The sequence below is a fragment of the Miniopterus schreibersii genome, assembly GCF_964146895.1.
Source record: "Miniopterus schreibersii genome assembly, chromosome: 20".
NCBI classification, from domain to species: domain Eukaryota; kingdom Metazoa; phylum Chordata; class Mammalia; order Chiroptera; family Miniopteridae; genus Miniopterus; species Miniopterus schreibersii.
In genome coordinates this window covers 15,361,565-15,502,265 of record NC_138122.1, presented here as the reverse complement: position 1 = coordinate 15,502,265, position 140,701 = coordinate 15,361,565, and the positions used below count along the sequence as shown (strand labels likewise).

Sequence of the window (140,701 nt, the reverse complement as noted above, 5' to 3'; positions counted from 1 at the left end):
AAGTCTCTCAGAAGGATGAGTCCAGTGAGGCAGAGCCAGGAGCTGGGGAAGGGGAGATCACCGTACAGAGGAGGGAGAAGGGGGCTGTAGGGTACATAGGTCCATCTCTGTGGCTTCAGAACCAGCCTGGACCTGTGGCCCAAAAGGTCACAGTTGGGGACTATAAAGAGAAGGGAGAAGAAAAAAAAGAGAGAGAGAGAGAGAAGGGAAGGAGAGTGGGGGGTCACCTAGGAGCCAAGCTCCTTCTCTCCAGAGGTTGGGAAAGAGGGTTTGGAGTAGAGCAAGTGGTATTGAGAAGGGTAGGGGGGCCTGGTGTCCCCAAAGGCAGAGACAGAACAGAACAAAGGTGGGTTCCTCTGGGAAGAGTTATCATTCTGGTAACTCTCCCCAGTGGGAGGAACTGCCACCCACCTCTGCTGCCCTTCTCCGTATTATAGAGCCTTTCCCTGCCTATCACACAGGGATGCTGGAGGCCCCATGGCAGAAACCCAACTTCCAAGGTCATGCAGGCCTAGCTTGTGTGACCTTAGGCTTAGAAGCCTTAGCTTCTCTGAGCCTCAGCTTCCTTATGTGTCTGACAGGCATAATCACAATAGTCACTTCATGGAAAGACTCTCAGCACAGGGGCTGTCATCCAAAACACTGTCATTAAAGCCTCAGGGCACCCCTGGGCAGGAAGCAATTTACCCAGGAGTAAGCAAAGTTTTTGGCCCATAACCTCCACCTCTGTGACAGCTAGCCCTGCTAGGCCACTGCTTGGCTGTGACTTCGGGCTTGTCCCTGCCCCTCTCTGGGCCTCAGTTTCCTCCTCTGTTCAGTGAGGAGCCCAGTGAAATTGACCTCTGAGGTCTCTTCCTATCTGGGTCCCAAAGGGAGGCAGGCTAGGGCCTGCCCAGGCCTCAAGGGAGGTTGTCACTGGATTTCCCCTTCAGATTCCACCCAGTGGCCATGTCAGTCAGGCTACAGGGCAGGCTCCGGAGCCCTGCCTTCCACCAGGGTGCCCTCGGAGGCCTTGGAGCAGAGGATGCTAGGAGCCAAACCGGCAGGACAGGACAGAACAGTCTGGGCCCTGCAGACAGAAGGGGGTGAGGTTTTAGTCTGGGTCCCCCCCAGTCTGGAGTGGGGCAGGGTGCCAGAGGGAGCGAAGAGTGGGGGTTATAGGAAAAGGTGCTCCTTCCTCCCTCCCTGCCTGACTGCTTATCTTTGGGTCCCTCCATCAGTCCCCGTCAGTCTCGGTCTCCTTTTGGCTTCTCTCTCATCTCTCTCGGTCTCTTGGCCTCTTTTGCTCTCTGAATCTGATTGTCATCATTTCTTCCTGTCTCTCTTCATCTTGCTTCTCTGACTCTAACCCTCCGTCTCATTTTCTCTCTCCATTTCTTATCCCCTTATCTTTCTCTTTCACTCTCCTGTCTCTTTTACTGCCCCTCCCTCTAACTCTGTTATATTCTCTCTCCCCCTCCCTAATTCCCCCCCCATCTTCTCTCCCTCTCTGTTTTCCTCTGTTCTGTTTCTTTGTGTCTTTTGGTTCTCTCTCTCTCTCTCATTCATTCCCCATTTAGCTCTCGTGTTTTTCTCTGTTCGTTGTTTCTTTCTCCCCCCCCCCCCTCGGGGGGTGTGTGTGTGTGTGTGTGTGTGTGCCTCTCCTAATTCTCTCTTCCTTCCTTCTCTGTCTGCTCTACTCCTCCACACCCTGACCCGAGGCCCAAGACCTGGGGTACCCCGCCCTTTCCTGTTCACATTTCTCCAGCCCCGACGTCATCTATGCTCCCAACCCCTGCCCCTCGGGGACAAACAGGCAGGGCAGGGCTTCTCATCCCATTGTTGAGATGGATAGATGGGCCCTAGAAGAAAAGTGATGTGCCCGGAGTCAAAGTGGATCAGGGCTCCCCGACAGCCTCCCCACCCCTGGGCCTTCCTCCCCACTGCCTGAAGGGCGCCCTCCGCCTGCGCCTTGGAGCTGCCCCCCCCCGGCCCCCCCAGAAGGCTCTCTGCAGCTCTCGGTGCCAGGAGAATGGTGCTGACAGTGCCTAGCTCCAAACATTCTGCATTCATTCAAAAACAAATAGTTACTGAGTATCTACTATGTGCCAGGCACAGGGCAAGACCCTGGACAGAGACAGAGAGAGAGAGGAGAGGAAGAGAGACAGAACATGCTCAAGACTTGGACAAAGAGAACTCATCCCCTGGGGTCTGACAGTCCAAAGGAACCAGGGCCTGAGTGTCAGTTGGATCCTCTGGGAAGCAGCCACCAAGATTAAGTTAGGAGAGCAAGAGATTTATGGGAGGAAATGCTTGTGACAGATAAAGAGGGAGAAAGCAGGAGCGGGCAGGGAAAGCCTTCCAACTATTGCAGGTCTGACATCTATGGGGAGAGAGAAGGGAAGGAGGGCTTCTCCGAGAAACTCTCAGCCAGCCTGTGACAGGGAACTCTGGTGCAAAGGCTGCCCTTAGGAAAGCCAAAGTTGGGCAGAAATGGCCAAGCCCTAGTGCCCTGGCTGAGCCCAGTCATTGGTTGGGGGGCTGCCCAAGAAGACAGGGGTGCTGCTGCAGATGCTGATGGCAGCCACACCTGGGAAGTTATCCACCCATTTGGCTGAGGCAGCCCCCACTGCAGACCAGGAGAGGAAGCCTGACAGAGCAGATGCAGTCCGGCATCTGGGAAGGAATCCCAGAAGGCAGTCTTTTTCCAGGAGATGCCAGGACTAAGGAGCAGGAATCTGTGGGTACAGGATTTCCAGACAGGAGTTCAGCTCCTAGCACACCTGGTAGGTTTCCAGGTAGGAATTCAGCCTGGTGGCAGCCTGGAATCAATGAAGCCCAGCCCCAGGTCTGCGGGAAGAAACACTGAGGCCCAACTGTGTCTAAAATTAGACATCTCAGTAGATAGAAAGAAACATATTAGACTCAATTTAATAGCTTACTAAACTAGGAATAGAAGAGAGAGAGAGGAGGAGAGATGGGGAATCAGAGAGTACAGAATCCATTCTACATAATTGAGCAGCATTAGAAGCTGCGGTGGTTTAAAGATGTCACCAATTCTTTGATACTTGTTCCCCTCCCCTTTTAAAGATTTTTAAATTGATTTTTAGAGAGAGAGAAAGAGAAAGATTGATGTGAGAGCAGAACATCGACTGGCTGCCTCCTGCACGCCGCCTCCTGGGGATCAATCCTGAAACTCAGGCATGTGCCCTGACCGGGAATTGAACCGAGATCTCTTTGCACATTGGGCAATGCCCGTCCAAGCCACACCAGCTAGGGCGAGTACCTTCTGATTTCTTCCTTGACCTCATTGTTAGCCCATTCATTATTTAGTAACATATTATTTAGCCTCCATGTCTTTGTGTGTTTTTCAGTTTTTTTCTTGTGATTGATTTCTGGTTTCAAACCATTATGGTCAGAGAAGATGCTGAATATTTCAACCTTCTTAAGTTTATTGAGGCTTATTTTTTGTCCTAACATGTGGGTCTATCCTAGAAAATGTTTCATATGCACTTGAAAAAAAAAGTATATTCTTCTGCTTTGGGGTGAAATGCCCTGCCTATATCAATTAAATCCATCTGACCTATTATATCATTTAAGACCATGGTTTCCTTGTTGATTTTCTGTCTGGAAGATCTCTCCATTGATGTCAATGAGGTGTTAAAATCCCCTACTATGACTATATTGCTGTCAATCTCTCCCTTTACGTCCATCAAGATTTGCTTTACCTATTTGGGTGCTGCTACATTGGATGCTCGCTTTATCATTATGTTATGTCCTTCTTTGTCTCTTACTATAGACTTTGTCAGATATAAGTATTGCTCCTTCAACTTTGTTTTGTTTTGTTTTCATTTCCATTTGCGCGAAATATCTTTTTCCATCCCTTTACTTTTAATCTCTGTGTATCTTTCATTCTGAAGCAGGTCTCTTGCAGGCAGCATATATATGGGTGTGAGGGGCCCTGGGAGTCTCACTCACTCAGCAGGATGAAGAGGGTGGGTGGGGAGCATAGGAGGAGAATCAAGAGGCTCCTAGGGAGGCCTGACTGGCAGACTAAATAACAACTCCCATTTCTATAGCCGAGGACTCAAGTTCTGAAGCACAGTTTTATCTGTGGATTTGCCCAAGGTCAATCAATGGCAGAGGAGAACTGGAGCTAGGACCAGACCTTGAGCCTCTTGACAGCCAAGGTTCTCCTTGCTGCTCTGGGATCTGGACAAGAGCGCCCAGGGAGCAGCCCCCTTACCCCCCAGATCAGAAGATGAAAGCAGGAAGGCCTGTGGCACAGCAGGGTGGGCCCTGCCCGAGCCCTCAGAATTCGGTCCAGCCTCTGCTGCCACCTAGTGGGCACCTAAAGCCAGCACCTCCTAGAGAAACTCCTAAAGGAGGAACTCTTTGCTCCTTTCCTGGTCCCTTCTAGCACCTTCCTGGTCTTTCTTGTCTGGGCTCTACCCTCTGAATAAGGGTTCTCCAAATAGCAGCAGTCCTGATCTTTCCAAAACACAAGACTGGCCAGGTCTGTCCCTTGTCCCTCTCCTGGCCATCAAGTTGAAGCCTGTCATGCCCTGCAGGATCTGAGCCAGGCTGACCTCCCCAGCTCCCCAGTGCTGCAGCCACACAGAGCTACTCTTATTTCCTCAATCACCAGGCCCTCTTAGGGCCTTTGAGCAGGTTGTCCCCTTTACCTAAAACACTCTTCCCTCTCCTTCACCTGGCTTGTTCCTACTCATCCTTCAAGTGTCAGTTTAATCACCCCCTACAGGAAGCCCTCTACCCTGACACCCCCCAACCCAGGATGGGCAAGCGTACTTTAGGTGCCTGCTGAGGACTGAAGTCTCAGACAGGATACGATCCTGGAAGAGGTCAAATAGCAGTCCATTCAGGTCAGGGGCTGGGGAGGGGGACACTGTGGGGATCCATGGGCTCAGGGTTCAAACTGACCTGATTTCCCACCCAACTCTGCCACTATTGGGCAATGGAAACATCAGCCAATGACTCCACCTTTCTGAGTCCCTATTTTACATGTGAATAAATCAGATTCTGTCTGCTCCAGCGCTAAACAAAAGAGCTCTAATGTGAGCCATAAATTCAATTTAAAGTTTTCTAGCCACAGTTTAAAAGTAAAAGAAACTGGTGAAGTAAATTCTAACAATACACTGTATATAATCCATGTGTAAAATGTTATTTCAATATGTGATCAATATTTTTAAATTATTAGTGAGCTCATTTATGTTCTTTTTTCATACCAAGTCTTTGAAATCTGGAGAGTATTTTATACTCATAGTGCATCTCAATTCAGATTCCACATTTCAAGCACTCATTACCTGAGGCTAAAGTCTACTGTATTGGATATACAGCTCTGTATCTTTATCTGCATCGTAGATGCATGAGTGTGTATGTAAAAATTTGTAGAACCAAACAGACCTTTTCTGCATGCAAATTACATCAAGTCTTGAGGGAAAAAAAGAGTAATTCCCAGGTTTCTGGCCTGAACATGGATGGACAAAGGGTGGGGGAATTTGCTGGTATGGGGGAGGCTGAAGGTGAACAGATGGGGCGCAGAATGGGAAAAATCAGAGTCTGAGGAACTCGGTCCCTTAGGCCTTCATTGTCCCGGGGCCTGGGAAAATTTCCAGTCACCAGATCAGAACCTGTGCAGACCTCGGCTGCCCCCTGGTGGCCAGGCAGCAGGTGGCACACCAGTTGGCCTTGGTGCCTCGGACTCCCCAGACCTTAGAGGGCATTGCAGTGTCATTCAAATGTCTTTTCTGGATCCCAAAGTCTTAAGTTCTGCTCATTCTTGCTATGGGGGTCCTGGGCATCCTCTCTATCAAGGATTTCTAGATTAGCAAAAATGAAAGTCACTGAGGTAAGTTTGAATTTCAGATAAACAACAAGTAATTTTTTAATATAAGTATGTCCCATTTGTTGTTTATGCAAAATTCAGATTTCACTGGGCATCCTGTATTTTATTTGGCCACTCAACCTATAGCTCATCCTCCAGGACTCAGAAGCACAAAATTCAGCTCTTCTTCCTCGGTTTGTGACACTGACCACATTTCTTCACCTCTTTGAGCTTCACTTTCCTCCTCTGTAAAAATGGTCAATAATTCATTCCTCAATTATCTATTAAAAGGACTCACTGAGAAAAATATAAGAAAAAGATTTCCCCATAATTCCTGGCACGTAGTAGGCCCTAAGCAAACATTCCTTCCTTCCTTCCTGGGCTCCAATAGTTGCAGGGCAGAGACTGGCTGCTCAAGGAGTGCCCCACCTCCCTCCCCACACAGCCCAGGGGTTGGATCCCATGAATTCTTAGTGCCTTCCAGATTTTCTCTCCTTCACTAGTTCTTCCCTTACCTAGTTTCCTATATTTTTGCCCATGCCTCATCTGTGTTGGGAATATCCCAGAATCCTCAGTTAAGAGCCTAACTCCCAGAATAGCATCCTCCTGACCCAGCTCTCAGAAGATCCCAGAATATGGCCTTGATACCACCTAGTGGCCATGTCTCTAAACAAATAATACTATCCAGACCCAAGCCTGGGAAGTCAGGCTGGTTCACTCTGCTTCTGACCCAAGTGAGACCCTGCCCTTGGTCAGCAGGGTCACTATGTGGACAGTGCCTTGGGCTAGATCCCAGTGAGAGGCACAATTAAAAGACCCTGAGCTGTCCTGGGACGGTAAGCTTGACAGTAAGTGGCCTTTGGCCTAACCTTAGGACCCAAGCACAGAGAATGAGAGGAACGTAAGGTCCAGGGATTAGGTTATATGCCTGAAGGCACACAGCAAGGATTTGAACATTTGCCTCAGGTTAGGTAACCAATGAGGCCATGCTCCTAAGTGTCTCACCTCTTCCATGGAAGGGTTGGGGTTGAGGAGGATTAGATGGTGCTTCCTCTGGTTTACTCTCCCTTCTGTCTGCACACATGGTCTTCCTCTCTGAGCTTCCTGTACTCAAAAGGACAGACTAACCCCAGCGTGGGGTGGAGACAGGCCAGATCAATACCTTGCTTCCTTAGCCCTCCCTCAAATTACCTAACACAAACCCAAATCAAAAATGTCCCTTCTAACACTGTTACTGAGATGCCCCATCACATTGCCTTTCAACCCCATGTCAGGTGTGAAGAATCGAGGAAAAAGAGGTGCCACTTCCTCACCACCTTCCAGAGCTGGGCTGGTTCCTGGGATCTTCTCTCCTTGCATTGAACAGAAGAGAAAACTGAGGCCCAGAGAAAATTTGGAACCTGTGAGTCTTAACAGATCAAATAGGCGAGAAGGTCCCCAAGACTCCTTGTCTCTCCTCACTTGTCAGATATATACCTGAGGCCTCAGGTCCTTAATCACACCTCTCTCTCACCCAGAAACTTGCCCTTTCCCACTACTCAACCTTCCTGGCCCCCCAAACCCTCGACTCAGGTCCCTCTTCCCTCTGAAGCTCTGCAATGGCCTTCTACCTGTCTTGTGCTCCTAATCCCCACCCCTCTCCTCTGCACTTGAGAGAGCTGAATGCCTCTGCATGGACTCCCCTATGCCCCTGCCCCATCCCTTCCTCCATCCCTCCACAGACCCCCCTCTCTGGCCCACGGTGGTGAGGCAGCATTTCAACAGGAGAATGTTTGTAGGCAGATTCTAATCTTGAGGCTGATTCTTACCAGCTGTGTGTCCTTGGGCACGTTGCTTAACTTCGCTGGGCCTCTAGCTCCTCCTAAGTAATAATACTTGCTTCACAATTTGGGGTGAGGGTTAAATTGCATAAAGCTCTGTGGCACTTTAATAAACATTCAATAAATATCAGCTGCCAGTATTAGCATCAAAGAAGTAAGTGGGGGTGGGGGCAGAAGGAAGGTTAGGGCTATTCAAACGAGAACCTTCAGATGCTCAGAGCAAGCAGGGAGAGAAATCAGAACATTTGTTTACTTTATTCTTTCCCACTGGAATGAATATATTTGTATTCAGCACAATTTGTTGTAGGCATCAAATAATATGAAACCCACGCTGGGTTCTAGCAGGATACATGCAAACATCCCCAACGGAGCTTCTGGAACCTAGAAGTACCTCAGTGTGCTAAAGCAGAGACAATATTACTTAATATGTTTTTGAAAGTTAAGTTTTCCCAAGTTCGGTAGTTCCAATTCTGTTATTTCTTGGGAACGTTTTTAATAAGAAGATCACGACGAAATAAACAGCGCTGGTTCTGCGGAGCATTAGCACTCATTATTGATTTTCTAACTCCATCATGTTTGCTAGCTGGCATTCTCCCCCATTTATTTATCCATCTCTTATTTATATCAGTAAAGATTTATGGGTTACCATCTTGTTCAATTAAACTATTGAACTATCTACATGTATTTTGATGCTCCGAGTGCCAGGGTTTGGTCAGTGGGATCTCCTTCAAGTCAGCTCCCGTGTCCTCTGACATAGTCCCGTCATGCGGATTCCCATCGTCCCCGCATTCCGGTGCCACCAGCTGTCCCAAGCTTCTGCGGTACTTCCCTCGCCCTGACCAAGGCTCTTGGAATTGCTGCCATAGCCCTAGGCTCCTCCGCTTCCCACCCGCGGGCGGAACCTTAGAGCCCGGGACGTGGACGGAACCGCGGCGCAGCGGACCAGCCTTTTCCGGTTGCGGCCGGAAGTACCTGGGAGACCCGCCTCTTGACGTCAGGTGATCGGAGTCCGCGTAGGAGGGGTCCGAGGTCCTGCGGGAGACTGACGAGGCGGACAGACTGGCGGAGCGGTCGACGGAAGGAGAGGCGGAGGCGGCCTCGGCGGCGTGAGTTGAGCAGCGGCAGGTTCGTGAGGGGCTGGTGGGGAGTGGGGGAGCAGGGAGGGGCCGTCGAGGTTTAGGGGGTGGGGGACCGCGTTCCTCCTTCACGGGGCCCGCGGGCTGCGACACCTGAGCCCAGGGTCGCGGAGACAGCACGCCTGGTTTGGCCCAGGGCCCTTTGCTTCAGAAGAGAGGTCGGGCTGGCATTGTGGTCTTACTTCCCGTGATTACAGTTTGGGGAAACTGAGGCCCCGAGAAGGGAAAAGGCTCCCCGCGAGCTCTCCCTTTCTGGCAAGGACTCACTTTTAACTCTTTCTGCCCCCCCGCCGCTCGAGGCCACCTCTCGTACTTATAATGAGTTTGGCCCGAGTGGAGAAGCCGAGGCCCGGAAGCTTGGTGATCAGAGTTGGGCTTGGGAGTGAGCGACCCCGGTTCGAGACTTCGCCGCCAACAGCCGATGAATCGTGCGTTCTGGGCCAAACCCCCTCCCCGTGCCGTGCCTCGCCTCGCCTCAGTTTCCTCATTTGTAAAACAGGGCAGTGTTCCTCAAAAATACCGCTCTCACACCGTATGCTTTGAAGTGCCCTGGGGGTGCAGGCTTTACCATGGCGACCCAAGTAAGACCTCATCTGTAGAATCTGGGTCGGAACCTGGGAAACTGCGTTTTGAACGCACGCCTCGGGGGATCCTGTACGTACTGGTATTTGAAGCCCACGGATCTTAAGTGCTTTCCTGCTGTGAGTACTGGCTTTGCTTTGAGGCAGCTGGAGCCTATTCAGGATCTTTCAAAGAACTGGAATGTTTACCCTAGAAAAGAGAGCAATGGAAGGGCACTGTCTTTAGTAACTGAAAAGGTCGTTATGGTAAAGAGGGCTTCCGTTTCATCTTCGGATTTGAAAGAGGCACAACTAGGACCAACAGGCGGTTCTACAGGAAGCCGAAGATTTTGATTCAAAATATAGAAGAACTTAATGCAGCAAGGGAATTGCCTCCAAAGAGTGAACTCCCTGTTGAAGGAGGTGTACAGGTATCAGACGGCAGTCCTTTCCAACTTGAAAGTGTCTGATTCTGAGTCGTTATTTGAATCTTTCTGGCGCTGACCAGCTTCTTTTTTTCTGCCCTCATCTTGACACTTCCAGCCTACATCTTGTGAAAGTAAGGTCGGTGTGTTTGAATGTAATGTACCCTATGTAATCTCTTCCTGGTTGTCCTAGGAACCATCCGTTTCAAGGACTTTGGAATGGCCCATATGATAAGGACTCCTTAAAGTGTTTGTTGGATGAATAACCAAGCAGGATCCCCATCCCATGGGTTTGTAGCTTTTCTTAGAACAACTTGGGAATGCCTCGGAAGACTTTGTTTGATCAGGAGAAGCCAGTGAACTCTTTGAATCACGGTATTGAGGAGTCTCAGTCTGAAGGGTCCCTTGAAGTTGTTCAGGCCAGCCTTTCCTCTTGAGACATAAATCCCTCTTTAAGCCTATCTCCAGCACTGTGTTGTATAGATGGGGTGTCTACCAAGAGAATTTTTGCAGTCTGTCAGCTAACATCCCAACCAACATTTAAAACCAGTCCTTTTTTGGACTTGACTTGCCAGTTCATCTTCTCTTGTGGGTAATCTGCAGATGGTTCTCCTAGTGGATCTTTAGTTTTCCAGTCAAACATCAAAGCTCCTTATTTTGTGATTTATAAACCCCCAAGCAGATTGCTTTTTCAAAACCTGTTAGAACGCTTATGTTGTCCTATGGAACACAGATTCCATATTATGACCCAAGTCTGCTGACTTGCTTTCCACCACCCCCCCAAAAAGATTGGGTTTCAGCCAAGACTTCCTTTCTGTATTTATCTTCTTGCCTTGTGTGTGTTTCCTAGGATTAAAAAAAAATTGTGACATGCTTATTCAGATATCATTTGGGTAAAATGATTTTAACTTGGTGATCATGTTTTTAAAACTTCTCAATCTGAAAATTTCTTTTTAAAAAAGTACCAAATTGTCATTTACGTAGTGTGTTTTTCAAGCCACTAGTCTGAAGAGATGCCTCTGAAAAGAGTGTTCTGTGGTAATAATAAGTTTGGGAAAAGTTTCATATCACTATCCCTTTTTGGGGCTTCTCAGTGTATAGTACCACATTAAAGGCACTGAGACATCCTGCAATAAAGAAATGTGCCTAACCCTGTTTAATCTAGTGTTGCCAAACTTAATTGATGTGAAGCACTTTTTTTTAATTGAAGCACACATTGGCAAATTCTGACCCAGAGCAGGAGTCTGCAGTCTATGGACTGGGGTCCAAATTTGGTCCCACTGCCTGTTTTTGCATGGCCTGGGAGCTGGGAATGTTTTGTGGTCGTTTGTTTTGCGAGGGTTTTGGGGGTTTTTTTTGCATTTTAAAATGGTGGGAACTAAATCAAGAGAATAATAATATTTTGTGGTATATGAAAATTATACGAAAATCACATTCCAGTGTTTATAAGTAAGGTTTTATTGGAACACAGCCATACTTGTTAATTTACATATTGTCTTGGGCAGCAGAGTTGAGTTGTTGCCCCACAAACCATGTAGTCCACAGAGTCTAAAGTTTTTAACTATATGGTGCTTTACAGAAAAAACTTGCCAGCCCCTAACCTGTATCACATACTTTTTTTAACTTCTATTTTAAAATAATTTTAGACTTGCAAAAAGAATACATAGATTTCCTGTATACTCTTCACCCAGCTTTCCCTACATTTTATACAACCATATTAAAATTAAACAAGAAATTTAACATTAATATAATACTACTAACTCAGCTGTAGACTTTATTCAAAATTTGCCACTTGCCTCGCTAATGTCCTTTTTCTGTTCCAGGATCCAGTCTAATTTCCCACATTGCCCTTAGTTCTCATGCCTCCATGTTTCTTTCAGTCTGAGGCTGTTCCTCAGTCTTTTTTTCCTTTCATGACTAAACTTTTGAAGAGGACTGGTTAATTATTTTGTAGAATATCTCTCACTTTTTTCAGATAGAATTTATATATTATAAATTCACCATTTTAAAGCGTACAATTCAGTATTTTTTAGTATGTTCACAAAGTTATGCAACCATCACCACTGTCTTACTTCCAGAACATTTTCATCACTCCCAGAAGAAACCCTGTAGACATTCGCAGTCACTCCCTGTTCTCCCCTCTTCCCATCCCTAGCAACCACTAATCTAGAATTAAATAGTATGTGGCCTTTTGTGTTTGATTTCTTTCATTAAGTATGTTTTCAGGGTCTGTCCATGTTGTAGCATGTATTAGTACTTCATTCCACTTTATGGCTGAATAATATGCCATTGTATGGATATACCACATTTCGTTTATCCATTCGTTACTTGATGGGCATTTGGGTTATTTCCATATTTTGGCAATTGTGAATAGTGCTGCCATGATGATTCATATGCAACTGTGTGTATTTAATCCTCACCCGAAGGTATGTTTTTATTGAATTTTGAGAGAGAGAGAGAGAGATGTGAGAGAGAAAACATTGACTGGAGATCGAACCCACAACCCAGGTATGTTACCTGTCTGGGAATCGAACCTGCAGTCTTTTGGTTTGTGAGACGATGCTCCAACTGACTGAGCCACCTGGCCAGGGCCATGTACAAGTTTTTAACATATCTTCAGTCCTCTTGGATGTGTATACCTGAGTGGAATTGCTGGGTCATATGGCAATTTCATGTTTAACTTTTGAGGAACCACTAAACTGTTTTCCGTTGGAGCTACACCAGTTTACATCTCCATTAGCAATATGAGGGTTCCATTTTTTCTACCTCCTCTTCAATACTTGTTATTGTCCTTTTTAAAAATTATTTTTATATCCACTCTAGATGTGAAGCAGCTTCTCATTGTAGTTTTTATTTGCATTTTTCTAATGACTGATGGCGTTGAGCATCTTTTCATGCTCATATTGGCCATCTGTATATCTTCCTTGAAGAGATGCCTATTCAAATCTTTTGCCTATTTTGTAATTGAATTATTTGCCATTACGTACAATTTTGCATGTAAATATTCAAAGAATTGCAGATCACCTGATCTGAATGGAATTGGATTTGGACATGTTGAAGCACAGAGTAAGTTGTCCGTTTGAATGTGCTGACCATACAGAGCTTGGCTCAACCTCAACCACTGCTTACCACGCAGAGCTGGGGTGGCCATGGTCAAGTGAAAAAGGTACTACAGCATCATCCAAGATGTGATAAGACCAGCAGGGGGTCCTGCTGTTTGGGAGCTACTTTAGTGCTTGGTCAGAGTGGGGAGTAGAGGAGTTAGTGGTGTTTGGAATATTCAGGACTGATGATAGCCTTGGGTATAACTTGTGGTGTCAGAGCTACCAGAGCACCCACACCTCTCTTGACCTCAGCATTTGGCTGTAACCACACCATCTTGAACATATGCTTAAAAAACACACACAGTAATTTTAACTGTGAAAACAATATATGCTCATTTTGGAAAATACAGAAAAGCTCCCCTCTCCTCACAGCCCAGCCATCTCTAGCTCCAATATGTAAAGAGAGCCTTTGTTACAGTTGCTTTATTTCCTTCTTGTTTCTCCTCCACTGGGTACATGTTTAATGGTTGGAATCATTCACTGTACATAGTTTTATAGCTTGGTTTTTTTTCTGTTAACATTCTAATGTTACTGTCTCCATGTTTTTGCCAGTCTCTTCTGTAAGCATTCCTTCTAATACATTTACTTAACCATGCACTCATTCAATAAATCAGTAGGTCTTATTGCCTAGATATAAGGTATATAACAAGCACTCAGCATGTTCTTAGTGGTTAGAAATCTAGTCTTTTTTAAAATTGATTTTAGAGGAAGAGGGGGGAAGGAGGGAGGGACTGGAAGAGGGGTGGAGAGGGATGGAGGGACGGAGAGGGGGAGAGAGAGATTGGTTGCCTTCCCCGACTGGAGATTGAACCTGAAACTTGGGTATGTGCCTTGACTGGGTATCAAACCTGCCAACTAAGCTACACGGACCAGGGCTAGTTTTTCTTTTTCAATAGCACAGATTTTGTATTAAAAAAACAAAACCAAAAAAACACAAAACTTTTATTGTGCTAAAATATACATAACAGAATTTATCATTTAATCATTTTTTTAGTGAACAGTTTAGTGGCACTAAGTGTATTCACAACGTTGTGCAGCTATCACCACTATTTCCAAAATGTTTTCATCGCTGCAAATAGAAACTGTTCCCATTAAGAAAGAGCCCCCTATTCTCCCCTCATCCTAGATCCTGATAACTTCTAATCCATGAATTTGCCTATCGTTGATATTTCCTATAAGGAAATCATGTAGTAAATGACCTTTGTGGACTGGTAGGGATTTTCCCCCCATTTTTTCTTATTGTGGTAAAATACATATAACATAAAACTATCTTACCCATTTTTAAGTGTACAATTCAGTGATATTTAGTACATTCATATTGTTGTGCAACCATTACTACCATCCATCTCCAGAACTCTTCTCATTTTGCAAAACTGAAATTCTATATCCCTTAAATAATAACTCCTCATTCCCTTCTCCCCCTCAGTGCCCGGCAACCACAAATTGCTTTCTGTCTCCATGATTTTGACTACTCCTCAGTACCTCACATAAGTGGAATCCTACAGTATTTGCCTTTTTGTGAGTAGCTTATTGCACTTAGCATAATGTCCTCAAAGGTCATTTATATTGTAGCATATGTCAGAATTTTCTTTCTTTTTAAGGCTACATTTTGCTTATCCATTCATTCATAGATGAACATTTTGGTTGCTTCCACATTTTAGCTATTGTGAATAATGCAGATATTAACATGGATGTACAAGTATGTCTTTGAGGCCTGACTTTCAGTTCTTTTGGGTTATATCCAGAAGTGGAATTGCTGGATCATATGTGGTAATTCAATTTTTAATTTTTTGAGGAACCACCATACTGTTTTCCATAGCAGTAGTACCGTTTTACATTCTCACCAAAAGTGCACAAGGGTTCCAATTTTTCCACCTCTTTACCAACCCTTGTTATTCTCTGTTTGTTTTTTTAAATAGCAGGTTTTTTGGGGTTTTTTGTTCCTGAATTTTAAGAGTTGAGATCTATATTTTCTGGATATTGATCCATCAGATAAATCAACCTCTGTCCTTGAATGTCTCGTATCTCGAACAATTCACTTCTCAACTTGACAACCCTTTCATGTGGTATGATTAGACATGCATTTTTTCAGGAAACAAGGGAGAGAATGTTAGCATCTCAGGAAATTGTGCTGTGAATATTTTTGTGGGTTTTTTTTTTTCTCCTTTTGTTGCTTATTAAATTTTCATTTTTTACTCTTTCATTTCCTCTTTGTTAAATTTTCATTTACATTTCATGTCCTTTTTGTTTTTAAAGTGTTTATAGATTAAACAGTATATTAGACATGTACTGTATATAAGAAAGGTTAAAATGGAATCTTTTGGGGGTCTGGAATGGATTAATTCAATTTACATTATTTCTGCTGGGGAAAAAATGCTTCGGTTTTCAAGCAGCCTTCTGAAATGAATTAAGTTCGAGAACTGAGGTTCCACTGTCTTCTTCCATTCTGTGAGTTTCCTTTTTACTTTATTGATAGTGTCTTTTTTTAAAAAATATGTTTTTATTGATTTCAGAGAGAAGAAGGGAGAGGGAGAGAGAGATAGAAACAGCAATGATGAGAGTCATTGATTGGCTTCCTCCTGCGTGCCCCCTACTAGGGATTGAGCCCAAATGATGGAGCCCACAACCCCAGTATGTGCCCTGACCAAGGATTGAACCCTGATGTCTTGGTTCATGGGTCGATGCTCAACCACTGAGCCATGGCGGGCAATAGTGTCTTTTGATGCACAAAATTTTTAATTTTCATCAAGTCTAATTTGTCTATTTTTTCTTTTGTTGCCTGTGCCTTTTGTGTCATATCCAAGAAATCATTGCCAGAAGTATAGTTTTTAAAGTAGAGAAGAAGCCACCAAGGCGCTCTGGCTTAAAATTTTCAGGTGGCCCTAACTGCTGTATGGCTGTCATGGACCCTACTTCTGTACTCTTCACATCAGCTGAAGATGACATGGGTCTTTCTCTTCATTTCATTGAATTGTGGGAGGAAAGCACCACAGAGTGGTGATGCCTTGTACCTCAGCTGGCCTAAGGACACAGAGATCAGAAGCAGTGGGCCATGCCTGTTTCTTTGGACATGGCCTAGGGGGACTGGCTGGCCATTCCACTCTGGGACCAGTCATCACTTTGACTCCTGTGGTAGTCTCTGCTCTAATATTCACACCCAGTTGTTCCTCAGAAGCACCTTGTGGTGTAGACATGGAAGGGGTTTTAAAGATAGACAGCTCTCTGAATATGGGAGTGGATCCTGGGCAAAAAGCCCAGGAAAATTACTTGTTTTTTCTTTATAATACCATCCCTGCAGAGCCATTTCTCACTATGAGGTGCTTTTTAAAAAATAAATTCTGCCCGGCTGGGCGTGGTTCAGCCTCGACCTAGGATCCAGGCGATTGGGGTTCGATTCCTGGTCAGGGCACATGCACGGGTTGTGGGCTCGATCCCCAGTTGGGGGCGTGCAGGAGGCAGCCGATCAATGACTCTCATCATTGATGTTTCTATCTCTCTCTTTCCCGATCAATGACTCTCATCATTGATGTTTCTATCTCCCTCTCTCCCTCTCCTTTCCTCTCTCTGAAATCAATAAAGATATATTTTAAAAAAAGAAATAGTTAAATTCTGACGAGAATCCTTGAGGGCAGAGAAGTGTGTCTGATTTATTTTCATCCTTGGCATTCTTTAAATGTTTTCCAAATTGCACTAACAGTATCAGGTGGCTCTAGACATAAGCCTGATTTTGATTTGTAAAAGTCAGTATTAAAGATTATTCAAATGGTGTCGTTCTGGTTTTATTATTTTTAACCATGATTGGTCTCTCTTATATATGCTCTCCTGAGGACCTCTTCAGGACCTCCTGTTGGAAAGAGAACTGAGGTCATTGTTTTGTCAAGTGTATGCTGGATATTATTAAACTCTTAGGAAGTTATTAAACTTGGTTAAGTCTTGTTAACCTTATTCATTCTTTTTATACTCTACCATCAGAATGTTTTAGAGGTCTTTAGCTCAACGTCAGATAAAACCTGAATTAATGATATTTTATAAAATCTGAATTAAGGTTTTACTTTGAAAACAAAAGCAAAACTTTCATTTTGAAATTTTTCTGGTAACCAAAGGGCAGACACAATTGCCCCATTTTGCAGATAAAGATCATAGCTTAGCGAGTAGCAGAGCTGAGTGTCAGACTAGGTCCTCTGGTTCCAGATTGTTCCTTTCACTATATTATACTAGAAATCCACAGCCCTTAATTGGGGTGTCTTCAGTCTGAAGATCTTTTCTTTAATACAATATTTTACCAATTATTTTGGTGTGAATTGAAATTGGCAAATCACTATCACATACATTTATGAAACATTTACTTTGTCAGGCACTGTGCTTGTGGCTCTAGGAGGTATCTAACTAGAGTAAGTTTAGTGAATGATTAATACTCCATATTAGTGTTATCACTAATAGAGGTGGGAAAAGGTTTGGGGAAACTCAAACCTTTTTCTGGTTGCCAGGTCCCTGATCTTTCTTTTCATTCGTTTAAGAGTTTTGGGCAATACTTTAAAAAATTTTTTTCTAAAATAGTTATGTAACATTTTCAGTTCTGAAAAAACATAAGAATGTCTTGTTCTTTTAGGATACCAATTTTCCACAACTTAGTTGGCTAAATTGATTCATATTGAGTTGTGGAGTTCTTACTGCTGGGCATCAAATCTATCAACCCACACACATTTATGAGGTATTTTTGAGGTGCCTGGCCATGTGTTGAGTAAAGCACCTGGAAGGTGGTTCCAAGTTTGAGGAGACAGACACATGAAAAAATCACTGAGGTGTACTATCTATTAAGCACATTGGCTTGGGAGTTGGGAAGCTTTGCCTCTGACTGGCTCTGTGACCATGGGCCAGTGACCTAACTACTCTGAGCCAGGGGATGCTAACAGTAGTATAGTGGTTTTTACCTCAAAGGCAGGCTATAAAGATTAAATGAAACAATTCATGTAATGGCTTGAGCAGAGTATTAGTTTATGCTTTTCATAGTAAAAATAAATATAAGAGGTGCCTCCTGATTTTAACACTTCGGGGGAAAGTCTCACTTTGCGTAGCTCAAACGAAGCATGTCCCATTCTGGATTTCGTCATACACAGTTCTGATGTCTCACCTACTATGCCTTCAAGGAACGATGCTCAGTCAGAAAGGGAAGTTGTGACTCATTCACTCAGCAAATTAACCAAGTACCTGCTGATTGCATAGCTCTGTGAGGAATATAAAGAAACACTACGCTCCAGTGTACCCTGTGAGAGACCTTCCTGGGGCAGGATGAGTAAAACAAAGGCTCAGGGAGAGAAGAATGTCTGAAGTCACAAAGTGGCAGAGCTGAAATTTGAAACCAAAGCCATCAAATTCTTCTGTGGCATGCTAGTCTTTTAGGACAAAAGTCCTAAGCAAAAAGTTAAGTAATATAAGACAGTGATGTAAGGGATGACAAAAGACAGCCTCTTAAATGACCCTTAAAAGTTAGTGCCAGGGTAGTTCAAATCCTACCTCACCCTTTCTTATCAAACCTGGTAAGCTTTAAGAGAAAGCATTGAAGCTTAAAACAAAAAAAAAACCCTTTCGATTCAGAAATAGTGGAAGAAAATGTGAAAAAGAAGGCACAGCTGACCCTAGAATCCCCACTCAGATGTGAAGGGCACAATGCCTTTCTTGCTGTCCTACCACCCCCATATGTGCCCTGGGTTCCAGCCACACTGAACTTGGCCCAGTGAATTGTCCACCTGTCCTGTGTGCTGTGTCTGCATCCTCCCCAGCATACCCAGCCTTCATGCACTCTATATACACCTCTGTTAGTTTGTTGGTTTATGTGTCTGTGTCCCCCTTTAGACTGACTCCTTTATCTGGAATGCCTGGTCAATAGGGTCTTTAATAAATCTTTGAAGGTGGTAGAGGGGTTGGTTGAACAGATGGGAAGATTAGATAGTACCAGAGAAAAGGACCAGTCTTCTCAGCCTGCTCTGTCCTTCTGGACCTGAAAGGCCATTCATGCCCCTGGTCCTATATTTGAGGGCCACACCTCTCTGAGCTAGCCTTGGGACCTAAACTGCATTTAGACTCTAAACTTTTAGAGTCATTTCTGTGTGTTCCAAGTTCCAATCAACTTACTCAGATTTCTTCCAACCCCAACCTTCTGTGAGTGTGATGTAAACATTCTCGGAATGCAGGTCCTGTCTCTGCTGCACGTGGTCGAGCAACAGCCTAATGAGCAGCGCAGACAGGCTTAGGCACACCACAGTTCTTGGCATGTATGAACAAGACCTCTGCTGGGTTCCCTCTTGGATCATGCCAGTTTTTCATCACCCAAATTTGTAGTAATCTTCCTAACTAGGATTAATATTTCTTGATGCCTCTGTACACCCTGATCCAGGAATTCTTAAAGAAGCAGAGAGGGCAGACTATAAATGTCTGCAGTACACTAGAACCTGAAGATTTGTTCATAAGGTTGAGTTCCCTGGTGATTCCTGCAGGGATGTGCATCTCTCTCGTTCTCTCCCTTGCCTAGTTCCTGTGGAGTGGGCCAGGCCCGCTCTGGGAAGGTAATAGGAGTGAGGATGTTAGGTCAGTCTGCTAGTCCGCTTTTGCTTCCAGGCTCTGCATTCCTAAAGGATCATTAAGCATTGCAAATCTGCCTTAGTCCTGCACCACATGTGCTATCCTGGATATCTCAAATTTAGGAATGTTTTTCAAAACTAGGTGTGAACTTGTTGGTCAGCTCTGTCTTAGATGGACCAGGTAGGTTCTGGGTGGTCTGAGATCTCAGCAGACTTGTCCCTCACCTCCCAAGTTTATCTGACTTCTTCATAATCCCTAAAGACAGTAGATAGGGGTCATGTATTCTGAAGGACAGGCCCTGAGGTTACTGTCTCTACCCACACTCTGTGCTGTGCTATATTGCTTTGTGCTTTTGTTAGTGTTATCCCCTGGTTGAGAGCTGGATTTTCAAAACTCTTCATCAGAGAATCATCTGGAGTGGAAGGTGGGGGACACTTATTTAAAGATACAGATTATTTGGCCTATCCAGATCCAGATTCTGTTTAAATCCCTGAGGTGATCTAGGAACCAGATCTCTGGGAAGGTGCCTTGTTTAGGAAAAACACAAGTTTGATGGAGCCCCTTGTTAAAAATTCTTGTAATTATCCTTGCATCTTCCTTAGCTCCTGTTGCAGACTCCAGAGTTTCAGCTTGGCCTTGCTCTTCTTTGTGACCTCCCACTCCAGCACTGTCCTCGAATGTAGTTGGTACTAGAGTTCTGTTGGTAGAATGCGTAAATGGATGAGTAGTTTGCTTTGCACTCACTTCAAAGAACACAGCATTGCCCAATGAATTCGAGGGAAAACAAAAACCAGGTACTTAATCTTGAAAAGTTGTATATTAAAAGGGTAACATGTAAGAGTGAAAAGAGTGCCTGGCTGGCGTGGCTCAGTGGTTGAGCATCAACTTATGATTCAGGAGATTGTGGTTTGATTCCTGGTCAGGGCACATTCCCAGGTTTTGGGCTCGATCCAGTGCGTGGCATGCAGGAGGCAGCCAATCAATGACTCTCTTATCATTGATGTTTCTGTATCTCTGAAATCAATAAAGACTTTTTTTTTCCTAAAGAGTGCTGATATTGTTTTGGAAAGTCTGAATTTGGCACTGTATGATGGCCTGGCCTTGGGCAAATCCTCTAACCTCCTTGGGCTAATGCCCTCCTCTGTAAAGTGGAGTGAAGGTCAGGAGTGGTGCTAGATGTGAATGTGTCTTTAAAACTAGAAAGTGGTTTCAAATCAGGCATGAAGAATAGGGTTGGGACGGGGCCACAGAATCGGCCACAAGTTGCTATGTGGTCACGTCCAAGTCCATAGGCTCTGCAGGGACCAGAAAAGAATTTTAGTAGGATGGCAGCTCAGGCATGCTCAGAGCCTGCTTCCCTTTTACTCTGTCCAGTTACTGAGCTGAGCAGTACCCTCTATCCTGTTGGGACCATGAGGCTGTGGCCACATTTTGTTGTTCCACAGGTGTTCAGTGGACAGTCCCGAGGGAAGGCTGCTCATTTCTCCCATACTGCTCTGGTGTGATGAGTTTCCTGTGCTTGAGGGTAGGGAGGAGGTGAGGAAAGGAGGCTCCAGGGATGGGTGAGCAGCTGGCCTGGGAGTTGACCAAGACTAGTCATACATTCCTGCACCCACTCAGCAAGTATTTGAGTGCCTACCAGGATGAGGCTCTAGAACCTAGATAGAGGCCACGTGGTCAGTCTACTAAGAATTAGAATGAGAGTGATGTGAGCTGGCTAGAGTTGGGGTGTACAGGCCTATCCCACTGCTTGGCCTGCAGCAAGGCTACTACTCCCTGGAAACTGAGCTGACCTGTTACTGTCTCCTCACCATTCCCACCTGATATCTACTTTAACTCTGATTGTCCCCTTATGTGTGTGTGTAGTATACACCATGCAGAGCTTTGTTGGATCCAGGGAGTGGAGAGGGCAGTGGGCCAGGGTAAGTGATGTGTATGCACATCTCCCCAGCAGCAACGGCCCCTTCCCACCTTGGTGGGCTCTTCAAGTCACTGTGTTATCTCATAGGGCCACCTTAGCAGCCTTGTAGGAGGCATGACACCCTCACTTTTCAGGTGAGAAAAACGATTGAAGCCATCAAGGTATCTACTCTGAGCCAATGGCTGGTGAGTGGTGGCACCAGGACTTGAGGTCAGAGCTTTTCAGAATTGGGGAAAACTGAAACATTGGGGGATTTTTAAAAACATGTACTCTTTTGTCTGATTTCAAAATTAATACATGTAAAAATGTCATTTTTATAAATGGGGAGGACTTATAAAGTGTAAGTCACTACCTCTAAACCCCCGTTAATGCTGAGATAATCACTGTTAACAGTTTGGTATGTTCTTCCACATTTTTAAAGACATTTACTATGATTTCATTCATATGTGGAATCTAATGAACCAACTGAACTAATAAGCAAAATAGAGACAGACTCAGAGAGAGCAGGCTGCCAGTTGTCAGTGAGGTAGGAGAGTAGAGGTATTGAGCAAAAAAGAAAGAACTCATAAAAAATAAAGATATTTACTAATATTTATATTCATTGTTGTAACAAATGTAATATACACACATTTTACACATTCCTTTTTAAAATTTCTATATCCTCACTCGAGGATATGTTTATTGATTTGAAAGAGAGGAAGGGGGAGAGAGAGAGACATTGATGTGTGAGGGAGAGAGACAGACAGACAGACATGGATGTGAGAGAGAGATGTTGATCGGTTGCTTCCCATTCACACCCCGACCAGGGATGACACCCACAACCTAAGTATGTGCCCTGACCGGGAAGTGAACCCTCAGCCTTTACGGGACAATGCTCCAACCAACTGAGCCACCCAGCCACGGCTACAATATTCTTTTTTTTAAATGTTATTGTAAAAGTAATACCTACTTGTCATAAAACATTAAAACAGCATAAGAATATAAAATTCTAAGTTCCTCAACTCTCATAATCCCAGAAATAATTGTTGATAGTTTAGTGTGTGCCTTCTAGACATTTTCTTTGTGTACGCGTGTGTGTGTGTTTATATACTTTGTTTTTATCCATTCATACACATACTTTTGCAATCTCACCTTTTTAAAAAATACCTTTTATTATGGAAATTTACATGCATACACAGAAATAAATTAATACGGTGAATCCCCATTCATCATCAAGGTCCAACAACCATCAGCTTTCCTATTCTTATTTCATCTTTTCTCTCCGCATTCACTTTTCCCCTAGAGTATTTTAAAGCAGATCCCAAGCATCTTACCATTTCTTCATTAATGCTTAAGTATATAGTTCTAGAAGATGAGAATTTTTCAAAAACATTATACAATACCATTATCATACTCAACAAAATTAACAATTCCTAATATCAGCTATTATAATTCCTAATATTCAGGTTAAATCTAATTTTTGTCAGTCATCTCACAAATGTCTTTTTACAGTTGGTTTGTTTGATTTGGTTCCAGTGAGCCCCTCACACTGCTAGTGGTTGGTATGTCTCAAGTCTCATTCTATAACTCCACACCCCTCCTATGCTATTTATTTTCTGGAGAACTTGGGTTATTTGTCCTGTAAAAAGTCCCATATTCTGGATTTACTGATTGCATCCTCCTGGAGTTGTTTAACACATGCATCTGTGCTCCATATTTTCTGTAAATGGGTAATTCATTTAGAGACTTGATTAAAAGTCTGTTTCATTTTTAAGACAAGAAGGTGTCATTGTTGGAGCTGTGTTCTTCCTATTGCATCACTTAAGAAGACTGTCGTTTAAGATTGGTCCATGAATTTGACTTTATGGTTGATTTTCCGCATCTGTACAGACATAATCCTTCATTTTAAAAGTTTGATTTTTTTTATTTGCTTTTTTTAAAGAAATGTGTGTCGGGTACTTGAGCTAGAATGACAAAGAAAGCCATAATGTGGCCCTCACAAGCAGGCTTCATCCTGTGTATGGAGAGGGGGAAGCACTGGGTCACTGGTGCTGCCAGCAGCCAGCTAGCTACCCTTCTGGGACATCACGTAAAATGATGTAACTGAGTGAAAAAGTGGCCATGAGCCGGTTTCCTCTCCCTGCTCAAGTCACTGAGCTGCTGTTGTAGTGAGGGATACTCATGAATCCAGAGTTCTGAGTTGGTGGTGTGTAGGAAGACTTCTTGGTCTTGAGAGGACTGTAGATTTTTGGTCCTTGCCTTCTTGTACTTTGGAAGCTGAAATCACAGTGGTCTTCTGGTGCCCAGTGGTGAGTCCAGACTTGTGGTGGGGCATTCCGCTTTGGAGAGAGTGGGTAAGATGACCCTTAGCAGCACAGTTTCGGAGCTGGAAAGGGGCATTTAGGAGACCACATAGTTTAGTGCCTCAGTTTATAGATGAGAAAACTGTGGCCCAGAGGAGAAGGGAGGTTCCCAAAACCACCTGTCTACTTACTGGAATAGCATTCAAGCTTCCAGTTCTCTAACTGTGCTAGCCAGCTGGCATTTCCTACTTGGAATTTCTGAGATAGTGAGGTGGCTAGATTAGAGTCTTCACAGATTCTTAATCTGCACCCAGAGTTTCTGAGTAGCCTTTGGTATTGATCTTATTCTCCTTCTGTTCAACTCCAGGTGGGTTCTTTGGTTTGGAAGAGGTAGTGAACCGTGGTCTCTTTTTCCCAGCATTTGGTGGCCAGCTTGGTCTGTGGTGGCACAGGGGTTTGAGTACAAACTGGATATCATGAGTCTCAGTCTCAGCTCCACGTTAGTCAGCTAGCTGAGAGGTTTCAAACTGACGTTTCCTAAAGAGATTGGACCAGGTTTGCCCAAAGCATGGTATGAATGTGCCAAATGTAGTATGAGGATAAAAGATTTTCCTTCATTATATTTATACTTATTTTTCACTTATAGTAATACTGGTTTTCTATTTTCAGCAGTGTCATAAGCCTCCTCTTTAAAGCTATTAAGGCTGAAAAGTTGATAGATTTAGATAAAATAAGGTAGTTGGTATTCTAACCTGGCACAAGGGGGAATGCAAAGATTGCAGTGTGGAAGACATTGGACCAGATGGCCTTTCTGGTCCTTCCCAGCTTCCTAACCTTTCAGAGTTACAGGGTTTTCTTTATATTCTGGCATATAGCCCTGGCTGGTGTGGTTCAGTTGGGTATTTTCCCATGCACTGAAAGGATGCTGGTTTGATTCCCAGTCAGGGCACATGCCCGGGTTGTGGGCTCAATCCCTGGTGGGGAATGCGCAGGAGGCAGCCAATCGATGTTTCATTCTCACATTGATATTTCTCTCTCTCTCCCCCTCTCCCCCCCTTCTCCCTCTCCCACTTTCTCTAAAAGTCAATTTTAAAAATCTTAAAAATAAAAAAAAAATTCTGGCACATACCAGTCACAATCCTTCTGGCCTGAGCAGATTCATCTGCTATCCAAAGTTAGGGCACAGCCTGTGAATGTTCAATTTGATTGAGCATGTATTTATCACCTGAGGTGGTTATCCTGGGAGAATGTAAGGACAGCAAGACCCAGTTCCTATGGAGAATCATCTGGAGGCTGCTCTGTATTGGTGCAGTTTATGTATTTGTGTGGTATCCTCTGGGCCATGTTCATTCGAAGTTTCTGAGTCATTGCTGCCTGGGTAGTGCTCCACGACTATCATGCCCTGCAGCTCCTGGGAAGTCTCCTCAGGGGTTCAGTCATAATCTGAACATCTGAGCTGAGAGAAGATGGGGAGATTGGCATGGAGGCCGGGGGAGTGAGCTGCAGAAATGGTAGTTAAGGGCTCTCTGCCTTTTAGGATTTTCCTGGGGAGAATCTTCACTCAAGAGTTTGCTGACAGCCAAGGATGGCAAGCAAGGGGCCCTCGGCCTCTGCATCCCCTGAGAACTCCAGTGCAGGGGGACCCAGCGGCAGCAGCAATGGTGCTGGCGAAAGCGGAGGGCAGGATAGCACCTTCGAGTGCAACATCTGCCTGGACACAGCCAAGGATGCTGTCATCAGCCTATGCGGCCACCTCTTCTGGTCAGTACCCCTGCCACCATCCCAGAGGACACACTGCCAGGTTTGGAAAGCTTGTAGCCCCGGACAGCTTTGGAGACAGTTTCCCACACACTTTGGGTCCTGATAAACTCAGAACCAAAGGCAGGCGACCTGGGTTCTCATCCCAGCTCTGTTGATGATGAGCTGAGTGACTTTGGGCAAGTGCTGTTTCCCCCTGGGCTCCGTATCCCCATCTCTGAAGTAATAATACTTATCATTTAGTGAGCAATAAATAGTTGCTACTTGCTGTACTAGCCAGGAAACAGGAAAGTACAGTGATTCTTAGCAAGGACTGTGGAGCCAGACTGCTATGAATCCTGACTCTTCCATTTTATAGGGTTGTTTGTGAGCATTAAATGACTTGAAATATGTAAAAGGCTTAGAAGCATATAGCACATAGTAAATATTATGTGTTAGCTATGGTCCTGATAATTGTTACCATATTTTACATAGTTTATCAAAATGAAGTGTCAAGGTCAGTGTCCATTCCAGCCTCCATGGCTGCAGAAGCCCCTCTTGGCTCTGAGAATCTGGGTAAATGTTGAGATCTTATTTTTTTCTCTTGGTTTTAAACTGGACCTTGAAGGGTGACTTGGAATAATATAAGGGTGAGAATGCCAGGTAAGGCAAAAGAGTGTACTATCCCAAGGCAGGCAATTTCTAGGGACAGGTGTATGCACTGTTGTGTTCACATGAGACCCCGAGGCTACTCTGTACCTCAGATAGCACCCTGGATGGGTACTGTGGACTAAGGAGTGTTAGAATGGTAAAGGGAGGGTTTGTCCAGATTATCAAGCCCAGATTTGACTGAGTAGAACAGAGCTATTGGATATTTTTAAGCAGGTAAGTGGTGTGAAGAAAGGATCATTTAAGCAATATTTAAGGGAGTTTAAGTTGGCAACAGTGAAAATGATACATTAATTGGTGAGTGGATAGAGTGGGGCAGAGATTTTTGTTCTAGAGGCTCTTGCCCTAATCATTAAGTTTTATGCAGAAACTATTGTCATCAGCCCTCTCCTAGAATTTGGAGATACTCCAGTTTTGTGATTGGGGTATCATGAAACCAAGACTTGAAATGAGTGACAAAATTAAGAATTAAGTCAGGGTATCAATGGAAAGAACATAGACTCTAAAATGAAACAGATGCTTCTAATTGGAGTGGTTTGTCTCTGGGCAAATCTGCTGTGCTCTCTGTGCCTCAGTTTCCTTATCTGTAAAATAGAGATAATTGCACTTCTTCAAAGGTTAGTGTGACCATCCAGTGACATTAACAAATGCAAAGCTATTCAGCCACAGGCTGGCACATAGTAGCTTTATAACTGGGAGTAATCATCATCATTGATATAATCCTTCACTTGTCCCTGAGGAAAAGTTACCTCCGCTTTTTCTCCACAGCCTTTGAGGGAAGTAGCTAGTGGAGATCTGCCATAATTTAGGGTGCCATTGCAAGGTTAATGTTGAAGTCAGATGTCAGGTGTCCATTATATCCAGGGAGATTGTGTATCTGGATTGTGAAGCTAAACTGTGGTTTAGGAATTGGGAAAGGAATTATCCTCTGAGTCTAAATTTTACTCAGATAGAGGAGAGGTGTTATTTGAGGGACAGAAACCATGTCCACATTTTCCACTATCTTGGCATGTAGTAGGTGTGCAGTTAACATTTGTTACTTGAATGAGTTAATCAAGAGAGAAAGAAAAGTTTTAAAAATCTGGAGTTAGAGGGACTTTTCCTCCAATTCTGTAAATGTCATTTTTTTTACACCCAGTGCTGGGTTATAGAGGGATAGTAAACTGGAAGTCAGGGAACTTTTTAGTCCTGGTGCTATAGGCAGGTCATTTAATATTTCTGAACTTGGTTTCCTCACTTGAAAAATGAGAGATTGGGCAACAACCTATGTAGTGTAGCTCACTAAGCTGAAGGTAGCCCTTTCTGCCAAGCAGCAGCCCCATCCTTCTCGTTACTTAAAGGTGTTTTTAACAGTAGATCTGAACTTGGAAGCTACTTACTCCCAGCTGAGTTCTCAAGGCTGAGGACAGCCTGAAGATTTTGTTAAACTGGATCTAGATTTACACATTCCTTTTGAGTCTGAGGAGGCTATGAATCCACTGAAATTGAGTCCAAAATATTACATGTGTGCATGTGTGCGTGAATGGGAGCATAAGAATGTTCCTGTGAATTTTTCTGCACAGGGAGTCCTTAGCTTTTATTTTTTTTAATCCTTATCCGAAGATATTTTTTAATTGATTTTAGAGAGAGGGGAAGGGAAAGAGAGAGAGAGAAACATTGATGTGAGAGAGAAACGTGAATTGGTTGCCTCCTGTATTCCCTGACTGAGGATTGAACCTGCAACCTGGGTATGTGCCCTTACCGGGAATCAAACCTAAAGCCATTCGGTGTACAGACGACGCTCCAACCCATTGAGTGACACCGGCCAGGGTTGGGGTTCTTCAGCTTTTATTGGATTCCTTTAGAGGCCAAAACCTCTCAGAGTTTGACTTGTAGAGAAGTTAGGCCTGGGATAGTCTCGCACCTGGTGGTTTTCACAAGTAGTGGCATTCCAGGGGTGGAGTTGGCGTCTTGACTCCATTGCTTCATTTTTCCTGTGTTTTTAGCCCAGTCTTTTCTAATTTCTGGCACCAGTAATCCCCCCTCAGTAGGGTGGCAGTGCTCCACACTTCCATCCAGTTTTCCCAGTTTTCCGCTCCTGCCTTGATGTTTCCACTAATGAAAGCATTTTCTTTTCCCTTCTCCCTTTCTCTTTTCTCCGTGTTGACTGTTTGCCCTGGGGACTCACAGTTGGCCATGTTTACATCAGGTAAGATGCATTTCATTTTACTTTGTCTTTCATCAGCTTTGGTTGCACAAGACACTCCTAGCCTCAAGAGACTACTGTCAGAAACTGCAATCTCCCCTGCTTGTGGGCTCATTTGCTTGTTTTCCCCCCAAACACCATTACATACCTGCCCACTGACAGGCACTTGATGAAACAAGGGGTCACTGACTCTACCACCAATGGCCTTTGTGGCCACTATCTACACATCTGGGTCTCTATTCCTTATTTAAAAACACGGTTGGATATGATAGTATGTTTTTTATTTGAGATTGTGCCTCTAGAAAATACATCCTATCATATCAACAATTCCCTCTACCCTTAAAGGTCTTGAAAATGTTAGAAAGGGGAAATATTTTTGGTCTTAACAGAAAACTTTTGTGAGAGGAAGAAAGTCTGTTTTCCCAGCTTTAGATTATTATGAAAACCAGTTAGTAAGTATTCATCAAGACCCAGGTGCCTGCTTAGTGAGACACAGCAGGGCCTGGCGTTCACAACTGGCTATGAGTAAGCTTTGCGAGCTGGCTGTCTCCACGGTTTTCAGTAGAGCCCCACACTAGTAGGTGGCTTAGGAATGTGGGGGGAGGAGGGAAGGTGCAGACTGCTAGAGCCTCAGAATTTGGATGGGGGAAAAGTAGAGGAAACAGCCCTGCTAATTCAGGGCTGTGCATTCTGATCCCAGTAGAACCTGAACGTGTCTGCTATAAATTTATAAAGAGCGTAATATACATAAATTTGGGGGCTTTTGACAGTAGGATAAAGGAAATAAGGTAGAAAATCATTAAGCATTGCCTTTTCCTTGGCCTTGAAGTCCTAGATTCACATTTATATAATAAACTTTATATCATTGGGTCTAAAATGCAATTTATATTCTAAGATAAATGTTGAGAATATATATATATTCTACCAAAAAAAAACCCCAACACTGCATGTAACATATTTTTATCATTTTTATTTTGTTTTTAAGAAAGTTAAATAAAATGTTTTTTATATAACCAGTTAAAGGGCCTGGGAAACGCAAAACAGGATTCTGGTGTTCTTCATATTGAAAGAAATAGTTGAATGCAAAAATCAATGAAAATACATAAAAAACACTAAGTAAATTTTTTAGATAATGAGCACAATCTGTCCTTTAGCACATAGTAAATCACCAGAAACTGATCATTTTATATGCAGATGCTGATGTGTGCAAAACAAAGCTGTTGAGGAAATACTGTAAAAATGAGAAATCACAGAAATATCTGACTGCCAGGGTAATACAGTTGATCCATTGGGGAAGGTGGAGATTTAAAGTTTGTTATACCGCACCTGCAGCCTAAACTGAGGCTCTGATTGTCAGACACCTTGACATAGCTCCAGACTTACAGGTCCTTCCTGCTGTATTGCTGGGAGCCCCTAGAGGGAACAAAGTATGAAAAAGCTTGTTTAATTATGATGATATTTAAAAGCAATTTTTATTTCGCCACTAGTAAATATTCATTGAGTGGCAGGAGCAGGAATCAGAGTCAGGTTCCTTGAGGTGTTCCCTGCTGGTGCTGGTGTTTCCAATTTGAGGCCTCTGGTTCACATTGTTCCCCTGCTGGCTCTGATTGACCACTCTTTGGTGGGCTTGCACCATTCATGCATCTTTCTCTCCTGCTTGCAGTGGTTGGAGACGAGACCTAACAGACAGGTGTGTCCAGTTTGCAAAGCCGGAATCAGCCGAGACAAGGTCATCCCACTCTATGGCAGGGGCAGCACTGGGCAGCAGGATCCCAGGTGAGGCCTTGGGGCACTTCTCACACCCACTCTTCCCCTTTGGACATGAATTCACTTCCATTCAGTACCAATTTACCCCTCTCTTTACTTAGTGCTTGCAGACCCTCAGTTCTAAGGCAGTTGGGATCCAGGTGGGAGTCAGTCAGGATGAGTATGGAGCCAGGTTGCCACTTGCTGAGCTATAATACATATATACACTGAGAATCTGCCAGGGCAGGCAATGTGCTTGGTGCACAAGACTTCACAATTCCAAGTGTGCAAAGTGCTGTAAAGGAGCAGCCTGGGAAGCAAGGTGTCCAGCAGGATTCTGCAAGGATGTGGGTTGCTGTAGCAGTGATGTATAAAATATGGAGGGAGGAAAGGGCAGGGGTCTTGGAGGCTTGTGGAGTTGAAGTTTCTGGAAATGGAGGTGTCAGTGGGTCTGGCATGCTCTAGACAGACACAAGTACTGAGAGCCTTTTGTGATGTGGCACCCCCAATCCCCCTGAACTCCCCAGCAGTTGTCTCTTACCATTTCCCACCCATCCCAGCACACCCAGTGCCCAGACACATTGGACTTCTCATTAAAGGTTCTTACCCTTTCACATTCATGAGACTTTGTATTTGTTTTCCCTTTGCCTCCTCTGCCCTCCCCAGTTCTGCTCAACCCCTCCTCCTCCTCAAACTTCCGCCCATCTTTAATGAGCAGCCCTAAAGTTACCTCCTCCTTGAAATGGCCCTTGTTCCCCACATTAGTTGCTCTCACCCATGCTCCCACCTCATTTAGTTCATATCTTTGTTAAAGAAGTCCCTTCCCACACTGTATTGTGATTGGTTGTAGTCCCCTTTAAACCATGAACACCTCAAGAGTAGGGTCTGTCATCAGTCTTAGTATTGGTAAAAGCCTACCTTGTGCTTAACGGGTAACAAGTCCTCAGTTCAGTATTTGTGGGACATTTCAGTGGTTGAGCATCGACCTAGGATCCAGGCGGTCGGGGTTCGATTCCCGGTCAGGGCACATGCCTGGGTTGCGGGCTCAATCCCCAGTGACTCTCTCATCATTGATGTTTCTATCTGTCTGTCTGTCTCTCTTCTTTCCTCTCTCTGAAATCAATAAAGATATATTAAAAAAAAAAAAAAAAAAGAATAGTGTAGAGCAGTAGTAGGCAGTAAAGCGGAAGTTAATAGGGGCAGATCAGAGAGGACCATGAATCTCAGCCCTCTCTGCTGACAGGCCACCCTCTGTTTGAGTTTAGATTTGGGGTTTTTTATTTCTGTGACACACAGGTCCAGGGATAGATGTTTGGCTGGCATTCTTACCAACCTGGGTCATGCTGTCTGTGAGAGGAGTAGGCTCAGTGCAATCTGATAAGCATCTTACAAACAAGCTGATTTTCTCCTTGGTTTTCCATAGGTAGGGAACAAGTGCAGGTAGAACAAAGATTTATTTAGTGTTTGGGTTTATTTTGGCATAGGTTCATGTACTAGGCAGGAACAGGTGAAGAACTCCCACTTCGCCTGGGAGCAGCTGAAAGCATTATGTAATAGACCTATTTACACCTTTTCTGTTTCAGAGAGAAGACCCCTCCCCGTCCTCAAGGACAGAGGCCAGAGCCGGAGAACAGAGGGGTGAGGAAAATTCTATGAGAAGCTTCTAGAAATGAGTGCATGGCTTTAGAAGTTTCTCTCTTGGCCCTATACTTTTTTTCCTTGATTAAAAAAGTAAAGAAAAATTTGTAAAATACAGAAAGGAAAAGGGGGAAAAATCACTTACAATCACACCATCCAGAGATAACCACTGGAAACATTTTGGTCTATTTTCTTTTTCCTTTTTCTGTAATTATGTATACACACATACAAATTTTGTAGATCTTTTTATGTCTGTGTGTTTTATTTATAGATGTGTGTATATTCTACATGCTGTTATAAAGCATGTAGAAAATTTTACTGGCTAGTATGGGACTCTGGGAAAGAAAAAGAACCCTGACTTGCTTCAGCAGAGTGTTTTACTTTGGGTCAAAGCCAGTTCTTTCTGGCATTCAGATCTCCTTAGCTAGGACTCCCTGTAGGCTAGAAGGGCAGAGGGACCACCAGGATTCCTCTGCCTTGGGATCTAGATGGGAGGAAAAGATGTCCCCTCTTGGAAATAGGCAGCAGAGGGGAGGGAGGGCAGGTGGGTCCCACATGTAAGTGACACGTTTAACAGGTGCAAGAAAAACCTGCTTGTTCTACTTCTTAATTGCAATTCTTCTACACAGGGATTTCAAGGATTTGGATTTGGAGATGGTGGCTTCCAGATGTCTTTTGGAATTGGGGCGTTTCCCTTTGGGATATTTGCTACAGCATTTAACATAAATGATGGGCGACCTCCTCCAGGTAAGACCCTATTCCCTTGGTAATCCTGCTTTAAGGCTTCTTAGAATCTGGCAGTATATAGGTTGTAGATAATTGTTACTACATGGATAATCAGCCTTTTCAAAATGCGCTAAATTCTTTTCATATTACTGGTAGTCGCACTAATGATAATGCACACTTAGCATGTTCAGAGTGCTTTCTGTTACAAGCTCATCATTCTTATGATAAGCCTATGAGACAGATGTGTGATTAGCTCTGTTTTATAAATCAGAAAATACTCAGTAATGTTTCCCAAGACATACCCCATGCCCATAAAATGAAAAGGTATAAACCATACCCAGCTGAGAAAAAGCCTAGTCCTGCACAGGTACCCCACCCTCACTTTGACTTTTGGGGACTTTGGGGGGTAGGGTGACCCAAAAGGAGTCAGTGCCTCTCTATTCTCTGGAATCTCTGTCCAACTTCTCTCTGGAGACACATGGGGCTGGTCCCAAACCCCAGCCTTTTGGGAACTCTGCCTAGGTCTGCCACCTGCTGCTACTTTTCTCCCTCCAGTCAGCTTGAGAATGCCAGCTGCATTTGGTGTAGAGTAGGGTGGTGAGGTGGGTGCCCTGTACTCTATCACAATCTGACACCCAGGCCAGGATCCTTACCATGGAACCTACAGAGCTGCCAAGGTCAGCTAAGCTCTGCTTGCAATCCTTGAAGCCTCATATGTGCTATGCATGGGTACCGGTGCATAGTTCCTGGCCAGGAGCTTATGCTCTAGGGACAGTAACCCACTCCTGGGCCATCCCATTTGTCCCCTGCCCCCACCCTGGTGCTTGGCACATAGTAGGCAATTGATAAATCTTTGTCCACTGCCTGCCTGCATGAATCCATCAGAGCACCTAACTGGAGAATAGTACAGCACCAAGAGATCTTGGAAATGCCTTTCCTTACCTCATCTACCTCAGAGGTTTCTCCTCTGTTCCTATGTTTTCTGTGAGGAAGGAGACCCCAAAGGGCAGGGCCTCATGAAGGCAGCAGGAACCTGCCTGGTAGCTTGCTTCCCACCTGTTCCAAGACTTACCTTGGGTTCCCCAGGAAAACAGACTGGACTCTGGATCTCTTTATCTTCCTGCCATTATCAGACAGTTTTCTTGTTAACGTTTGATACAGCTTTTCCATGTAGGTGCTCTTAACTCTCTTTCCCCAATAGTCAAGACAGGGAGCTCTACATAACTGCTTTTCTCAAAGCAGAGAGGAGGGGAGACCCAAGTTCTCAGCCCACTTGTACCCCTAGTTTGCTCTGCAATGAGGGAGACAGGACATTTTGCTTGTCTTGGCCCTAGCTCTCTCCTCTGGAAAAGGAAGGCACTCCATATGGTGCTCTCTCACACCTCTCCTGGTTCAACAGTACCAGAATCTAGAGACTCCATGACTCAGGAGGCAGTGCTTCAGCTGCTTTTTTTTTTTAATTGAATTTATTGGGGTGACATTGGTTAATAAAATTATATAGGTTGCAGGTGTACAATTCTGTAATACATTGTCTGTATATTGTATTGTGTGTTCACAACCAACTTCAGTTTCTTCTTACAGAAAATGGGAATAGTACTCACCAAGCAATAATGTGTGTGCAAAACACTTAGCACATAGAAGATGCTTAACAAACAGTAGCTTTTCTCTTATTATTCCCCCTAAGAGTTTCCTGATTTATTTGCACCTGTAGGCCAAACCCTCTTAGGATAAATTGAAGACCTTGTCCTTGTTGTTATATTATTCCACATATTTTCATAATTCCATTTGTTTTGCCTGATACTATTTGGGGTTTGGAAATCTTTTTAGTGTGCAGGATTCTGTTGAAAAGAGATGAAGGTTAATACTTCTCGACTTCTGTCCCAAATGGGCAGTGTGCACAGCTGCATCATGCTGACAGCCTCTCTTCTCCCTCTTATCTCTCCAGCTGTCCCTGGGACACCCCAGTACGTGGATGAGCAGTTCTTGTCACGCCTCTTTCTGTTTGTGGCCCTGGTGATCATGTTCTGGCTCCTAATTGCCTAATGCTGGACTCCTGGCCTACATCCATGACAGGGCCTCTGGACTTGGTGGCACACCACCCCCACTCTTGATGTTTGGCTTCCTGGATAATCTTGACCCCTGGAATCAGTGGGGTCAGTAACACATCAAGGAATCTTGCTTCTCCATCAGAGCTTTAGGACTCAAGACCAGTTGTAGAGAACCCTGGAGTATGGCCACTGCCATAAACATTCTGCTATAACCTCAGGCCTTGGCATTGAGTCATCTCTCATGGGTTACAACATGAAATCCTATTCCAGCCAGCTCAGCAGCTCCTGACTCTGTACAGGGAAGAGGCAGAAGAGAGAAACTGTTGATACAATTTCACCTGAGTTTAATATTATAAAACAAAGAGATGAACCAAATGTTACTTATGGAAACTTTCTTTCATCTCCTTAAATACCCCTTGGTATGTGGCCCCCGAAGTCAGTGGGGCTTCTCATACAGAGAGGTTCCCCTTCCAGATCCCAGTGCTACTCTGTCCTATTTCCACCTCCCTCTCCTCTCCCTCCCTCTCCTCTCCCTCCCCCTCCTCTCCCTCCCCCTCCTCAGCAGAGAGCCAAGAAATTGCTGTCCTATAAAGATCATAATTGCAGCAGCTGAAGCTGGACTCGCATCATGAATTCACCAGAGACCCAAAGATCTTTTATTGGCTCTGGGCTGTACTCAGCGTCTTTGGCCCCAGAGAGTGGCTTGAATGACCTCCTTGTGTTTTGGCATAGATTATCCCGGGAGACATGTGACTACTCACAGATTCTTCATCACCTTTCCCCAAAAAACTACACATATGTTCCTCTCTGCCAGAGGGCACACAGCCTAGACTACTGCTGAAGCTGGGACTGACTGTTGTGCATTAGGAAAGACCTGCAGTTGTGACTCCAGTGGGATTCAGAGCTTGGATGCAGGAACAACTGCACAAGTAGCCTGTCCCCAAGGCTGCAGAAGCTCCACGTGCATCTTCTCCCAAACCTGCCCAAAGGAAACTGGGGCTTTTGTCAAGTTAGCCCAGCTGCATGTTGAAGACCACCCTCCTCAGAAGCCAAATTATCCTTAATGAAGAGGCAGGAAAGGGGGAAGGCCCTTGATATGGTTTGATGGACACCTCCTTGAATGTGTGCTAAAACCAGGGAAGCATGTGACTCCAGAGCAGGCAACCCCTGATGAATTGTTGAAGTCAGGCCATGGGCCTGGGGAACCTCAGCACGGTGATATATGATGTGGTCTTTCTGTGGAAATCATGTTTCCCAAGCCCTTGATCTGTTTTTCCATTTCCAAGCTGCTTTCTCCAAATCTGATTGAGGGAGTGTGGTGCCAGGCAGGAGGACAGGTCACTTGGTGGAATGGTTCTTGCTCTGCCTGTCAGACCTCTTCCTAGAAATCCAGTCTATTCCAGGAGATCCCAAGGGTGGGAGGAGATGGTCTTCCACAATACTCCTGGCTTATCTCCAGCAATAGCTAACAAATGGTAGAAAGCCCCACCTAGTGTTTTTTTTTCTTTCCAGATATGGCTCTGCATAGCATGTGGAAACCAGGACCTCATCTCAGATGGGGAAGCCCTCCTCCCCTCTCCATTGACCCCATCCCTTCCCCGTTTGTAACCTGTCAATGCCAGAGTTCAGTATTAAAAGACAAAATATAAGTATTGAATAAGTGGTTCATTTGCTGAATCCATTTAGTAAGAATAAGCCACCAGCTTTACAGTGTACCTCATGGATTTTAAACACCTTAGGGGCACCCACACAAGAGTGCTCTTTTTATTGCCTAGAAATCCCCAAAGTGGGAGGTGGAGTTTCTCAGCTGGTGAGAACTGGTGGGATCCCTCAGTGCAGTGGCTCCACCTAGTGGTTGGAGAGAGGACTTCAGTCAGATGGGCCCAACAAAAATGGATTTCCAGAAGAAAGGTTCAAGAAGGGATATGGGTAGGAAGACTAATCACTTTAATGAAATGGTGTGAGACCAGGAGAGCTCTACCAGCAAAAGTATAATCACTTCGACTCTTAAAGGTGAGCCCAGAAGAGCTCTACCAGCAAAGGTATCCCAGGAACCAGTTAGCAAAGCCAGGTTGGCTATGTGCCCTTTGATTTTGAACCTTATAGGTCCCTACTTATCCTCTGCCAGGAGCTGGGGCAGGAGAGCCAACTTAGGACTGCTGGCCCAGCCCTAATAGGGAGCCTCCTTCCTGCCATCCCTATGCAGGCTCGCCACCTCACTCCCCTGCCAAGGCAGTTTTTCTTTCTCTTGTGTGTGTTTTCTATGTTCTTAGTCTCTACTCCCACTCCTGCCACCTTTGTGGATCAGGACCAGTTCCCACCCACAGACAGAAGATGACCCCATGTACAGTGGCACACCTTGATCAGTCACTAATTTTCACTGTTGTGAAAGTGATTTGATTTAGAATTAAATGGTTTTACATTACTGCGAGCTGTGGACTTCTTGTTTGTGTGATGGGGTCAGGGGGATGGGTTAGGAAGTAGTCACACTGGTAAGGCCTCTGGGAAGCACCTGTGCATCCTTGGGAATGTCACATTGAAGATTAAAGTCTTCAAACAGCCATTGAAAAGTAGGCTGGAGGCCTGGCCTCATACATAGCCCTGCCCAAGGTATGACCTGTCTGACCAGTCCTGACAAGTATGTGGAATTCCTAAGCTTGTAGGTTGCCACAGTGGAGCTTAGCTTGTGGCCCATCAGAGCTTGAGGACAATCACAGGCTATTTATTCACTGTCAGCATCTCTGCATGTTCTGGGACAAGGCAGGCGGCCTGCCCCAGCAGGGGGCATGCTACTCCACATAAATTCTTCACTCAGTAGCAGAATGTGAGATGGAAGATGGTGAGGTTACAAACCTGGCCCAGCCTCAGGCTTCCCAACACACCAGAGCTATAGGTCATCCCTCTGAATGGAGCTCTTTTCTTCGTCTTTGACCTAATAGTTATCAAGTTGATTAGTGCCAAGACATACTAGGAAATGCAAAGGTAAGGAAAGTCCAGGAACTCAGCCAAATAAAAGAACAGGGTTTTTGTTTCTAATGGAAAACAAAATATACAGAAGTAGCCCTGGCCAGTGTGGCTTAGTTGGACATCGTCCAGTGCATCAAAGCGTTGCTGGTTCGAGTCCTGATCAGCGCATATGCCCTGCTTATGGGCTTGATCCCCAGTGGGAGTGTGTAGGAGACAGCCAATAGATGTTCTGCTGTCACACCAACTTTTCTTTGCTTCTCTCTAAAAATAATATATATATATATATACAGAAGTAGACCTCCACAGACCAATTGCCCATCCCAATAACCAGTCCTGCTGTATCACCATCCTCACACTACTCCCTCTTCCCTACCTGGACAACTTCTACTCATATGTCATCTATTATTTCAATATGCATCTCAAGGATTTTGTAAAACAAAATACCATTTTATGTACCTTAAAAAATAATTCCTTAATGTCATCCAATCATTGTTCAAATTTTCCTAGTTGTCTCATAACTTTTTATATATATATATTGATTTCAGAGAGAGAAAAGAAGAGGGAGAGAAATAGAAAAACATCAATGATGAGAGAATCATTGATTGAGCCCGCAACCCGGGCATGTGCCCTTACTGCGAATTGAACCCTGATTGTCTGGATCCCAGGTCGACACTCAACCGCTGAGCCACGCCTGGCCGGGTTGTCTCATAACTTTTATATAGTTTATTTTCATTGAGATCCAAGTCTATCACATCCAGAGTTTCTTCTTCCATCTCTTCTTTCCCTTATTGTTTATCTGTTAAAAAACACCAGTTCAATTGTCCTGTTAAGTTTCCCACAGCTTCAGTTTTGCTATTTGCATCACTGTGGTGTCAACAGGCTCCTCTTACTCTTGTATTTCTTGTAAATTGTTGGTTACACCTAGAGGTTTGACCTGATTAGGCCTTAATCTGGTCAAGCTTCTCGTTACATATATATGTAAGACTATATGTCATAAGTGGTAGTATATACTTCTTGTTGCATCATATCAAGAGGTATATAATGTCAGGTAGTCCCCCTTACTGATCATTGTCTAAAACAGCACACACTACTATCCAATAGAATGTTCTGGCGTGATGGAGATGTTCTCTATCTGCACTGTCCAACACAGTAACCACTAGCCACGTGTGGCTATCAAGCACATTAAGTATGACTAGTGGATTTAGGAACTAAATACTTAGTTTTAATTTAGCCACAGGTGGCTAATGGCTATCATATTGGACTGTGCAGATTTAGATTCACAGGGGTTGCAAAATGATATAATTGAAAATAACAATGTGTTAAGAGTTTAGAAACATGACTGCACTTATGGGCAGAATGGGCAACAAAATTACTGAGAACATGGGGTGCTGGTGGTTGTAGGAATGGCAGAGTAGTAATAAGGCAGAATGTGTTAGGAAAAAGCTGAATCCTGGAGTGAATGGAGTAGGGAGAGAAGCCACAGAGTGAAATGTAGTTAGCTCATAAGGGCCTGGTTTGGCCTTTATTTTGTAGGCATCCAGTTTGGGCTACATGGTCAGGACAGGAGGAAAGAATTGTGCTCACCTTTGCTTACTCGAGTACTAGGACCAGAGGCAGCTGGATTGAACTTTGTCCTCGATAGATCCATTTCCTTGGGCCCCATCTCTGTTCATTCCTAATCATTTGGACTCTTTTCCCATGACCTAAACCTGACCTGAGGAAATGACAGTTGCCAAAGACCCAGCATAAGAGAATCAGATGGGAGGAACTTCGGGGACCAGATGATGTGGCCAACCCTTCGACACATGGAGGACCTCAACCCCCTCTTAAGCCCAATAAGCAGAAGTGGTTCTCAAGGCCCCTCAGCCAGCCAGCAGCTACTAGAAACCAGTCTGCTGTCCTAACTCCTTGTCCAGTGCTCTCTCCTCCACAAAGAGGAACCTGCAGGGCAAATCCAGTAGACAGGTGTGTTTCCTTTGGCCTACATAGCATTTTTAGACTCTCTTAATGTTCCCAACATTTTAAAAAGTGGGAAATTTCACCTAAATATCCAGATTTTGGGCTTGTCTTGAAAAGTGGGAAGATCTGGTGTGCTGGATTCATTTATATACCTATTTGGTCTGGCTAAGGATCTGACCCTGGAATGGTTGCACCACCCCCATACCATCTTTGACCTAGAGATTATCTATCGAGTGTCTGCTTATCCATAGTGGCGTCGAGAACTGGTTTCTCTGAGCCAAAAGCTTCTAAGAAGAATCCACCCTTAACCTCCCTCCCCCAAAGCTATCTTGGGTAGAACTGTTTTCTCCATATTCATATTCTTGATTTCAAACACTCTCCTGGAAAGAGCTTTCAAGAGTCAGGAGACCTGGGTTCCCAGCTCAGCTCAGCTCCTAATGAGCTGTGCCATTTCGAGGTAATCGAACTTGTCAACTCTCTGGCCTCAGCTGTCCCCATCTGTAAAATGGGCTGAGGGTCCTCTGTGTTGCGGCCTCCCGCGTGCGCAGCAGCAGCCTTCCCAGCTCAGGCACCCAGGGCGGGAGCCGCTCGCACTAGGGGGCGCTAAAGCCTCTTCAGAGCCCGAGCCAGGGGGCGGGGCCGGCCGTGGGGCGGGGCATCGGCCGGCAGGCCGGGGTGCCGGGGTGCCGGGTGCTGTTTGGTCCGCCCGGGGCGCCGTAGGCGGCGCATCCCGCTAACGCCCGGGGCTGCGATCCTCGCGCGCCTGAGGCGACAGCCCGAGCTGAGAGGAGCTGCCGCGGCCCCCGCCTCTCCCTCCCCATTTCCGCGCCCCGGGACCATGGCCACGCCGGCGGGTAAGGAAAGGCCGCCACGTCCTGTCCCCCCGCCATCTATCTCGGAAGCCGGGCCCCCGGGCGCCTGAGGGTAGCCCGCGGCCTCTCTGGGGTTCGGGCTGAGTGGACCCCCATGCGTCCGAGCTCCTTAGAAGGAGCGCTCCCCGAAATCTCAGAGGTGGTGGCACCCCGGGAATTTGGGGACGGGAGACGGAGGGCCCCGAGGGGCAGGTTGAGGGCCCCGGGAGGCAGGCATGCTGGCTCCGTCAGGGGGCCAGCTCGGTGCCCGCAGACCTCCAAATGAAAACCTTTTTAAGGAAGCCGAGGAGCCTGGGTTCCCGTTGACTGGGGGTTTTGTGGGGAATGGGGGAGTGCGGGAACCCCAGAGTTGGGGGCGGTTATGAGAGGATGGAAAGCTACCCTGGGTTCTGGGTTTTCTGTGGAAAATGGAGGAGAGTATGACTTCCCTGTGGGATCCAAAGCTTCTCTCCAGTGTCCGGGGTCTGTTTGCAGGAAATAGGGGAGCGCGGGCTCCCTGGGGTTTAAGACACGGGTTGGTGGTTAGGAGAGACCAGAGCATCCTTCCTGGGGAAGGTAGGCCCCCTGGGGTTCTGGGTTCTCCCTCGGCCTGTCTAAGACAAGAAATGTGGCCAAATGCCTCCTGGAAGGAAGTGTGGCCCAAGGGTGAGGGGCAGCTTCAGGGTTAACAGGGCCTGCCGTCCCCCCCCAGTCATCTCTCACACCACCCTGCGGCTTCCTGCCATTCTGGCCCCCAGCACCAGGGGCTTTCTGTGGCTGGTGTTTCCCAGCCACCTGTGTGGGTGGCCCAGCCTCTGGGTCGACCTGGGTCAGCGTCCAGAAGCTTTCTAGAGGTGGGAGGAGGGGATAGTGGAGGAGGGAGCTTGTCCTGGATTTCTGCCCCCCACTTCCTGGCTTTTAGCCTGTAGACCGTCACTTCCTCCATCCTGAATGCAAGGACCGGGCCACCAGTGGGTCACTTCCTCACCATGGGAGCATGGGATTTTCTCTTCATTCTTCTAGAGAAAGGAGTAGGGGAAGAAATGCACCATCTCTTCTTCTCTTCTCTTCTCTTCTCTTCTCTTCTTCTCTTCTCTTCTCTTCTCTTCTCTTCTCTTCTCTTCTCTTCTCTTCTCTTCTCTTCTCTTCTCTTCTCTTCTCTTCTCTTCTCATTTTCAGCTTCAGAGCTCTTCAACTCAAATGATTTCCTATGACTTTTTCTAACCTCTGTGTAACCTAGGTTCCCTGTCTTGAACCTTGATTCTTAGAAACTTGTGAAAGATCTTATAGTGCAGGTGTTCATTAGATTTTCTCTGAGTGAACCAAAAAGCTGCCTGGAGGCATTAAAGCCTCTAGGTGCATTGGTTTATACATTCTTCCATAAGAATATTTGTTGGATACTTCCCTGCCGTGCACTTAGCCAAGCACTGAAGAGTATAGTGATGAACAAAACAGACACAATCCTTGCCTTTGTGGTGGGTGCTTCCAGTCCTAGAGATGGACATTAAATAATTGAGGTAACAACTGAGATAAATGTTATAATAATTTAATCAATGAAGTAATCAGAGTACACCAGGAGTGAGAAGAGTGGATAGGGAATACTTCTCTTTAAAAAGCAAGTTTATGCTTACCCCTGAGACTAAGTGGAAATTAGTCCAGCAGAGAAAGGGCAAAGAACATTCCAGGCAGCACATAAAGGTCCTGCGGTAGGAAGGAATGAAGTACCTTTGAAGAACAGAGAGAAAGCAAATACGGCTTTTTTATGGGTGAGGAGACTAAGGTTCAGAAATGACTTCAAGGTTCCATAGCCAAATAAATGGCAGTGGTCAGAGTTAATATTTCCCAACTTCAAATTTAGTACTTCATCCTTTCTATATCACAAACACCAGAATGAGGTTGCTCGGGGCGTCAGAGAAGGAAATGGGCCTTAAATTTTCACTTGTTCTGACCAAACTGTTTCAAGACAACTCTATTCCTTTGTAACAGGAGAATCAACAAGAAAGAAATCAAATATTTACTGAGTGACTGTGATGTCTAAGGCACTGGCCGGGACAAGTTTTACCTCTTATAAATTTTAACAGATGCTAGAGCCGGGAGAGACTTGAGACAGTGTAACTCTCCTCGTTTTACATATGAAGAAACAGTCCCAGGGGTGCAAATGGATTTGCCCAGGGTCAACTAGTGGTAGAGCCAGGACTAACCTAGGACTTCTCTAGTTCTCTTTGTAATATTCCAGACTGCTTGAGGCATGCAGAGTCTGGCATACAGTAAACCCTTAATAAATATTTGTGGAAATAAATATGTGGTTTGTGCCTTTGAGAAATTCCCTCTCTGCTTAGAGTAATTAAGAAAAAAAAAAAAAGACAAATCAAGACTAACTATATAGCGCACTCTCCCTCCCAGAGCTCATACCCAAGCCTTTCCCCTCCCTCTCCCCCTTTTCTTCCCCCACAGGCATGCATCTCCTAAACTCTAAGGGACCCCATGAGGCTTGCAACCAGGGCAGCGGTGGGCAGCAGCAGTTCTGAACTTGTCCCCAAAGCCCCCTTTTCTCTGGGGGGAAAAAAAAGAAAAAAACTATAAAGCCTGTATGGAATTTCAGAGGTGAGGGAGAATTCATTCTACAAATATATATTAAATTCCTACTATCTGCCAAGTATTTCTAGGCCCCGAGGGTACTCAGGGGCAAAAATAGACCAAATCCCTTCCTTCATGTTCTGGTGGATAGAGATGGACAATAAATATATGAGTATAATACATCAGGGATAAATGCCCTGAAGAGAAATAAAGTAAGATAAGGGCATAGGAGCAGTGGGAGGTCAGGGCAGCCTCTCTGGTTAATGACATCTGAGCAGAGAAATGAAACAAAGGTTTGAGCCATTTGAATATCTGGGGGAAGAACATTTTAGACAGAATAAAAGAGAATGAGCTTGGCATATTTGAAGATCAGCAAGGTGTCTAGGATGGGTACCAGATTTGGTCAGGGAATGCTTCTTAAAGGAGGTAAGACTGAGAAGTCTTTAAAAAGGGTGTGTATGGGAGAGTGATAGCCTACTAGAGAAGAAACTGGGAGTAGGAGTCAAAGCTGGATGAGTTTCAAGGTCTTCACAAAGGATGGCGAATTGATATGCAGTGGTGCCTCACTTCTCGAAGGTCTCCGTTGACAAACATTTTGGTTTACCAACGCCGTAAACCTGGAAGTAAATGCTTCGGTTTTCGAACACACCTCGGAAGTCAAACATGCATTTCGGCTTCCGCTGAGGGCAAGATCCTGAGGCTTAGCTGTCAGCTGTTGATCCTTCGGCTTACGAACATTTCAGAACTCGGTCTTCCGGAACGAATTACATTTGAAAACTGAGGTACCACTGTATGTGGTAGAAGCAAGGATTGGGAGGTAGGGGAGTCATAGGAAGTAGAAAGTAAGGCTGAGAGGGTAGCTGAAGTCAGACTGGAGTGGTTTAATGCTAGGCTTGTGGAATTTTCTGGTCTGCAGTACAGACCATAGTTTTAAACGTAGGAAGAGTCATGATGAGGGCATTTGTTTTTACTTTTTTCTTCTTTTTTTTACAGGGTTAGGAGCATTTAATCAATTTAGCGGTCTGATTATCTCACCAACCTGCCCCCTCCAATCTTCCAAGTGCTCTATACCCAGAATTTGCAACTAAAGAATTGGTTATATCAAGTCCTTTTCTCTCTTGTACTAAATTTCAATTCCTAATTATGGCTGAATCACATTTTACACTGCAGATTCAACCATTTCAAATCAAGTCAGCCAGTCTTGGATCTGTTATGTATGTGTTTATGTATACACATGTGTATTTAATATATTTATTTAAACACACATAAAACACATACAATCTGGGTCACAGCAAATTACACAGAATTTACTGATAATATTATATGCTACTCAGTCTTACCACTGTGGTTTGTATCCTGAGCTTTGGATTAAAAGAAGACATTTGTTTTTAGACCATCAATCTGGCATTAGTAGGCAGAATGAATTGGACAAGGGTAATGAAGGGCACCAATCTGAGGGTGGATACGGTAGGCCCTGAGCTGAGGTGTTAGTGATAGGAATGGAAAAGAAGGCACTGACCAGTAGAAAATGACTCATGACATGGGCAGGGCAGGGTGACTTGAATAGCTCTGGGTATGGGATGGAGGAATCAAGGTGGGGTCCAAGAAGACTACAAGGTTTTAAAGCTGAATAGACATCCATCATGTTCAAGGGGCTGCACGGAGGGAGTTGCATTAAGCTTTCCACATTTTTGCATCTTTTGGAGGCTGAGTTGATTCCCAGCACAGGGCTAGCTTCTGATCAGTGCAGCCTGGAAGAGGCTGTTTCAGGGACAAATTAGGGAGGGGTGGGGTGTCACTTTAGCATTTCAGTGAGGAGACTTGTAGCTGTAGCAGTTTCTTACAAGTCTATCTTTTTTCTTACTCTTGACCATTTTTTATATAGTAGCAAGAATTAATTTCTTTTACTTATTGATATCCAACAGGGGCTAAAATATGAAGTCATTGCTTGGTTCTATTGAAGTATACCTTGAGCGTCCACCCTGGGATTCTATTTTGTCAGCTCCTGATTATAATTTATTTTTCAGGAAAGGAAGTCTAAAATGTAGTCGAGTACATAGACTTTAGAGTCAGCAGACCTGTGGTCTAATCCCAGCTCTGACACTTACTTGTTAGTTGAGCATTTCAGTTTTCTCTTTAGTAAAATGGGAACAATAATAGTTCTAGAATACTAGTCCTTACCTCATGGGATCTTTATATTCGATTAATTCATGCTTGCATAGTGCTTAGGACACTGCCTTACACACAATAAGGACTCAAAGTAGTTGGGATTTTTCCCCCTGTCATTGATAAGGGTAGAGAACTGCTGCCTGGGAATATATGAATTGGTTAACCAGTTCTCTGATAGAGATTCTTTGTAGGCCTTCCTCCAGATAAGAAATTGCCAACTCATTCACAGCTAACTAAACTTATGGCTAGAAGTGAGAACCTGAGTGCCCTGAAAGCCACAGGAACCATCTGTCTTGTTTGTTTCTCTAGCCAGTATCTTATTACTCTGCCAAGCTTGCCCTGCTCCTAGTACCTGGGTTGTCCCTCTCTGACATGTGTTATTTCTGTATACCTTTGTCCCTCACACCCCAGGAGTACTCACCAAGGACCCCAGGCAGTTTGTGGTCTAGTCTGTGTCTTGCACAAGGGCACATAGAAAACATTTTCTGAATTTGTTTTGAAAACATTCCCTTGGGAGGTTAGATTTGGGAGGTTAGTAGTGTAGTCAGCTCAACCTTTACCCTGGCCAACCCCCTAAATATACATGAAAGACAGAAGAAAAGCTATTCATAATGTAGTTGCCAACTAAGTGCTGGGCACTGTGGGAGGTATTTTCACATATATTACATTATTTCTCTTAATCCTCTTGTTAATCCTGTAAGGAAGTGGTATTATCCTCTTTTTAAAGATTAAAAGACAAGTTCAAAGAGGTTAAATAATTTGCCTAAAAACACAGCCAAGTTTCAAACCTGGGTCTAAGTCCAGTTCTTCTGCTTGACCCTTAAAAATTGCCCCTAGTAAACTAAAGGGCAGAAGAGAACAACAGCAAGAATGAAACCTTCTGAGATGCCTCTGTCTGTGCCTTAGCCTGAAAAATGAGAGGCCCCTGGTTTGGTGTCACAGACTCTCAGAGCCAGAGGAATAATTTGATCCCTCCTTTTATGAAGGAAGAATCTAAGGTCCAGAGAAGTACAGAAGCTCCTTTAAAAATCATCCACTCTTTTTTCCTTAGACTCTTCCTTTGGTAATATTTGGTAAGGTAGTGAGTAGGAAAACCTTTTGGGATACAAGAAAGAGTAGCTAGAGAAACCTTAATCATTACTGTTAGTCTTGTTGGTAGTCAGTTTATTAAAATGTGGTCCTTTCTCTCTTGGCTGTTCCCTACCAGTTGCTGCCCTTGCCCCTCTGCTTCCTGCTTTATCCCGGAACAAGTGGGATTTATACAAATGACCTGCCAGTTCCCAGGGGGCACAGCAGTTGCTGTACTTGTTGTTTTGTGCTGCACTGAATTGGCCGGGTGTTGTTCCTGGTTCTCATTGTCTAGTGGAATATGAGAAGTACCAAAGATATTTCTCAAATGAAAGGATAGGATCTGTGCATGTTGGTTCAGGCTGGGCTTTATGGTCTCGTGAGCTCTCAGCCCTTAGGGATTTCTCACCACTTTGAAGTCTGAAAAACTAGTTTGCAGAAACCCAGCTCTTAGACCAAGATTAAGGTGAATGTTTGTGTCTATGGGAAATGCACTGGCTCTGAGCTGGGGTACCAGGCAGAGCCCTTCCACTGAATAACTGTGTAGTCTTAAGCATGCCTTACCTTGTCTGAGGCTACACAGGGTAATAAAAATTCAGCTGATCTAGTAGTCTCAGAACCTTTTTGAGCCCTTCCCAGACCAGCTTTCTGATGGTTAGGAAACTTGATTCTCCTTCTTCAAGCCCATTTTTCTTTCAGAAAAATGAAAGAGTTCGATTAGAGTAGATGGTTTTTAAAGGCTTTTCAACCTTGCCATCCTGCCATCTTAGTGCCTACCCAGTGGATTTACAGATTGTTCGAGAGTCACCTCACCAATTATTAAGTTCAGAGAGAGAAGTATATATAAACGTAATATATATATATATATTTTTAAATGTGTTTTTTATTTATGTCAGAGAGAGGAAGAGAAAGGGGGAGAGAGACAGAAACATCAGTGATGAGAGAGTCATTGATCGGCTGCCTCCTGTACACCCCCTAACTGGGGATCAAGCCAGAAACCCGGGCTTGTGCCTTGACCAGGAATTGAACCGTGACCTCCTGGTTCATAGGACTGAGCCACGCCGGCCGGGTTAAACTGAATATATTTGATACCAGTATCCAAAAGGTGAGAACCTCTGTAATGAGCCATTTGTTACAATTTTTACCTCATTCGCATTGCACATTTACCACTTCCTAAAAGCAACAAATTCCCATAATGAAGGCACAGTTTTCTGAATATTAAACACCTAATAAGGGCCCCTTATTGTTTGAGGCTGCTGGGGATAATTACTTAATCAAGCTTCCTTTCTTGACTCTGACAATCAGTAGCCACTGTTGATAAGGCTGCAAATATGAGAGGTAAACACAGAAGAGGGAGAGGGTGAACAGCCTGGCACAATGAGGTATTTTTCTAGAGGAAGAATGTTCCAGGCCAACTGGACTGGACTCTGGATTGGTCTTCTGTTAGGCCTCACAGAAATCTCCATAAACTTTGTATTATTATATTTATCTTACATTTCCTAGAATGAAGGTTGTAAAAGAGTTAGGATCATTGACTTTCAGGACTGTAAGGGAGCTAAAGATTCTTAAGAGTATTATCTTGAAGAGTGTCTGGGCTTGGGAGGCTGAAGGCTCTGGATAAATATCTTTGCTCAAGTAAAACCTGATAGACTGAGGCCTGTGTATCTACATGTGACTTTACCTGTAGGTAGTTACCCTGGGAGTCAGAGCACTTATTCCAGTGAAATCATCCCTGTTGTCCATGGGAGTTTATCTTTGGAAATTATAGTTGACAGTTGGGTACAACTTTTCAGTTGGATTCACCAAACAAAGGGTTGCCTATACTGTAGCAGGTCTTCTGCTAGTCCCTGGAGATTTGAAGATCTTCAGTATGCAGTCTTTGCCCCTTAGAGCTGGAGGGGAGGGAACAGAAAGGGAGGGACTGAGGGAGACAGAAACATAGTGCACTGTAATTACAGAACAAATGATAGAAAATAGGTATAGACAAAGTGAAACTAACACTGCCTGCCTATAGGGGACCATCAAGGAAGGATAAAAGTTTGATTAAGAGAAAGAGTTGGTAAAGTATTCTAAACACAAAATAGCTTGGGGTGTGAATGTTAGGATGCAAGAACATGAATGTGAGTGGCAGGAGTAGAAAATAGATCAAGATGTGATTACAGCATCCCTTTGTAAGGGATGACTGGAGATAAAGGTTCTTTGGGGCCACTTTGTGAGGGGCCATTCTTTCTCTTGGTAAATGCTAATGAAGGACGGTAGTAGTCCAGGGACAGGTCTTGGTTCTCTTAGTCATTTGGAGTTAACAATAGCCAACTTAAATGATGTGTGAAGAGTTTGTGTTCCTGCCTCAGGACCTTTACACATGTCTTCCCTCATCCCAGTCTCCAGTGTGATCCTTTCCTCCTCCTTTTTGCCTAGATAATTTTATTCCTCCTTTAGAGCTCAGCTTGGAAATTACTCCCTTAAGGAATATTTGCCTGCCCTGCCCTCACTCCATTTTCCTAGTGAAGAACTTGATACCGTCTTCACACCACTTGCCCCAATTATAATTTAAAAAATTATGTTATTGTTCAACATCTGCTTTTGTTTAATCTTGCTTTTGTTTGCAGCACACTGTCAGACACATAGTTGGCATGCAACAAATACTTGCTAAAAGCATGACTGAAGCGTGTCCATTGAATTTAGCAATAAGCAGTCACTGTTGACTTTGATGGGACAGTTTCTGAGAAATGCTGGAGGTGGAAGTCAGATTGCAGTGGATTATGCGGTAAGCGGGAAGTGAGGAAATGAGGGTAGTGATGTGCAGACAACTTTTTAATATGTGTGGCTGTGAAGAGGGAAGCAAGTGTGCTAGATGGAGGACAAATGGGGCCAGGTTTGTTGGTTTGTTTTTCATGGGAAAGATTTGAATTTATTTCAGTGGTAATTGGAATGAGCCAATGGAAAAGGGAGTAGTGGAGGAGATAACTGAAAGTGCACATCTCCTGAGAGGTGGAATAGGCAGAATTTAGAACAGCAGGGCCATGCTAAGCAGTTGACCCTTTGTTCTGTAGACATTGGGGAGTCTGGATAAACTGGCTAATGTGTAGTACACAGGGAAGAGAAGGCAAAGACCTGAACTCGGGCTGCGGCGAAGGGCAGGGAAGGATCGGAGAGACATTTGGGAGGTGGAACCCGGTTGATGTGAGAGCAGGGAGTAGGGATCTTGACTTTTGTGCCTGTAGTGCCTAGCACAGGGCAGATGCTACATAAGTGTTAAATGGCTTTGTATTTCTCAAGACTGGACAAAACAGGGCAGGCTCTGGAGGGTGTAGCAATAACAAGTTCTCTTGAATATCCTCATAATGGAAAGTCCTGATCTTTTTGCATTTTGGGAACAGCCAGAAGTCCTTCAGAGCCAAGAAATTGCATTGTTGAGTAAGTGGGTGGTCAGGTTAGAGACTTACTTTTGGGTTAAAAATTAAAAACAAGAAACAAGGTGTGGCTTAACATAATGAGCTTAGCCTGGGGTGGGGCAGCAGTTCACACACTGCCTCTGAAAGCCCTTCCATGTAAAAGTTCCAAAAATGTTTCAAACCAGTACCTCCAGAACTTGGGAGATACATTTGGATATCTGTGTTCATCAAAAACCCTCTCACTAATTCTCTTTCTTGCCTCCTGTCCATAACCCATCTGGATGAGTCTCTCAGATTTTTTGCTTTGGAGTTTGTGGATGGAGGATCATGGTGCACTCTCTGGCCTCTACCAAAGACCAAAAAGGCCCCTAATGAGAGTCTGAGAAGTTGAGATCCAGGAGGTGATGGGCATGTATATCCTGTCACTGTGGAACAAGAGGAAAGGAGCAGGTGGGTAGAGGTTTAAAAGCCTTCTGCCAGCTTGTTTAATTCTCTGGGGTATGAGGATGGCTGTCTATGCCCTGGCTGCCCCTAATGCTGCTGAGCAATCTTGAAATGCCCAGAGCCATGCATTGTCTATTTATGGCCCCCGTGCCTGTGAAACAGGGCTCGGTGACTGTCACTGTGCCTGTGGCAGTCTGGAGTTACCCAGAGAGAACAAAGCTGTATACACAGAGAGCACAAGGGAGTCTTGTAATAACCTTGTCCTGCTTTCTAGGGCTGAGTAAGGTACCATAGCTTGATCTCAGCTGCTCTCTTTATTTCAAGAAGTTGGCATCTGAGCCACACCAGGTGTATTGTATTTTGTCCCTTTTGGAGGAACATGGACTGATTCTGCTATTGTCCATGGGTATATCTCAGCCTGCTCAGCCCTTCCCCCTCCTATCTCAGCCTTTGGTAAATCTTTCCCATCTTTCAAGGCTCAGCTCAAGTGTCAACTTCCCCTACAAAGACTTTCCTGGCTCCCCTAAGTGGAACGAGTAGGAACTAACATGGTGGAGTGGATGAGCCAGACCTGAGTTAGGGTACTAGATCTTCCACTTGGCCTGTCACCCCTGGCCCCAAGTTTCAGTTCTCCCATCCATTAAATGAGTATAATACCTGTCTCACAGGATTGTTTTGAGAATTGAATGAGAAAGCACCTACCATAGTTCTTGGTGTATAGGAGGCATTCGTTAAATGTTTGTTCTTTCCCTTCTATACCTATAACTTCTTTCTCTGAACTAAAATAGCACTTTGCTTCTACTTCTGAAAGAACATCTAAATGAAGAATTACAATATGGAAGAATGTTTCTTTTCCAGTAGATTTGCTCTCTGAGGAGCAGGGATGATGTTATCCAACATTCTCCAGCATAGAGCTTGGAGAGGACCCATGATGTTGGTTGAATCAATGAGCTTCTGGACTAGGTGATGGAAGATCTGCACAACCAGGGCTCTTGAAGAGTAGGAAAAGGCAATAACATGATTAACCTAGAGAGGAGAAGTTTCTGGGTGCTGGTTGGGAATAGTTGTAGGAAAGGCTGATCCAAAAAGAAAGAGACCTTGATCATTTCATCTACTCAGAACTGTAAGCAAGGACTGATACTTCTAGAAGAGGCAGGTTTTGTTTTAGTAGAAAAAGGAACAATCAGAACCATTTTTTAAAATGGATTCCCTTTCCCTGGGGAGATGAGCATACAGTGCTTCCAGAGATCTTTTGGAGAAGGGAATTGTGTGCCTGTCCAGACATTAGACTAACCCTTTTAATATGAGAGTCTGTTAACTCAGTCTTATTCCACACGGTAGGAATCCCATCCCTTTGCCCTCGGTACTTCAGGCCTCTAAACCCATCCTTGGTTTTGTGTGCAGGTGAAGATGCCTGGAGGTGTCGGGGCTGTGGGGACTATGTTGCTCCAAGCCAGAGGTTGTACAGGACTGTCAACGAAGCCTGGCACAGCTCTTGCTTCCGGTAAGTGGGTCTATCCTCCTGTTTTGCCAGTGCATTACAGGCTAGGCACTATTTCATTTTCTGGAATATACAAAAACAAGCTTTTGAGTTAGGAGTTTCCATTTCAGTGGGTCTGGGGCGGGGAGGGATGTGCCATGGTGAAAGTGGAAGAGCCACAAATGGGCCAGGTGTAGTTAGAGGTGGGTGAGGGGGTGTGAGGAGATCTTTCCAGGGAGTCTCAGCACCCTCACTTTAAAAATTTTTTTGATTGATTATTTGAGAGAGAGAGAGGAAGGGAGAGGGAGAGATCAATTTGATCTACTTATTTATGCATTCATTGGTTGATTCTTGTATGTGCCCTGACCGGAGGTTGAACCCACAACCTTGGCTTATCAGGATGATTCTCTGACCAACTGAGCTACCCAGCCAGGGCCACCCTCACTTTTTAGGTGAGGAAATTGGGGCCCTGTAAGAGTGACTTTCCCATGCCTACACTACTGATTATGTAGGTGCCTCAAGGGTTTTTAGTGCAGTTGACAAAAGCAGCTCTTCTTCATAGTAGGCTGCCTCTGTTTCCTCCTTTTTGTTATTATTATTATTACTTTTCTAGTCTGCCTGTCTGTGAGTACTGTCCCAAAGAAATGAGCAGGAGCTTGCAGTATAGAAAGAAAAAAAAATAGTTTTAATATTGAATGGGCCAATATGGAGATGGGGAGCTTATGCTCTAAAGACCCAACTCCCCGATAGCATGTAGGTTACAGATTATGTAGGGCAAAATCACAAGACACTGGATTCGTCAGAGGTGAGGTAAGGGTAATCATTTCTTCAGGTCTTAAGGACAGTTTTGAGGTCTTTTCTATGTCCCTCTGTCTGGTCTCATGAAAAAGTAGCCAAGGGGTTGTTCCACCTTGGGGCTCAGGAACTGAGATATAACTTAGGTAAAGATGTTATCTTTAGCCTGCCAGAGGTCTGACCTTGTGACCATTGTTCAAGTTGGGACTACTGGGCTACTGTCTTCTGCTTCTTGCGGGGTGTTTACTGATTATCCTTTCTTGCTTTTTGTTACTAACTTTATTATAGTTCTTATTGTTCAAAGGCAATAGTTTGCCTTTAGTTTCTTGAAAATAACACAAACTTTAAAGTCAGATTTGTTCCTGCTGTCTAAGGCTCAGTTTTCTCATCAGGAAAATACAGATGTTAAGAATCTATCTCAGACTTATTAAGATTGAATAAAATAATACATGGCAAGGGCCCAGTACTTGGTGGGAACCCACTGAATGGTTGTTCCTTTTCCCTATGAGATTAGAATCTGTAAGATTGGGAGCTTGTCTTTGCATTCTCCAAAACATAAAACAGTGTCTGGCTTACAGTCATTCCTCATCAGAGGCTGGGTGGGCATGTGTGGCCTGAAGTAGTGGGGCAGTGCTCACATCCTGAGAAAGAAACAGACTAGACAGGCACCACGTGCTCTAAATTCCAGCACCCACATACAGCTCTTGCTACAAAGCATCCCCCATGCTGATATCAAGTAATTTAATTGACCTTTAAGCACTTGCCTCCACCCAGGAACTACGTGGGGGGATGGCCTGGAGAGCCCTGGCCTCTGGAAGAATTGGAGAGGAACCAGCATTTTTCTGCCCTTTCAGCTCTAACTCAGAGCTTTCCATTCTTCTCTGGATCTGATTGCTTTGGTTCCTCCTCCTCTTACTCTCAGGGAAGTTGATTATACCTTTACTCTGCCTTTTAACAAGATAGGAGCTGAGTGTCAGAGCTATAAACGACGTTATAGATAAAGCCTTGGGCTAGCCCTTTTATTTTAGAGCTGAGGCTAGAGCAGCATCAGAACCTGAGTTCCCAGGCCAGGACTTTCCATGGTATCTAACCCATATGGTCATATTTGTCCTTGCTGTTTGCCTATTTGTATGAATATTTCCTATCCAAAATAAGCAGGACCAGGTAGGACAAAGCTAATCTTTGGAGTTTGGGGTTCTCCTATAGCTAAAGAACTTAAGAACTAGAAGGGACCACCTACTGTATGATACAGCCCTTTCATATCGGAGATGAGAGACCTCAAGCCAGAAAGACAAAAAGAGTTATAGACAGGCCATGTATGACAGGAGCTGGCCTTAGAACTGAAGTCTTGGGTTATTATAGGTCTGATCAGATGCTAGCTTGTTAGATAGCACTGTGTGTGTGTGTGTGTGTGTGTGTGTGTGTGAGAGAGAGAGAGAGAGAGAGAGAGAGAGAGAGAGCGCAGAGAGACACACAAATAGATGCTCATAAAGAGGTAAGGCACATTATCTTGGTAGATAAGAGTGCAGGCTATGGAATGAGACTGTTTAGTTTCAGATCCTGGCTTTGTAATTTATTAACGTGCCTTAGGGGATTTCCCTGAGCTTCAAGCACCTCATCTAAAAAATGAGACTAAGAATAGTACTCATCCCTGGTTGTTGGGGAATATTAGATGTGGTAACCTATATAAAGTGCCTAGCATAGCACCCGATACATAGAAAACTCTTAATCAGTAGCTGTTACTTTATATTGTGTGTGTCTACATACTTAACATACATACATTTTTCTTATTACATACACACTCATTGATCATCTGATGTGGAGCCTCAGGGATTAAGGTTAATTTTGAACTACCCTTGCATAATTAAGCTGAGATCATGCCTGTGGGGGCAGTAGAGCATCCAGGTGGTCTGCTATTTACAGCTTTGCCTCAAGGACAGTCTCTCTAATCCAGCACTATTGAAGCAGTACATCTCCTAACTTCTGAACTTTCCCACACAAACTGGATGACTTGGAGCCTGGTCATTTGCACCCAGGAAAATGGCTGCTTTGGAGCCCATTTGACTTTTGCCCAAATGGGAGGAAGGACTGTATTATCTGACTCCAGAAGTAACCTGGGTTATGAGGAGCATGAGGCATCAGCCTGAATGGTCTTTTAAGATCTCTTCCACCCCAGTTCACCTGTGATCTCTGATGAATTCAGAGTGTCTGGATGCACCCTCCTTTCATTCTCTCAAGAAGTTCATTCTTCATGACTCCCTTTCAGCCTTGCTCTTACCCAGCTGGGCCATAGTTACAATAAAGGAAATGACTTTTCTTCCCTACCCCCACACCTTTGTTTTCCTAATCACAGGGTGGGGCTGGATATTGAATGGAGAAACTGCTGGGGTTTGGCCCAAACTCCTCCCTTCACCTTCTCTTTATACTACTCTCCCCCCACATCTGCAGCCACATCCTTAATCCTGCCCCTCACATCCTTCCACCAGTTTGTCAGGTCCCTAGGACAATAGGAAGCCTCTTAAGGCTGCAACCCTGGACTGTACAGTGGAGGCCAGCTGACAAATCTCCTGGAAATAGCCCAGTCTATAATTGTGCTGGTGCAGTTGGGCGCCTGGCCAGGATCCTTCTGATCTCTGGACACCTGGCTGACCAGCCCTCTTGCTTCCTCTCCTCCACAACAGGCCTGTTTAGATTTTAAAACCTCTGGTCTTCCCTTTCCTTGAGCTGTGCCATTGGTTCTAGAGCTGGGGCCATTCTCTCTGAAGCTCTCTGGAACTAGCTCCCCCTCATGGGAGGAGGCTAGGAAAGTAGCTGGACTGAATGTTGTTTTGTAGCTGAAGTTAAAGTGTGAAGCTATGAATGGTGACCTGGCACCTTGGCATATTTGCAAACCAAGGAACCTTGACAGGTTTTCTGACTATTGTTCTTTTACCCTCATCAGAGGTGTTTGGCTCAGGAGGAGGGGTCGTGGGAGGAAGGAAAGGCTGCCTCTATTAGTCTTTATGACCCCTACCTGGGACTTTGTTACTTGACCTGGTTCCTAACAGCATTATCAGAGGGAAAAAGCCACCATTCTTAAGGCTCCTGGGAATTGTTCATGGCCTCCTTTCTCAGGATCACGAACACAGACTGTTTGAGCTTTCTCTTTTGAAAAGTGTTTCTTATGCCTGTGCTCTAGAAAAGGGGTAATGCAGATAGAAAGCTGTTATCACTTCATTAAACTCCAACCATTTCCGCTAAATTTGTGACTCCAGGAAAGTCCTATGAAGAAATTGAACATGCAGCAACCAGAGGCTGTGGTGTAATAGGCTGGCTGGCTGATGACAGAGTGTTTTTTGTGATGCTGAAAATCATGCTCATTTTCTCACCCACACCCCCATCTAAACAAGCACAGTAGAATTATAATTACAGTAATAAGTTTCATTTATTGAGTGTTTTCTCTGTGCTAGACACTGTCCTAAGCATTTCACATGCAGTATCTCATTTAATTCTTACAGCAATCTAATAAGTGTAGAACTGGTGTTAACCTATTTTATAAATGGGGAAATGGAGGTTACTTGCTCACAGTCACAGAGCTAGTAAGTAGCATAGCTGGGATTTGAACCCAGGCATTCTGACTCCTTGCTTAGAAGAATCTCTTTGCATTCTTGAATATGGGTATGTCATTTAACTTCTCTGAGGTTCAGTTTCCTCTTCTGTAACTTCAGGGTAAAAACACTCTACCTGCCACATACTGGGTGTCAGATAACATTGAAGGGTATTGGTTCATGAAGTCTCAAGTGTCAATAAAAGTGCTGTTAAATTTCTCCTGGATGTCCAGCTCCTGGATTGGGAGTCAATGGAGCAACCCTGCCATCTGCTGTTGTACTGTTGATGTTGCTGCTGCATTTATTGATTCATGCCTTCGATTCTGATTTGCTCATTTGTCTATTTTATCTCTAAGGAAACAGCTAGCGAGCAGGTCATTAAGGCTAGCTGTCGGACAGGGGATGAATTGCCAGGATGGCCAAGAGGTATGATGTAAGTGAGGCCTTTCCCTGCCCTTCCCCTTCCCCACATCCTTTCTTTAGCAGCCACCATGGTGCAATTACTGTAAATGGCAGGGAGGAATCGGTTCCGGACATTGGGTTGTTTCGGAAAATTGCCTTCAAGTGTGGAGGTGAGAAGTTAAAGATTTGTCTTCTGTCCCCAAAGAAGTCAGAAAGGCTGACCCAGGAGTCCTCCTATCCAGCAGCAGGTCTTAAACTGCGCTTCTCTGTACTGTACTGTAGGTACAATCCAGACAAGAACAAACCCTGGAGAGACAGGCAGTAGAAGGAAGAATGAGTTCAACTACTCTAGCCCAAACTAATTACGAATTGCTCTGAAATGTGACAAATCTCAATGCTAATCGTGAGTGTTTTTACTTTTTTGTTTTTCAAATTTTAGAAATCTCTGAAGGATGGTATTAGCTAAAGATGTCCATTAAGTATAGAGTGGAAGAAATGGAATACTTACATAGTATCTTTTACCTATGGGTGATTTATGGTGGGGAGGGGGTAGATAGGTTGGTGAGTCCCCAAGAACTTGGAAATGGAAGTTTGTCCTCTGAGACTAAACTAGTTAGATATACATGTTAGGAGAACAGTAATTGTGGTAGTTAAGAGCACAGACTCTCTTTTGGTTCAAATCCTGGCTCTGCCATTTATTAGCTATGCACCTTGGGCAAGTTACCCTTTCTGTGCTTCATTTTCTCATCTATGTAATGAAGATACCTACTACCTAGCTCCTAGTGTTATTATGAGGGGTAAATGAGTGAAGTCATGTGTAGTACTGGGTGGGAACAGGGCCTCAGTACAGAGTGAGAACTCATGAGTGTCAGCCATGTGTTACTAGCGGAACCAAATGGCTACCAGGGCTGAATATGTGAATTGGTGATTGTTACACATCTGAAGAAGTAATGATTATTTTTCAATTAAACTTTAATTTTAAAAACCAGTAAAATAACGAGTGGCCAGCAGTGAAACAGAAAATGAAAAGCCAATGAGGCAGAACTAGTAGTGTGACCAGATACTGAATCTGGATTAGATCACCAAAAGGGGGTTCTTTGTTGTAAGCAGGGCTGGTTTGCCCAGCTTACTCCTGCCAGAATGAAATTTCTCTCCCTGGCTTCTCATTTCCCTTTAAGTCCATGCTTACAGAGTGACCTTTTCATGCTTAGTTCAGCTTCCTGGAACTCTTGATAACAGGAAGGGTCTGGAGGTAGTACCTGTATAAGATATTGTTCTGATATCAAGTATCAATTCATAAGTGGACAGTGGGATTGATAAATGGTTACATAGAACCACCCTACAATTCCTGCACCACTCTGGGTACTATGAAGTCCTGTTTCTGGACCTATAAGGCCACAGATGAGTCCTGGATTAGGATCATTTTTTCCAAGATAACACTAACCTCTCTGGGTGGTCAGCCAGTCAACCTTTCTCTGACTACAACCCCTTCCTAATGGCTGCCTTCAGCATTTACCTACTGGTATGGAATTTTTTTCACACCTAACCTCCTTCCTTTTACAGAGGAAGAAACTGAAGCCTAGACAAGGTTTAATGGTTTGCCTCAGATCACACAGCAAGTTTGCTGTCGCATTCTCAGGTCTTCTTTGCCAGGCCCAGACTCTTCTCCTGGCATTCCCTGGAGATTTGTTAAGGTGTCCAAAGCATTTTCCCCCAGTACAGTCAGGAGAAGAACATCTATGTAAACACTGTATTTGACCCTGAATGTTGGTTGGATGTTCAATTTTCTAATATTTGTATCACAGAGCAACAGTGGATGATTATCTACAAGGAATTATGATTCCATTCCTATGAGCTTATAGCCCATACAGAAAAATCGCAGCTGTTAAAATGATCAACTTAGTAGAGATGTGGCCTGAGGATGAAGCCATGGTCTGCTGTTAGTGACACTTGTTGGCCAGCAGATGTCATATGGACATACACTCAGCCAACTGTAGATTTGAGAGAGTCAAACTAGCAACTAAAGACCAGTGCTCTCTCTGGTATTTCAGGCTTTGCATCCTGTTCACTGGGAACCTCTACTTGCATGAATACCTCTGATAACTTCTCACTGCCTATGGGCAACTCTTTCACCTGTCAGATCTTGCCCTTGGTGCTCTGCCCCTGCTCTCTTCCACCATTCCAGCCTCCTCTCTGATTATTCCTCACATGTGTCCTGCACTGAAGCTTACAGGCCATACTTGTTATGCCTCATTGCATTTGCATATGTTGTGCCTTCAGGTTGAAATGCTCTTGTCTGCCTGGTGATCAACCTATTTACATTCAACTGGTACATCCCCTCCTCTGTGGAGGAGCCTCCCCAAATCCACCCTCACCCCTCTCCAACCAATCAAGGAAGCCTTTGTCTTTGTTATTTTCCTCATACCTTAGTTATAGCCCTGTCACTCTCAGAGTATGGCATTCTTTAAGTCTGGAGCCATATCTAGTTCTTCTTTGTATCCCAGAGCTTAGCAGAGTACCTAGAATGCAGTGGGTACTCTGTTTGTTGAACGAATGATGTTTTTGTCAAATGACCACCTTTCTCTTTGGATCTATGGATCAAGTCCTTCCAGTGGGCATCATCACTGTCCCTTTGCTCTGGAGTATTCTCTTGGGCGAGAGCTTTTCTTTTTAAAAAAGAAACCACTGGGGATTGAGCCCACAACGCAGATATGTGCCCTGAGCCACACCGGTCAGGCAAGAGCTGTTCTTTTGAAGTGGGAGCATGGAATAAGACCTCTGTCTGTAAATGTCATTCCAAAGTCTAAAATCATCAAAGCTAGGGCTTTCTGCACTGCCTCAGGTGGCTGCTAATTTTCCTTGCATATTTCCTCCAAGGACTAGAATCCCTCCTCCCCTGGGCAGTGTTAGAGGGATACTAATAAATTCTCTTTCTCCATTCTCCTCACTATTATTGAAAATAACCTCCCAGTACCTCAAGCAGATTTGAATTAGGGCAGTTTTTGTCTGTGTCGTTTGTTTTTTGGCCATGCCTTTCTCAGGCTGCCCTGTAGTGATCCTGGTTAGATCAAAGGGTGTTTTGCTCCACTCCCATCAGTAGAACTCACTGACTCTTATAGCAGCACCAGCTGTTTCTGAAGTTGGCTAATGTCAGCCCTTGTGTTTTGTTTTTTAAACTTGTTTCAGTTCCAAAGGTGGCCTTTTCATGAAATGATCCTGTATTCTGGAGTTACCTTTTCCCACCTTTCCCTGAGCACCACTACAGTGTCATTGAGGAAAAGACAGAGGCAGCTACTATGGGGATTACAAATGAGTAAGACCAGCACTAGAAAGGTGAGAGGCCACCCACCAGACATTTATTAAGCTGTATCCAGAATAAGATGAACAACCTATCTTGCAATCATTTCCTCATTTGTAGCAAGGGGATAATAGTGATCTGTCCTGCCTGCCTCTCAGGGTTAGGTGAGAGTAGAATGCAATCAAGTGGAAAAGCACTAAGGGAAGGAGTAAAGCAGTGGTTTCCATCTTCAGTGTGCATTAGAAACTCTGGGGCTTGTTTAAAATGCAGATAGTTGGACTAGAAATCATTTTTAACAAGCTGCCCAGGGGAGTCCAATGCTACTATTCTTTGGGTCTCACTTTCAGAATTACCAATGTAAATCAGATAGCAAGTGTAAAATAGTTATTTGAGGCAAGTTTAGTATCTTGGACCTGGAATCCAAAGACTTGGGTAAAATCCCAGCTCTACCAATATTTTGACCTGTGACTTTGGACAACAACCTTCTGTGTGAACCTCAATTCCTCATACATAAAAAGGAGATGACAACCCCAACCTCAAGAATTATGAGAATGAAAATGAAAGCATATGTGAGCAAGCCCGCCTCAGTGCTTTGCTCATGGAACTGTCAGTGTTTACCAGAGTGGGAGCTAAGGGTCCTTGACTGCTGCAGCGCTGTATCATGTTAACAAACACCAGGCAAAAGATAATCCTTGGCATTCATCTTAATCAAGTATCATGGAAATCTGGATAGAACCTTAGAGATTTAGTCCAATCCCTTGTTTTACAGCTCATGAAATTGACATTAGGAAGGGAAGATGGGAAGCGAGGATATATGAGGGTACCCAGCCATATGAAATGTGTTTAGATTTTCAGATTGGAAAAATTGTTTCCCAATATACTGAAAAAAACCAGAATACAACTTATTAGCCCAGTAACGGAACCACTGTTAGTAACTGTTGAGGAACCATAGAGAATGGAGATAATACCTCAAGTATGAGTATTTGTTCTATACCTACTATATACCAGGTGCTGAGGATTGATTAGTCTCTGTTTTTATTTCACTAATTCAAGAGTGGGGAACTTTTGAGGGCCATACAAAATTATCAACTTAAAAATTAGGTATGGCCCTAGCCAGTTTGGCTAAGTGGTTAGAGTGTTGGCCTGTGGACTGAAGGGTCCCAGGTTCGATTCTGGCCAAGGGCATATATCTTGGTTGCAAGCTCGATCCCGGGCCCTGGTCGGGCGCGTGCGGGGGCCAACCAATTGATATGTCTCTCTCTCTCTTTCCTTTCCACTCTCTCTGAAAAGCAATGGAGAAAATATCTTTGGGTGATGATTAAAAAAAAATTAGCTATGAAAAAAGCTCCTGGATTTATTGAATTTCGAGTCCTGCCTGAGGTTGGCAGGGCCAGACTAAATGATTCCACGGGCCATGTACGGGTCCTCAGGCCAGACATTCCCCACTTTTGGAAATGGAGATGGCTAACTGTACCAGTTTTCAAAAAGGAGGAAAAAGAGATCCTGGAAAAAGTAAAATCATAATCCTTTTGATGTGACTCCTTTACAGAATTCTGATGGAATTCTGTGGAATTTTGCAGATGATGGAATAGGTGGACAGTGAGTACTTAGAAAAGGAGCTCATCACTAGGATGCAGCAGCAGTGAATTAGTCATGACCAATTAGATTTGACGTCATGATTTTACTTGGTTGTTGGTCATGAGACCCTCTCAAGTTCCACAAGGCATTTGATAAAAATCTGTCATGATATCCTGACGGTAAGAATGTGGGCAGAAAATCTAGAAAAATCAGATGTAGGAGTTCAACCTACCCAGCAGTTTGCAGCCCTGTATTGGAGAGACAGGATTCCTGAATGCCTTGCTAGAGCTCCTATTGAGGAAAGGGCATGGGATTTGAGGTCAGCAAACCCAGCTTTTAATTGCAGTTCTGTACTTCCCAGGAGTAACCATGGATGAATTACCTAACATCTCTGGGCTTTTCTTGCCCTTCCTGTGCTATAGGTATTCCTCAATAGGTCATTGCAGGTACTAAACTAGATGATGAGTGTAAAAGCCCTTTGTAAACTGAAAATGCTTTATAAATATTAGTTACCCTTACTGTTCTAGTACTGTAGTTGCTCATAATGGGGGTCCTGAATTATATGTTTATTTACTAGGCATCTGTGGACTCCAGGCATGGGACTCACATAGTTTTATCTGCTGGTAGACACATATAGTCTCAGCCATTCCTGTGTCTGATGTGCTTGGGGACATGTCAAGGGAACCCTTCCCAGAGGAAATTTTGTGCTCTGCTGGAGTTGGGCCTAGAAAAAGGAGGAGACAGCCACCAGCTGGAGACACAGGAGGCTACCAAAGGAGCTAAGAGAGCAAAGGTTTAGGGTGCTGCTGGGAGAGAAGCCTTATGTGGACAGGTCAGGAAGTGGAGCAGGACAAGAGGTAGCTAGAGTGGTGACCCTGGTGGGGAAGGACCGAAGAGAGCCTCAGGGGTCCTGAGTGTAGTGCACCTAAGCAGGTTTTGTCTTTGGACAAGAGCTCTAGGAAAAAAGTGTGAGGAGGTATTTGTTTTAAATCGTGGGACTTCTTTTTGTTTTTGTCCATTTATCATTTTGAAAAGCAGCACTTGCTCAGCCAACGTAGCTTGGTGGTTGAGCATCAACCTATGAACCAGGAGGTCACTGTTCGATTCCCCATCAGGGCACGTGCCCAGGTTGCCGGCTAGATCCCTACCCAGTGGTGGGGTATGCAGGAGGCAGCTGATCAATGACTCTCTCATCATTGATGTTTCTCTCTCTCCCTCTCCCTTCCTCTCGCTGAAATGAATAAAAACATATTTTTTTTAAAAAAAATTTTTGAAGCAGCACTTAAATGTAAGAAAAATGTAAACAATATCAAAATAGTAGAAAATGAAAACTATTTCATCCCTGCTTCTTGTCTCACTACTCTAAAGAGAAACTGATAACCATGTGGTGGAATCTTCGAGGAAGCCTCTAAGGATTATGTACATAGACTTTTTAAACAATGGGACTATACTGTAGACTCTTTATGACACTTGGATTTTTCATATGACACTTTATCTGGGACAATTTCTGTTTCAGTACCTAGGATCTACCTCATTATTTTTCACAGCTTCAAAGTATGCTGTTATATAGATACGCTATTGTATTTAGCCCACACCTATGTGGATTGTTCCTAATCTTTTGGTGTTAAACTGTGCTGGACACATGTCTTGGCACATCTGTAGGAATATTTCTCTAGGCAAGATTTTTAGCAGTGGAATTGTTGGGACTCACATTTTACAAAGACGACTGCTACTATAGTGTGGAAAGTGAGTTCGAAGAGAGGAGGAGCAGAGGCAGGAAAAATGGTGCGAGTACTCTCGCCAATAGAGGGCCCCACATGAACACAGTTCCCTGGGTTTCACCTTACCTGACCAGAGCCTTCTTCAGAGGAGAGGCTGGGGTTGTTTATTCATTCACCACTCCTTCCCAGAGCGCTCATTCTGGGCTGTTGGCCTTGAAGGCTGTTGTCTCCAGCCTTTCATAGATGCCTTCAAGCCCTGCATCTAGTTTGCTTTGCTCCCCAACAGGTTTCCAACTTGTGAAATGTGCAGGAGATTAACACCTTTCCTGCCATCTTATCCTGTCCTTAACTGTCAGTCCAAGAATCCCTGCAGATGCCTCCAGCAGCTATAACTGCTGAATCCTCTGCCAGCTGTTCTGGGGACCTAGAAGAGCAGCTTTCCATGCAGGACCAGTATCCAAGGGCAAGAGGGGGAAATATATCCTCCAGTGTGACCTTTCACCTCCCAGTTCAGGGTGGCTTGGGCCCTCTGAAGTTGGCCCTGAGGAACCACAACACACTTGGGTCTGAGTGGCCAGCAGCTTATCACATCTGGTGACCCATCCTTCAGTGGTTCCTCCTGAAGTCTGGATTTATGGGAGTCAAATGGATTTCACTTAGGAGGGGCTTCCGCTTCAGTTCAGAACATGGAGAGCCGGCTACCCCTCTTTAGGGGAAGGCAGTTTTTATGGCATTGAAAAGTTCTCTTACTAGTTCCCCACACACCCACCCACCCACCCACCGAGTCCTTTGTAAGGGGAGTGGGGGAACAGAGAATGCCTGTAGCCTCCTGCTCACATTCCTAGACACCGACTCACTTTGCCCCGCCACCGCTGGAACAGCAGAGCTGTGTGAAATGTCAAGAGGAGTTATGCTCATAGGCTCCCTGGCCCCAGTCTCTTTGTGGCTTGCATTTTCTTCCATCTGCATTCTGTTCATCAGATGGAAATCAGAGGGTGCAATTAGAAGGTAATTTGCTAGTTCCAGACTTAATTTGGCCCCCCCTTCTTGCCTGATAGAATTACAGGGGAACATAATAGATTTTTGGTGAGAAATAGTTAGCTCTGTGGCTGGGAGAAAGAGAGCTTTGAGCTTTCCAGTTGGGCAGCCCTTTCAGTGTCCTGTGCATTGTTTCCCCCTTCTATGCTGCTCCACCTCTTCTCCTGTGTGGCCCCCAGGCCAGCATCTTGAACCCCTCAGGGCCAGCTCAAGAAGTTTAAACTCAACTTGAGACACAAGGAAAACAGGGAGCCCCCTGTAACCTCAGAGGGCTGGAAAATGTTGAAGCTGGAAGCTATTTAGAAACCTAGCCAAGGCCCAGACAGAGGCAATGACTTGCTGAAGGCCACATAGCTAGCCCAAAGTGGTAGTAACAATAGTCTTAATGATATTAGCAGCTAACATTTATCAACCCTTAATGTGTTCCAGACTGTGTGCCAAGGGCTTACGTGCAGTGTGTTGTCGTATTCAAACCCAGACAGTCTGGCTGTGGGCCCAAGCTGGGCTCCAGCATAGCAATGGTAGAGTTCAATATAGACAGCCTGGGTTCAAATCCTGGCTTCACCTCTTGGTGACTTACACAACTGAGTGACTTCAGGCAAGCAATTTAAACTCTCTGTGCTTCTGTTCCTTCCTAAGACCCAACACTACTGACTAGTGTGGGTTAAAATTCATATATGTAAGTATTGCGAGCATGCTTGGTGCAGAGTAAGCACTTATCCAGTGCTCACTTCCTGCTGTCTCCAGGGCTGGAGTGTGATTCTATGTGACAGTAGATAGATGTGGCTGAGTTTGGCACAAATGCCCAAAGCAGGTCTTCACTATTAGAGACAGTAAACAGAGTGGTTGAGTGCATTGGCTCTAGAGCAGAGATTGGCAAATTGTAGCCCCACTGCCTGTTTTGTATGTCCTGTGATTTTCACATTTTTAAATGGTTGGGGGATGCAAAAGAATATTTTGTAGCACATGAAATTCAAATTTCAGTGTCCATGAATAAAGTTCTGTTGGAACACAGCCATTTCCATTTGTTTACGTTTCTATATAGCCACTTTTGTGCTGCAGTGACAGAGTTGAGTAGCTGTGATAGAGTCTGTATTTGTGTAGACCTGCAAAGCCTAAAGTATTTGCTCTCTGGCCTGTTCCAGAAGAAGTGTCCTGCCCTAGTCGGTTTGGCTCAGTGGTTAGAGTATTGACCTGAGGACTGAAGGGTCCCGGGTTGGATTCCAGCCAAGGGCATGTACCTCGGTTGCAGGCTGCATTCCCAACCCAGGTCAGGGTGAGTGCAGGAGGCAATCAATCGATGTGTCTCTCTCGTATCGATGTTTCTCTCTCTCTCCTTCTCTCTCTCTCTTTCTCCCCCTCCCACTCTCTCTGAAAAACAATGGAAAAAATACCCTAGGGTGAGGATTTAAAAAAAAAAAAAGTGTTCTGACTCCTGCTCTAGAATCACACTTACTGATTTGAAGCCCAGCTTCACTACTTATGTCAGGCTAGTGACAACCCTTCAGAACCCCAGATTCCTCATCCGATGAATAGGGATGATAACATCTACCCCATATATTGGCAATTTGAGTATGATGGATAACAGATGTCGTCCTGGACAGTCTTGTGCAATTGTCTGTCGAGGGGCCTTGGGGCCTAATAGTTAAGGTGTCTGATTCCGAATCAGAAGATTGAGGGTTCAAGTCCCTTCATAGTTGCTGCTAGGCATGTTTTTCTCCCTCCGCTTAAGATTTTCTCCCTCTTGGGACTATGCCCTACTTGTAAGCCCTCTGGCTGTGCCAGCCACCCACCTTCCCACCCCTCAGACAAAGCCCTGTGCCTGCAACCATGGAGCTCAACCATGGGATTCAGGGCCAAAATTGCACCCAGGGTAACCCCAAGGGCACTGCAGGACCAACATGGGCCAGACTACAGGAAGACTGTGAACCCTGAAGCCACTGGCCTCAATTGGCTATGAATTGACTACATGGATTAGAGTTCAGACAAAAAGAACTGTGCCAAACAAGAGAACCAATAGACAAGGGGTGGGGCTGGGGTAGGGTAGAGGAGTTGTCCAGGTGGGTCAAAGGACAGATGCATTTCAAAATATAATAGATTATTGTAATGAAGATGGTTTGGAACTAGTGGTGATGGTCGCACAATATTGTGACTGTAACTAATGCCACTAAATTGTACATTAAGTGGTTATAATGTCAAAGTTAATGTTTTACATATATATGTATATATATTTATATATACTTATATATATATTTACAATAAGATATTTTAAAATAGATGCAGAGAATATAACACAGGGCCTAGAACACATTAAGTGCTCGATAAATGGTAGCTTATAACAGGGTGCAAACACATTCATTGTTATCCCTGTGCACAGTTAGTAGAGGAATGGAAAAAGGCTCCTTTGTAACCCAGTTGCCACCTTTGCCACAGACTTTCCTGTCATGGTGACAGGGTGACTTCAGTGAGGAGGAGTCTGTGCCTGGTGGCAGAAAGCTGGTGTCACTCCCTCAGATTCCACCGTGAGGTCTGGACATGCCCTAGTCTTCTCCATCAGCCTTGCTTTTCCCCTCAATAAGTCCTATAGGCAGGGGGTTTATAAAGGGCTTTTCCAGTGGCTCTGGTTTGGGCGTCCCTGTAGCTGGGGTTCTTCAGGAAGGCCTCCACTCCAGATACCTAGGCCCACGATCCCCACAGGCACCTGGGTCTTGTCCTCCATCATGCCCAATTTTTTCAGTTTGAGAGGTCTGGTTACCATGGACACAGTAAAAGAAGTACCACTGCCCATCAAAGCCGATGGATGGCATTCTGGGAATGAACAAATGAATGAAAGAGAAGGGACAGATGACTTGGGCTCCAGTCCCTGTGCTCTCTCCTACTTGCAGAAGGGCTTTGAGGGAGATGTTTTTCTTTGAGGAGGTAGAATGAAGCTCAGGGGATGAGGGCTCTGGCTCTGGAGTCACATGGGCCTACATTTAAATCCTAGCCCTACCACTGACTAGTTTTTTGGCCTTAAGTAAATTCCCTAATCTCTCTGTACCTCACTTTCCCTATTTATAAAGTGAAGATAATTACCATCTCAGAGAAATAAGAGAGTGCTTATAAAGTACTTGCCACATGGAAAAACATCAAGTGTCAGTTAACACTCTGGGCCTTGTTTCCTAGTCCTCAGCACAGATCTTCCCAGAAAAGGAGTGGCAGCCTCCATTGGCCAGCTCTTGGAGTTGTCCCCAGGCCATGCAGTGGGAAGGGATGAATGGGGGACGTAGCGCCAGGACCAAGTCGATGCCAGAACCCAGAGGGCAGCTCTCTGGACAAGTCTCTCCTGCCAGAGAGCCCCCCCTTTCGGGGGGCGTGGCTTGGCCTGGAACTAGTATCCTGGGCCTTTTCTTCACCTCCGAGCAGCGTTACCATCATTTGAGCAGCTTCTCAGGCTGGGGAAACTTGGGAGCTAATGTGCTCACCCTCTCTCCTGTCCTGCCCTTTCCTGAGCTCAGGGATGGACGCTCAGCCAGCCCTGGTTATTGTCTGCGGCGTCGCCTGCCTACAGCCTCTCTTTAGCCCAGCTCCACCCCTTGCCTGCAAGGTCTGTTTCCTAATAGCTGCTCCAACCACACACCTCGGTTCCGCGAGGAGCCCCTCCTCTTCCTCCCTCCCTCCCTCATCAGGGGTGGGGCTGAAGGGGGAAGGCTAACTTGACAGCAGCGCTTCTTTCTTAGCTAGTCACCGGCCCCTGCCCAAGAATGCCTGTGTGTGTGTAGCCTCCGCAGAGAGGTGGTTCTCCTGGAGTCCCGAGGGCCGCCTGAGCTTCTGAGAACTGGGGAGGAACCATTCCAGCCATGAGTCCCTTTGGGAATCTGTCAGGAGGCAAGTGGCCCGGAGTCCTCATGCCTCTTCAGCTGTTCCGGAGGGAGAGGTGAGCTCTGGGCAGCCGGCCTGCAGCCAGAGGTGCCGGGAGCCCTGGGCCTGTCATGGTGGCCGTCTGCAGCCAGCCCAAGGCACTCCCAGACGGGTTTGCAGCTGAGCTTGTTTATCTGGTGTGGGAAGAAGATGGGGAGTTACTTGTCCATCCCGGCTTACTTCACCTCCAGAGACCCCTTTCGGTGAGTTGGGCTCTGAGTCCCCCTCCCCATCTCCTTTTCTGGCCCCTGGTCCTAAAGGGAGGGCAGAGTCCTCCCTGAATCTGCTTCTCAGATTTCGCTTGTTCTCTTACCATCGGTTCTGTCAGACAGAAACAAGTAGAATCTGTTCCCAAGCAGAACCGGCCTGGTGAAGGCTCCCCACCATGTTCTGGGAATGGTGAGGTGAGGGATCTGCCCAGAAAGAAGCTCCTGGGGAACTTGGGCTCTCCTTCCTTCCCAGACACACCTGGAAGAGCCTCCAAAAGATGCTGCTGACCTGCCTGCTCTTGATGTTACTCCTTCCGGGGGAAGAGCACAAATAGTGTGCTGTTCTTTTAGCTCTCACATATCTTACCTGCAGGCTGTGCTGCCTGCCCAGGAATTTGTCCCAACAAGCAGGATGGACAGGTTTTGCCAAACACCATGGGAGCTGACAGGATCTGGGTGTGGGCAGCCTGGTATACAGTAGGCATTCTTAATGGCAAGCACATTTGCCTCTGGCCTTTAAGGGCTTCTGAGCTCCCAGGTGAATACAGTTGCTAAGGAAAGGCCTGGGCAAGTTCTTCTGAGACTGGGACAATTGGCTTTGGAATGTTCCCCAGATGCAAGGGCAGCCCCCATGCATGCCAGGTCCTCAGGTCTGAGTACCTCTGGAGCCCTCTTTCTGTGGATCTTCTCAGAGGGAGGTGTAGAAACTTTCTCACTACCTGCCTTTCTTTGCTCTCTGCCCCACCCCACCTCCAACTGAAACTCCCCAAGGGGTTAGTGGCCCTCGGGGTCCCTCGTTGAATGGAGTCATTCCTGGCTGGGGTGGGGCTTGTTTTCATTCTTTGGGAGCAGCCTGTTCCAAGGGCTGCCTCCCCCTCACCAGTGGTCCTGGTCGACTTCTCCCTTCTGGCTTCCCCAACCCAGCCCCATGCCCAGACCTTGCTTCTGGGATACTAGTCAGGTGGCCAGGCCCTGGGCAGAAAAGCAGAACACCATGTAGTTTTACAGAATTGCTGGACCCTGGTAAAGTGGGAGGCCTCTGGATTTGGGGGCAGGGAAAGGGAACTGGTCCTCAATGCTGACTACCAGGCATCTTGCTAGGCACTATATTGTTTGATCTCTCAACAGCCTAAAGACATTATGTACCCCCATTTTTCAGATGAAGCAATCAGTTTCAACAGAGTTAACATGTGAAGTCTCTCTGCTCAGCCTTTCTGTCTTCTTGAGTTTTTCATGTCTTTCTGAAGGCTGTACTTCCCCCAGGGGTGCTCTAGGTTTGCTTTCCTCTCCCAGCAGAGGGCAGAAAAAGAGCCCCCAGAGTTTGCCTGGCATATCAAAGGGATGGCAGAGCAAGATGGCAGAAAAAGAGCCCCCAGAGTTTGCCTGGCATATCAAAGGAATGGCAGAGATTCTTTTCTTAAGAGAGGATGGAAATTGATCTTGATTTTAGGAGGCAGGTTTTACCACGTTGGAATCATGGAATTGAGATGCCAAGTGTTTGAAGTAGCCACTAGTTTAAACCAGGAGCTCATTAATCCCTTTTAATCCTGGAAAGGCACTTTGGGGGAGGGGGTTGTTCCCTTAGAAGCCAGGAATGCTTGCTGGGCCCTTTTTAATGGGGGGTGGGGGGGTGGTGGACACGGGACATGACCAAATTCTCAGGAGCTAGAGCAGATAATGAACTTTCAACCTGGACCTTTGAGGGCCAGGCTACTGATGCTGCCCTGGTCTTCCTGTCCTTTGTCTTGTTCTGCTCTAGCCCCTCTGAGGAAACTGACAACCCCCACCTCTCCAAGCTCTGTTTGCCCAGCTGGGGGTAGGGGGTGCTGAATGATTGACTCATTGGAGACCCTCTCCCCTCCCCAAAATGGGAAGCTACATTCCTGAAGCCACTTCTGAAGTGATAGCCAGCACATTGGGCTCTGCGCCCCACAGGAGGGACCACCCAGACCCTCTGCTCTCCCAGGTATCAATCTAATCAGTCACCACTGTCACTGCCTGATTAGAAAGCTTCCACAGTCAACCCCCTCCTTCATTACAGGGTGTCCTCAAGGGCTGATCTCTAACCAGGTGCCTATCCCTTCCCTGGGCCCCAGTTTTCTCCTCTGCAAAGCATAGGGGCTGGACTTCGTAGGCTCCTGATCATGACGCTTGCCAGATTCTGTGGAACAAATTATGTCCTTGACCCCAGGCCTCTGGGGGAGTACAGAGTCTACAGGACTTCTGAGGCTGTGGTTGCAACGAAAGTGATGAAACCAGATTCCATGGGGATATGATGAGGCGTGACAGCCTCAAGGGAGGGAAGAGGGAGCAGAGAATGAAGAAAGTAATTTCTGCACCCTGGCAGGTGGCGCTCAGCAGAGTGCACTGTCTTCCTCTGCCAGTGCCACTCATGTCAGGGGTGAGATGCAATTACAAGTGTGTTCCCAATAAAAAAACACCTCAAATTGGAATTTACAAAAGAGGTAGATTAAGGAGTGACTTCTTTCTAACATCTTTAGAGGATTTTTTTTAATCCTCACCCAAGGATTTTTCCCCCCATTGATTTCAGAGAGAGCGGAAGGGATAGAGGGAGGGAGAGGAAGAAACATTGAATGGTAGTCTCCCACATGCACCCCAACCTAGGCCAGGGATTGAACCTGCAACCCAGGTACGTGCCCTGATCAGGAATCGAGCTCGCGACCTTCCGATGCATGGGACAATGCTCTAACCCCCTGAACCACACCAGCTGGGCTAGAGGATTTTTTAAATAGAATTTCCCTTAATGTTCAACATTGATTTAATGTGTTGGTTTACGCATTGTCTTCTGAAGAAAACAAGTGCATCTTTGTATTCTAAAGCAACCCATGTTTAAAGGGAAAATTATTCTTAACGCTGCCCAGCTTAACAGTAACTTTTGGCAGCTGCCTTAGGTCCTCTGGGATTCTTTTTCTCCTCATCTGAAGAATGAAGGTCTTGGATCAGGTAAATGGTTTCCAACTCCGCAACTCATGTGGCTTCTTGGAGACACACAAGCTCTTTTCCATTTTTTCGAAATAACACTCTACCCTTAACTGCAGTACAACTGCACAAATTACTTGAAACTACAGGCTTCCTGGCTTTTTGTTGGAACTGAATCAATGCACTCTGGTAACACTTATTTCTTGCTGACCAGAGGCTTGTTATGTGTTTAATTTTTTAAAAATAGGATAACAACATATTCCATAATTATTACAGCTTAATTGACAGCCTGTCTCAATCTACAGGGTCTACAGGAAGGAGGAGTAATAATGGGATTTTTGGTGGTAGGAAACAGGTCTCTGATAGAACAGTCTTTAGGCCCCTGTTATATCTCCCCCCTCCCCCCTTGGCCCTGCAGTCAAGTTGGCATCCCATCCCCAGTCATGACACTGGGAGGCTGAGCATCAGCCAGGCCTTTACTGGGACATGGGAGAGCTTGTTCTTTAACCTGTGTAAAATACACTGTAATAATGACTGTTTGGTTCCATTACCACATAAGGTTGAAAATTTACCTGTAAACATTTGGCCTGAATAATCTTCATGTGAATGAGGACTGGGTCTGTCTTATTTCACTTGGCATTTCCCAGCATAGTACCTGATTGGTTTTGCACATCCAAGATGCACAGTAACTATTTCCTAATTGATATGGACTGATTAGAATCTATTGATTTTTCTAATTGGTTAGATAAATAATTAATTTTAGGATCTTCTCTACTCACAGAAATCTGGTTCTGGGCCAAGAAGCAGGTCTATATTGCTTGGACATGGGAGGAAAAGGGGTCTGTCTCCTTTCGCCCTTGGTGTTCTCAAATTAAAGAGGAGAGGGAGGGACCCTGGCCCTTGAGACTCAGTTGGTTAAACAAAGGTTCCGTCCAGGTCAGGGGCTCAATCCCCAGTAGGGGGAGTGCAGGAGGTAGCTGATTGATGTTTCTCTTTCTCTCTCCCGGTTCCTCTTTCTCTTCAATCAAGAAAAATATATTTGCGGGGGAAAAAAGGCCCTCGCCAGTGGTTAGTGTCACCCTGTGCCCCACAGAGTCATGGGTTTGATTCCCTGTCAAGGGCACATACCTGGATTGTGAGTTCAATCCCCTGGTGGGGAGCGTTGGGAGGAGCAGCTGATTGGCGTGTCTCTCTCACATTGATGTTTCTCTCTCTCTTTCCTTCCCCATCTCTTCCTCCCTATCTCTCCCTCCCACTCTCTCTAAAAATCAATGGGAAAAATATCCTTGGGTGAGGATTAACCAAAAAAAAAAAAAGGAAGGGAGGGAGGGAGGGAAATGAATACTTACTGGGCATCTGCTTTGGGCCAGGATCATGTTAGGCATTTGTACATAATTTAATTCTCATAACCCCATGAGATTTTATCATCACCAGTGTACAAATGAGGAAACAGGCTCAGTTATGAACTAACTGGCTTAAAGAAGGAACATGGACCCTGGTCTTAAGAGTTATTTGTGAGAATCGTAACTGATTATCTTTTTTTTAAACCGGTGTGTTCCCTGCTGACTCAATAGACCTCAGTTTAGTTCTGAGCTGCCCACTAAACTGACTGCCAGGGTTTGGTTCACTTGGTGGCTACCCAGGCCCTCTGTAGTGCTTTAGAAGAGGAGTTTTAGAGATCACCCTCAATGCATGTGGGCCTCTCAGTGCTCTCCCCTGGCTGGAGGATTTCAGTTCTGTTCACTCTGGCTGCTCAGAAGAGTGAAGTGACTGATGCCTTGGCCCTGGGTTCAGGATACCACCACATCCAAGCTGGATGCCCTGGGGCCTGCAGCTAGGGCAGATTTTGACTTCTTGAAATTTTCAAAAATTGAAAGCTGGGTGAAAAAACACAACCTTGGGTTTAGGAAGAATACATTGTCGCCAGGGCCTCTGAAAATACGAGGTGGGATTTTTTTTTATTTTTATTTTTTGAGTTGCACCTTACATCTCCAGAGTGTGTTTTAGATTCTTAAAAGGGCAGAGACTGCTGAGGAACATAATGCTGTAGACTAAGTGAAGGAGGAGAATCTTGCCATTTAACATGAGTACTTGGGCTTAAGGAAAAGCCTTACAAAGTGTTACCACTAAAGGGACTTGAGCTCTTGGGGCTTCAGCCTCTTATTTTCACAGATGCAAATCCTGAGGCCCAGCTTAGTATATGTGCTGCCTTACTGGGGAAATGTAGCACAGTGGAAATGGCCTCATAGCCAACACATAGGTTCAGATTCCAGCTCCATCATGTATTAGAGGACCTGCAGAAGTGACCTGACTCTGTTTTTCAGTCTTCTAGTCTATAAATCAGGGATAATCCTATCACCTTGCAGGGTGTGGTCAGGATTAGAGGTAATATAAGTATATAAGTAAGGCACCTCATAGAGGGCCTAAAATATGGTTGGCATTCAAGTAACAGGTAATAGTAACTGTTGTTAATAATCTAAGCTAGGACTGTAAATCTCCAATGGCAACACCTCCAGTGGCCTAAGAAGCAATTGTGTTCTGTAGCAAAACAGCCTGGGGACCCACAGCCCTCCTATCAGCTGCTCACCTTCCTATTATTCAGAGACACCTGTGGCGACCCACTTTGGCCGTGTTGCTGGCTGTGCCTTTCAAAGGCATTCCTTGACACAGATGTGTGCATTGGTGATGTCTTCTCCAGCCAGGTGTTCTTCCCAGCAGGCTGGCATGTTTCTCTCCTGCATGCCTGCACTCGTTTCTCTCCCTGCTCCCTCTCCTGGGCCTGGCCAGAGCACTTGCAGAAAACAAAAGCAGGATATTGGCAATGGAAAGGAAGACATGTTCTAGTGCTCCTGTGCCCTGCAGCACACATACCATTACAGGGACGTAACAGGGCCCAGGAGCGCAGTTGGGTACAAATATGTCTGCACCAGCTTTCCTCCACTGAAGCCAAGAGATGGGCAGGGCCTGGTGACCATGAGCCACACGAACCATTGTGCTCCCACCTGGGCTGAAGGTTTTGCCACTCCCACCGTTTCCAGTATAAAAACATTTGCTAATGGCTTACTCTCCCAAGCCCTTTGCTAGGTGCTGAGTCTACCAAGATGAGACACTGTTCCCATCTTCAGGGAGCTCACAATCTAGTAAAGAAGAAAGATGGGTACCCAGGAGCTTTAAGTCGGAAGCTGGGAGGCAAGAAGGAAGCCCCTGCTTCTAATGCTGGCTCTCTGCTACGCACCTCATGGTCATTCAGAACCTCATTTAATTCTACCCTGAAAGCACATGTTGCCATTTTACAAATAAGAAGTGAAGCACCTGCCCAAGATCAGTTAGGTGGTAAATGGTGGTGCTGAGATTTAAACCTTGGGTCATTCAGGGGAAAACATAGATATGCACAGAATTGAGGGGATCTATGGTCTAAACCCCTCATTTTACAAGTGGGGAAACTGAACCCAGAGAGAGAAAGGAGCTTGTCCGAGAGCATGTAGCTTCTAAGAACTTGAGCCCACGTCTTCCAATTCAGAGTTCATCCAGCATGCCTTTTACAGAGAGGAGTTTGAGCTGCATGCCCAGAAAAGGGTCTTCTCCTCGACCTCCTATAATGAATGCATGGTTTTCAGTCCACCATTCTAGGCACTTCATGTCCATACTCTTGATGCCATACTGAGCTTTCACAACCCTAAAATTCAGCATGCACAGGACAAGTAGAAAATACTGCAGGATAAGGGTGGCTGGTGGCAGAAGCCTTCAGTGTCTGTTAAGTACCTAGGGGAATTGAACACTCCCTAAAGAGGGATTCTCAGGATCCTACTTCTCTAGACCTCCCTAGCTCCACAACTTTCTCCCTTTCCTTCCTTTCTGCAGCTGCTTCAAGTCTTTCCTGTCTCCCTCCTCTACCTCCTGCAGTGCTTAAAAATAGTAGCACTCATTGTGGACTCTCACCTTTATTGTTAAAATTAAGCTTTGTTTAGATATTCTCTTTTCCAACTCATTGTAAGTTCTTGGAAGGTGGAGTAGGGGACCTTGTATATTTATCTTTTATATCTGCAGTGCCTAGCAAATTAATAATACACTTGCCTTATCCTTCACAGTTTGCAAAAGGCTTTCCTTAAACATTAACTTATTTAGTTTTCACAGTGGCTTTTTGTAGTTAGATGCTATTGGTCCCATCTTGTCAATGAGGAAAAGCTACTGAGAGTTGTCCAAAGCTATCCAGTTAGTGGCAGTAAGTGTCCAATAATGTGAGCAACCATTATTATCATTTTTCATAGTTAACACTTACTGAGTTCCTACTGAACTAGGTATTTTATATGAACTATGTATACTTTAATACATATGATTTCACTTTCACAGTAGTCCATTTTACAGATGAGGAAACTGGGTCAGAGAAGTGAAATAACTTGCCCAAAATGACATAACTAGTAAGTGGCAGGGTCAGAATTCAAACCAAGATGCAGCACCTCGCTGAAGCAAGGGTGTGGCCAATGTGGGTGGTGTGAAGCCCTGAAAAGAATAGAGAGTCTGTTAACTAGAAAGAAAGAAGTAGAATGAGCTCAGCAGGCCAGGGAGCTCTTAGCTAGGAGTCTCAGAAATGAGGAGGACCTTGTCTGTGCAGACATGGCCTGAGAACACATACCTGGCCTGACAGGTGGAGCTTTACAACCAGGTGACTGGAGAAGAAAGAAGCTGTGGGTCTAATACATCACGCATAGTGCTAATGGAGGTGTTTTTTCCCCCTCAAATATTTTATTTTGAAATTTTCCAAATATATAGAAAAGTTGAAAGACTAGTTCAAGAAATACCCTGTACCTTCACCTAGAGTCATCATTTGTTAACTTGAAGCCACTTTCTCTTTACCTGTCTACACACACACACACACACAGTATTTATTTTTGCTGAACTGTTTAAAAGTAAGTTTTAGGTATCTTGACTTTCACCCTTAATGACTTTAATATGCTTCTTCTAAAAATTCTTCTATGTAACCAAATGTTGTTATTACATCTAAGAAAATTGACAGTAATTTCACAATATAATCTAATGTATAGTCCAAATTCAGATTTCCTCAGTTGTTCCAAAAATGTCACTCAAAGCTGTTTTCTTTTAAATCCAGAATCAAAGCCAAGGTTTAGATATTGTATTTAGTTGCTATGTCTCTAGGCATTTTTTAATCTCTGTGCCCCCACCCCCACCCCGTGGCATTAACTTTTTGGAAGAGTCAAAACCAGTTGTCTTATCAAATGATCTACATTCTGGATTTGCCTGATTGTTTCTTTATGCTTAATATTTTGGGAGGAAGAATGCCAGATCAGTAATGCTTTTGGTGAGGGTGCATTTTGAAAAGTGGAGGTGACTGAACTTCTTTGGTCTCTCAAGATACCTGTCTAGACGAGAGGTTCTTAACTGGGGCCATGATTAGGCTTCAGTCCTTGACACACACATACCCATACATAAATTAAATGCACATTTTCCTTGTATGTGCATTTTTCTGGGATAGGCTTCTTGGCTCTTATCAGATTCTCAAATACTTTCAAGACCCAAACAGGTTAAGAAACACTGGATCCAAGAAATATCTGGATTCTAAGAATCCAGGAGAATTTCTCCTCTTATCTTGCCTTTCAGGTGTTCAGAATGCCAGGAGTCTCTCACCAACTGGTACTATGAGAAGGATGGGAAGCTCTACTGCCACAAGGACTACTGGAGGAAATTTGGGGAATTCTGCCATGGGTGCTCTCTGCTGATGACAGGGCCTGTCATGGTGAGTCCCTCCATCTCTGCCCCTCTTCTCACCAGAGTCCATTGACAGTCTCAGTTCCCTATGGTCTTTCATCTTTGGGTCTTTCCATCAACCAAGGCCTCTCCCTTTATTTAATCATTTAACAGATGCTTGTTGAGCACCTTTTAAGTGCTAGGAAAGATCCTTCCCTCGAAGACTTAACAGTCCAATGTTGGGTGTGGGTGGGTAGGCAGGAAGGCAGGGAGGAGACACAATACAATGGGATGAAGGCCTTAAAGGAGAGTGTTACAGGTTGAGAGGAGGATACTCACACCTAAGCTGTGTTCAGGAAATTAGAAAGGGAGACTCGAATGGGCTAACAGAGAGAGGTCCCATCTCCCCTACCTGCTCTACACCAAGGGCTTTAAGCCTAGTCACAGACTTGCCAGCTCTTTGTTGGAGAAACTGTGAGCCTTTCTCATGGAGATCCTTACTCCTGGGGACTTTTTCTCATGGCTGAGACCAAAACAGTTTTTTGCAATCTCAAAAATGATAGGGAGGCACCAACCTGACACTTCCTCTGGAAGCTCTAGGGCAGGAAGTGCAAAGGCACATTATTGCCAGAATCTGTAAATCCTTGATAAGAGGTTACTCACCCACTCCTACCCTCACTCTAGTAACAGTGGGGACTCACTTTCTCCATCTGTCCATCTTTCTCCCCACCTGCTCACAGGTGGCTGGGGAGTTCAAGTACCACCCAGAGTGCTTTGCCTGTATGAGCTGCAAGGTGATCATCGAGGATGGGGACGCGTATGCCCTGGTGCAGCACGCCACCCTCTACTGGTAAGATGGTGGCCCTGTGTCTATCTTCTCCTACAAGAGTGGCCGAGAGAGTGGCAGGGGCAGCATGAGTTGGGCAGAAGACTATTGGGGTATCAGAGCACTGGATTCCTGTCACAGCAATATTCTTAACCAGCTCTGTAACCTGTAAGCAAGACAATTAACATCCCTCTGACCTCTGTCCTTACCTACTGTGAAAATAAGGACATTCTGCCCTGCAATCCTCCCAGAGGGAGAGAATGGCTGGGAAGGTGCTCTCAGAGAAGGATCCCAGAACATTAAAGGTAAAGGCCCCTTAGAACTCACTCAGTCCAACTGTCTTGGTTGACAAAAGAAGTCAGGCTGAGGCCCAGAGAAGGGAAGGGTGCTGGATTCTCACCGAGTCAAAGGCAGAGCAAAGAGAACCCAGGCTATCTCACTGCCAGGCCCAGCCCACCCCAGAGAACCCAGGCTTCTCATTCAGAGTAGCCAGCTGGGTCATGGCAAGGATGATCATAATGGGACTATGGGGACTGTTGCTTGAAGCCACATGGTGCAATGGTTGCTGAGCATGTCCAGGTGGGGGTGGGGAGGGCTCCAGGATCTTATTCCCCTTTATGCTTCTCTCCCCAGTGGGAAATGCCACAATGAGGTGGTGCTGGCCCCTATGTTTGAGAGGCTCTCCACAGACTCTGTTCAGGACCAGCTGCCCTACTCCGTCACACACATCTCCATGCCAGCCACGACCGAGGGAAGGCGGGGCTTCTCCGTATCCGTAGAGAGTGTCTGCTCCAACTATGCCACCACTGTGCAAGTAAAAGAGTGAGTATGTTGAGAACGTTGGAGCAGTGGTTCTTGAGCTGAGTCCACACATGGGCCTCAGGGGGCTCAGAACTCCGAAGTCTCATGCCGAACTCCCTTCATCCTCATCATATACCTTTCTCCTGGTCCTCACTATGCTGTAACCACTCCTGGGCCTTGGCACTTACTGTTCTCTCTGCCTTGGCTGCTTCCCACCAAATACTTAATGCTGGAAACACTCACCTTTCACGTGTCAAGTTTCAGATCACGTTTGCTCTTTGAAATTATGTGGCTTGATTATGTGTATTAGTTTATCGTTTGTCCTCCCCACGAGTTTCGTTCTGGAACTCGTCTTAGTCATGTTCCGTACTGCATGCCCAGGGCCTAGAACAGTGCCTGGCATATAGTAGGTGTTAATTGATTATTGTTTTGTTGGTTGAGTGAATGAACGGAGGAAGGAGAAAGAGGTTAAGACTCCATCCTCTCCAGGCCAAAGACCAGATGGGGAAAGAATCTGTGTCCATCTCAATACCAGTACTGAGGCACCTGTGGCTGCCAACGCTGTAAATCGTGATTGTGCCCTTACTAGGTGCTTGAGCACTGGGTGCTTGCAGTATAGGTGAGCGTTACTAGGATTGGGGAAGTCAGGAAGAGGTGAGGTCTGCTCTAAAGCCTCATTAAATGAAGAGGGGAGGGAACTGTGTTCAGGGCAGAAGTAGGAATCTGTGGTTGTGTCTGGTGTAGATTGGGTGACTGGGAGTAGCCGGAGACAGGGCTGTTAAGTCATGGCCTGGATTATGAAGACTCAGCAGGTCTCTTGAGGGATTAAAGCAACAAAGTGATGCAATCAGGTTAGCATTTTAGAAGGATCGAGGGTGTGGAAGTTGGGTGGGAGGGGAACAAGCCTAGAAATGTAGAGACCAGTTAGGAGGCTATTGCATGATCCAGGTGAAAGATGTTAGTAACTATGGTGATAGAGAGAAGGCAGGATTCTCCAAGATGGTGAGGGTTGAGAGCAGAGAGGGAACTCCAATGGGGAAGATGACATCCAAGTTTCTGCCTTACGCCATTGGGTGAGTGACCTTTCTCTGTGAATGGCCTGGGCCTTGGGGGTCGGTAGAGGCCTGGGGTCTGGTGAGACTTCCCTGCATAAGTAAAATTGGTCAGGCATGTTTTTAGGATGCCTACACCCTATCTCAACTCTTTTCTGCCCAGGGTCAACCGGATGCACATCAGTCCCAACAACCGCAATGCCATCCACCCCGGGGACCGCATCTTGGAGATCAATGGGACCCCTGTCCGCACACTCAGAGTGGAGGAGGTAGAGTGTGTGTCCAGTCTGTCTTATGGGGGTGGGACATGGAACAGATCCTCTAGGCAATCAAACTATGGTCTTTCCCTTTCCCTATCCCTAGTCTATCTCTTTGTCTTGCCACTGAGCCTGTGACCACTGGTGACCTCCTGTGTCAGCCTGGCATGTTCCCAGGGCTACAGGGATGGCCTGGCAAGTGGGGAAGCTGACAGGATACCAGGCAGAGGGCACTGTGGGGCTACTGGCATCTGGAGGCCACCATTAGCCAAGTTAAGCATTGGCCACACTGTGCTTGGATCATCTGGGCTGACGGTGGGTGGCCTGGGATGAGACAGCCTGTGGGAGCCAGCCTTACACTGCTCTTCGCCACAGGTAGAGGATGCAATTAGCCAGACGAGCCAGGCACTTCAGCTCTTGATTGAACACGACCCCGTCTCCCAGCGCCTGGACCAGCTGCGGCTGGATGCACGGCTTTCTCCCCACATGCAGAATGCTGGACACTCTCATTCCCTCAGCACCCTGGACACCAAGGAGAATCTGGAAGGGACACTGAGGAGACGTTCCCTAAGGTGCCACCTTTCACCCTGATTTTGTCTTGTCCCATGCCTATCCCTCGGATGAGGTGGAGCTGGCTTTCAGAGACCAGCAGAGTAAGGAAGGGAACCAGCTGGCCAGGGCCAGGCTATGAGGATTTTGCTGACCCAGCAACCCCAATGGAGATTACAGTTCATAACCAGGACCTGTGCATGATCTGATCCAGCTGTCTGACAGGTGTCCTTAGAAACCAGAGGGTCAGACTGTCCACTGAACTTCTCAGCAAGACAGGAGGCAGTGATGCTGGACCCCAAAGGACAGCATGGCCTGTGGGGGAAAGCATGGAGCTCAGAGACTGGAGTAGGGGCACAGATAGGATTAATAAGTATAAATAAGGACGTTGAAAACTATAAAACGAGATGAATGCAAGTTGTTTTAGATTTGAGGGACCAACAACCAAAACCAGGTCAGTGAGGAGACTGAAAGAACAGGAGTCTCGAGCACTGGCTCTCTAGGCAGGCACACCCATATGGCACCTCCTAGCTAAGCTCCCTCCCTTCACAAATCACTTCATCTCTCCTAGTCTCTTTCTGCATCTGTGAAGTGGAGTTGCAAGATAAAGGTGGCTGTCTCACCAGTTATGTAAGGATTCAGTGTGGGCAAGGATGCAGAGTAGCACAGTGCCAGCATAGGGTCACCACTCAGTAAGTGCGAGGTGTTGTTAGTATTATTAGGAGGCAGGCTCATTATCCGCCCTTCTGACCAAACAGACTAAATCACTCAGGGCCTTTTTGGCTGGCATCTGTTGGAAATAGGTCCCTCCCGACAGGTGGCTCCTGTCACTTCTAGCTGCCCTCTTGGCCTCAGTCAGCATGAGCGAGCTGGTGGAGGCACAGCGCCAGAGGTCTGAAAAGGCCTGGGAACGCGTGGCCTGGAAGAGGGAAGATGTGGGTGGGGGTGGCCAGAATGCTGCTCAGATATCTGGAGGGCCGTCATGCAAGAGAGGGGGCAGCTCTTTGGGCACACTTGGCAGGAAGCAGGGCAGAAGCTGTCAGCTGTCCTTTCTGGGTCACCCAAGTGAAATAGGAGTATGCCCAGAGAGAAGGTTGCAGGGTTGCAGTCCACCTTCAGTGCTGCGGATTCAGCCATCTTGTCCCTTCTTCAGGAAGTCAAAGTAACAGTCGTCAACCACTACTATTACTGGCTGCTTTAAAAAATGTAAACATACTGACTTTATTGCTATAGAAATTACACATGCTTATTATTTTAAAATTTAGAAAATGTAGACAGATACAAAGATGTGCAAAATATTCAGAATCCCATTTGGTCATTTTTGGGATGGCAGTAGGCTATCATTGTGACCCAGTTAGTGCCTTCAATCTAGCAGACATGGGAGGTGGGTCACCATCTACAGTGCTGTCCTATATTGAGCACTCTGGGCCAGTAGCATGTAGTCAATCATTCCAGGTGAGAAGTAACTCAGGGTTCCTGCTTTGAATGTGTTTTTACTATGCTTAAATAGATTACTGATGTCTATAGCCCCCAAATGGTACATCTATCTGATATACCATTCTCTAGTTCATAGCTCCTCAACTACATACATTAGAATAATCAGGGTAGCCCTGAGGTTCCTGCCCCCAGGGTTTCCTGGCAGATCTCTGGGGACTACCCTATCCCTACCACCATCTTTCCTCATCCTCAGGCGCAGTAACAGCATTTCCAAGTCCCCTGGCCCCAGCTCCCCAAAGGAACCCCTGCTGTTCAGCCGGGACATCAGCCGTTCAGAATCCCTTCGCTGTTCTAGCAGCTACTCCCAGCAGATCTTCCGGCCATGTGACCTGATCCACGGGGAGGTCCTGGGGAAGGGCTTCTTTGGGCAGGCCATCAAGGTAAGCACAGGCAGCAGCCACTCTGCTGCTCTGCCCCTCACCCCGCTCTCACCTTCTTTTGGGGAGTTCTTATCACATGTTCTCACCCTACACCCTGCAGGACACCAGGTCTCCTTCCTGGCTGCAGGTGATGGTGTAAGGGCTGCACCCCTGCCACCTCAGCCCTCCCAGGCCACCTAAGGTCAGCATTGCTGTTACAGTGAGCTTGGTGAGCCTGGAGACCCAGATTTGGATGAACTGTGCCCATGGCCTTCCTGCCTCCAGTCAGTGGGTGTTTTTAGGTGCCCACAGTCCTCAGTGCTAGGCATGCTACAGGGAGCACATGGGGGAGTGGCTCCTGCCTCCCTGATGAACAGTCTCGGGCACTAACCTTTCTCTCTTTCTTTCCTCTTCCTCCTCTACTGAGAGCTGGGAGGGGGGGTCAGGTAAGCCATGTATCTCAGCTTTTGGAGCATTGGGGCTGGAGAGCTTACCCCCAACCCACCCAGCCCCCCTGGCGCATGTCTTGGCATTGATCTTCCTGCCCCTAGACTTCTGTTCACCCAGTGGACTCACTCCCTTGTCAGATGACCAGAGCCCCTGCTTGGCTTGACAGTCCCTTCCTGCCTCATTCCACACTTCCCTTTTCTGGATTCTTGCCTCTCTTCTGTGCATGCCCAGCTCTCCAGGGAAGGGGGTGTGCTCCTCTCTGAGTCCCCTGTTGGCCCATGCTGTGTCTTCTACACATTAACTCTGTCTATCTGATCTGGCTCAGTGCGCCCTCCAGGGGATGGGATGTCCAGTTGCACAGATTTTCACACAGTTCCCCAGAATTGCCTCTCGAACCTGCACCTGTAACAATCACCCTCATTGTAGGTGACACACAAAGCCACGGGCAAAGTGATGGTCATGAAGGAGTTAATTCGGTGTGATGAGGAAACACAGAAGACTTTTCTGACTGAGGTAAGAAGGTAGGGTGGAGTTAGGAGTTTGATGTCACTGTTGGAAGAGGGAAGACCTTACTAAGTAATGGTTTCAAAAGGAAACTTATTTTGGAATAAATTTCTTAAAGACTGAGCAGAAAAGAGCACTAGAGGAACATCCCTGCCCCTCTGAATTATAGCATTATTTGTTCAGTGAGCACGTACTAAAGACAGCATGAGCTGGGTACAAGGGATACAGTAACAAATGAGGTGTGGTTCAGAGGTTCTCACAGATAATGGGGTGATGGACATGAGAACAAATCAATTTAGCACAACTAGATGCTATAATTACCACCTGAACACCCTGCTAAGGGAGCCTAGAGTGGAGCATCCCAGAGAACTGACACCCCTTTAGCATTCCCACAGTTTCCATACCCTCTCCCAGGCTGCTCCATTAATTCAGCTGGGTACACCTATGGTCCAGTTGCTGCCCTCCAGGCCTTTGTTTCACTCTTGGACCCTCCCACTCCAACACTCCCCACCCCCGTGCAGTTCCTAGAAAGGCAGGATCCTAGGGGTAAGGCCTGTGGGGCCCTGCCCATCCATGTAGAAGTATTCTTCCCATCACTTAACATAGGAGTAGGAGATACAGGTAACTCTGGTCATGCTAACCCCTGAAGGGAAGGGGTGAGGAAGACACAGTGGGAAGTAATTGCCCACCCTCCTTCTGGCATCCCCCACCCCCAGGTGAAGGTGATGCGCAGCCTGGACCACCCCAACGTGCTCAAGTTCATTGGGGTGCTATACAAGGACAAGAAGCTGAACCTGCTGACAGAGTACATTGAGGGGGGCACATTGAAGGACTTTGTGCGCAGTGTGGTGAGTATGCTACCTCCATTGTCCCCAAGAGCCTTGGTGGGTTGTCAGAGGGCCACCTATGTCACTACTGCCCTGGAACCATGATAACCAGAGAGACTCACTGCTTTGCTTACAAAGGGCCATGATGGGTGGGACTGGGCACAGGCAGAGGAGATTCCCTGGCAGGCCATGGACCCATGGGGCCTGGACCACGAGTGGGACAGGGCCCAACAGCCTCTGATAGACATTCCCCCATCCTGCAGGATCCGTTGCCCTGGCAGCAGAAGGTCAGGTTTGCCAAAGGCATTGCCTCTGGAATGGTGAGTCTTGGCAATATCCTTGCCAGCGGGTTGGCAGGGGAAGGGGGAGAGATGCAAGGATTGTGGGCAGGCATTGGAAGGCAGTTTGTGTGGACTGGCAGCTATGTATCGAGTGAAATTGACCCCAGATGGCTATTCTCAGCTCACAACCCTACTCTCAAAGAATCCATATCTTTAAGGTCAAACAAGACATGGGCAAGGCAAACTAGAGAAGCAAACTAACACAAGGTGGCAGCCTGGCCTTGCTGGCACAGAATGTCCATGTTCTGAGGACCTATGGAGCAAGCAGAGAACCTCGCTGCCTAGGAGATCTGAGAAGGGGGAAATGCATTCTAGTTGAGCCGTGAAGAACGGGCTAGATAGAACTGGATAAAAGTTCCCTTAGCAGAGAATTCCCAAGGTTGAGATGACAGCAGCAAAGACCTGGGAGGAGAGAGGAGAAAATAGTCTGTTTTACCTGGGAAAGAATGATAGCGGTAATTGACAACTGACGATGCTTTCTGTCTGCCAGGCACGAGCTGAGGGACTAACATGCATGTGTGTGTTTATTCCTCATGACAGCCCTGGTTTCCAGATGAGACACTAAGGCTAGAAAGGGACAGAACTAGAAGCTTGGGCTAGTTAGTCAGTCCTGAGATTTTAATTACTGCTCTTCATGTGGGGTCCATAGAGAGAATATTAGTCTGGGGCTACATTAAGGTCACTGCATCTTAAACTAAAGAGTCGGACTTTATTTAGGAAGCCAAAAAGACAGATGTAAAAGATTTTTAAGCAAGCAAGTTTTGTTGCCAGAGCTGTGCTTTTTTGCAGAGGAGTCTGGTTGGGGTAGAACCAGGAGAACTCGGGGCAGGGAGACCTCGGTGTGTGGGGCTAATGAAACATTCCAGGTTTCTGAATTAGGATATGGCTGGGGGCAGTCAGAATAGAGAGATGGGCTGGCAGTGAGGGAACAGGTGGAGGGAGGAGTTGGGGTGGCTTGAGGTATCTAAAGAATGTTGGTGTCATTTACCAGACATTTGAGGGGTGGCAGTAATGGTTGGGAGACAGGTTTGGGAAGAGCTAGGATAAGTTCCTGCTGAGGCTGCTGTGTGATTTGTGGGGGTCAGCACATGAAGAGAAGAAGGCTTTGAGAAGGGCTGACATTGAGGAGGCTGGAAGGAAAAAGCAGGCACACAGGAGTCTCAGGGGCGAGGCATGGGCAACGTTTGAGGAGGGGATGGGCAGGTCACAAGCTACAATAATTCAGGAAGAACTCCAAGTGTGAGCAGCTCCGGGAGCCTAGGGGGTGGAAGCAGTATTGTAGGGGGCTGGGGAGTGGGGAAGTGGATCCTTCACCATTTGCTAGAAAAGAAAAGGGAAGGAAAAGGAAGTGGCTTCAGAGAGTAGTAAGAGCCAGAGATGGAGACCTGGATTGGGGAAATAGCAAACAGACCTGTTTGGAAACATTTGGGTAGGAAGAAAAAGAGGTTGAAGTATAGGCAGAGAACAAGGAGGATGCCGAGTCTCAGGGAAGGGGACTGTAAGGAATACAGAGCCAGCTGGTCCAGGAGGAGTTCACTTATTCCCCTGTCACAGGCAGGAAGGATTCAGGGGTAGCTGAAGCCAGAGATTGGTATGAGGGGGTCAGGGGCAGCACATCCAGGCCTCACTTCAGATGCCCTGGATCTAAGTAAATGGGTAGAGGGTGTGAGGATATGCAAGAGCCAGGGCCCAGTAAAGTTGGAGACTTTAGGAGATAGCAGTGAGGACTTAGAGCACCCACTGGGTTGGGGTCAATGAACAAAAGATGGGCAGAAGATGGCAGTAGGGAGAGAGGAAGCCCAGGCAGCCTTTGCTTTCTGTTAGTGTTGGGACAAGGGAGTGATAGCAGGGGAATCAGGGCTCTGGAGTCCAGGTTGGGCTCTGAAGCTCGGTGGGGTTGGCTTGGAAGAAGAGCTAGATCTATGGCCCAAATCCAGAGTCAGTGAGTGGTTGATTTACTGGCCATTGGCCTCAGCTCGTACTTCTGTTCCAGGCCTATTTGCACTCTATGTGCATCATCCACCGGGATCTGAACTCACACAACTGCCTCATCAAGCTGGTATGTACCATAGCTCTGGGCTTCCCCAGGGCTAGCCCTTCAGGCTTCCTTGTCACAAGGGACTGACTGTCCCTTCTTGCTTTAGACCAGAGATATCGCCCAGGGCTCCTATCTTGCCCTTCCTGCTGCCTCCAATGTCCTTCTCTGTCTGAGCTTTCACATACTTGCAGATACAGTCCCACCTCCGGCTTTGAAATCCTTTGGTTAGAAGGGTTTCTGTATGTAGAGCCCTTTCACTTTCCTGATTTTGCCCCATGATTGTCCTATAAAGCAGCTCACAGTGGACCCCATTTTATAGCTCTGGCACCTGAGGCCACAGAGCTAGTATATTTACATTGACTGGATTGGGGCCTGCATTCTTGCCACTGGTGGGTCAGCGCTGGTTGTTACAATGTTATTCCTCCTGTTGACTTGCTATCTGGTTTCCTGGGTGTCCACTAACTTGCCCTGGCTTCACCTTCTGGACCCATACCAAACAGTCTTAATCCCTTTTCCACATGACTGCCCCATAGCTATTTTTCCTTTTTTTAAATCCTTATCCAAGGACATGTTTTTCATTGATTCTAGAGAGATAGGAAGGGAGAGGGAGAGAGAGAAACATCCATGTGAGGGAGAAACACTGATCCTCTACCTCCTGTATGTGCCCTGACCGGGGATCGAACCTGAATCCTGAGTATGTGCCCTGATCTGGAATCAAACTCTTGACCCTTTGGTGCAGGGGACAACACTCTAACCAACTGAGCCACACTGACCAGAGCCCCCATAGCTATTTGAAGAGCTTATCTCTCCCAAGTCCCGACTGACTGCCTCCATCTTGTCTTTTCTGTCTTATCCTGATTCTAGCCATGGCCTTAAATCTTTTGGGGAAGCCCTGACTGGTGTGGCTCAGTTAGTTGAGCATCATCCCATGTACCAAAAGGTCACCAGTTCGATTCCCAGTCAGGGCACATGCCCAGGTTGTGGGCTTGATCCCCAGTAGGGGGCGTGCAGGAGAAACAATCAATGTTTCTCTCTCTCTCTCTCTCTCTCTCTCTCTTTCTTTCCCTCTCTAAAATCAGTAAAACTTTTTTTTTTTTTTTAAACATATCTTTATTGATTTCAGAGAGAGGAAAGGAGGGGGAGAGAGAGAGACAGAAACATCAATGATGAGAGAGTCATTGATCGACTGCCTAGCCCACAACCTGGGCATGTGCCCTGACCGGGAATCAAACCCCGATTTCCTAGATCCTAGGTCGATGCTCAAGCACTGAGCCACACCCAGCCGGGCAATAAAACATTTTTAAAAAATATTTTGGGGAACGAGGCAGGATGGGGGACAAACAAAACAAAAGAAATCCTCCGTCCTGTCCCTGAGTTCCACTCTTTAGTTCTCAGAGCCTTACTCCTCCAGGCTCCAGTGGCTTTCCCCCTCAGGTCTGGGGAATCTGCTGTGGGGAGATACCAAACTGTTAGAAAACAAATGCTGAGCCTTGTCTGTCAGAGAAATTCAGCTGTTACTCTCTCTCCTTTGCTACGTATCTCTTCCCTTCTCAATGACTACTCTTAGAAATGTCCCTACCAAGTCCTGATCTGGTCCTTATCCTCCCAGGACAAGACTGTGGTGGTGGCAGACTTTGGGCTGTCACGGCTCATAGTAGAGGAGAGGAAAAAGCCCCCAGTGGAGAAGACCACCAGCAAGAAACGTACCCTGCGCAAAAATGACCGCAAGAAGCGCTATACAGTGGTGGGAAACCCCTACTGGATGGCCCCTGAGATGCTGAACGGTAAGTGCCTGATGCCCTGAGGGGACATGCCTCCAGAGGGGAGTTGGGGTGCACATCTTGCAGCAGAGCCCTGGGAGCTCCAGGGGATGCCTGTGAAGTGTAAGGCCAAGTACTCAGAGCTGAAGGCTGCATTATTTTTATCTCTTGCCAGACTGGGCCTCATAAACTCCTTCCTCCATGAATTCAGGCCTACTAGTCAGTGTCCCATCCGAGGCTTAGGGATGAGGTCTGATTGTGGCTTTTATGCCCCAAGGGTAGGTGAGAGCTCAGGCTACTTACTGCCTGAGCTTTTAGCCGTTCCTTCTCTCGGTGCTGAGAACTGAAGTTTGGTGCCCTCTTGTGGATAATGCTCAAACCAGCCAGAGATGCTGGCAGGGATTCTTGAAACCCACAGGGTTGTGAGGCCTCAGAAGCGAATGGTCTGATACAACCCTTTTTGGAATCTGAGGCCCAGAGAAGTTCAGTGTTTTGCCCAGGAGCACACAGCTGGCTAATGGCAAAATCCAGACAAACCCTGGTCCAGTTCTCTTTCACTATCCCATGCAGTTTCATCATGGGCAGTGTTGTTTTATGAGAACTTTCCAAGGCAGCTCACCCAGGGCTGAGGAAAGGTGATTTTCAGATGGTACCTGTCCTGGGAAGCCTTTGGGGCATCCCCACAGATCCTATTCTAGTCCTAGTTCTTGGCTGTGGCCTGGCTTGGCCCTAGACTCAGTGCAGAGCAGGTAAGGGACCAAACCTAACAACCTGCTTTCCTTCCTGTGCTCCCCAAGGAAAGAGCTACGATGAGACGGTGGATGTCTTCTCTTTTGGGATTGTTCTCTGCGAGGTGAGCTCCCACACATAGGCAAGGCCCAAGGCAGCAGGCCTAGCAGCTCTGCCCTGCCTCAGAACTGAGGCTCCTCCTAAAGATGAGTATAACTCACCATAAAATCAACATGAGTGTAGGGTTGTCCAGTTTAGTACACATCTGTTGCCACAGCCGCGTCTCATTGGTCCCATGAGATGGATGGAGCGGGATTTTTTCAGGTGAGAAAATAGTCTCAGAAAGGAAAAGTGACTTGCTCTTAGTCACATGGTCAGTAAGGGGCAGGTGAGACTTGGAACTCCACTAGGAAAAGCAGGGGATTGTTCATGCGGCTGCCTGTTTAGCAACCCTTTCCCCTTCCCCAGGCCCTAGAGGTGTCCCTGCCCTCAGCCTGGAAGTGGAAGAAGCCACTCCAGGAAGTACCAGCCCGTCTAGCACAGTGCTAGGCACCGTGGAGTACAGAGTGAGTCTTGGAAACATTTCTGCCCTTAGGCTCTTAGCTCAGTATATCTTGAAACAGTCAGTTAAACACATACATTCAGAGGTTTCTGTAATTCCTACAAAGTGGTGAGTGGTAGAGGAGAGACAATGGACGACTGGAATAAGGAAGAAAGGTTCTTTTAAAAATTGTTTTCTTTAATAGAGATCAATTGAGCATCTACTGTGTATAAAGCACTAGGCTGGCACCAAAGGATTTCACACATGAATCATACCCAGCACCTCACTATAGAGCCTGAACTCTGACAGGGGACACAGACACAGGGGGACACTGCAGGGCAGGGCAAGATGTGTGGAAGCTGACCCTCCAGGTTTGGAGCATTGTGCTTCTGCTGCAGTAAGACCTATTCTGAACCCTCCTCAGTAATCAGATTCTCAGTCAAAAGACAAATCTGGATTAGCAGGATTTTGAGATGCAAGGTTGCAGGGGTGAGGGGGGGTGCAGCTCTTTAACCTCGGTTTTCATCTTCCTCTTCTGCCCATCCTTCCTGCCCACGAACCAGCATCCCTCTCCCCTACTATATGGCCACACCCTCCATAGTCCGTTTTTGACCAGCCATCTTCCCACCTGCAGATCATCGGGCAGGTGTATGCAGATCCTGATTGCCTGCCCCGAACACTGGACTATGGCCTCAATGTGAAGCTTTTCTGGGAGAAGTTTGTCCCTACAGACTGCCCCCCAGCCTTCTTCCCCCTGGCCACCATCTGCTGCAAACTGGAGCCCGAGAGCAGGTTGGTATCTCGCCCCTTTTCCCCAGCTCATAAAGTCCTGGGATGCTTGCCCCTGCTTTTGGCTGTCCCCAGGCCCTTCTCAGGCACAGGGGTGGCAGAAACCTTGAGCTCAACCACCCCTGTCAGCTACTAAAGGCACCTGACAACTCTGACATGCCAGGTGAGGGGTTGGAGGGGGGTGAGAGCATAGTAGCAAGTGACCTGGGTATAACAGAAACATGGCCATTAAAAGAAGTTTTAACAGAACTCATCCAAACCTATACCATTCTAATAGCATAAGTGTCTTCATGTCTCCATATTCCCCTGTGCATGTCCACACAAACACACATTTTTAAAATAGATTTATTATCTCAAACAGAGAAAAGTTTTCTATTTTGCCCTGCATTTTCCTTGTTACTACCCAGTCTTCCTGTTTATTATTTTTGTTAAATATATGAAATTCTATTAAGAGACTCTCTGAACATATTTTATTTTTTTTTATTTATTTATTTTAATATATCTTTATTGATTTCAGAGAGAGGAAAGGAGGGGGAGAGAGAGATAGAAACATCAATAATGAGAGAGTCATTGATCGGCGGCCTAGCCCGCAACCCGGCATGTGCCCTGACCAGGAATCGAACCCCGATCTCCTGGATCCTAGGTTGACACTCAATCGCTGAGCCACACCCTGCCAGGTGAACATATTTTAATATACATAATGTAGATGTTCAGGTTTTTCCAGTTTCTCTTTACAATAGGTATTACTATGGTGAGCATCTTCATGCTTTTAGCTAATTTCCTCCTTTAAAGAAATCTTTTAAAAATTACCTTAATTTTCTCAGGTTATAGCTTTCATTATTACCAAAGTTACCCTGGGTCATTTCAAGTTTATACATTAAAAAACTAGAATCTTTGTGCTTTTTTCTTGCTATTAGAAATCACGTTTCTTTCAAAAGACAAATTCAAACACTACCAAAGTACCTAGCATGAGAATTATACATCTATATAATCTCCTAATTAATGTGCCACTCAACACTCTCCTCACTCCTCGACTCCATCTCCCCAAGGTAACCAGTTGGCATATAATCTTAATTTTTAAATGATTTCCAATGATTTTAAAAGAGGTCACGGTAGAGTTGAGATTGGTTGGAGGCTCTGTGTCTTATTCCTTCATGGGCCAAAGGACCACAGTCTTTCAGTAACACCGGAGTAACAGCATGAGGAAAAAACGTGAAGCCACACAATATTTGTTTGTTAATACCCCTTCTCAGTCATTCTAAATATCTGCCTTTAATTCATTCAAAAATATTTACTGAGTGCCTACCATGTGCTAGATACTGTCCTAAGCACTTGATATGCAGCAGTGAACAAACAAATGTGCTTCCCTTCCTGGAACTCAAATTGAAGCAAGGAAAGAGAAACCACATTAAATCTCAGAAAGTGACTAATGCTATTAACAAAATGTCAAGCTGAGGAAAGACGATTGTTTGGGATACAAGTTGTAATTTTAAATATGGTGATTAGAGTAGGCTGAGAAGGTGACAGAATGTTTTAAGTAAAAACACAGAGGAGGCGTAGGCGTAAGCCTGAGATGTCTTAGCATTCCAGGGCACCTAAGCTATTTCCACAGCACTAGGAGCCCAGTGTTTACTTTCTCCTTGGGAAGAGTTGCTGAATCTATGAAATGCCCCTTCTCAGGCAGATCCATTGATGTGGAAACAGTCTGAGGACTGGAAAGGATCTTTAAAAAGGCACTCAGGCCTGGCTCAGCAGTTGAGCATCGAGCTATGATCCAGGAGATCGAGGTTCGATTCCCCGTCAGGGCACATGCCCATGTTGCAGGCTCAATCCCCAGTGGAGGGGTGTGCAGGAGTCAGCCAATCAATGACTCTCATCACTGATGTTTCTCTCTCTCTCCCTCTCCCTTCCTCTCTCTGAAATCAATAAGGATATTAAAAAAACAAAAAACAAAAAAAAACATACACACACACAAAACAACTTAAAATTAATTTTTTTAAAGGCACTGAGGCTCTGGCTAGGTAACACAGTTGGTTAGAGAGTCATCCCGATACGCCAAGGTTGTAGGTTCCATCCCCAGTTAGGGCACATACAGTAGTCAACCAATGAATGTATAAATAAGTGGAACAACAAATCGATGTTTCTCTCTATCTTTCTCTCTCCTCTCCCCCTGCCCCTCTCTCTAAAATCAAAATAAGGCACTTAGTCCAATCCCACCTTTGTTGATTGCATTTTCTCCAAGACATGGGAGGAGCTTTTTTCTCCTGGACTTTCTGTTTCTAAGCTATCCCCTAAAGCCAGTTATCTCTAATCTTTACAGCAATCCTATTTCCCACAGAGGCATAAGGTTAAGGGGCTTGCCCAGTGCCATACAAGCAGGTAGTGGTTAAGCCACAGGCCTGGGTACCTTCCATACCACCCCATGGCCCTACCCATGTTTCACCTCCCTGCAACTCACCCCTTTTCTTTCTAGACCGGCATTCTCAAAACTGGAGGATTCGTTTGAGGCCCTCTCCCTGTACCTTGGGGAGCTGGGCATCCCACTGCCTGCAGAGCTGGAGGAACTGGACCACACTGTGAGCATGGAGTACGGCCTGACCCGAGACTCGCCCCCCTAGCCCTGGCCCAGCCCCCTGCTGTGGGCAGGGCCATCCCAGCTTCCTGTGGATTGGCAGCTTGTTTAGAAGCAGAACAAGCCATCCCCACTACCTCCCCAGCACCAGGGTAATGCATCTCCACAAGTTTTGGGGACTGGTTACTATCTGTAAATCCAACACTTGCCTGAAAACTGTGAAGAACACAAACAAGAAGCCTAGTCCCTGGGCCAGGAGGAATCTGTTACTCATGACCACTCGGGAACTCCCTTGGATTCCGGGCTCTTGCTTACACTAATCAGCATGATCTGGACCCACTGAGCAGAATTCCAGGGTGAACCTACCCCTGGGCTCTGAAGTCTCTGGTCCAGCTGGGGACAGGAGGCCTTCATGCGGTAGTGTGGATGAGAGAAAGACTGGTGGCCAGGCTGCAATCCAAGGATGTGAAATGACAGTGGTGCTACTCTCCTTTCGCTCCATCCCCCACCCTCCTCTGGATGGGGGTCACCGGAAATAGTTTTTGAAGAGTCTCTTAGTTTGTGGTGGCCAGGAGTCAGGGGAAGGGCTGGTTTCGGTTCACCTCCCAGGCCACATCAGTGTGAAGGGGAGTTTCCACCTTGTGTTCTCAAACCGTACTGCTTAGAAACTGTCTGAGAACTTCTGGGTTGGCATCCTTTCTGACTGCAATAAGTCACCCACAGTGCAGGAAGAGGCTCGGGGCTGGGAAGAAAGAGGCCCTGCCCTTTAGAAAGCACATATCCTGGCTGCTGTCACTCATACCCTGGTGGGCCCCTCAGTCAGAAGCCTGAGACATTTTGCCTAGAGCTGGATGGATTCTGGAGGATAATTTGGCTTGTCATAGGCCTAATGTACGAGGCTAGAGGAGTGGGGATCTCCGCAATCTCTTGGCCTTGCAGCAGCCACTGCCCACCCTTCACCGTGCCTGGTCCAGGCACCAACTTGGATGGGAAGAGGTGGTAGCAGAGTCCCAGAGCTTAGATGCTGGGGGAGACAGCTCCCTGAGCTGGGCATCTGGCTTTGACTTCCCCTGTTGGCTAGCCCACCTCACTAGCTCCTGGCTGCAGCCCTCTGAGCCACAGCCAAGGGTGCTAAAAAACCCTGGGGTCAGCAGAAATAGATTTGCCTCCTCCTAAGTGTCTGTGAGTTTGCACCATATTTAACAAATTGGGAATGGGTTTGGGATATTACTGCGATGTGTGGTGGTTGTATTGGGGGTGGGAGGGAGGAGGTGGGTGGGAGTGATTCAGGAGAATGGTTGCTGTTAATACTGTCTTGTTCTGTCTGTTGGGTGATATGTGAAATACCGTTCATAGACCTGATGAGTTGTGGGATTAGATGTCATCTCTGGCTATGTTATATAGACCATACTTATATGTGGAGTGTGCAAGCTTGTGGGGTTGAGCCCTGGGCTCCCAGCAGCAGCAAGGTCAGCATCGTGTGGCTGGTTGTGCCTCAGCTGTCCTCAGCAAGCGTGGGAGTGGGGGGCCCAAGTTGGGCTATTGAGCAGACCAAATAAATTAAGCAGTTAACATAACTGATGATACTAAGAGTAAAAAGTGACTTGGGGCCTGGATCAGGGACATACACATGGAGGGTCTGCTGGCCTGTCTGCCAGGCAGCACAGGGCCTCCCCTGCTCTCTTCTATAGGAATGCTACTGGCCACTTTCAGGTCCAGGTCACGTAATTCCCCACAGCAAGTTCTCATGCTTCCTAATTCTAATCCCCTCTCCTTATGTAGACACCAACCTGCTCCAGAGAACATGCACACCCCACCTGAGGCAGCCCAGTCCTTAAAGCAGGTCTGACTCCCACCTATCAGCTGAGTCATTCCTTTGGGGCCCTACACTCCCACCTTGTAATATACATATACTCCTAAAGCCTGGATATCCTAGAGTCCTCTCCGCATAGCTGTTGTCACCTTCATAAGGGGAAAAAATGACTGCAAGTCATTCCCACCCCTTGTGTTTCTAAGTGCTTGAGAGCAAAAGACCCAGTTCTTGCTTCTGCACATGGGGGATATTGTGGAGGGGTGAGCATTGGGCAGGATGATGCTAGTTGTATCCTGGGCACAGTATAAATCTATATACTCCAAGGTGATTTCTCCCAAAGCTTGAGGAGTCCCAACTTAAGGGTAGAATCTGGACCCTGGAAAAACTGATGCTCTAGTGTACCCCTTGCTGACAGAACTATAGAGAAGTGTCTGGGCATGGGCAGAGATCACCCTGGGTGTTCCTAGAGGCTTAGAACCTATTGCTGAAAGCCCAACAAACACTTCCATTAGTAGCTGCTTCTGGAGCCCTAGGTGTCACCCCCCCACACCCCACACCCCGCAGGGACCTTCCTCAGCCCAGAGCTGTTCCTGGTAGCCCAAGGACTCATCCCTCTCTGCACATCCATCCCTCCTTTGGCTACTACAGCACCACCACCCACTTAACCTGTTTCCAGCCCCAGCCAAGGGTTGCCTGGATGATCATTCTAACTACCTCCACCTCGGAAAGAATGCTGAGGGGGAGAGGATTTGCAGTGACCAATCAATCGCCCACTGAGATGCCTGCACACCCATCTTTCCTGTAGCTTCAACCTGAAAGATTCCTGGTGGTGACTGCAGTTACCAACTATTTGTCTGTTGCCACCTCCCAGTGACAGGGCCAGGGCCATGTGGGTGTTGACAAAGTAACCAAAAGCTTCCCAACAAAAACTTGGTAATGTGCAGTCCTTTTTAAAAAAATTTATTTATGTAAGTCAAATGCAGAGCAATTTCCTGTACTTTATACACAGGTATCAGAATGAGGTATATAAAACATGTACACAGAGAAACGCTTTTATAGAAAAGTAGAAACCATTAATATTCTCTTTAGCATCACTAACACCAAGATCCTAGGCCTAGGTCCCCTCAGAAAACCACCCCCAGGTACAGCCTGCTAAAGAGAATGGGCCCCGCTAACCCCCTTCTCCACATGGGGCAGGGGAAGGAAGCTCTGTGGATAGGGAGCATTGCTAAGGCCTTCAAGTGTGACATCAGGTCTTGGAGGCCCTGCTGAGCCGCTGGCACAGTGCAGCACAGTGCTATGGGGAAATGTACTCTCCTCTTGGCCATGCCAGTAACTTTCTCTCTGACCCTGGGTGTCACTTTTCGCCTCTGGGCCTGTGTGTCCAAAAGACTTGAGGAACCCTAAGGTCCCTTCCAATGGTTTTATGACTGTTTCACAGGTTAGCTCCATTGCCCACACTGGAAGGTGCTGGCCTATAGGCCACAGAGCCATCTCCAAACTCAGGCCACTAAAGGGGCAAGCCCTGAAGCACTTTATTACCTTGCCTCTGAGCTTAGTTTACAGGTTAACCTCTCAGAAGCAGCTCACAAGGCCCCACAGTATAATTCCCATAGGTTAGCTAGCAGTTGTCTTAACCCCACAAAATGAAGAGGTCACTGTCCACCTTGGAGAGACTGACTGGGGCACCCCAGGTCCACCTCAGGTCCTGTGGCCTAAGGCATTTGCGGATCCTTCTCTACTCTCTTCCTAAGTGGAATGTTCAGTGCGATTCTTCCCTTCCTTTCCTTTCCAAACAAGAAGAGTCCCTGGGCTCAGGCCCACTACTATCAAGGCACATCACTGCCAGCAAGCTGGGGCACACCTGGTAAGCCCCAGCCTAGATCCCATTCTCCACCTACAGTTTTGACTCTTGTACAAACTCATTTCCGGTTCTCAGAGGTCAGTAGGGAGTCCATCCCAAATGTTTTTTAAACTAAATATACTTTTTTAATGCTGCCACTTGACCTGCTTGACCTGAACTATGAGTAACAGTATGTGCCACTCAAGCCCACAGAGAACAAATGGAAAGGCGGATACTTAGATAATAAAGCACAGAGGAGCCTGGGGGAGCTCCCTGTCCATCCCTGATTCAATTCTGGAGCACAGGCAATGTTGGAAGCCCTTGTCAGCAGCACTGCTGTGGGGCTGCCACTGTTTCCATCCATGGGCAAAACCCTGTTCCAAGGGCTGGGGAGAGAGCACTGGTAGGACCCTACCTGGTTTCGCCCTCAGTCAACAGTGCCACCTGCTTCTGTCTTAGGATTCACCAAAAACAAAAGGAAAAAAAAGAAGGGGGAGGGTTTTAACCACAACAAAATGCAGATCCTCCCAACTGTAGGAGAGTAGGCCATCCTGCACCAGTGTCAGCATGGGCTCCTGCCCACTGCGGGGGCTCAGGCCCCAGGAGTGCCTGCCTGGGCCATAAGGGGGGCACTGCCCTCCTGAAGGTCAACTGGAGTCTGATTGGTGTGGACCACAACTGTCTTCTCATCCACCATCTCACAGGTGGGGTTGGTGAAAGCAGACAAGGGCAGGGTGATTCGCTGCATCTCCCTCTCACACATTTTCTGGTCATGCTGCTCTTTCAGTTTCTTCCCCCTGGCAAGAAAAGAGGGAAGTGTTCAGGCTGTCCCTCCTTCATGGCTTTGCTCATTACATGGTACCTCTGAGGCCCAGACAGGCAGGAGGTAGCTACAGTAACCGCAAATCAGTGGCTGAGGTACTAGATTTCTATTCTGCCAGACTGCCTTAACAAGAAACTCCTATACCCCTGGTCTCTTTCCTCATCCATTAAAGGGGGGTAATCGTAATATGAACCTCACAGAGCTGCAGTGGAGCTGAACAAAGAATGTAGAGGAACAAGGCTCTTAAAGCAAGATACAGTTTTATTCTTTCAGCCCAGGACTCCAAGAGACCCCATAAAGTCCAGAAAACTGACCTGACCATCCTGTCCCAAGACAGTTGTCTTATCCTAAAGTCCCACAAGGTTTGAGCCCCAGCTGGAAATAGGGACTGTCCCCAACCCATGCAAAAGGCAAAAAGGACCTTGAGGGCTGCTTAGGTAAGTGGGAAATAATGAGACAATAACCATCAGACCCCTTAGTTTTTACATGCCTTTGAATTCTCATAGTGCTTAGTGACCCAATCAGGCCACGGTGTTGCCCCATTTACTCCATGCTAAGGACTTTATGTACATTATCATTTCACTTCATTCTCAGCTGAATCCTAAGAATTAGGTCTTAGCATTCATTTTATAGATGAGGAAATAGCCCAGAGAAGTTAAGGAACTCTCCAACCACATGGTGGGCTCAAACCAAAGTCTGTTGGACTCTTAATACTCAGAGTCACCCCAAATAAATGGTGGGACAGGGACTCAAATCCAATGTTCTGGCTGCATGTGTAGGGCCCTTCCCACTGATGCAGGCCAAAGGGTTTGGCAAGTGCCTAGGACACTGCACAATAAAATCAGTACCCAGGACTCAGGTCAGCATCCTCGGAAGCCAACAACTAGACACATGGGCTCAGCTGTCGGAGGAAATCTTTCTGGAATGAGCCCTTCTTCCCCACAAAGAGGCCCTGCAACTGACAGCTGATGGATGACTAAGTGAAACAATACGGGCCTGCTTCAGACCTCCTGGGGGAGATGGCTGAGATCTGATGGATTACACATCCTTCATGATGTAAGATGCAATGACACAAGTTTCCAGAGACTGGAGAAGAATATTGAGAAAATAACAGGCTGGAAGGGGAGGAGTTTGTACAGGTGCCTCAGAACTGTCTTTAAATCTACCAGTTCTTTTTACTGATGTTCTAGTACCAGCTCAGCCTCAGCTGTGTGACACTTGGCAAAACAGACTCACTGAGCCTTTGTTCCCTCATCTATGAAATAGAGATTTTATCTGCTTCAAAATAAGATCATGAATGTGAAAGCAATTTGAAAATACTGGAACTGCTATCAAAGTCAGAGAAGGTTATTATGATTTGCCCTGTATCTGACTTAACTCACCAAGTAATGCTGTCTTATTCTGGTTTCCCAAGGAAATTCTCCCACTGACCAGCCAAGGCAAGTATTGTTTATGTGACCTCAGCAACTCCCCTCCTCCCTGGGGATTTAATTTCATCATCTATAAAACAAGGAGATGGACTTGAGCTCCCCCAAGGCCCCTAACATTCTGTAAGATCCCTTACATGATATGTGCTCTGATTCCCTAGTTCTCACTGTAAGGTCACAGAAGGCAAATCTGTGAGCTCATCTCCCTGAGTCACTGAGTTTCTGAATGTGCAAGCCTGAGGCTCTTGCCCCATCCTTCTCATTGGCCTCTGTACAGGACACCATCAGCTCCAGCAGCAGAATAACTCCCAAAGCACCCAGAGGTGAAATGGAAGAACATGGGGATAGGGTTGTCTGGACCAAATGCATCCCCAATCGAAGCTGAAGATTCACTTTGCCCTTGAGCACTGCTCAACGGTTACAGCTGCTGTCACATAAAAGGAAACATCTACCTCCATAATAAAACAAAAGGCCAGTTTCATCCATGTAAGAAGGAACTTGAAAGGTCTGGGTTTAATTTTATTAAGGGAGCCCCCAAGCCGGGAGAAGACCAAAAAGCAATTTACAGAAATGTAGTATGCAAGTTTCTTTTGCCTAGGCCTGAATTTCAAAATATAAGGGTCTGGAGGAAGAGAGTACTTCCTGAGTACCTACTAACGTGCCAGAAAATGGCCTTCCCATCATGCAGGATGAGCAGAACTACTTATACACCTACTGTATGCCACAAACTTTATTTACCATCCTTAATTTCCATACCAACTTTGCAAGATAATATCCACATTTTATAGATGAGGAAACTGGGACTGCTTTCCTCAACTACCTTCTCTACCAAACATCTGGCTGCCAGCTGAGCTGTTGATAATGGTCAGGCTGCATCATACACAAGTCTTTAGGGGGTAATAAAAATTAATTTGTGTTAATGGAGAAGAGTAGGGCTGGAAGAACAGCCAAGGAAGGGTAAAGGAAACAGGTGCTGGGATTCATCTGGATTATAGTCTTATCCATTTAGAAGCCTCAAAACATGCCCAACCCCAAGTGCCTCCTGTTAACGGTGCCTATGAATCCTGGAGATGCAGTGGCTGCCCCCACCTCCTTTCAAGATCTGAGAAAGGCCACTAGGCCTGCTACATTGACCATCAGGCAGCTCAGTCCATTATCACTGCTTTCTTTTGGGGGTGAGGGGTAGGGGTGGACAGCCAGGCCGTTGTCTAGGTACCAAGAAAGAACAAAAGGCTTATTCACTGACTTAGCTCCTCTCCTAAGGAGGTGAAGTGGTGTTGACTTACAATTTTTCCCTTGCCTTTTTTTAAATCAGAAAATAAGCACTCCCTCCTGAGCTAGCACAGACACAGAGCTTAGGGCAGGAACAAGGAACTGTAGACTGGCGGTCTGAACCTTGCGGCCTAGACAACCAGGACAAAGACCCACCAGACTAAGCCCTCACCCATCCACACCTCTACCCTTCTTCCCCTGAGAGAAATCCTGGTGCCTGCCTGCCCTGCCCTTCCGAGCCAGGGGAAAGCTCCATCCCATGAGCCTCATGGCCTTTCGGCAGAGTTCAAGGCTTGCAGTAATTCTATCCCTGACTGCTCCAGGGCCAGGTTCGGGAGCTGGGCTGCCCAGAGAGAGCAGATGTGGATGAAGCTTCTGTTTTAACATCCTCTTTGGGGAAGAGACAGGTGGGTGGGTGGAGGCACTGCAGACCTTCAGGCAACACCGGTTTCTTCAAATTATTCCATAACTCTAAGCCACCACTATTTTCCCAGTCAGAAGCTGTGCTGTGCCACCCTGCTGCTCAGGAAAAGTTCCTCGAGGCAGCTAAGTTATTAACACCAACTGTACGCCCAAACTACACTGTGTCATTTCATCCTCACAGGAAACCTATGTCGTATCTATTAGGATTTCTGTTTCAGAGATGGAAAGGCAGATGCAGAGAGGCTAAATCATTTATTCAAGCAAATGGCAGAACTGAGATTTCAACCCAGTAGTGCCTGCAGCCACCAGCAGATGATATTGTCTTTTTAGGAAATATTAGACTGGGGAAAATCATCATAGCTAACCTCCTGCCCCTACACTGTTTTACAGATGTGGAAACTGAAAAATCCAGAGAAGATAAATGACTTGCCCAGTGTCACACCCAGAATTGGTAGCAGTTCCAGAACTAGAGCCTGGTTCTTTTGATTGAAAACCCAGCTATTTTATTTTGAAAGCTTCTATTTTTCCTATTGTTCTTTGCAATTCAGAGCAAATTTGCATGAAGCTACTCGGCCTCTCTGGACTTTTGGGAGATACTGATAATCCTTAGACATACCTTATTAGCTGTGTAGCTTGGACATTGCACTTAACTCCTCTGGGTCTCAGCTCCTCACTGTAAAACCATGTAAAAATGATCCTTCTAATGTGGTCATGAGGCTTTGGCAAAATCATCAGGGAAGAGCATTCAGAATAGCCTTACTTATTAAGAAAGCATGCAATAAATGCTGGCCGCTACTGTAATTGTTTAACCTCACTGGTGTTCTATTTACATTTAATACTTATGATAATCTTGAGGGGTGGGTAAGGAATGGTGTGTGTGAAGGAGGGATATATCCCCATTTCACAGTCAAGAAACTGAGGTGCAGAGTAGCAGAATCTACACTCAACAGCTCTTTCCAGGGCAGTCTGGGAGGAGCTTGCCTTAGCACACATGAGGCTTCCTGTTGTACAGTCTGTACTGAACTCAGAGTACTGAAGAAAAGGGTGGTCTGGTGCTTAGCGACAGGAAATGTGGCACCTTGCCCTAAGTTGACAGGAAGGTAAATTCTGAGAGCTAAGCTCAAAATTAAGAATGTTTAGCCAGCCCAGCTGGGCGTGGCTCAGTGGTTGAGCATGACCTAGGATCCAGGAGATCACAGTTTGATTCCCGGTCAGGGGCACCGGCCTGGGTTGCGGGCTCAATCCCCAGTCGGGGGTGTGCAGGAGGCAGCTGATCAATGACTCACTCATCATTGATGTTTCTCTCTCTCTCTCTCCTTCTCCCTTCCTCTCTCTGAAATCAATAAGGACATATTTTTTAAAAGAAAGAAAAAAAAAGAATGTTTAGCCAGTTCAAGTACCTGCAAGCCTGGAAACTCACAAGATTGGAGGAGTGAGGAAGGAGGGCTAAATTCGGCCAATATGGTTTAGTTCTGACTTTGAATTATAGGCCAGGGCCACCACATCATTTCATCTAACTCTCTGAAATGAACAAGCAGGTGTCCCTTCCACATCAACCACCCCACTGGGTGCAACCACCTTGGACCGGGACTCAGGAGACCTCCTCACGCATGTCAATACTTCCCCTCTCTGTACCTCTGCTTCCTGAATCACAGAAAACCACAGAAAGAAGAGGGCTTGGCTTGGAGGGCATTGGTATAGTACCCACATTTTACAGAAAAGAAAAACAGCTATTGTTTATGATCACTGAGCTAAGCAGTCACATGTTCACATGTCTTAGCAACAGCAATGCTCTGGAGCAGGAAATAAAAACCCAGTCACACAGATAGCTAGTTAGTGGCAGGGCTAAGACTTGGCCTCACCAAATGCTAGGCATGTGAGCTCAGGCAAGGTACATATCCTCTCTTGCCTCAGCTTCCTGATCTGTAAACTGGGGATAATAACAGCATTTGCCTCATAAAAGGAATTATGAGAATTGAGTTAAAGTGTGCAAACTGCTTGAAGCAATGTCTGGCATATGGTAACTGTTCCCTACTGCTGCTATTATTGTTTTTGTTGTTATTATTACCAAATACTTCCCCTTTTCATCTGTAGAACGAGGAGGTTGACTATTTCACCTCTAAGGACACCTGAGATTTACTTAATCCTGGGAGATCCACTGGGGCTCTGGGCTCAGACATGGCCCTCACAACTGCGAAATGTAGGCCACCATTTCACTTCCCTTACAGAAAGACTTTTCAGACCATGGAGAGAAATATTACACTCAGTGCTGGAAGTCAAGTGCCCTAATTTTGCCCAAGAATGGCAAATAATTTTCCCAAAGTCAGCCAGTCCTGTAAAAATGAATGCAACTCTGGCTTATTACCATGCACCTGTCACTGACTTTGATAGCCTTTCCTATATGGTAGCTTAGGGGCCGTCTCAAAATCAGCATTCCTCCTACTGCTGTCCCAGCAACAGGCCATGTCCCTGAGTTTCCCAGGTAGCCTCTTTGGCTTTCTGATATGTGGTGAGGAGCAGTAAACAGGTTCTCTGAGCTCCAACTCAGTTTTTTCCTCCTGTCCTAGAGGAGATGCTTATGGCTCAGGAAATTCAAGCCCCAATGTCAAAAGTAGTGGGTGGGGATCTCTTCTAGTAGCAGAATTTCGCAACCCCCAGAAAAAGTTCCATCTCGGGGTCCCTGCAACAAGTGTCCAGCCTGATTTCTGCAGTGCCCCTCACTTCCACACCAGACACACTGGATTAGACACTGGGGAATTTGGTGTAAAAAAAAAAAGCTGGGTTTGAATCCATGTTCTGCCACTCCCAGGCAGTGTGACCTTGGGTGAGTGACTTCACCTCTCTGACACAGGTTTCCTCATCTCTAAAATGGAGAATAAGAACTCCTACCTCACAAGGTTTTGGGGTGAGGAGTAAAGGCATCAAAAGAAAGGGGGTTTGCCCAAGGTCACCTGGTAAAGACTAGAAACCAAGTTTCCACACCTTGAGCTGGTTTCCCTTTTCAACACCTCACTTTATTTCTGGGTAAGAACGTTACAAAGGAATCTGATTTGACTTTATGTACCCTTCACCCCTCCTCTGAGGGCGCCCAGAAGAGAAGTTACTGACCTCTTGTAGGTATATACCACGATGATGCCGATCCCAATGGTAATGATGATCCCCGTCATGATAATGCCCAGCACATAGCCTGCCGAGGACAGGACACAAGGCCCCATTAGCCATACCCCTGACAACCAGCAAATATTTCTTCATGAATCCCATAAGGACAGGGGTAGAGCAGTCATACCCATGACTCCCGGGTCCTTTTTCTCCTTGGAGTTCGTCCGAACCCGCTGGCTGATTCCAACCACTGGCCGCACAGCCGCTGCCCCGCTTTGGCCGGGCAGGGCATTGGCGGGAGCGAACAACTGCACCTCTTCCCCACTTGGCACTTCAGGCACCTCCACGGTTTCGGTTTCTGTTCTGGAGGTTAGCAGGTCCTGGGAAATAGTCTCTGGAGGCGAAGTGCAAAACAACTCTCATCAGAGAGTTGTCTGAGTGAATTCCACAGCTGAACCTGTCCTTAGCGTTGGGGGAGGTGAGGAGAATCCGCCTTTAGAATGACCCGTACACCCTGAAATCAAACCCTCCACCGTGGGCAAGGCCTGCGAGGGCTGCACCAGAGCTGGGACAAGGCAAATGTGAGGGGAAGGTCCTAAGAAAGGGCCTCTCCTGCTTCCCACGTCTTCATCTGTTCAAACCCTCGCTAATCTTCCAACACGCAGCTCAGCCGCCATCTTCTCTAGGCATCCACCATCACGCCTCCGGGCAGCTCCCATTTATTGAGCCCACGCCTTGTGCCAATCCCCAAGTTACATTTGTACACAGTCCACTTAATCCTAGAAAAGTGTCTTACTGCCTCAGGAGTAACAAGCCTGCGCTCTGGAATCTAAGAAACTTGGATTCAAGTCTGGACTCTGCCATTGCCTCAGGAAGTCGCTTAACTTCTCTGAGGCTCAGATCCCCCCAAACGGCTTCTTCCTGGGGGGTGGGAGGGTAGGGGCTGTGAGCAGAGGATAACACACAGGGGATCCCCCACAAACGTTCAGTAAACGCTGAAGGGATCGCTAAGAGTCGGACCCGGTCGCGGGTCCCTGAGGCTTCCGGCTGCGGAGCTCGCGGCCCAGGAGCCGGGCCTCGCCTCCCCGGGTTGTTTACAAGGCGCTCGCCGAGGACCAGCTCATTCCGAGCTGCGGCGGCGGCCAATGGGCTTTGGGCCCCGCGGCCTGGAGACAGTCCTGGCCAATCGGATGGCACGGGGACGGGCAGGGCCGGCCGGCGCCGTGCGGCCGCACGTGCGCGGCGGCTGTAACGGCCCCTCTCGGACAGCCCTAGGCGCGGGGGTCCCGGGTGGGTACCTGGGCAGCGCAGGTTCTCGCAAGGCCGCTTCTCGGGAGCGCCGGTCTGGCCGCGGACGTAGCACCAGGGCCCGCGCGGGTCCCGGTCCGGGTTGCGGCAGTAGCTGTGGTTGCCGGCGCCTGGGAGAGGAGAGGAGGCGCCATGGGCCGGGGCCGGGACTGCCGCCGCCGCCCGCCCGCCGCCCGGGGCGGACACTCACCCGACTCCGGGGCAGAGGCCAGGCTGCTCTGCGCATCCAGCCAGTTGAGGCAGCTGAGGCCCGGCGCTGGGGAGGGCTGGTCCGCCCGGTACAGGTGGCCGTTGTCCCAGAAGCAGCCTGTGAGGATGAGAGGAGTTCCCCAGACACTGGTTGGCAAGCATGGGATCCCAGGTCTCCTGGGCTGAGAGACCCTGGACCCTGCTGGGCTTCCTGACTCACGGGGAAAACACCGTCGGTGCCTGGACCTAAGCTCTTTTTTTTTTCTTTTTCTTTTTCTTTTTTAAAGCCGGAAATCACTCCATTGCCAAGAGTTGCTGTTCTGGAATTTGTGGTCCCGGGGGAGGAGGGTGCGGGGAAGACCTGGGTGTTTTGGTTCGATGGGCAGCCCGGCCTGAAACTCATCCCTGTGTTGTAATTCCATGTTACATAAATTCTGGTGTTCCCTTCTCCGCAGATGCGGCCACAACTTCCATAGGGAACACTCCCTCCTGAGAGAATGCTACAGAAGCCTTGATTCAGGCAAAAGAGAGTCCCAAACGGAGGGAACCTGCCTCATACGCTGCCTGGATGTAACTCCAGACTCCCACTCCCCTCAGCAGCAGAGCCCTAGGAAGAGGCTGGGGAAGGAGCGCTGTGCTCTGGCCACACCATCTACGTAATGCCTCTGAAAAGAACAGGACTTAGGGAGTAGGGGAGATGAATCCCCAAGCTCCATCCACTCATGAGCCGCAGGCAAGTAAAAGGAAAGTGGCTGCTTGCCTTTGTTCTTAATGGCAAAGATGGAGCTGCAAGCCCCGGACAAGGAAAAGAAGGAGAGAGGAAAAAAAGAAAAGAAAGCTTTCATAGGACAACAGAAACCGGCTAAAAGCTTCCATTCCTGTCATCTTCATGTGTAGCCTGGGCATGCTTGGGAAACAGGGAGCTTTACCCTCTCTGCTTCATTAAGTTGCTGCAGAAAGATTGTAATCTTACCTTCAGATTCATAGGCTTCTGCTAGAAGCATGTTGCTGATGAGGAATGTTTGCAGCCAGGCCAACAGCATCCTCAACACCTTCATCTTGCAGGTGATTGACCGACTGGGGCCCTTTTGGTGGCAGTTGTGCCTCCAGATCTCAGCCCTGCAGTGAGACCTGCCCTTGTTATTCTTTTTTGGTAAACAGCCTCTCTAGAACTGGGAGCTTCTGAGCTAGCTTGCTGCCGGGAGGTGTTTTCAACTGAAAGGCTCCCCCTGGGTCCTAATACCATGCAGGCTACTGACCAAAGAGAGGAACTCAGCCAAGTGAAGAGAGGCAGAGAAATTCAGTTTATACTTAGCAGTGGATCAGTTTGAGACCTGCACCGCCTGCATCTTCAGGGCTTTTCATCTCCTCTTTCCATTTGTGTGAGTACAGAAAGAGTAATTCTGTCGAGAGGCATCATTGGAGGGAGGGAGATCTGGAATTATAGTCACTAAGGCAGAACAACTTAGAGAGGACATGCTAGCTACAACCAAGAGTGACTCAAGACCACAGAGGGGGGCACAAATAACTATTCAGGTGGAAATGACTATACCCCTTCTTGAAAAAGAAAAAAGGCCTATGTGGGTTACATATGAACACTGACTTTTTTTTCTTTTTAACAGTGTATCTTTGCCAGGCTCAGATCAGTCACATTCCTTTGCTTATATTTGGATTTTGGGGTGTCATGTATAGTAGGAATACAGAAGGGGTCTCTTTAGTTGAAAACACATGTTATGCAAATATTGGAGCATTTGCGCAGCTATACTTAATAGTCTGTGCTTTCTACCAGCCCTGAATTCATATAGAGGAAGTTAAATGTTTGCTTTCTTCCCCCTACCCTGTATGAAATCATTTGCAGTGATTTATATCCATCATTAAACAACACATCCATATGACTTAGGCCTTTGGAGTTAGGCAGAAGGGTCCTCTTCCTCTTTGGCTGACAGCTCACGTTCTTAGGCAGCCTCAGTAAACTGAAAGATAGAGCAGAGTGACTGGCCTTGTGACTCAGACAACTCTGAAAATAGAAATGGGAGACTGTTTCCATCTGAGGGCTTACATCTTGCTGGCAGTAATTTAGGGAGGAGAAAAAAAAACTTGACTAAGTTTTGAAAGTTTTATCAAGGAAGAAAACTAATATCTATCCAACTAATCTGAAGTGTATTTGAATTCACACCAGTCATATAGCAAACACAGAAAGGCCAGAGATAAATTTAGTTTACTCAAGATAAGTTTGCTAACAGTGTTTGATTCTTTCAGTCCTTTTAATAAGATATGTTGCTTTGTTTTTGCAATCACTCTTATTTATCTCCTCAAACAAGTTCCCGGTCCTCTGACTCCTGAGTTGGTCCATACTGGCAATCGCACCACAGAGTCAGTTTACTCTCTCTCACACATGTATACATGGACGGGCCAAAATTTTAGAATTTAACAATTCTAACAATATTCAGAGGTCTTTTTTTTAACACTTTTATTAAGTTTACAAATTTTTTGAGAGCCTACTACATGCTAGATTGAATTCTAGATGCTGAGAATATATCTTCGAACAAAATATTTGAAATCTCTGCCCTCATGGAACTGATACTCTAGTTGGGAAAGACAATAAGTATATAAATGTCAGGTGGTCTTAAATGTTGTGGGGGAAAAAAGTGAAACATAGTAAGGGAGAGAGTAACGGTGTGATATTTCACTTGTTAAAGAAATCTTACACTATTTTCAGGAAACCAGTAGGACATTTCTACAGACAAAGGCTGAGGGGAAGGGGTTTCTTTGCACAGTTTTCCTTGCAGATGCTAAATACTCCTTAACCGCTGCAAGAAATATATGATGTGAATTTTGTTTCATTACCTAAAATATATAGGCTTGAGAAAATGACAATGCAGTTTTTAATTTTAGAGTAGCAGGATGTTCTTTTGAATTGATCCCTCATCACCTAATGTATTGCCTTTGTATGCAGTGAGTGCTCAATTAATGTCTGACAAAATGTTCAACCTTAAACTCTGAGGGGCTACTTCTGGATTATACAACTTTTCTCTCTCATTATGTTAAAGATAGGTTGTACACAGGCCAGCACTTGTACCATTTTCAGATTATTTACCATGTCCATGTTGGGGTCCCAGTACTTCTTTTTTTTTTTTTAAAACATATCTTTATTGATTTCAGAGAGAGGAAAGGAGGGGGAGAGAGAGAGATAGAAACATCAATGATGAGAGAGTCACTGATTGGCTGCCTAGCCTGCAACCCAGGCATGTGCCCTGACCGGGAATCGAACCCCGATCTCCTGGATCCTAGGTCAGTGCTCAACTGCTGAGCTGCGCCCAGGCGGGCAGGGTCCCAGTATTTCATTATCAGAAGCCCAAAGCTTCTTTACCTGTTGCTATTATCATTTAATTTTTCTATTTAAGAAACTGCTATCTTCCCTAACTTACAAACTTTGATATGTAGCAAAACCATATTTTTTGCCATGTATCTTATCAGGAACAGCATTGCCTAGAAAAGATAGATGAGAGGCCAAAGAGGATTTTTTTCAGCTTAGTTATCTCTGCTTTTTCTCTCCTGTAACTAATACATTTATCAGTATGATTTGATTTTGGGGAGGAATGATGGGCTTGTTACTCAGTCCTTCATAGGCATATTCTATTATAACAAGTTCAGTACCTTACTTCCTCAGGGAAATCAGATTTAGGTTAGAGATGTGGCTGTCATAATCATTGATGATGTTTTGGTCTTTTTCTCATGATCCAGATTTGAACTTTGCGTCATATATTAGTACAGTATGGCCATGTTTTAAGCCTATAGTTACCCCAAACTTCATATTTCTTCTGGAAATATTGCTACAACAATAACATAATACAGAATTACTTGCATGCTGATTTTGGACTGTTTCTATCCCTCAAGACAATGCTCTGAAATATAATACTCATTTTACTGAATTTTTCAGGGATGTTTGACTATTGGTTTCATATTAAATCAGTTACTAATCCAGAGAGATAAAGCCCAATTTTTAACCAAGGAAATAGCCTCCAGAGCATTTCCCAAGAAGGATGGTGGTTCATTTTGATAACGTGTGTTAGTGGAAGATCTAATAAGGAAGCTACAAAGCTATTAAAAGGCTTAAGTCCTTTTTGTCCACAGGAGAGGGACAAGGCGTTGGTAAAAATCTCTTCATATCATATGCTGTACAAGTAGCCACTGAGATTTTGCTGAAAGGTATTTCAGTGTATAATTGCAAACTGAGCAGGGGATGATTTTATGAAGCTTGTTAAGGAAATAATAGTACAGTCAAAATATCTAAACCTAAGGTTGTTTCTTTGAGAATATGACCTTCAGTGATTGGGTTATTTCTATTTTGGTACATAGTTAAGTGTTTAATAAATGTTTGAAATAAAGGGGGAAAAAGCAGAGTACTATGAAAGGAAAAATGTCTAATAAACCTACAGAGAGTAGTAATTTTTAAGTGTAAACAATAAAACAGCAGAAGTTTTGTGGGTCACAAGTTACTTTTAGAAACAAGACATGCTACACTGGGGAACTGAGGAGCCACAAAAGCAGAGAACTTGAGAACATCACACCACTGGCTCTGAAAAGTAATGGGAAGCGTAAATTGCTGAATGACAGTGGATTTTGACAGTGGCCCGCCTTAGAAAACATGGCTTTCACATTGAGGGAAATGTGGTCTTCAGTGTCTTAGGGAGAATGCTAGAGACTATAAACTTAATTAGTTTGTAAAACTAGGCTGTCAGTATTTATAGTAGATTAACCTAGTAAGCTACAACTATGCCTCTTTTGGAAGGGAATCTAATATTCTCCAACCTTAGTAAACTGGATCTACAGCTTTTAAAATTGGTCAATACCCAGTATGAGCTTTAGCGCTGCAATTTAAAGCCAGAGAAGCACTACGTTAAATAAATAAGAGTGCTGGCTTTGGAAAGAGCTGGATTCCAGTCTCAGCACTACAGTATGATCTTAGGTAAATTACTTAGCGTTTGTAATTCTAAGTTTCCTTAGCCCATTATTATAGTGGTTAAGGGTACAATGTCGGGATTCAAATCCCAACTTTGTCACTTACTAATGATGTTGTCTTAGGGAAGCTGGTAAACCCTCTATGACTCAGTTTCCTCATATGGAGAGAGAGAGAGAAATAGTACCTACATCATTGGATTGTAGACATTCATTGAGCCCTGAATAAATGTTAGCTGTGTCAGTTTTTGTGTCAGTAACTTCTGACTTAGAAATACTTATCTTCTAAAAACTTACAGTCTGGTTAACACATATTAAAATAAAAGCAATATAAGGTTTTTATAAATAGGTGTGAAAGAGTGTGATACAGACAAAGGTTTATTGATTCAGTTATTATTTATTAAGTGTCTACTGTTCACCAGACGGCACTAAGCTGAGTACTGAGGATACAACAGTGAACTCTACAAGGTCCTTGTTCTTGTGAAGCTTATAGTCTTGTGATAGAGCAGATACTAGTAGACAGGCCAAACAACAGAGTGAAATAAATGCTACAGTAGAGATTAGTACTAGGGGCTGTGGAAGCTCACAGGAGGGGCATATGGCCTAGTTTTAGAGAGGTCAGAAAAGGCTTATCAGAAAAAGTAAAATAGGAAGGGGCAAGGAGTTAGTGTTCTTGCAGGTCAGACAATGTGCAGAAGCCTGGAAGTGTAGGCTATCACTGTGGCTAGTGGAACATCCACAGTGGCGATTAAAATGAGCCCAGCAAACAGAAACATGAAGCCAAAGAGGTAAGCACTCGTTGACCAGGCTGTGGAAGTTCCCCAGTGTGGACTTTATCCTAAAGACAGTGAGGAGCCAGTGAAGAGTCAAGCAGGAGAATGACAAGAATCAAACTTGCATTGTCGTGAGGTAACTCTGGCCACAGTGTGGAAGGTTAGAGGAAGCCAAGACAAAGCCAGAGATCAGCAAGATGCTTTTGTGTGATTTATGTAAGAGAAGAGTGAGCCTGGGCCCACAATTGAGTCATGTCACCTGGGTTCGAATCCTGCTTTGCCACATAATAGCTGTGTGACTCTGCAAGTTACTTAGCTACCCTATGTCTCTGGAGGTTTGTTGTGAGGATTAAAGCACTTAGTGCTCCATAAATGTAGGCAGTGAGGCTGAAGAGAGGCAGTCTAGGCAGACTAATAAGCAAGAGCTAAAAAGAACCCATTGGCTTTAACAAGAAGGCGGCCATTGGCGATAAAGGATTTGGTGGTAGTGGTTGTGTGCGTGTGTGTGTTGGGGGGGATATATATGTATGGATTATGGAAAGAAAGGGAGATGGTGACGGGAGATTCTGAGGATAGACAACTTCAAGAAGTGAAGGTGAGGAGGACTGGAAGTGGCTGGAGGGATTATGGGAAAGGCTGACATGGGCCTCAATAAACTGATTTGGCCTACTGATGGCGTGGATTTCTCAGTGGTTGTGTATCCATTTTAATTGTTCAGTAGCCAGGGGTTTAAAAAAGTGGAGCTGATTTGGGGACAAGTAATGGGTTTGGTCTCACTACTTTTGAATTTGGCATAGGGGCAGGGTATTCATGTAGAAATGATGCACAGCAAACAGTTTGATATGGGACTGATGGTGGGCCAATTGGACAGAAAATCAAAGTAAGACTCAGGTGAGTGCAGATGAGTTACTAGAATAAAGGCAGGCTGGCAAGAAGGCACAAGGGAACTTTGGGTCTAACCTTAGCATTCCTGAGCATAACGAGAGTGTGTGAACTTCATGAAGCAGGATGCTGGTAGGGTGGGAAATGGGTCTCAAAGTGGAGGTAAGAAACCAGGCCTCAAATCGAGACTTCATAGCTTAGCAAGAGCATTTGCAGTAACCAGCAGCCTAGGAGTTCTAAGCTGTCAGGGAAAGAGAACAGGAAAGGAAAGTCTTGAGTTTGGAGTTGGGGTGATTGACCTTGGCCAGATGCTAGGCTTAGCCTAGGCAGTCACAGGGCATGATGGGCTCTGTGGGTTACCTTTAGGAATGCAGTGCTTTTGCCCTAATCTGCTATGTCTCCAAAATGTAAAAATGCTCATCTGTGTATTTTAGGTATGCCAAGCCCTGATTGTGGTGGTTGCCGTGAATTACTTTTAATTTATCATACACAATTGTAGTTAACATTTGTATTTATGTAAGCAATATGTAAATCAGATGTTTATCTATTAAATATATCCTGGTGGGGGAACAACAAGGTAGCTGGGAAAATCCCTCTGTTTGAATCAAGGTATTTCATTCTACTGTTACTGTTTATGTTTTCAGTCAGCAAACAGTTACTCAGCCTTTCTGAACCTGCCTGCCTTCTGTGTCAGGGACTGCTTTTCCTTTTTATCATAATCTTAGTTCCCTACTGGCCATCTCTCCCATTCTGCACTGTGATGTGGATTACTCTCTTTAAAACTTCCTTCACCCATCTTTGCCCATGGTTGGTTTCATCCCATCTCCTCTTAACAGATATACTTTAAAGAATCTGTATGTCAGGAAATATTAATACAATTTATAATATATTTTCTTCAATTCTTATAGTCAAATGGAGAGAGAAGAAAAAAAGAATTCCAAACAAGGTCGTAGAGTGATTGTGGCTGGAAGGAAATGTAAGGACAAGAGGAATCAACATCATATGAGGCCAAGCCCTATGATCTGATTGCTGCCCTTCTCACACTCTGTGAAGCCCAGATAACAGAGGTGAGCAGTGGTATGGACGGTATCATAAATGGACTCAGATTAGCCCCAGCATGGCCAGACCCTCAGTTCAATAATAGAAGATTAAGTACCAGCTTCAAATACTCAGTGTGTTCTTTGAGTTCCCAATGCTATTTTCTACCTGGAGCTTTCTTCTACATTTACTTTAATGGCTCAGTTGGAAGTCAGCCATCACTGCTAAGTGTTCTTGAGTTTTATGCAGTATTGGCAGCAGCTTCCTTATTGTCCTGACATTAGAAATAAGAAATCCTGCCTTGCTGCAGCCAGAGTGTTGCTGCCCAGTGGTGGAATATTTCCACTTTCTAGGATCTTGTCCTCTCCCACACTGAGTGGCCTAACCTTGTGTCACCTTCACGAGTCATCCGACTTATGAGAAGCCTCCCATTCCTAGAATGGCTCTGCCATCAGCTGGTAACATTCTTTTGCTCTGAGTTTCTGATCTCTAAGATATAGTAGGAAAATCTGCTCCAATAAACATGAAATTGTTAAATATGTAAAGCATTTAGAAGAGCGCCTCACACATGTTAAGAACTTCTGCTATTATTATTAATATTGTTATTACTGCCACCTTCTAGGATCAGAAGCTAGAACCTAGCTAAACCTCTGATTTTGCTCTTGTTATACCGCGATCTCCTAGATCCTAGGTCGATGCTCAACCGCTGAGCCATGCCCAGCCGGGCTTCACTTTCTTGATAGTTCTTTGATGTGCAAAAGTTTTAAATTTGGATGAAGTCTAATTTATCTGTTTTTCCTTTGGTCACTTGTGCTTTTGTCGTCATATTTGCACATGTATATCCAGCTCTCCCAGCATCATTTGTTGAAAGACCATCCTTTTCCCACTGAATTGTCTTGTTACACTTGTGGAAAATCAGTTGACCATAGATGTATGAATTTATTTCTGGACTGTCCGTTCTATTCCAATTCTATCTATGTTTATCCTAATCCCAGTACCATACTGTTTTGATCACTGTAGCTTTGTGAATGCTCTACTTTTATTACTCAAAATGTGCTCCTGATTTGTAGTACATTTATACATTATTATCAGTATTTTATTCACTTTTTTCACTCTTTCGGAAGCATGTACTTCTGTGTGGGTCATTTATATAATCAATACTCTTATCATTTAAAATAATTCCAAAGTGTTAGTTTTACTGCCTTAATGTGTTATTGCTTGATTTTATCAAGCTCTTATTTTACCTTGTTTTTAGGTTGGTTTTAACTGTTCTAGATAGCTTTGTTTGCACTGTTTCTTGTTAGCTATCAAGCACCACCCCTGGATGTAATGGAATGATGGCTGCAGTTTTTAGTTCATCCTGGCCAAAACTTGGACTACTCCTATCTGCCACAGCTTTGACCAAGTACTTCCTGCCAGATTTGAATTAAACTCCTGTGATAGAAGGCCTGCCAAGAAAACCTCTTTCTTGAACCAGAGCTTTCCTGAGGTCAAGAGTGGCCCCTGCTGTATGCTTTTTGTATGTTGTTATACCTAAGATGTTATACTGATGAGGAGACATATGGGAAAGAACCTGTCTTTTGAACTTCTCTTATGTTGCCAAAACAAGCATTTACAAGTGCTGTTCCCATATGTAGTGTGTCCCTGTCTTTAGAAAGGAGGAGCTCCCAGAGATACGGGTCTTGTTCAGGGTCACCTAGTGACCTCGCAGGGCTACTAGGAACAGAATTCATCCTCCGCTCCCATGGACTCCCCTCTCGTCATCACTACACACTTCTTCCCTGCTGGACAACAGAAGATAGAGCTTAAATCTCAGTATTGTCCCCAAGGGAGGTTTTGAGTTTCTTCTTACCTGCTCTTATAAATAATGCAGATAAGGAGCCCCAGCAAAATAACTCACATACATTGTGCCACAATTTAAAGGATCAAGCTCTCCTTGGCCGGGTAGCTCATTTGGTTGGAGGATCATCCTGATACACCAAGGTTGCGGGGTTTGATCCCTGGTCAGGGCACAGGCAAGAATCAACCAATGGGTCCATGGATGGGTGGAACAACAGATCTCTCTCTCTCTAAAATCAATAAAAATAAAAATTTAAATAACTAAATAAGATAAAATAAAGGATCAAGATTATAGGCTCTGGCAACAGATCTGTGAGAGAAGGGAACAGGAGAGAAATTGTCCAGAGTTTCAGTGTGTTCTGAACTTCAGAAATTTGGATGAACAGAGATGCTCAGTTTTCTCCCATAACAAATAGGATCTCTGCTGTGAAATTTGACTGTAGTGGTTATTGACCAAGTTGTTGGTTATATATAAACTTTTCCTATGGGAATTTTCAAACATATGCAAAAGTATAGAGAATTATATAATTAATTACCATGTACCTGCTACCTAGCTTGTGGAATCAACAAATGGCCTGTCTTGTTTCATCTCTACCCCATTCATTCCCTCTCCCCACTGGATTATCTTGAACCTATATTGACCAAGTTTTCAGTTTTAACGTGTTTTAGAAGCTATTTCCCTTAGTTTGTGTACTCTCATTTAGATTGCTCTATTCTTTGGCTCTCCCATTCCCAGAATCCCATGCATTTGTCATATACCTTCACTTTGGTCCAAGTGCCTAGACCTCCACTTGCCGATTGTTCCAGTTCATCAGCTCTAATGTATGAATTAGTTAGGTTAGGGACTTTAACAGTCTTCTTTATATGCAGTGTCTACCCTGATATGTATTAGGTGCTTAGTAAATAGTTGTTGGTGACTGAATGAGTGAATTCCATTTGGCTTTCCACTCACCTGAACTTCACAATCAGCTGTGTACTTGGTTCTGTATATCTTAAATGATGCGAAAATTACCTGAGCCTTTTGAGAAGTAGTAGTAGCTTTTATCCTTGACCCTTTTGTCTAGCTGAAGAATCTGAATTTTTCTGGCTCCCCCTGCTGTTCTCTCCTGGGTAGTTGCATGTAGATGCATCTGGTGGCAAAGGATTGGCGCCAAAGCCAAGGAAAAATAGAACATTGTTATGGAGTACCCTAGCCAGTTCAGGCAGGTCTGAGGAGGAAGAGAACAGCTTGTTGAAAACAGTTCTGAGAAGTGTAACTTTAAGGTGTCCCACTGCCAACTCAAGTCAGGAGGGCAGGGTTGGACCCTGCAGCACTGGAAGACCACGAGTATCGTGACCACATGGCCCATAATGAGCTAGTCATTATGTGGGGACAGATCCTATATTGAGAAAAGAGATGGGCTTCTTCTCCCCTTAAGACAAAGCTGCCTGGGGTCAAACAGTCCCCAAGTAGACAGAGTGGTGGCTACAGAGTTTTAGTTTTATTTTTGCTTCCTGTGAAAGTTGAGGCAAGGAGATGGTGAAAGTAGATGGGAATGTCCCAGAGTTCATGTTCCTATGTGATATACATGATCCCACCTCCCAACTCTTAAGACTAGTAACAACTCTGTGGAACTGTGGGTGGATGTTATCTAGGGTCTCCTTCCTCCACCCTCTAAGTGCAATAAATTCCCTACACCTACCCACTTCCTAGATCACATTTCTAGTTGTTTATATGTATTTGTCTTTTCCACAACACAACTTTCCAGGAAATGGGCTGTGCATAATGAATCTTACCAGACTCCAGCTAGGGGCAGGCATCTAGTTAAAGAGGGTTCAAGATGGCAAGACACTGAGGCAGATCCCCTCCCCTTCTTTTAAATCTTATACCTCAAGTGCCAGTGTATTTCCACTTAAACTTGAATATGGAAAATAGGCTTGTGTGTTCCTCTTTAGGACATAGAGGTAAGCATGTGACTTTCCCTAGTACATAAGGAAGGGAGCCTACTCCAGAAGAAGAACCTCAGGGTTTGAAAATTGCCATTGGACTTGGGCAGGTGTAACTATGAGATGGTCATCATAAAGAAATGTTTGGCCTGGCCAGGCGTGGCTCAGCAGTTGAACATCTACCTAGGATCCAGGAGATCACAGTTCAATTCCCAGTCAGGGCACATGCCTGGGTTTCAGGCTCAATCCTCAGTCAGGGGCGTGCAGGAGGCAGCTGATCAATGACGACTCTCTTATTGATGTTTCTCTCTCTCTCTCCCTCTCCCTTCCGCTCTCTGAAATCAATAAAGTTCTGCCATCAGTATAGGAAAGTAAACTTGAGCCTTGAAACCAAGATCTTCTGGCTCTACATCTCAGGCTTTTTATTACGTGCTAGATTTATGAGCCTCGGTTTTCTTATTCGTAAAATGGAGACAGTTGTACCTGTTGTGACATGAGAATCAGAAGAACTGTGTGCTCAATAAATGGTGCTGGTTATTATTATAATGAGATTCCTTATTCAAAGATTTGTTATTTAAAAAGCTGGCTGCAGAATTCCTCTTAGGAAATTGTCTTTGTTTGTTCACCCAAATTGGCCCCAACATTGGGTCAGTTGCCCAAACTGACCCCCCACGATCTGCCCTGACCAGCTCTTCACAATCTTATTGCTGGCTGGCTTTTTTCCAGCAGTTCCTACACAATCCGAAATGGCCCTTTTCCCCCCTCAATGACATGAAGGGACTTGTCACTTTGATCATCAGCTGGTATTTGGACTTCAAGAGCAAGTTTGTCCATGTCCTCCCTTCTCTGAGCCACCCTGCTTCCCCACACCCAGCCCTATATGTCCAAGTCCTAAGCATGCTCCAAGGTCCTCTAATGCCACCACCTTCTCAGACCTAGAGGGCATCTCATCCTTCTCCAGATCATCAGAGCATTTATTTCCCTTCACCTCTCATGTCATGTTCTCTCTTATGGTGCAGACATTTGTATGTCCCATGTCCTATACTATCTATGCTTAAGCTCTTTGAGAGCAGGAATTAGGTCTTTCTTAGCACACAGGAGCCATTCAGAATACCTGTTGAATGAATTAGTGGCTGCTCAGTGTCAATACTGGGAATACAGCAATGAATTACCTTTGCATGAACCCCATTTGCAAGGAAACCTGGGCTCCTATGAGGAGATAGACCAATAAAAAAGATGATGCAAAAGTAGAAATATGTGCAGAACAGGGAGCTGGCACTGAGGAAGACACAGTGATGGAACCCTGAGTGCCATATTCAGACAGTCCAGGATTTGGGTCATGGCTCTGCCACTTCACAGCTATGTGGCATTGGCAGTGACTTGACCTCTGTGAGCCTCAGTGAAAATAAAACAGCACCTGCCTCATAGGATTGTTGATGTAAATAAGGCCCCTGGCATGTGTGTGACACCTAGTTGTGATGTTATAAATGAAAGCTGCCTCCCTTCTTGGGGGCAAGGAAGGCTGTGCAGATGAAGGTTCATCTGAGCTGAGCTTTGAAGAATTAATTCCTCAGATAAACAAAAAAGGTAAGTACTTTGCAGGCAGAGGAAACTACATGAATAAGCAGACAGTTTTTCATCAAAGACAAGCTTAAAAGAAAGTTAACATAGGCCCCACCACTCATGGAGTTTGTGTTCCTTAACATGGACACCAAAGCTTTCAGCAGGCTCAGGGCACAGATTTTGACTCAAAAGAGAAAACCAGAAGAGAAATGCCCTTGAAGGAGGAAGGAGAATGTCAATAATCAGGCAGTTTTCTTTTCACTGCTGCCACAGGCTTTGACCTCAGCCTGGTACGGACTGGCCTCTGGCTAGGGCAGCAGAGTTAGGGAAAGCAGCAAGCTTTCCCCATAGCAAAAATAAGCTGTTTTCCTGTGGTGCCTATCCACAGCGATACAAAGCAGCTTTATTCAGAGGTGCTTACCTCCACACTGCCTTGTCCTCAAAAGAAACTTGTTTTGTTGGGATGGATTAATCTCTTAGATAAATATTTGGCATTTCCTTTCACAGCAGTTTATTGAGAGATACAGATCCAGACATCATCATTCTGCCCTCCTCCTCCTCCTCCCCAATGAGAGCCGCTCCACAGGATATAAGAGGCACCCTCCACTCTTGGAGAGGTCCAGAGGAGGGTCGGACAGGTGGCCGTGGGAGATGTGGGGAGATGTGGGGTGTGTAAGGCCTAGAATTCTGGAGGCCCTGCTACCAGGTGCTCGATTATATAAACTGGGGAACCACCAGCCTGCTTCCTCCATGGGCCAGGATGGAATATCGTCACTCAACGTAAGAGAGAACATGACTATGGGATTTACTGCTGCAAGAGGTACTCAAGAGAACTGTGGATTCTGAATTCACTGCAAAAACTGCCACCCTCTCTTTATCCCTGGTACCTCCAAGTACAAGCCATTCAGGAAAGCCGGAAAGCAGAGGTAGATAAAGCAGCCAGAAGGAACCGAGTCGGCACTAGCAGGTTCAGTCACTGACCTCATTCACCATTTCCTCCAATCCTGCCTTCTGTCAGCTCCCTGTTGACCCTCTGCCCTCTGCCCTGCTCTGCCCCTACCCTCAAAAGGAGGAGGAACGGGGTAGGCAGTTCTTATTCAAGCACTGTAGGCCCATCTTTGTGCAGACTCCGGAGTTCCTTAGAACAATCTCGGTTGGGAGATATGACATTGCACTTTGTGTGGATCAATGGATTGATGGGCACACCAAGAACTCACAAGCCCTGGGTGTCGGATCAATTTGACTCACGTGAACTGTGAGCCTACGGTTGGCGGGACTCTGGGTGACATCCAAGATCTGAAACCAGGGGAAGGCCTAGAGAAGCAGGAAGAGAAGCTCATCTTGTGCAGTCGTCAACAAACTATGGCCCAGGGGCCAAACCCAGCCTGCTACCTGGTTTTTGCACAGCCTATGAGCTAAGAATGATTTTTACATTTTTTTAATGGTTGGAAAAATCAAAAGGAGAGAATTTTCCTAACATGTAAAAATTATATGAAACTCAAATTTCAGTATCCATCAGTGAAGTTTTATGGGAACAGAGCCCTGCACATCCATTTATGTATTGTCTTTGCCTGACTGCACAGCAGCAGAGCTGAGTAGCTGTGACAGAGACCATATGGCTCAAAAAGCTGTCTACCTTCTGGCTCTTCTCAGAAAAAGTTCACTTATCCCTGCTCTCGTTCATTTTTATTAGAGAGTAGTCTGGTGGAGGAGGTAAACTAAAAGGGAGCTTTTTGAGTGTTTCCTAATGTGCTTTACAAATATCAGTCCATAAGATGCTCCCAGCAGCCATGTGATTAAGAACTGTTTTCCTTGCTCCTGCAGGAGGTCCTCCAGTCAGAAGGTGGTGGTGCTGGGATCTGCCCCCGGTACTGTCTCCGAAGACCACCATGAACCAGGGCACAGTGACGATGACTTAGGGAAGGGCAAAAGCAGTGCTGAGGCAGGCAAAGAAGGCTGTGAAAAGGGTAAGATTCAGATGCAAAGAGCTGTTGAGGAAGAGCCTCCAGGTGGAGGGTGTTCCATGGGGAAAGGGAGGACACTGGGAATGGTTGGTATGTACTGAGAGTGGGAGGAGCTGAGCTGGCTCCTTGGTGTGACAGCTCTGCCTGGTGGTGCCTGGAAAGCTCAGGCTGCTGATGGTGCCTGGAACACCTTCACTCAGTGTAGTCCAGTAAGGCTTGGGGTGGGGCACAGTTCACCCCAGGTCAGTCTTAAGTATGAAGAGTATGCTCACACTTGGTCTCTGGGCACTCTCTCTGGCACTGAGCCTTCTTCAGTGGTCATTTTCTGCTGTCAGGACTTCATCCTGGGGGCCTGGCAGGGCAACCGGAGCTGCCTCTGTGCCAAGCATGGTATTGGGCATTTACATGTGTGTAAAAGCACCATCTGTCACTGAGAGCTTGGTAATAAAGGTCCTGGAGTCAGAGGACAAATCCGAGTTTGAATTCTGGCTGTCACTTATATATGACCTGGGGTGGGGGTAGGGTGCCTCTACCTCTCTGAGCCTGTTTTTCTGTTTACCCATCTGCAATAGGGGGATAGGAATAGAACCAACCTCACAGGTCAGGCTGAGGATTAGGCACAGAGAATGTTAGTTCATGATGAGGGTGTTCACAGCCCGTTTCACTGATGAGGTAACTGAGGCTCAGAAATTTGCCCAGAGTTAGCAGTGACCAGATGGTGGAGCTAGACAGCCAAAGCTCGGGTTCTTTGCCCTTGACCATGGCAAGAGAAGTCATTCTATCTTTGTGCACCCATGTCCTACACAGATTTTCCCCCATGGCCTGAAGAGTGTGGCATATGGAGATGTGGAAGTTGAGGGTACGGGGACACGCAGGGATAACCACTTGCTGCTCAGGCCTCCAGATGAGTAGTGCTTTGGAAGAAGAGCAGCCTGCTTGCTTTGTTGTTCCCTTCTGCCACGTGACCCATACCGCTTCCTAACTGTGGTCCCTACTTGTCCATGGATACAACCAGGGGTTTCAGGTGGGGAGCAGGACCTAGCATGTCTCAAGTCTTTGGTTCAAGGCCAGGTTCTCTGCTTTAATGCCCAGCAGTATAACCAGCTGGCCGATTCTGTAGTGATCACAAAGCTACCTGTCCATGTCTCAGCATTCTAGAGCAGCTCTTTTCTCTGATACACAAAACAGCCCAGGCCTCCATCTACACATTTTAGAGCCCAGCAACTTACCTGAGACTTTGTGTAGGTGGTTTAGAGGTTTTTTAAAAAAATCCAGTTACAAGTCTGCCTTTAAACCAGAACAGTGTAATTACTGATATTCATGTGAATCTAAATAATTTTGTGCTTTGTTCCTCCTGGTCTATTTATTTTTCTCCTTTACCACTTTTTTCTACTGTTTGGAGGTTAGATGCTATTTCTATTAGTTTAGGGATTTCCCTCTTGCCTGAGGCTTCCCAAGATGCCCAGCTGCTGTGAGTCTGCCTGTTCCCCCTCTCTGATTCTTGTTCCCATGAATCTTCACTGTGCTAACTTCTTACCTCGTTTGCTGTTCCCTTTCCCCCTTCTCTTCACACATTCACCACTAAGGGTGCCACAACCTTTTACTTACCCCATAGGTAACACAGGGTTGGGGGGGATTCAAGTTGCTGAGCTTCTTATAACCCCTTAGCCATGAGGATTTTCAGCTTTCCCATGTCCCTCCTTAGGCCCTAGCTGGTCCCCTCTAACTCCAGGTCTTTTCTCCCAGAGTCCCACCCCCTGCCTCTTACCTTCCTAGACCACCCCATTCACCCTCCTGTTCTCACTATTCCTACCTTGCCCAGTTCTTCTTCTTGGACTTCTCATTTTCTGAACTCCGGTTAAATCTGTTTAACTGTCTCTCTACCATTAAGCTCCACAAGGGTATCCTTTCACCACTGTATCCCCAGGGTCTGAGGCTGGGCATGGCACACAGTAGTGAAGACAACAGGAGTGAAGTATTTGTGGAACAAATGGGTGAATGCTGGCAGCTGAGACCTCAGTGGGAACACAGGTCTCCTGGGATCCCATCCCCACTCTAGGTGCAGGGGTGTAGAATGCCTATCCTCTGGGTCGCAAAGACTCCCATAGCTGAAAAACCAGACTCAAGGGAGCCGGTAAAGTAACGTACTAACGTTTTTAATACAGTCTGATCAGATAATTCACATCACGAGGTCAACCTGGGCTTGCTCACATGTGACACAACCGAGGTACACAATGTCCCCACCTGCCAGCTTTCTTGCTTTCCTGGCTCCCAAAAGCACTAAACCCCCTATCTCCCTGACCAGACTGGCATTTTTAAAATTTTGCATAAAACTATTTCTTCCATAGACTTCAAACAATCAACTAGCCAAGTTAATTATGGTACATCTAAACAAAGTTTAATACTAACCCTAACTTGTGACTGCGGTTTACAAAGAGCTCTGTATCACCTGGGATAGCTTTCAGTAGCAATTCACTACAACTGGTCCTAAAAAATAATAACAATAATAATAATAATTAGAGAATTAAAACCCAACAGCAAGTTGAATGGTTAAAATCACGTAAGAACTGGAATTTGGGGTGGGAGTGTCCTCAATAGCTAAGCTTGTCCTAGTAGCAAAATGCTAGCCTCCAAGCAGGGCTCAGAAAGGTTTGGGGCCCTCCAGGTCAAGGGTCAAGCTCATGGGGCTCTAGGAGGACACTCACCCCATGGTCCATGGGATGCTATAGGCTTCCAGCTTCCTTAAAGACAGTTGGGCATCAGAGTTGTGTAAGTGGGTGGAGACCCTATTGTGTTTTCTTTTGAAGGATATGAGATGGGGGAATGAGGGATTAGAGAAGTGGGAGGGGACCAGAATGCCATAAGGTGTAGGTTTGGGGTGGGGTTCACTAAGAACTGAGCACCAGGAATTCCAGCTTCCGCCCATTAGAGAAACTGGGACTGGTGTTGCCTTGAAGGCCTATGTAGTGTTTCCTGCCTTTGCCTCATACTGGGTCTCGCAGATACTTCTGCAGAGTATCAGATGAGGATCTATTTCTAAAGACCATTGGGGGAATGGGTGGTGGAGAGGGGTGGGATGATAAGGTGGGGAGCGGGGTTTAAAAACGAATAAAAACCTCAGCTACAGAACCCAAAGACATCACTTCCCTCCGCATTCACAGCATTTCTCAGTAGTCCCCAGATGGCCGTTTCCAAGGGGACCCAGCATCTGCCTCACTTCCCCTCAGGCCCCATGGGCTGCTGGTCAACCTCAGGATCTACTAAAGATGATGCAAACGCCGACTGAACAATTTGAAACCCAAAGGACTCGAGGAGAGACATGTTCTGCTGGGGAGAGAAAGGTGAGCCGAGGGCGGGGCCCAGGTCCCCCAGAGGGCCCCCGAGAGCCCGGACATGCACCTTCTGGATGTGTTTGTTCAAGTAGGACTTGGAGCGGAAGAAGCTCCCGCATTCAGGGCAGGGGTACTTCTTCTCCCCGTCAGACTCCATTTTGTTTTTGGGGACCGCCATGTCACAGGAGAAGGAGCCATTGGTGCTCTGTTTCTCTGGCGTCTTCAGGTCACTGGCGTCCGAGAGGTCACCATAGGAGTCGGAGCTCTCAATCGGATCCTGATGTGAGCATTTCTGGCCTTCTAGGAGAAAACAAAACACAGAGGAGAGATGAGGCCAGGCTTTGGACATGCCCCCTCCTGGAGGGGTTGTGAGGGGCCAGCTCACAGGCCTGTGGAGGGCAGCCGACAGCCATCCACTGTCCTGGCAGAACCCACCGAGGTTCGGCTGGTCAGTCAGGGAGTCTGGTGTGTACCTATGTGGGTGAGACAGCAGGGCCCTGGGGCTGCCAGCCTCCCTTGCTGAGCACTCTTCATGCAGGTGCACATGTACCGCTCACCATCATCTCAGCCTGCTTCAAGGAAGGGGGTACAGAGAGGGACCTCCACTGCTTCTGCCCAGAACAACTCAAAGACCCCCAACTTGTAGGAGCCCTCCTGGGTACCTCTGAAGGTAAACTGGCTGCTCTGACGATGCGGAACAGGTATGTCAATGGCCTCACCTCTGCACCAGACTAGCTGCGCCCTAGCAACGCAGAACCAGAGCCGCAGGGTCCTCAAGTCAGCAGACGTCGTTGATGGCTGAGAAAGAAGCCAGTCCTTTTCCCAGTGCTGCAAACACAAGCCCTGCCCTTACCACTTTATTTCTGCCAAAACCTTTCCTGGGCAAAGTGGCCAAAGCACAGAGATTAAAAGCAACTTCAAACAACGCAGCTGGCTATCTGTCCCTACACAGAACCCAGGACAAGCTAGACCTCAAGACAACCTTCACTGCTCTGCCTTGCCCAGCCCACAATGGAGTCCTCCACCAATCAGCAGCTTCCTGCCTGGGTTCAAAGAGCCATGCCGGGAAAGGAGGTCTGTGATGGGAGCATGGAGCATGCCATCTCTGCCATCCACCAAGCCCCTGGCATTATCCCCAAGGCAACAACAACTTGAAATACCACAGAACAACCTGAATCAACAAGTGAAGGTGGGGCTTAGGGAGCTCTATGCAAACCAACTCGGATCAGAGGCGGTTAGGTAGCTTGTCAGGTAGCTCATTTATCGCCATGCATCTCACAAACTTAGCCAGAGGCCCTCTGAAAAGGGCATTCATAGAAACCAGTCACACCTATCAAGGAGGAGGCCAGCCCTTGGCTCCCCCTGCCCTGCAAGGTCAAAGGAGAAAGCATTCAGCACAGCTCCACACCACCCTTCAAGGGCCACAGGCAACAGACAAGCCCAAAGTAATTCATCATGCAGGGCTCCTCTTCCAGCCCTGAGCCTGGGACATCCTTGCAGGGCTCCAGATAGCAGGGGGCTGGCCAGGAGCAAGGAAGGAGGGCTGGGGAAGAGGAGGCGGGGGCTGGATCATGGCAGTGCCCTAAAGCTTCACTCACTGCCCTGGAGTGAGATACCCACTGTGACTCTTGTCCTGGAGGCCACTGCCACTCAGATCTCTGAGCCTCCTTGAGGCGGCCAGCAAGCCGGCAGCCTTCCCGCCTCCCCACACCCGGCCCAGCGCCCCCACAACACAGTCTGCGCAGAGAAGCAAAGTGCAGAGCAAGGGGTCGCTTGCCTTTGTTGCCATAGGTCCTGGCGCAGTGGAACGCTGCTCCCCCATTCGGTATGGGCTCCTGGTGCCTGGAGACCTGGGGAAGGGGAACACCGTGGTGGGTTTTAACATGGACCTTTAAGTAGGAGGCAGAGGAGAAACCTAAACAAGACAAAAGGAGATGAGATCCCGCGGCCAGCACAGAGATACCTCTGCTTCCCCCAAGCCTCTCCTCTGGCCGCTCCGGCTAGCATTCCTAGGTCAGCTGCACCTAGAAGGGGCCCCTCCTTGGCTCAAAAACAATTGCAACCATGGGAGCCACCTGGCTCAGGATGAAGGGTGGCACTGTTCTTGAATCAGTTTCTCTGCAGAGCCCACTCTGCAAGGCTGCAGTGGAGGGCCCAGGCCCAAGGATGGTCTGAGATCCTTCTCCTGCCTCTAGGCTTGCTTGACACCTCAGTAAAGAGTGGTTTGAGTAGTCCCACAGCCCCAGGTTAGCTGGAGGGACCACAGCTAGAAATGCAGTCAGAAAAGCACACGGGGCTCCAAAACAGCCACGGGCCGCCAGCCAGCAGAACGCTTGCTAACACTTGTAAAAGTAAATGGTACAATAAATCAGATGGAGGCAAGATGAAACACCAAAGGGACGCCTCCAGGAGCACTCCTTCTATTTATTAGGACATGTTCTATTCTAACTTTTTAACCTTCAGAATAACTGGACTTGGTAACTTGGTTTAGAGGTTTGAAGAACAAGAAAAATAGGAAGTTACATTAAAGGGGTGTAGTCATCTCTTATTCGTGGTGTCTTTTTGGTTCAGTTTTGGAGCATCCATCAGGTTCACTTAAGGAAGAAACAGGGATGATCTTTGTCTTTATTTTGTGGAAGGACAGTCCAGCCATCTTGGAGCTACTCCAGCCCAACACAGATCCTCCGGTCAATCTGAGCTGTGTGATATCTCAGGCTGGGAAGAGTAGATCTTGGGCCAACTTGCACACCACCCACAAGTCTGAGGATATGGAACCAGGATTTCGACTTGGGTCGCACAGAAAGGAGCTGTGTCATCAAACCCCGTTTATGGTCAAGGATCAGAAAGTGCCTTCAGCAGGAAGTGAAGCTTTTTAGCATAAGGCCCACTTGGAGGGCCAGTGCCTTCATGATGTCCTTTAATTCACTAGGATCTGGCTGACATTCTTAGGTACTTGCATTCCTTTTGAAAATTACAGCTACAGAATAACAATGGGATCCATTACTATAGGGTCAGAGGCTGAAGAGTACTATGTAGTGTCTGCACGAGGCTCGTTTTAAAAAGTCTGAATTGGCATGGCCTTTGGAACACTGCTAGAACTACAGTAAGAGTTCACCTACAACAAGTGGTGATGGTGTGCCAGGGCCTAGCACATTGTACATATTCTGCAGTATTCCCCCAACCACCCTATGAACTAGGAATTCTTATACTACCTATATTATAGATGAAAAAATAAAAGGCTTGGTGAGGTTAAGTAACTTGCAGTCACATGTATAGCTACTAAATGGCAGAGTAGGGACTCCAGCCCCAGGACCGTGTGCCACATGTGGTCCTTAACCACTGGGCTGACTCTTTTTAATGGTTCCCGTGTCTTGGCCCTGGCCCTGGTCCTAGAAACATCCCTTGGACTTTTGCAATAAGTTTCCTTATCACCATTTACACTCATGCATTTCTCTTCCATTAGAATGGAAGCCACTGATAGGGGCTGCCCTACAGGAAACTTATTTAACAAACACTCCCCTGGCAATAGAGCTTGGTGTTTCTGGAGGAAATGGGAGACTGAGTGAATTTTCCTTCCTTTCCTGACACAGCTACTTCACAGACCCACTTGGGCCAGATGCTGGTGTCCTGCGCTGCTTGGCAGAGCAAGTTGTCCTGTGCTGTGACAGTGGTCTGCCTGGGGCCAGTTACAGGGGACAGACTGGCTTATCTCAAAACATTCCAAAGAAGGAGGGTATAGTCAGGAGTGAGCAGATGAGGCTAATGGAAGAGGATCTTAGCAACCTGCTGGGTGCTGTGGCCCCAACAACCAGCATAGATATCACTCATGACTTTCTGATGATACGATGACGCCACTTTAGAAGGGAATTTTTGTTGTTGTTTTTTAATCCCTTGTGAGGCCTCTGAAGTGGTATGATGTACCCAGGCAGGTCCACTGCAAATCAGAGGGGATGGGAAAGGAGGGAAGGAGCACCAGGAATTATTACATTTATTCCTTGTGGGAAGTGCTATACCAAGAGAATACAGCAGATGCTCAATGAAAATTTGCTTTTTCCTGAAAAACAGTCTGAGAAACACATGGCTGGGTCCTCTTGACTTTACCCAGCTGCAGACTGTACTATCTATAGCAAAACCACATGGCAGGGTGGTAGGAGTGGATCCACAGCTGCCACGTAAAGCCCAGAATTTAAACACAGAGCAACTCAGCAGCCAACTGTTGGGCCAAAACAGAAGCTGAGTTTCTGAGAAGAAAACATCTTTAATGTCAGAAATAGTTGGAATTCTGAACTCAACTGCCCATTCACCACTAATTAACCAGAACCAGAGGAGGCTTGATCCAGGCACCAGAATGATGGAGACAATGAGCACACATGTGACTCCACAAGAACCAACAAGCCACCCTCCCTTGCACTCTATAGAGATGAAGAATTTATTACCAAAAGGCTACTGCTCCTCCATTGCATTTTCTTGTCTGTTATGCTGCATTTCACACTCCAGAGCAAATACTCCTTTTGCAAGTTCCACATCCGTGCGGGGTCGGGAACTGCCTTCTCGTCGTCCAGACCCTGGTGAGGCCTTACCCAGCTGAGCAGGGCCACCGGGGCACTAAGTCGGTTTGTATCAGCTCAGTCTGGGGGAATGGCAGGCTGTCTGCACCCAGGATTGGCATTGGTGACAGCTTGTACGCCCACCTCTGACTGGGAAGACTTCCTCTACCTTTGAAGCAATGATGTAGGAGACCAGATGTCTCTCTCACAGGCACGTTCCCAATAAGCAATCCCTCTTCCTCGTACCAGTACATATGCATACATACAAAGACCCTGCTATAGAAATTTAAAAAGCAAGGAAGAAAATTATGGTGATCTACCAGATCCTTCTCTCCTTCCCACTGATCAACTTAACTTGATGTCCTCAACTTGAAAATGAGGGCACAAGCTTTTCTCACCATCATACTCTTTCCACCACAAATTATCTTCCTCTACAGAAGGTCTGACCCACATCCTGATATGTCTCAAGGACAAAAACAAAGTCATCTGTCTCAAGTGTAGGGCTAGGGCAGTCAGGCTGCCTCTAATCCTTTCCTTCTTCACAGGCAAGACTGAAAATGGCAGATCTATAAGTAGTTGACTGCTTAAGACTTGTTGGGCCCTGGCAGGTGTAGTGCAGTTAGTTGGAGCATCATTTCATGCACCAAGGGGTGGTGGGTTCAATTTCTGGTCAGGGCACATACCCAGGTTGCAGGTTCGATCCCTGGATGGGGTGGGTACAGGAGGCAACCGATCAATGTTTCTCTCTCACACTGATGTTTCTCCCCGCCCCCCTTGCCCTCTCTGGAATTTAAAAAAAAGGGGGGGACTTGTTCAGATTGAAGGATCTCAGAGGGCACTTGGAAATTCACTTGATCCAACTTCAACCGTCTGACCAGCTGGCTGACATTAGCCTTTGCTCAAACCGTTGTAGAGATGGGAACATTCATGTATTCATGCAGCTCCTCCCTGAATTCACAGCTTTGTTGGCGCAAGTGAGCAGGGCAAAGGACGACCCAGAGCTTGCTCTCTGCATTCTGATTCCAGTGCCTTGATGTCTTTGGTGTTCTTATTTTCTTCCTGGAAATACTACCTTCCTCTTTTGTTTTTGTATTTTTCCCCCTGGAGGAGTCTCTTCCTATTTCTGCCCAAGAAATGAGTCCAGAGGTAGAATCCTGTTCCTTCTCTTCTGATAAAAAGTGAAATTGTTTTCTCTTCCTTCCAAGGACCCAGGGTGGGTTGGACCAGAGCCCTCTTTTATATTCTTGGAAGAATGGGACTTCCTGCTCTGACTCAGACCCAAAGCAGTTTAGCTTATGATCCAGACGTAGTCTTGTCTTTTCTGAGATAAGGTGGTCTCTGTTTTTACTCTTCTGGCGTCTCCATCCCAGTCATGTAGCCTGTGGCTGCTGCCCAAGCCCTCTTTACCAGCCCCAGGAAAAGCAATTACTGACGTAAATAGTTGTTGGCTTTGCCACATCAGCTGTCTCGTAACTGGGCCAACTTGCCCTGCTGTTCCCTGCTGCTCTCAGCTCTTCTTTCCTCCAGAGCCGAGCCCCCAAGGGCTGTAGCCCTGGGTTGTCCATCAGTTCTTGCCCCACTCCGCAATCTGGGCTAGGCTTTCTGGGTTTCCTCATTAGCATCTTTCTCCACTCTCATTGGTTCCTGCTTCTGGGCTCTGACCCATTCTCAGGCTAACTTCAACCTTAAAAACTTGATGAAATGCCTGAGGATGGCATGTTATAGCAGGTGTAGTTATTGGGGGTGCTGTCAGGAAGCCAGGTTAGGATGAAACGAGACAGGAAACCTTTTCTAGAGCTGAGGCAGCCACGGTCACGATGATCAGTCACAGCCTGATAATTCCCTGTATGCACAACCCCACTGCTTGCTACCCAGGGGAAGTTCCTGCCAGAAAGGGCTCTATTGACATGTCAGAAAATAGGACAGATGCTTAAGCAGCTTTTATTACCACCTCCTTGCTTTCACAGCAGGTTTCTTGGTGATGCAAAGAGTGACATCCAGCGGCCTTCAAGGCAAACCCCAGGTATGCAGTCCCAGGGAGGGGCACCAAGAACACCCAGCTACTCAGCATCTCCCTCCACCAGCGACCTCAGGGCACATGGGGAGAGCACAGGTACCCAAAGATTCCAGCCAAGGACTGCAGGGTTGTTTGTTCTGCTTGGTCCAAACCAGAGTGTCAGTGAGCTGTCTTTCCTAACACTGTTACAAAGTGTAAGGATGGGCCTCCCAAGTGTGTAGCACCTTGTGGGGTTCAGTTAACTTTCATCTACCTTGTGTGCCAGGATCCTCATAACAACCCTCTGAGGTGGGCAAGGGGGGTGTTCTTAACCCCATTTAAGAGATGAAGAAACTGATGTTTAGAGAGAGGAAGGGAAAGCTCAAGGTCACATAGTAGGGTGAGAGGGGCTGGGATTAAACCCTAGGCCCCCTGATTCCTGGTTCAGTATTCAATCCATAAGCCACACCCAAAGCTTCCAGAAGCATTGGGACAAGGATGTCCCAGGAGATAGGACTCCCCAGCAACGTCCACACCTGGCCAAAGCAAGCACACCGTGCAGAAGCATCCTCACACCCACTACAGACAGCTGCCCAACCTCCTTCAGCAGAGATACGGCACAAGCGTCCTCCACAGACACTGTGCTTGCAAAACACAAACTTCAGCCCATCCAACAGCCAACAAACAAGCCCTGGGAGAAGCTCAGGTTCAGGACAGGCCTGATTTCATCCAACACGACACCAGGGCCACAGAGCCAGATGCCACCTAAGCCGACCTCGGCAGCAAGCACGCTACCCTGCTCAGAACACCTTCCATTCTCTCATCAAGGCCACACTCTACCTGGGTTTGGGCTTTTTTCTGATCTTTTGTGCTAAAAAGTTTCTGACCCTTCTCCATCTCTAGACTCCACCTCCTTCCCTGGCTGCTGAATTTCACATGCCAGTGAATCAGCCAGCAAAAGCTCTCAAGCAGGAACCCTTTTTCTCCCACCTCTTGGGGCCTAATGACTCTCCCACCAACATCAATAGTTCAGTAGTATCTACCCTGCCACCTGAGCAGCAGATGTTACAGGCCCAAGCTTGGTAACAATACTCTTCCTGTTCCCACTTGCTGATCTCCTGGGAACTCTCATTCCAAGCATCCTAAGTTTCTTGGGAAGGAAGGGGTGGCAAGCAGCTAGCTGGGTGATGAGGGTGTTTATCACTCAGTGGGAAGGGAAGGCTGGCCGTGCAAGGAATGGAATCTGAGACAGGGTGGTCAAGAGCCCCCAGCCTCCCACACAAGCTCAGGCCCATACTCTGGAAGTGAGGAAACAGCAGGGAAATTACCTCGGTTACAGATACTGCAGAAGTTGCTGGGCCCCTCGCTGTGCTTCTTCAGGTGGTCTGCCATGTACGCTGCCCGCAAGTACTTCCCACACACCTGGCAGGGCACTTTGTCTTCATGACAGGCCAGGTGGGAGCGCAGACGGTCTCGGGTGGCAAAAGAAGCATTGCAAGTCTGAGGGCAGAAAGGAAAACAGGATGAGGGGAAAGCCGGCATTCCACATCTGACTCCTCACCAAGCACATTGAAACAAAACCATTTCTGGCCAACACATTTGACTTCCTATATAGAGAACTTTAGAATGTGGCTCAGGCTTTATCCCCAACATGCCAGCTAGCTGCTCTATTTCCCACATGAAACACCCGAGTTGGAATTCTTGGTTCCAATGACTACCACAACACTGCACACTAAGTTCTATGCTCCCCTACAAAATGAAGATTAGGCATTTGTTCATTTGTGAACATTAAGAACTGACATCAGTTGTACTGACTATAAGAGAATTTACAGTAGAGTTACTGGCATATAAACAGACCAGTCTCCCTGTTCTCCACCCTGGGTTTCCCTAGTTGCTTTATACAAAGAATTCAATTTACTTACTTTATTCAAAAGTGGCGTTAGTCCTGGCCACAGGGAAATGGAAAGGAAAGGCAGGACAAAACACAGAGATTGCTCTTCATATTCTATTGAGTTTGTATTGAAAAAGCAGCCCATAAAATGAGAGTGTCAGTTCTGCTAACGTGACAATGAGCAGAGAGAAAGTGGGCAGAGGCTCTGGGAGCATTTGTGAAATGTTAAGTTGGGGAAGTGCTGGTAATAACAAGGAAGGTGATACTACCCTGCATTGACTGAGCACTCATTCTGTGCCAGGCAGGCACCATGTTTAGCCTTTTAGAGGCACTTATCTCATGAGGTCCATCCTTACAGCAGCCCTCAGGGGCAGGCTGTTATCACCTTCCAAGAGTGTGGCCATAGAAAGTTGTGCTGTGAGCACCAACTCACAGCCAGGTCCCAGGGGCGGATGACTCAGGCAATGAAGCTCAGCACCCGCACCCTGGGAGGGCAGGCCCAGACCCTGGGCATTTCCTGTGCCTAAGACCTAACTCAGTCTCAGACGCTGATCTCCCCAACACCCTTTCCTCAGTGGAGGCTTGTACAGGCACCCCGGCCTTGGAGGTCATGGAATGTCAGGAAAGCCCTCAGAAGAGTTGTCTAGTGACTTTCAAGCTATTTTGGTTCTATGGAGGTGTTTCAGGGGTTCTAGTCAAGTTTGACTCATTTCTCTTTGTCCATGTTTACTGTTTTAGAACTGCAAGAGAAAGCAACATTCACCTTTAAGTGCATTACAAGTCAAATGTTAACCCACTGAAGACCTGCCACCTTGTTAACTTGCTAGAATGGAGATGCTCCTACCGTGTCTGTTTAACAGAAGCATATCCTGAGGTCCCGAGACCTCAAGGTAAATCACCATGTACATTTATCTATCTCCTTAGTGTACAATGGAAAGCAAGAAACAAACCCATGTGATACCGTGGAGGCAGAAGATGCCACTGTTGTGTGCATGAGGACAGGCCTTGCTGTTCTGTCATTATCTTTTAAGCAAATGTTACAAATTTGGACAGAACAATTTATGCTAATAAAATAGTGCTTTTGTTTTATATATTGAGTTTATCCATTTGACAAATGAGGAAGCTGAGTTTAGAAAGTGATTTGCCCAAAGTACATGATTCAGTTACTAGCGAAAGCAGCAGTCTAAACATCCTGCCATGCCAAACCAGTACCCTACCACTCCTTCCAGCTACCCTGGGGTTCCTGTCTTCCCTGATTTACTACTGGGCAGATGGAAACCCTGAGAGGATACAGGACAGCCAGCCTGTGAGCCAGCCCCTGAGTCTGTGCTCTTACCATCTCTAGGCTCAGTAGAGGTTGCTTTTCTGGTCAGTGAAAGGTGCTGATACTTTTTAACAGTGTACTTGGTAGCCAGGACTCCCGAAATGGAGAGGTGACAGGACTGTGCAGGGAAACTTGAACACTTAGGTGCCTCAGAAAGCATTGTGGATGCTTGGTCTCATGGCCACAGGTGGGCCCCACCTCAGTCTGGGACTTCATGACCCAATTATAGGTCATAGTGGGGGTAAGGGGTGGGGACTGAATTTCCACCTAGCCCACCGGCCTGTGAACCAGAGCAAAGACTGCAGTAAACACCCTCAGGAGGGTGCACCTGCCAATTTATCCACAGTCAAGAGCCAGCTTTGCCAGCCAGTCACCTAACCACCACCCCTCCAGTGATGAGAGGCAGTGTGGTCTATGCCTCAAAACTCAAAGGAACTAAACATGGACCAGGTGTGAGAAAATGCAGCTGAAAGCACGCATTGAGGATTCTGTCTCCTGCATTCCCTGGGAGTGGGTGCCACTAGACAGGTATGAAAGAGATGCCTTGTTTCTCTTGCCAGCCTTCTTTGGAGATCTGTCCTTTAAAGCACTGCCTGTCATACTTTGCTACCTAAAGATAATGGGAAGCCAAACCTCAATTATCCACAAGTGGATTATCCATCTGGAGGATTAGCTAAGCAAAATTAAAATCCCAGACCAGGCTGACTCCCCCACCCCATCCGCCACTGATTATCTCTCAAGGAATGAAAGCTAACTTCAGCCTGAGCAAACATAATTAAGAATGTAAATCTGCTGCTGAGAAAAAACACACAAACACAACAAAAACTTTCACTGTGTCACAAAGCCAAACTGAAGTGATTGTTGGCTTTTCTGTGCCAGAATTGACACTTTGTAGCTGAGTCCCCAAGGTTTTCTGAGGGAATCTTAAAAGTGTATGAGTCTGAGTCTAGATCTGCCAGAAGTTCAGACAAGACAGGATGGAAAGAAGCTGGTCACACGACCCAGGAGAGAAGGGACATAAAAGAGTGGCTGAGGGAGAAACATATCAAAGAAGGGGACACCTAGAACCGCCATGCCGGGGCGACTCAGGCACTTCCCTTCTGGGAGACAGAGTGAAGACAGAGGGACCTTGATGGGACAGGAGTGAGCCTGCAGTAGCATGATCTGATTGCCAGTGGTGCTCGGAATGGCCGCCCTGCCCACAGCCCTGTGTTTAGGCAGCTTGCTATTGTTAAGCACATATGCCAGGTCCCAGCCCAGCCACCCTGAGCTTGGCTCACCTCTGCTCATCACCATTCCACACTGAGCCCGTCATGCTCCCTTCCCTCCCCCGCCAGTTTCTCCCCATCCCAGACTTCCTAAAGCTTTTCTTTCTAAGGGTTGAGCAGCTCAGAAATGGAGCCCAAATGGTACCAGGGACACTAGTGCACACCTGACTTTTGGTGGCCTTTGAAGTTTGCCAGCTTCAGGGGTGTCCTAAGTGGCCTTACCACAGCCCTAGAAAAAGTCTAAGGGCAATGCATGGAGGCCCAGCACCATAGGCCTTGCTGGCCCCCTTCTTCCCGAGGGTGTCAGCTCCCTTACTCCCACCTCTATTCATTCCTCCTCTAACGAGCTATTCCTCCAACCCAAGCCACCCCACTAGCCCCTGAGAAGTGTGGGCACTGGAAGCAATGGCAGACAGCTGCTCTAGCCTCTCAGCTTCAGGCTGAGCTCCAATAGAGGAAATGTCCTAGCCCACTGCACCCATAGATGCAGCAATACCTGGACAGTCTGGGCCAGTTAGGGACACTCAGTCCCCCAAGGAGACTTTTGTATCACTGCCAAGCCTGAGGGTTCATGCCCCATCATTCAGATGGCCTTTTCACTCAAGCTGTGGCACTAGTCTCTGTAACTGGCCCCTCTGTGGCATCAGGAGGGGCTGAAAGGTATATGCGCAGCTTTGCCAGGGGTCCCAAGGAACCAACTCCCAGAGAACCATCTCTTCACCTCTGAAGCTTTCAGAAGATACACCATGCAAAACAGATGCCCCTGCTGGTTAACCAAGCCCAGGCACACCTGACTGGCCAGCCCAGTACATGAGAGCCAGCATGTCTTTACCTGCTGGGTCATAAGTAGAGGAGTTCTGGCTATGGGCTGGAGGCAAGGCTAGCAGGTTTGTGAGAATGCTTGTTGGATGCGGTTCATACACCGAGGGACAATGATGTCAGTGTTATGACACAAACCAAGGACAAAACACACAAAGCCTCAAATGTTAGAATTAAAACTTTTATCATCACTCCTGTTATCCCCGCGGAGCCTGCGGGGGCTAAAGGGCATACCATTGGGATCCAAGAGGGGGGTCTAAATACATCTGCTTTATCAGCCCCCAAAGCCACATACTGGGGTGACCCAATACAAAGCTACTGGTTAGTTTAGTTCCTAAGCAGACCTGCTAATAAACTTCAAAACACAAAAGTCTAATTCACTAGCCAGAAATGAAAGCAGGACCTGTCTAAGTGGGAAGGGAAGGGGAGGGCAGTGGGGGTTGACCCAGTTGGAATTGCACCAGTCTCCTCTAGAGGGGCATTCACTCCCAGGGTGGGGGAGGGGTGGCCAGGCCCCTTTCTAGAAAACCTCTGCTTTAGGGGAGGTGATACCAGGGGAAGGGAAGCATAGAAGCCAATGGCTTAGTTCCCAGGAATGCACCAACCTCCAAAATCACCTAGGCAAGGACAGACACCCAGGGGTACCTGGAGCCTGGGGGGGAGGGGCAGGACCAAGGAGCTTCTTGCTATCCCCATCTGGGTTCCCTGAGTTGGGAAAGACTCTCCTTGGGAGGAGCCAGGCATGATGGGTGGGAACTACTCTGCTGGCCTCTCCCAAAAGCAAGGGTCTCAGAATAACCGCCACTCCTGTTCCCTCCACAGAAAACCCTCTCAGGAGGCCAGGCTAGCCTACAGGCCACTGGGGAAAGGCCCGGCTGCTCTCTGGGGCAGTCCAGCCCTGCCTCAGATATCCCGGAGGGGCTGGGCAGAAGAGAGCGTTGCTGGAGTGTGCTGGGCCCAGGTTTTCGAGGGCTGGGAATGATTTTTTTAGAGAAAGGGAAAAGGCGGTGTCAGGAACCGAATGGGACGACCTCCACAAAGCAGGCTGGGCAAAGTCCCATGATGGCAGGTCGCTAGGAAGAGATTCCAGGGGCGGCAGGCCGCTGCTGCTCCCAACCCACACCTGGAAAAAGGGCAGAGAGTGCAGGTTACCCCCCCAGGCCACCGGGCACAGCCCCACTGCCCTCCGGGCTCCTCCTACTCTGCCAGACTGCTCAGCACACTACCTGGGCGAGTCAGAATGTGCTCCGTGATGAGAAAATCAGAGACAGAGAGAAGGCAACGAGGCACAGATGGATCCCAGCAGCCCAACCCCTGGATTATCGTCCTCAGGAGAGGCTACTTAGCCTGGCTTCTGTGAACACCATCCACGCCTGGCCCCTGGGGGCTCTTTGGCCTACCTACAACACATCCATCCCTCACTACAGGTCTCCCTGAACCCTCCCTCCTCGCCACCAACAGGATAAAGAGAAGCAGGGTACCCTCCCAGAGGTTGTAGTAAGAGTTCCACAACTCTGGCTCCCCCTCGGATTGCGGGAACTTGGCACAGGAGAGGGGAGGTAACCAAGGAGAAGAAAGAGGCATGTTTTCCATCTACACAGGAATGATCAGTGGCCAAGAGGAAACTCAAGTTTCTGGTTGCCACAGGGCCCCCAGACATTGTTCCAGCAGACAAACCAAGGGTGAGAATCCTGCCCAGCCTTCCCTACCAACTGCTACACAAAGAGCTCACAGGAGAGTAAACCACCTTGCTCTCCAGTCCTCAGAAGGGTTAAACCAGTGCCAGTGCTTGGGAGATAAGACCACCCACCCTCTCCACCTCCTCCACCCCCTGCTTCTTGTGCCCTAACCTGGGAGGACCCAGAAGGAGCTCCAACTTGGGTCAGGCTGCCTGACAGACAAGGGAAAGAGTTGTTGGCTGGACCACCAGAAGCCCTTTACAAACCCTTCCCTCCCCATGGTGGCTCCTGCAAGATGCTGAGAACCAGAAGCCGGGGCCAGTGGGGTGCCAGTGCCCCCAGGACAACACTTGTGCAGTGTGGCCGACCATCCACAGAGCTGGCTAACACCAGGAAAGGAAAGCTAAGCAACATAGGAGAGTTGGAGACAGGGTGGGAACCAGGACCCAACAACAACGAAGGAGGGGACATCAGCAGTGGGGGGGGGGGGAAGGGGGCCAGGGGGAAGAACAAAGAAGAGCAGACGGAGGGTGGAGGGACAGAGGAGGAGGTGTGCAAAGCGGTGGTCAGTCAGCCGGCCCAGCACACACATCAGCTGGCTCATGGCCCGGCTTTGAGAACAGCATTCTCTCAGCCCAGCTCTGCCCTGGCCCAACCCCTACCTGACACTTGTGAGGCCGCTCAGAAGTGTGCACCTGCTTGATATGTCCGTTCAAGTGATCGGGCCTGGAAAAGAGAGACCAAGACAGCCTTTAAAATAAGACCTCAAAAAATGGGGCCACAGTCTTGGCCAGACCCCCCCCTCCCACCCCAGCATGACAAAGACACAGTCACCACCCAGCTCTGGTTCCACAGGCCCAGGCCTCTCTAGAGGGAAGTGAGTGTTTGTCTCTGACCTTGCCTACCCACCTCCCCCCACCAGAAACTCAATGATTTCTAGGACCCAAGGAGGTGGCTTTAGAATGAGACAGGGCTGCCTTGCTGCAGCCTTTCCGGGAGGGGGTATGTGTGATTCATTGTCCAGACTAAAGCCCCTTAGAAACTCAGTATTCCCCTCCCCCAGCCTCTCCTGCCGGCAGCCAATGAATGCCACCCAGATGGAATTCAGTCCCCAGAGGCCAAGGGATGGAGCCTAAGTCCCCAGCTGGGCTGGTAAGCCAGATGCCCGCCAGAGCAGGTGGGCAGGGGTTGCCTGACCGGTAAGACTGGTTCCTGATTGGGGCCCCTCTGAGGGAGTTCTCCATCCCTAGGTTCCACATACAAGGTCCTCAGTATCCAGGCAAGTTAAAACCAGCCTTTTATAATGTATATTCTCTTAAGAGGAGAAACAAAACCCTCCACTCCCAGACAAGTCCTCAGTTCCCTATCAGGATCACTAAAAAGTGCATCTAAAAAGACATCCTGCCCCCCTTCCTCTATGTCCTGAGAACATAAAGAGGGCCAGTGAGTTCAGTTAGGCTCTGGAGCCACCATGTCAGAGCTGATCAAAGATTTCGGTGTTAGGAAGAGACTCTGGGTGCCAAGCTCTGTGCCCTGTGATCCCAGGGGGCTGTGAGGGGCAAAGCTGGAGTTCACTGATCTATGATTGCCAGTGCTGTGTGCTGGGGGATTTGGTGGCACAGAAGAGTAAGGAGTCCAGGATGCACTTGTTTCTGTTTCAGCGTCTCCCTCGGCAGCCATTCAAGCGGGGAAAGTCGCTGGAGGAGCCCAGCCTCCCGCCCCCAGAGGGGGCCCCACGCCTGGTGCCGGAAACACAAAGGGAGCCCAGGGAGAAGAATGGTGAGGCCCGGTGGCTGTGGCCTGAGGAATCCAGGCCCCTTCCCACCAGGCCCCAAGGAAGAGAAACAGTAGGGCACTCCTAGTTCCAGAGAACTTCCCTGAGGGAAGAGAAAGCAGCTTCTTGGCTACACCATCTCAAAAGCAAGGCTGTTAAAACACTCCCCAAACCAGACATGCCTCTCTCTTATAAGGTCAAGTGACCCCCACACTCCCAGATCTTGGCAAGGAGCTGTCTCATGAATCAGGACTAGGGCAGGTCATGGGGGGGGGGGGCATTTCTCACCTGGAGAAGCCTTTCCCACAGCTCTGGCAGATGTAGGGCTTGCCCACGGACCCGTCGTGGGACCGCACATGGTAGGACATGCGATCTTTTCTCTTGAACCTCAGCCCACACACGGGGCAGGAATAGGGCTTCTCTCCTGAGTGGGAAAGCTTGTGCCGATTGAGATGGTACACATCACGGAAGATCTTGCCGCATATCTCACATGCCACCTGCTTCCTGGTCCTGCTCCTCTTTCTGGGGCCATCGGGGTCCTCAGAGATGGGTAGCCCATTCTCACCCAGCCTGGGAGGAGGAAGGTCGATGTAGCCCAGCTGGAGGCTGGTGACACCATGCTGGGCCTCATGCTGTCGGAGCCGGTTGGCATCAGTGAACACCTTCCCACACAGGCCACATGGAAGGATGCCTGCCTCCCTCAGGCCCCCTGGGGACCCGAACATTGAGTCCAGCAGGTTGGCCTTCCTTGGGCGGCCCCGGCCTCGTTTGCCAGTCAGGGGAGGGGCACTGGTTGCCACATTGGGGAATGGGGAAGTCAGCAGTTGGGGGGACAAGGGTCCAGCCACCATGGGCAAGCGGTCCACCCCAGGTAACACAGGCAGGGAGGCTTGGCTGGCAATGGCTGCACCAGCTGCCCGAGCTGCCTCCTCCTCCGGCTGCATGCTGCCTGCGATGCCATTGCTGTTGGCTGCCAAGGCTGCCCCGTTGGTCATGTCCAAAGGGAAGCCCAAGTCCGAGGTCCCAGGGGGACGAAAGAGCATTATGTCAGCCCGGGCAGGGGGCACCAGGATCTGCACATTGGACTGTTTGATGACTTCCTGGCAGATCTCAATGACCGACCTCATCAGCAGGAACTTGGCAGCCGTCATGAGCTCGGGGAAGCTCTCCAGACGAACCACGATACGAGAAGTGTAGGCGAAGTCCAGGATGTCCCCAAACACCTTAGAGCTGATGGTGTGCATCTCCAGCTCCCGGCTGCCCCCAGCCCCGCTGCCCGGGGCCGTCGCTGCGCCCCCCACGTCAGCGGGACCCCCGTCTGCAGCTCCGCCATCGCCCAACTGGGCACTGAACACCGACTCAAAGTACTCGCTGCAGGCGGCCAGCACGGCACGGTGCGCTGGAAAGCTCTCATCTCCCACCCGCAGGAGCACGTCGCAGAAGCGCCCGCCGTTTTTGCGCTGCTGGTTCAGGTTGTGCAGCATCTCGGTGCTGTGCCTGCTCACCTGGTAGGTGTAACAGCCCGACGGGCCGCAGGAAGCGTCGTTCACCCGCTCCATGGCCGCCGCCGCCGCCCCCTCCCCACAAACCCGGCCGCGGCACTTGCCCGCCCCCCTCCCTTCCCCTAGGCAGCGACAAGAGGGGCGCAGCGGACGTGTCTACACTCCCCACACGTGTCGGCCCCGGGCTCTGTAGTCTCGCAGGTGCGCCGAGCGCACACGCCCCCTGCCCGGATCGTACTGTCTAGACTGCAGGGCGCACCACCCCCCACATAGCGGCCCCTACCCCTGCTGGATCGCGCGCTCCTCTCTCTTCTCCGCCCGCCCGCCTCCCCTTCTCGGTCTACCTCCGGGGGTAACAGAGCAAAGAGGTGCGCCCCTCCTGCAAACGCGCCTGCCACCTCCCCTCCCGCCCGCCAGGCGGCGCCGGCGCGCGGCCAACAGGGGCGCGCGCGGGGAGGAGGAGGGGTCTGCCGCGCAGGCGCGCGCGCGCGCCGCGGCTTTTCCCGGGCCCGCTGGGGGCGCGCGCTGCGTCCCCTGCAAAGCGCGAGCCGGGGCGGGGGCGCCGGAGCAGAGGGAACAAAAGGCGAAGGCGGTGGCGGCGGCAGGGCGCGCACTGGGGCGGCAGCACGGGCTGGGTTCCGAAGCCTGGCGGGCGGAGGAGGCGGCGAAGGCTGGAGCGGGCGAGCGGCGGCGGCAGGGTGGGCCCTTCCCCGGGCCGGGCGAAGGCGGCGGCGAGCTGCGGCCCCGGGCTCCGTGCGTTCGGAGCGGAGGAAAGATGGCAGCGGCTGCACTTCCTCTTGCACTTTCACCCCTGGGGGGAGGAGAAGGAGGGGGCGATACCAACAACACCCCCCCCTCGCTTTCAGGAAAAAAAAAAAAAAAGAAACGGCGAGCTTGGTGTGGGGGCCCCCAGCGCCCCCGGCCCTGCACGTGCGCACCCGGATCCCTGGCACCGGCCGCCCCGCGCTGCAAACTTTCCACTTTCTTTGTGCCGAGCGCCCCCCCCCTCACCCAGCCGAGGATGCACGTCCCCCCTTCCCTATTTATACAACCCC

The 140,701-nt window shown here is 46.7% G+C and overlaps 4 protein-coding genes and 1 long non-coding RNA gene across 23 annotated transcripts; 3 read left to right on the top strand and 2 right to left on the bottom strand.

Annotated features, from left to right (window-relative positions):
• The first annotated feature begins 8,634 nt into the window (after positions 1-8,634).
• On the top strand, positions 8,635-36,826 carry RNF185 (ring finger protein 185). The gene is made up of 7 exons (XM_081122889.1): positions 8,635-8,769; positions 25,189-25,412; positions 28,227-28,245; positions 29,906-30,018; positions 31,572-31,626; positions 32,256-32,373; positions 34,298-36,826. The coding sequence occupies exons 2-7, from the start codon at positions 25,237-25,239 to the stop codon at positions 34,393-34,395; spliced, it is 579 nt and encodes a 192-aa protein (XP_080979015.1). The 5' UTR covers positions 8,635-8,769; positions 25,189-25,236; the 3' UTR covers positions 34,396-36,826.
• Positions 36,827-40,011: 3,185 nt separating this feature from the next.
• Positions 40,012-93,954, top strand: LIMK2 (LIM domain kinase 2). Of its 9 annotated transcripts, none has more exons than XM_081122882.1 (16): positions 40,012-40,180; positions 51,235-51,334; positions 76,395-76,530; positions 77,222-77,331; positions 77,941-78,129; positions 79,324-79,429; positions 79,793-79,989; positions 81,657-81,843; positions 82,699-82,785; positions 83,493-83,624; positions 83,867-83,923; positions 85,938-86,003; positions 87,592-87,766; positions 88,540-88,595; positions 89,647-89,804; positions 92,275-93,954. In XM_081122882.1, the coding sequence occupies exons 1-16, from the start codon at positions 40,165-40,167 to the stop codon at positions 92,417-92,419; spliced, it is 1,917 nt and encodes a 638-aa protein (XP_080979008.1). In that variant the 5' UTR covers positions 40,012-40,164; the 3' UTR covers positions 92,420-93,954. The 9 variants fall into 9 exon arrangements, with proteins under 9 accessions (XP_080979008.1, XP_080979002.1, XP_080979003.1 ...); XM_081122876.1 differs by lacking the exon at positions 40,012-40,180 and adding an exon at positions 48,825-48,866 and having other exon boundaries at positions 92,275-93,953; XM_081122875.1 differs by lacking the exon at positions 40,012-40,180 and adding an exon at positions 49,732-49,836 and having other exon boundaries at positions 92,275-93,953.
• Positions 93,955-95,121: 1,167 nt separating this feature from the next.
• Positions 95,122-105,744, bottom strand: PIK3IP1 (phosphoinositide-3-kinase interacting protein 1). The gene is made up of 6 exons (XM_081122888.1): positions 105,544-105,744; positions 104,572-104,688; positions 104,372-104,491; positions 103,261-103,467; positions 103,083-103,161; positions 95,122-96,826 (listed from the first exon to the last, which is right to left on the bottom strand). The coding sequence occupies exons 1-6, from the start codon at positions 105,626-105,628 to the stop codon at positions 96,622-96,624; spliced, it is 813 nt and encodes a 270-aa protein (XP_080979014.1). The 5' UTR covers positions 105,629-105,744; the 3' UTR covers positions 95,122-96,621.
• On the top strand, positions 104,269-132,369 carry LOC308549832. Of its 8 annotated transcripts, none has more exons than XR_013997795.1 (5): positions 104,271-104,363; positions 105,026-105,952; positions 112,093-112,251; positions 119,375-119,517; positions 132,019-132,369. It is a non-coding gene; the product is annotated as an uncharacterized lncRNA (long non-coding RNA). The 8 variants fall into 8 exon arrangements; XR_013997797.1 differs by lacking the exon at positions 112,093-112,251 and adding an exon at positions 129,361-129,416 and having other exon boundaries at positions 132,019-132,368; XR_013997798.1 differs by lacking the exon at positions 112,093-112,251 and adding an exon at positions 129,361-129,416 and having other exon boundaries at positions 104,299-104,363; positions 105,026-105,303; positions 132,019-132,368.
• Positions 121,655-140,048, bottom strand: PATZ1 (POZ/BTB and AT hook containing zinc finger 1). Of its 4 annotated transcripts, none has more exons than XM_081122887.1 (5): positions 138,433-139,766; positions 137,033-137,096; positions 130,718-130,889; positions 124,624-124,761; positions 121,655-123,146 (listed from the first exon to the last, which is right to left on the bottom strand). In XM_081122887.1, the coding sequence occupies exons 1-5, from the start codon at positions 139,701-139,703 to the stop codon at positions 122,728-122,730; spliced, it is 2,064 nt and encodes a 687-aa protein (XP_080979013.1). In that variant the 5' UTR covers positions 139,704-139,766; the 3' UTR covers positions 121,655-122,727. The 4 variants fall into 4 exon arrangements, with proteins under 4 accessions (XP_080979013.1, XP_080979011.1, XP_080979010.1 ...); XM_081122885.1 differs by having other exon boundaries at positions 124,624-124,696; positions 138,433-139,765; XM_081122884.1 differs by lacking the exon at positions 124,624-124,761 and having other exon boundaries at positions 138,433-140,048.
• Positions 140,049-140,701: the final 653 nt, after the last annotated feature.

What these genes read in the sequence shown, in the direction of transcription:
- RNF185 (XM_081122889.1), top strand. Translation starts at nt 25,237, where the DNA reads ATGGCAAGCAAGGGGCCCTCGGCCTCTGCATCCCCTGAGAACTCCAGT. An exon ending in ACTGGGCAGCAGGATCCCAG is followed by an intron (nt 30,019 to 31,571) that starts GTGAGGCCTTGG and finishes TTTCTGTTTCAG; the next exon opens with AGAGAAGACCCCTCCCCGTC. An exon ending in TGATGGGCGACCTCCTCCAG is followed by an intron (nt 32,374 to 34,297) that starts GTAAGACCCTAT and finishes TTATCTCTCCAG; the next exon opens with CTGTCCCTGGGACACCCCAG.
- LIMK2 (XM_081122883.1), top strand. Translation starts at nt 67,780, where the DNA reads ATGGGGAGTTACTTGTCCATCCCGGCTTACTTCACCTCCAGAGACCCC. An exon ending in TGATGACAGGGCCTGTCATG is followed by an intron (nt 76,531 to 77,221) that starts GTGAGTCCCTCC and finishes ACCTGCTCACAG; the next exon opens with GTGGCTGGGGAGTTCAAGTA. An exon ending in AAACTGGAGCCCGAGAGCAG is followed by an intron (nt 89,805 to 92,274) that starts GTTGGTATCTCG and finishes TTTTCTTTCTAG; the next exon opens with ACCGGCATTCTCAAAACTGG.
- PIK3IP1 (XM_081122888.1), bottom strand. Translation starts at nt 105,628, where the DNA reads ATGAAGGTGTTGAGGATGCTGTTGGCCTGGCTGCAAACATTCCTCATC. An exon ending in AGAAGCCTATGAATCTGAAG is followed by an intron (nt 104,689 to 105,543) that starts GTAAGATTACAA and finishes TCATCCTCACAG; the next exon opens with GCTGCTTCTGGGACAACGGC. An exon ending in GGCCTCTGCCCCGGAGTCGG is followed by an intron (nt 104,492 to 104,571) that starts GTGAGTGTCCGC and finishes CTCCTCTCCCAG; the next exon opens with GCGCCGGCAACCACAGCTAC.
- PATZ1 (XM_081122887.1), bottom strand. Translation starts at nt 139,703, where the DNA reads ATGGAGCGGGTGAACGACGCTTCCTGCGGCCCGTCGGGCTGTTACACC. An exon ending in TGTGGGAAAGGCTTCTCCAG is followed by an intron (nt 137,097 to 138,432) that starts GTGAGAAATGCC and finishes TCTCTTTTCCAG; the next exon opens with GCCCGATCACTTGAACGGAC. An exon ending in CAGGACCTATGGCAACAAAG is followed by an intron (nt 123,147 to 124,623) that starts GCAAGCGACCCC and finishes GTTTTCTCCTAG; the next exon opens with AAGGCCAGAAATGCTCACAT.